This window comes from Nothobranchius furzeri, chromosome 3 (genome assembly GCF_043380555.1).
Source record: "Nothobranchius furzeri strain GRZ-AD chromosome 3, NfurGRZ-RIMD1, whole genome shotgun sequence".
Lineage (NCBI taxonomy): Eukaryota > Metazoa > Chordata > Actinopteri > Cyprinodontiformes > Nothobranchiidae > Nothobranchius > Nothobranchius furzeri.
Genome location: NC_091743.1, coordinates 46796894 through 46932027, shown reverse-complemented (window position 1 = coordinate 46932027; position 135134 = coordinate 46796894). Strand labels below are relative to the sequence as shown.

Here is a 135134-nt window from a genome sequence, read left to right as displayed (position 1 = left end):
ATTTGTTTATGCGTCAGTCGTATTGGGACATATTATTTTCATTGATTTTTAATTTCTACCTAAATAGATGATTTAGCTAAAAAGCGTTTTAAATAATCTTTTAAAGAGCGAGTAACACCTAAATCATTTTGTTTCTGATGAACTGTATAGATGAGTGCCTAATAGGGCTGTAGGCATGCGCAGTCTTTACTTTCACATTTTACTGCAGATTTTTTATTTATTTATAAATTCTGCCTTAAATTGCCATTATTTCTCCCGCTTCAGCTGATGACTAAAACGTCCAATAATACATGGCTGCACTGGACTCCAGCTGGCTCAGCCACTCACAAGCCAATGAAATGATACGGCTCAGAGCTGCTCGCCTCCTTTATAAAACGTCCTCCTTTTTTCTAGTGAACGAGGTGGAAATAAAACTCTCCAGCCTGACGCAGCTTCTCGTTTGCTCATTCTACTGAGCGGCGTGTTACACAACAAAAAGAAAAGCAAAAAGAAATAAAAAATCAAGTGGTAAATTAGAAGGCATAAAAGCAAAATGAGACGGTACAACATGAAATCAAACAGCACAAATCTAGTTAAATGCCAGTCTAAATAAATGTGTCTTCAGATCCCAGTCAAGGCAACACGGAGATATAAGTAATGCAACTGAGGTCACTTTAAAAAGTTTCTGATTTGACTTTATTCAAAACGTGCAAGAATGTGTATTATGGCAGATTGAAGTTGTGTTTTCAAGTTTTTTTTAAAGGGGACAATATTCTATTGTGGATACATCCTGTTTTTGAAGTTGTTTGCACAAAATCCCTCTCACAAATAAGAGATTTCAGATATTTTAGTACCTTCCAGAATGAGCCGCTTCAGGGCTCTGTCATTTTTTTTAAAAACAAGCTGGAGCTGGCCACGCCTATCCATTCTCTGCTCAGACTGCTATAAGCTGAGAAGCTCTGATATTCAGAAGGGGCTCGGAGTGGCAGTAGTACTCCTCCAGCAGCAGCACTCTCTTGTAGATGTGGATTTAATTTCCCTATTTGTGATGTCACAAATGGGAGCTCTTTGAAGCGGCTTGTTTCAGGTACGTAATTCCTAAAGACAAATACTGACAGAAAATTCCATCTTTCAGTTCTTTTTAAAACACAGAAAAGGTTTAATTACCTGCAACGTTTCGTTTGTGGCTGCAAACATCATCAGGCTGACGCTGATGTGGCGTCACTTCCTTCGTTTATCCGCGGGCAGCAGAGGACGTTGTCGCCCTCTGCTGCCCGCTCTCCCCTCTCCGATGATGCAGTCCCATGTGCGATCCAATGTGTAAACTCCATCGTCCCTGTTCATGGTCCCACATCCATGTCTCCTTATCTTGATAGCTTCTTTTATCCATCTTTTGTGTTTCTGTTGTTCGGTGTTTATGATCCTTGTGTTGTCCCAGTCCATTATGTGGTTTTCTCTTATGCAGTGATCTGTTACGGCTGACTTCTTTATTGCCCTTTCTGCTTCTTCTTTCGCTGCTCTTGTGTGTTTTCGATTTGTTTCTTTCTCGCACTCCTTTCTATGTTCTATTGTTCGAGTGTTGAGTTGGTGTCCGGTTTCTCCTATGTATGTTTTATTGCAGAGTTTGCATGGGATTTCGTAAACAACTCCACATTCAAGTACAGCTGGTATTTTGTCTTTTGGGTGTACTAGTCTGTTTCTAACTGTTGTGTATGGTTTTGTTGGTGTGTTTATGTTGTGTTTTTTCATTGTTGCTCTTACGTTTTCTGTTATGCCTTTGATGTATGGTAGGGTTATCACTGGTTGTGGTTCTTGTCTTTCTGGGTTTCTGGTTCTTTGCTTTGGTTGTTCTTTCCTTTCTGTTGTTGTTTTCCTTTGTTTATTGCACATGTTGGGTATCCGCAGGTCTTTAAAGCGTGTTGTATGTGTTTGTCCTCTTGTTTACGATCTCTTTCTTCTGTTACAATGTTTGCTCTGTGATATAATGTTCTGATTACTGACATTTTGTGTATGGTGGGGTGTTCTGATGTCCATAATAGATATTGTTCTGTGTGTGTTGGTTTCCTGTATGTGTTTATGTTTAGGGTCCCGTCGGTCTGCCTGGTTATTTTCATGTCCATAAATGCTATACTGCCTTCTGTTTCTGACTCATAAGTGAACTTTATGCTGCCTGTGTCGTCAATGTTATTCAAGTGTTGTGTTAGTGTTTCTGTTTGTCCTTTTGGTATGATTTCCAGTATGTCATCTACGTAGCGTTTCCATAATTTTATTTTGCAGTTTGGGGGGGGGGGGGGGGGGCAGTGGCTACGGCTTTTTGTTCTAAGTCTTCCATGAAAAACTCGCACAGGGTGGCTGATAACGGGTTACCCATGGCGAAGCCTTCCAGTTGTTTGTATATTGTGTTATCATATGTGAAGTAAGTGGAGTTAGCTACCAGTCCTATCAGTTGTGCTAGGTCATCTGCTGTGAGGTTTGTCCTTTTGTGTGAAGTCTTGTCCTGTCTGATTCTGTTCACTACTATGTCTAGGGTTTTTTGGGTTGGTGTTTTTGTGAACAGGGATGTGACGTCATATGAGAGGAGTAAATGAAGGAAGTGACGCCACCATCGGCGTCAGCCTGATGATGTTTGCAGCCGCAAACGAAATTGCAGGTGATCAAACATTTTCTGTGTTTTAAAAATAACTGAAAGATGGAATTTGAAACTAAACACAGCAAGAACACACTAAGACTGACAGAAAAAGTTAGTGTTTTCTTTTTTCCCCAAGTTTGGAGTGTTCATAGAGGCAGTAGAGACCAATATGGCAGCACAAAGAGATGCAAAAGGTGAGTTTTGCACAACATGTCCCTTTTCAAATGGTTGTAAAATGCAAACAGTCTGGAAAATAAACAATATGCAGCTTTGTCAGCAACCTAGGGAGGCAACTGGAAACCACTGTATTTTGAATTCAGAGGGAATTTGAATCAGCTGTGAGATCAGGAGAGAAAATAGCTTCTATTGATGAGATATAAAAACGTGTTTGCTGCTGCAGCAGGTCAGCATGTCCGAGTAAAACATGTTCCAACATGCTATGTGAACTTGGATCTAGGCCAAGAGGAAGAGACGTTCCCTCATGCATAACCTCATATGAACTCGTCTCAGACAAGACGCATCATTTACATTTCCACATGCAGCAGCAGCAGCATCATGACTATTGCATGTAGTTGCAACGACTTGTGAGCTATTTTTATTTCCCCAACACACGTGAGACCCCCTCCCTAGCTGTCTTCACCTGCCTTCACCTCAGATGCCATTTTCACCAGCGGTTAGACCGGCGAGGCTCCCCCAAATGTCACGTCGCAGCTGGCTGCGGTCCAGAGTGCCCACATCAGCGGGGAGCTGACACGGAGCAGCAGCTGTCCACGGAGTGTCACTCCGCGTGGACAGGTACACACCTCCCAACGGCTAATCCTGGCTTCAGACAGCCCGTGCTGGCTTTTAATATCAAATATTTCGGACAAAAGGAGGCGGTAATACCGAGAAAAACGTCACAGCGCTAGCGTTAGGTGGTACCGACGACACTTGGAGGGGAATATTTCAGTTTAAACACTCGATATGGCTCCGTGCTTACCTTCAGCGGGCACGATATAAGACAATCCTAACCAGCAAGAAAACCAATCATCTATTGATTTTGGACAGCAGTGGGACGGAATTTAAAAAGTTACCTGAAGTCTCGCATCCACTTCCGTTTGTTGGCTTTCAAAATAAAAGCACCTTTAGTTTTACAACAGCACATGGGCAGGTTTCTTCCTCGTTTCACTTAAGAATGAGATTTGTGGGACTTTTTAGATAAACAAATCAAACATTAGTGATTTCCTTAAAGTTTAGACAATATGTCTATGTTAAATATGTAACTTAAATATGGCCAGTTTGCGGTGTTTTTAAATGGTGTCTGCAACAAACTTCCTGTTAGTTAAAAACCTTTTTCTAAAGTATAGGCCTATCTATCTATCTGTCTATCTATCTATCTATCTATCTATCTATCTATCTATCTATCTATCTATCTATCTATCTATCTATCTATCTATCTATCTATCTATCTATCTATCATCTATCTATCATCTATCTATCTATCTATCTATCTATCTATCTATCTATCTATCTATCTATCTATCTATCTATCTATCTATCTATCTATCTATCTATCTATCTATCTATCTATCTATCTACGGTGTCTGTCTGCCTGTCTGTCTGTATGTCCAGACAGATAGTATATTTGCATGGCAAAAACAGCATTTTCTTGGCTGAGTCTATGAAAACGAGATATTACATATTTGGTCCAGATTCAAATTCAAAAGTATGCATTCAGTTAATTCAAGTCACTTTTGCTGCATGTTGTACTTTTAAGCCTGATTCATTTGCCACTCTAATTTAATTTAATCTCTCTCTCTCTCTCTCTCTCTCTCTCTCTCTCTCTCTCTCTCTCTCTCTCTCTCTCTCTCTCTCTCTCTCTCTCTCTCTCTCTCTGTGTGTGTGTGTGTGTGGGGGGGGGGGGGGGGGGTCCAGTTTAAGTCATTTTGGAGTTCATTTGAATGATGCAAAGACCTCAGTGTGCAGTGATGTATTGAATAACTTCCTTCAGGCAGTAATAGTAGGGCCACCTACCGGTGTTTTACACGAAGTGCAGAAAATAAACTTTTTTTTTCAGAAGGAACCGATTTGATTTGTAAATATAGGACAATTGTTTTTATGTTTTGAACGTTTTGAAAGAGAACGTAGCAGCTCACTTACGCTCCAGTCCAGCAGACGGCGGAAACACACCACAAACTAGATAAAAATAGCAGAAGAAGATAGCGCGCTCTGATTGGGTAACATATTTCAACGTAACACTGGACCAGGAAGTTTATCTAACGTTTCTGTGTGCTGCTGTTCGCCTTAATTTTCATTCATTTGCGAAGCATTACATTTGACTGTTTTGTGAAATTTAACAATTATCATAGTTTAGGGACGCCGTTTTTAATAACATCTCCCAAAAAGGCTAAAGACAAAACACTCGTGTGTTTACGTCGGTGCTGCTAGCTAGCTAACCAGGAGCTGCATTAAGGGAAGGTTCGACCCGCGGTTTGGATGAAAAGTTCAGTCAACAACAGCATGAAAAAGGAAAACCGGTGGAACATTCCCCCCAACGCTCCTGCCTGTATGGAGAAACACCTGTGTGCTGTTCAGTACCGAGCAGGTAAGAAGGAGGAGGTCGAACACGTGGTTCCACTACTTCTGTTTTATTCAGCCAGCTTACATCTGCACACCTCCACGTGCACCTCGTTGTAGCTTTCACACGAACAAACATCTGGAACATTTGAAGAACATCAGAAAGCACGAGACTAGAAGTTTGGCTGTTGTGCAGAGTGAAAATTGACAGCTTATTTAGACTTATGCCGCCCAGAAGTGGCTTCTAGTTAATGTTTCAGTGGCGTTACGTCTTTTTTTCTTTCTTTCCAGATTTAGACAATAAGGTTGAAACTAAATAAAGACGAGCATGGTTTGGTTTATCTGATCGGTTCTTCTCATTGCCTCCTTACAGATGGCACCCTGCTGCTTGGGGCTTCCAGCCTCTCTGGCAGGAACTGGCAGGGATCTGTGTGGATCTTCAGCGAACCCGAGCAGGCTCCCAGCGAGGGATTCTGCAAAGCTGGGGTGCAGACCGAGGCTGGGGTCACAGATGTTAAATGGGCGAATGAGAAAGGAGTTCTTGTTGCATCAGATTTAGGTGAGGCGTAGTTTGATGGAAGCCGAGCGGCTGTATCACCTGAGGTTAAAACGGGATTGTTGTGGTTTTACAGGTGCTTTGGAGTTTTGGGAACTGGCAGAGGACGAGCACCTGCTGGTGAACCGCTTCACAAAATATGAACACGACCATGTAGTCACCACTGTGAGCCCTGTTACTGGAGCGAACAGTGCTGTCACTGGCAGTATGGACTGCAGGTTAGACTCTTACACACTTATAAATGAGAACACAGTTAAATGAAACCAAAAACTTCTGCAGAGAGAAACGATCGTAGGTCATCAAAGGGCTGTGGTGTTCGATACAGATTTGTGATCATTACACACTTTAGTGGGCCTTCTTATTTTGGTGCAGTAATTCATAAAAATCATGATAGTTCAGAGAAACTTTTAGTGAGATTTTAAGAGTTTAAAGTGGATCTAATTTTTAATAAATAGCTTTTGTGTTTGTTTATTTCTAAATGCTGATTCGTTTTTTTCCAGTTCTTCTGTTTTAATAATATTTTAACATTATTTTAATAACTTTATATTTATTCTTCAATACAGAATTAAAGTCTGGGATCTCGGTCAGGAAACCGTTGTCACCACCTACAGTGGTATGGAAATGTGTTTTTTATTTATGGCATTGAAACAAAAAGATGAACTTCTTTAATGGGAGGTGATTTTCCCCATTTGTAAACTGCAGCTTTTCTCTGATATCGAACTTAATATTGTTCCTGTCAGGTTTCAAGTCTATTACAAGAATAATACACACACACATAGGGATGGGTACCGAATTCGGTACTTTTTAATGTACCGACCGAATTCCACAGTACCGACCGAGCACCGATTCACGTCATTTCAAACGGTGCCTCGTTTCGGTACCCGTCCTTCATAACGAGAACTTGCCAAGACAGCTGCGCATGCGCAAGAGCGTAATGTCGTCGGTCGCTGCGAGCGAGCTGTAAACAGAGCAGCATGGTGGAAAGAACTCACGCTAAATGTGATGGGTAACTGGGTGATGATGAAACCAGCGACAGACAACGATCTAAGGGAGACATCCTCAACTTAATCTGCTCCGGTAGGTAAATATAATGTTTAAGATAACGTTAGCTTGATATGTTAGCTTCCGTTTCGCTAATGGTGCGTTCGCTTTCTCCTCGGAACTCCGAATTCCCGACTAGAGGAACATGAACGCGCTCTAAAGTTTGGCTTCACTTTACTAAATGCGACGGGTGATCGGGTGAAGATGAAACCAGCGACAACGATCTAAGTGTGAGGCATCATCGTTTTAATCTGCTCCAGCAGCTAAATAAACTGTTAAAGATAACGTTAGCTTGATCAATTAGCTTCCATTGCCACCGTTATCAGCTAATGGTGCGTTCGCTTTCTCCTCAGAAATTCTAACTTCCCAGTAGGAAAAATCAAATGAACAAAGACGGCAAAAGGAATGAAGATACGCAGTAAATTTAGTTCACAGTAAAGATGTTTGCTTCAGTTTAATTATCAGCTTATAAAACTACAAGGACGATGTTAAAATACAAACAGTTGAATGTTATTTATCGTGATATTTATCAAATATGGTTATATATTGAGAAAAAATATATATTTAATTATAAAAGAGAATTAAAATAATAAACACTCAAAAGTATCGAAAATTGGTATCGTTAAGTACCGGTATCGATTCGTAGGTACCGGGAATTATTACCGGATCGATTCAAATGTCAAAGGTACCCATCCCTACACACACACACACATCTGTCAACAGACTGTGGAAACTTTGTGTTTTTACATGTTTTCGTTCAGATTTGGGAATTGAGTCACTACTGTGCATTTTGCAGATATCTTGTGAACTTTGTGTGTACATGTGTGTGTACATGTGAATACACTTTTCCTTGTCGCCCTGCAGTGCACACACAGCCTGTCAACTGTGTTTCCTGCAGTCCTACAGACGAATCTCTCTTCATCTCATGTGGACAAGTATGATGCTGATTGTTTTTGTTTTTTTAGTCATAAAATAATAATTTTAAGCTTCATTGATTTAAACTGTTAAAGTTATTTGGTCTTTTCTTGATAAATAGTCTTTGATGAACTTCTCATTATTTGGTTTTAACACATCAATGTGATAAAAGCAGGGCTTAATTTGAGCCGGAACAAGATCCGGGAACTGTCTTATTTTGAAAGGACCGTTCCGGCAACTGTCTGCTAGGATCCGGCAACTTACGCGACCAACTTGTTCTATACGCAGGGTTCGAATTACGGGTGAGCTTAAGGGATCCCGACTCACCCTTAAGCTCAGCTCATCCCCAAAGGACGACGTTCCTCTGGAAACCCTCAGCTGACACCCGGGGGGAGCCCGAAAAAAATCCTGGTTCTACTTATATTACCTTATCTATGTGGACTCTCCAGGATTATTTAGAGCTGAGAGGCGCTGAGCTCTGATCGTTGACGCGCTCCAGACAGATGCATCCTGAGCACGACCACAGTAACCTTCCCAAAGTGTCGTCACCTCAAAAACAAATTTAACACGCGATCGTTCATGTCGGCTCATGTCCTTTAATGCTTTCTGTCTTTTATTTGTGTCTGATGAGTTTCGCTGCTGCAGAGCGCATCACATGTTTTGTGCTCCAGTGGCTTCACCGCACCGGTGCGGTGGGCGCGCGGCGCACCCTCCGCTATATTTACGGTCGGTAGATCTTTTAGCACTGCAGTTCAGAGGTAACTCATAAGGTGAATATGAACCCAGGTAGCAGTTTTTCTTTAGGATTGAGAGGAGATGCAGGAAGATAATAAACAGGCAGGACAGAAAAATAGTCAAATAAAAACAAGTTAGTTTTTGTACCTGGTGGTTGCAACAAACAGACACCATTGAAGGTAATCAGAAGAGGAACAGAAAATGAAATAATTATTTTAATGTTTAGAGCAGCAGGAACTCTTGAGAGGCTGCAGGCGCATCAGTGAGTTTGCGGCCGCTGCGCTGGGGGAGGGGGGAGAGGGCTGAAGCAGAAACTACCGTTGTTAAAAGAAATGTGTTTAACTTTGAAAATGTGGGTGGGTGCTATTTTAATAGTCAACCCCCCCCCCCCCCCCTTCTTTTTGAAGATCGATTGAGAACATTTTAATTGTTTGAATCTTGTTAGTTGCCAAGCTGAAGGAAGGGTTGTAATTGTATCTGACTAGACCGTGCTTATAGCTCAAAGATCTAACGTGCATAAAAAAAATCCACAAATAAATCAATTAAAAATGCTTAAAACTAGATAATTTACTGAGATTAAAGAGAGGATGTTGGAACGTTTATGTTATAATGTTCCGTTTGTTTCTAACAGACTGAGTCCAGCAGGTCTTTACTAAATGGATAAAAGTGTAAAACTAGACTTTGACCCTAAGCTCATCCTGTTTCCAACATAACCCTTAACCCTTCAGGATGGCCGTGTGTTGATGTGGGACAGGAGGAAGCCAAACAAACCTGCCACGAAGATAGGTGAGGAGCCTTCTGTAACACTCTCATCTCCAGGGTTACTTCCTTATCGTCTCAAGGAGGCTCGTGTATGCTCTGATCAATGGTGTATAAAGTAAACCGAGACAAGCTTCTGAGGGATGACCTCAGATTCTGATGTATATTATAAGGACCGTGATAGTTTATCATTGTGTTCCAGATGTTGGGTCGTCTGGTTGTCCGGCTACCACTGCTGCGTGGCACCCCCACCTCAGAAGCACCGTTGCCTTTGGTGAGACCTAACAACAGATCAGTGGCTGGTGGTGACCTGTCCTCCATGTTTTACTAAACTTGTTCTGTTTCAGGCGATGAGCTGGGAAAAGTGACTGTGAAGGATTTCTTAGGAACCGATCCGGCCCGGGAGAAGATGGTCCACAGCCGTAGGGTTAACAGCCTGGCCTTTTCCACAGACAAGTAAACAACCACAAGTCTGAGATTCGTTCTTAATCACTCATCTGCGTTATTAAAACTCCCTAATGTTGTTTCTCTCAGTGCCTCCCTGCTGGCCTCCGTTAGCGATGACTGTTCGCTCGCTGTCATGAAGCCTGAGCTGGAGGAAGTGTGAGTTTTTCTGCGTGACGCTAAAGCGGCTCAGTCTTCTGCACAAAAGCTACAAACGTGTGTTTTTTTCTGCAGACTGAGAGACCGACGGCACCGGGACTTTGTCGGAGGTGTTTGTTGGCGTCCCGCTGGCTCCACTGCTCTCACTACTGTGGGCTGGGATCATCTGGTGCTCCATCACTCTGTTGATGCTGCTTCCTCATCTTAGACACAACCTGGTGTTCGTGAATATCCAGATTAGCTTCTCATTCAGGAAGAAAGGACTGAAACATCTGACTCGTTCAGCACATCAGATGAAAGTACACAGGCTTGCACGTTATTTTACATTAAAGGAAATTCAGAAAATCAGCGTCTCTTTATGGTTTGTTGAGTCCAGCATCTTATTCCAGCCCTCCAGTCAGAGAGGCGTTTAACAACGTCCTGATAACGTTTCAGGAGGTTTCGCTACTTGGGCAACATGTCATTTTATAAGATCCACGTGTAACAGGCAGGTGCCGCTGCTCAGCAGGTGTTTGGTGCTTCACACACAAACTGAAAGGATACTTCAGGTCTTTCAAAGTGGAGTTTTGTTGAAACATTAAAAATCATCCCTGTCTCACCTGACGTTTTGGGATTTTTGCCTTTTTATAAATTTTGATGACATCCTATTTTTAATCTGTGGGTTTTAATCTGATGTTGGTCCATAACCACTCCATCTCCTCTTGGAAGATTTGTGTTGGTGTTAAAGAAATTCTGACCGTTCTTCAGAAATCCAGTACTGATGCTGGACGTGAAGGCTCGCAATCTCCATTCTGATTCTGGTGGGTTGAGGTCTGTGCGCTCTTACAGCTCGTCAGGTTCCTCCACACTAAGCTCATGTATCTTTGTACTAAAACCTGAATGAACCGGTTAGGTGGCAGCCTCATATCTGTCTACGTCAGTGACTACAGCTAATCTGAGCTAGACCAAAGTGGATCGTTGCCATTTTAATGAAAAACAGCAGAATCCTTGGATACTTTTGGCTGGGGGAAGAAAATCTGAAATACTGTGTGAAGCTGACAAACGAGTTAAGAATAAAAACATTCTATCCACTCATCCTCTGCTCTGCTCTGAGGAATCATTAGCTCATAAGATATAAAATGTCCAGAACCCATTTCTAAAGATCTGACCCTGTTCAACAGAGCATTAACTGCATGTACTGGAGTAGCTGCACAATGTTTACGGTGCATTAAAATACCGAGTGCTCCTCAGACGCAGCAGTAAGCGCGCTGCCCGCTCACATCAGCCGTGCAGTTGATACAAATTCCACAGGAATGTTCCCACGTTCAGATCTAAATATAGCTTTACCTGATGGATGGGGTGTGTGGTGACCTGCTGGTCACCAGTACTAATCCAACACTTAAGAGTAACCTCAACACTGAGCCAGTGAACATATCCAGTGTACATGTGACACTGATCTCAGTGTTGCATACTCGGTCTATTTTACACTCATTAGTTAAGTTCAGTTATGGGGTTAACCTTTAATTCTCACAATTGTTAAAATAATTTGCCTCTATGAGACAAAAGTGTCATTTTAGTTTGACACTACTGTTTTTAAAGTGGTCCAAATCAATTCCATGAAATAATTATATTTCAACTCTTGACAGTGTTAATACCATTGCAGCTGTCAGGCCAGCAAGCTAACAGCTAGCAAGCACACTGATGAACACTAGCAAGCTTGTGCTTCAGAGTGACTGCGACAAGTGCAAAGCATTCAGCGTGAATTACCCCTTTTTTAAGAGTGCATGGCACAGCGATCCCATTCCTTTGATCGACTTCACCTACAGTCCAACGTGACACAACAAGTGACACCACATTTGCAGCCGTGAATGAAATAATACCTTAGAACAACACAACTCTCCCAAAATAAACATGCATAAACACCCCCAAATATGACAAACTAACTAAAAACACGACTACCCACAATGCACCTTTCCCTCTGCAACTGAAGAAGCAGAGAAAGAAGAAGGGTGGAGCTCACCAGAGCACTTTTTACACTGTTTTTGGAGGAATTGTCATCAACACTGGAGTACAGAGTAATAGTAACTCCAAAAGAGTACTTTTTCTTTAACACCTGACAGGTTACACTATTAAGAGTCACCTTTAAAAAATCTGTTTTAACTTTGAAAATTACCACCAACACTGCAGAACAAAGGGATTCTTATTATTTTATGCTCAATTACTTTGAACTGACTCTGACAGAGTTATACTCTGACACTGCTTATTTAACATTTGGTATGTTACTGTGTGGCAACTTTTATAAACATTTATGTGGTTAATGACACATTTGACTTTGATCAGCCCTCATTTAAACAAACTCTTATATAAGCTCCTCCCTCACTGCTGGTCATCATCTCTAGCCGGGTTAAAGATCAGCGAACCCGAAAAGAGCAGATCTGTCATCTTAAGCTTTTTAGCGGCGTGATTAACTTTGTTTCAGTAACTTCTGCCACTAGTTTGAGAACGGATGGTTTTTTTAATCTTTCTTTACTAAATCCACTGATTCAAATGTAAACAATCATGTTTGCACCACAGGTGCACAGTGCGATAATGCTGTCATAGATGTAGACCAGTTTTAGTGATGAAAATGTAAAATAACTGTTGAAAACTGAAAAATAGACAAAAATGTGCATGAAGCGTATATTTTACAGGAATATAATCACTGGAGTTTCAAGACGGTGTGCACAAAACTGCATTTCCATTTTTCTTATACAAATGTATATACACACAGAGGAAGGGAGGACTGCATAGAAGGTCAAACGTGTCTTAGACTAATAAATATGAGAACCACGCTAGCGCTCACCTAAACTAATGGCTGGCTTTGCTTCAGCAGGTGTATATAATATACATGTAACAGAACATCTTAGTATTAACAGGTTTATACACCAAAAACTATATTCTACATTTTGTACTTGCAATCAAGGAGAAAACCCCTTGAAAAAGTACAGAGCATGATATAATTCACAAGTAGCATTCAGAACGATACAAAGCTGTTAAAAATGACAAACATTCTTTACGCATTTCTCACACTTGTTGTTTTTAAAAAGGCTAAATGAATGTTCCTGACAACAACCAACTAAATTTATTAACTAAGGCCTGGGTCACACGGCGAGATTATGCCGATTTTTGACCAGATTCTCCCCTTCTGACAATCATGGTCACCCAAAAACTGTGATGTCTCTAAAGTAGGGATGCTCAGTATTGTCTGACTCCTAATTTTCGATAAACCGATACCAACATATGCTGTGTCCTCCTCATAAAAAGAAAAACTAAAACATTTTAGGTGATTAACATCACATATTTCCTATCTTACACGCTTCAACTTTAAACATGTTCTATGCAAAATGACAACTACTTCAATTTAAGTTAGTAAAAGGAAAAGTGCCACGTTTAATTTGTCTCCAACAGCAATTGAATCTTATTTTCCTCATGATGTGTGTAATAGTCGGTAACGTGTTTATTTTTATTTTTCTGTATGTTGCCGCTATGGTGATAAAACGTTTATTAAGATCGTCAGATAAGAAAAGCAAGCCTTGGGTGAAGATTCTTGTGTTTGCTTTAGTCGTTTGCTAGCTGTCTAGCTACACATAGCTACATGCTGCGTGTAAGCTCGCCACACAGGACAAAGTTTTACTTCACAAGTTGTTCAAAATAAACTAACATTTCTCAAAAACTTTACGTCAAATCCGTCATATTTTGAGAGAGAGGTGAACTAGCTGAAGAGTTTGTAAAGTATGTGTATGATACATAAAAATTGTGTCGCTAAAAGACTGAAAACCAATAGATATTTTCTGATATTAAACATTAATTGTAGACCGATAATGTCAAACATCGCTACTCTAAAGATAATCTTATGGGATATTCCTGTAATGTGTGGTGTATTAAGAGTGCTGTGGTCTGCTCAGAAGCATATTAGGACAGCTCCGATTGTACATAGAGGATATTAAACCTGTTGGATTGTCTTGGCCCAGTATTGCAGTGACTGTGTGCCCTGAGGACAAACGAACATGCAGCCTGTTGAATGTGACATATAGCCAATCAGAAAACAAGGTCACGGAATGAGGCTGCACAAAGCAAGAGGAGTCCTCCTCCACTGCTGTCATGTTTGTTTACTCTAAAGCCATTTTTAGTCTCAAGAGGTTTTGCAAGATATCCACTCTTGACCTGGAAATGTTTGTGTGGTGTGTTGACTTTACTGTGTGGCCGTATATCACCACACCTTGTAGGGCAGAAACGGTTATATCCATGATTTTTCTATTGCCATGTGTATGGTCGCTCATCTTTTGTAAATCTGACCATTTTAAACCGTTACCGTTTGAGCCAGGCCTCAAGCATTCTTAAGAAAATGACATCTGCAAAATTCAAAGTCCTGTTGGTTGAACGTACAAATACGACTGACTCCATCATAGACGTGCAGATCTTTAAGACTCTTCTTTGTTAACAAGGGTGATGGGCTGCTTAGTTCCAGGCCGGACGGTGAAAGTCATGCCGTACTGTTGTCTGGATTTGGCTCCGTCACTGTGAAGTAGAAGAACAAGAATGAAATTAACCAAGATAACATTTATTCAGAAGATATCTGAGTGATGACTCTAACCTGGTGGGAGATTTTACTTTGGGGCTCTCCTGATACTTCTTGACCAGTTTACTTTCCAACTCCTTCATGTCCATGCTGGCCGGTTTGTTGTTTGTAGGGGGAGGCTGCGGCTGTGTTTTGGCTTTCCGTACAACAGGGACCTTGTTGCTGTCTTCAGACGCTGTGGTACCCCAGTCATCAGGACTGGACTCCGTTTCATTCACTGGGGCCATTTTTTGGTCCATTTCAATCATCTTCTTTTGTAAGATGCTAAGGAGAGTGGCCTGATTGGCTGAGAGAGTCGGGGGTAGCTGGTTGGGGGTTGACTTGGTTTTCGTCTTGACTTGTGGCTTTAGTTTGATGTCTGTGTCCGGGGGTGGGAGTTTGGGAGGTGTATGGGGATGTGGAGCTGGAGGAGGTGGACCTACAGCTGGCATCGGGGTCTTTTTAGCAGGGGGACTGGGTGGACAGATGGATGGGGGTGGCTCCATTATCTCAAAGAAGTCACCAAACTCTGGTGGTGGTGGGAGCACAGGCATGTTCAGATCCTCTTTGTGGTCCTTCTGCCACACAGCTTGGGGCTTTGAAGGTTGTTCTTTTGCTGTTTGTTTTTCCTGAGCCACCTTGTTTACAGTTGCTGATGAAAGTGTGGGACCATTTGATGGTTTCTTATCTGAGACCCACTGAATTTTGGGGTTGCTGGATGTTTCTGAAGCCTGAATATCTACCTTGGGTTCTACAGGTCCAACAGGCTGTGGGATCTCTTGTAACCTTTCTTGTAATGGTGTTGAAGAAGCTGAGCTGGATTTTGGGACAACGATGAAAGAATTTGGACTGGAGTCACTCGGGTGAATGCCTGAGCTGGAATCGTCGCTGATCCGGGTGCTGCTTTCCCGCGACAACGAGATATTCGCTCGTTGTTTATCTCTTTCTTTAGCTGCTTGTAGGAGAGCCAGTGGTGATGCTGCATGGGCATCCCGGGCTCCGGTGGTGTCATTAGCCTTCAGGTTGCGTAGTTTGCGATCCAACATTGGGCTGAAGCTCCGGCTTTGACCCGGAGATGAATCCAGTTTGTTCTTACTGGCCTCTGAATTAGTCTGAACATTGTTCACCTTCTGTTGCTGCGGAGGCTCAAGTGGTTTGATTGTTTCTGGCTGTATTGAAACCGTTTCTGTCTTTGGCTCTGCCTTTGGCTCTGTCTTTGGCTCCGCCTTTGGCTCTGTCTTTGGCTCCACCTTTGGCTCTGTCTTTGGGTCAGCTTTGGGTTTTTGAGGCGTCTGGGCGATGATGGCATCTTTTATGTCCTCCTTTGGTTTTTGTACTTCTTTGGGATCTGTTTTAGACAGTTGGGTAACATTTCCATCTACGAGCACAGGAACTGAGTTACCTGACTTAGAATCTTCAAGGAGGAGCATTTGCTTTGGTCTGGTCATGTGATCCTCTTGTTTACCCAGAAATGTGGCCTTTGGACTGTCATAAACCTTTGCTTTGTTTTTTGGATTGAAGGTGGACAATGAAGGTGTGTCCACTGGGGGAGGTGGTGCAGGACTATGTGGTGGGGAGTCAGTGAGGGAAATGGATGACAATCTGGTAGGCTTTGCTGGTGGTATCTTCTGAGTTCTGAGTTGTTTCTCAAGAGGAGGCTTTGGCGGGGAAAAAGTTGGAGGCTCAGGAACATTGGGTGGTGGTGGAATGTAAGTGGGCACTGATGAGGCAGAGCCAGAGGAGGAGGTAGATGGTGGTTTCGGGGGCGCCATTGCTGGAGGTTTTAGGTTGGACAGATCCTCCTCTTTCATGGATGGTGGCAGTTTTGGTGCAGGCATAGAAGGAGGCTGAAGGGCTGCCAAGTCCAGGCTGTTCATGTCTCCCATGAAGCCTGGTGGAGGAATAAAATTCAAAGGAGGGGGTGGAGGTGACATTGAAGGAGGAGGAGGAACAAATATTTCATCATCCACGTGGTCAGACATAACAGATCCATTGGATAATTTATCTCCAGCAGCTGTGGAGGATAAGAAACGAAGAAAAGTGAGAAATGTGCAACATGGAGATGAATAATGACATTTGAACAAAAAATGTTCAGTCAGAAAGACCCAATCCTCTTTTACTGCAGTGCAGGTCAGACAATACTAGGTATTCAAAAATAAGATCTGAAATAAATTCAAATGTATACAACCTGAAAGCCAACTCCATTTAAAATATTTAGAATAGCTAAAACAAAAACACTCCCATTTATGCTGTCATCCATTGTGCAACAGTATGGGTAAACATTTACCTGCTCTGGTTTTTTCCTTTATTCTTTTTCCGGTGATCCATCACCTGAGTCTTGGCCAGAGCACCGGAACATACTTTGTTCTAACCGAGTCCAAATCTGCTAAGTCTATCTCCGTTTACGTAAACCTTAAGCACATGGTGTGGTTTGGTGAGATCCTCACCTGTGCCGTTGACTTTTGGACCATTGGTTGGAGGGAGGAGGGGTACTTTAGGGGTTGGGACGGCAAACCCTTGGAAACTTTCTACCACAGACTGAAAGAAAGAAAGCAAAATGCAAAAATCAGTAAAAAGAAGCAAAGATGAGATCAGAAACGGTACGTTCTGTTCTGCCGGAGCCTGCACTCTTAAGGTGAACAAACCAGTTCTGAGCGATTGCATGACCTAGGCTTTCTTGAATAGGGAATTCATTATTGGTGTCAACATAAAATGTTTCTGCCAAGTGATTTTTATGAGAAACATCCAATTTGGCAGTTCACACACTCATGAACACACACACCTTATTTTCCTCTTGACAAAGGTTGAATCGGTAAAACTGACTTTAAGCAAATGCACCACAGATGCTTTTGAGTTCAAATATGAACGGCCTTTGCTGTTAGGCTTGTCATAATATACTTATAGGCGGAGCGCAAGACTTTCACATTCTTTAAGTATGAGGAACCTTCGATGAATCAGAGGATACACCTATTATTCATCAAAATGGGCCTGGCTGTCAGATGCCTGGGTGTTCGTAAAGGTGTGTGTGTGTGTGTGTGTGTGTGTGTGTGTGTGTGTGTGTGTGTGTGTGTGTGTGTGTGTGTGTGTGTGTGTGTGTGTGTGTGTGTGTGTGTTAGGGATGTGACATTGGTTCACAGAACCAGTAGCAACCTAAAATAAACAGACTCTGTTGACACAATAGAGACCAGAGGATTCAGGGGTGTAAATCTTTCCATCATCACGAGTCGTGTTTTATGTTTTTGGTCCTGAAGCAAAACGCACTCAGCAGTTGCTTTATGCCCTTTAAACTGCTTGCAATGGAAAATCTGCATCACAAGAAAACGTTAAATGTATAGATCACAGTTTCTGCTATTCTATTTCAGTATCACACCGTCCTTGCGGATTATCCCACTAGCGTAGCTGTGCTGTGAAGGTTATAAGTCTGAGGGTGTGACACCAGAGACGGCGTGTGATCCAGTCTCATTTCATCTCCTCGTTCCCTGCACCGTGACTCATTCGCAGCTGTCGCAGCACTCGGAGGCGTCCTGCCCACGGGCCGCAGGGTGCGCCACAAGACACTCCCTAACAAAAAGATGTGAGGTGTGTGAACTACAGCGCAGATGAGCTGCTCGTGAAGTGATAATAGGAGGCCTGTCTGTCACACAGACTGCTGCTGCACACGTATGTTAGTGCGAACCTTTCCTAAACTGGACATGTTGACATCTTAACCTACAGATACAAAACACAGCTAAACACTTCCCTTTCATCTAAATCAGATTAGTGCATTTATTAGTGTTAGGCGTCACACTTTACTGCAAAACTGGTTTTAATAATGGAAGTGATACATTTTGGATACATTGTGTTGCCTTACGTATCAATTCAAATACATAAACATACACAAAGGAAGGTTTTTTCAAACTCCAGTCTCGGTTCCGGTGACTCCGCCCCAACGACCGTTGAACGAACCCCGACACTGGGCACCGACGGGCACTGGCCTCTGTTCTCACATTGTTTTTATATCGCTTTTAACACACATTTAGCTTTATTTGTTCTCTTACTGTTTTATTTTTTGGGTTGATAAACTGTTTGATTTTAATATTTTAATGTGATTTATTCTGGTTTTAGCCGTTTACAGCACTTTGGTCTTTTTGTGAGCAGTTTGTTGTAAAATGCCACAGAAATTGATGGACTGAATGAAACAAGCTAGAATTGTTTTCTGTGCAAAAATGTGTTTAATCATGATTTCAAATAATAGCCATTTTTCATGTGTCTGGTCGGGACATTTAGCTGTGTACGGATGAGGAGAGTAACTTGGGGAATTGCTCTAATTTCTGGTTGAAGGTGGATTTTTGGCGCTTGACCTTATTTCACCTACAGTGTGTTTTCCTCCTCAGACCAGACTCTAATCCAGGTATGTTCAAAATGTGGCCCAGGGGCCATTTGAAGCCCTCCGAGTGATTTTGTGTGGCCCCCAAATGAATTTATAAAATAGTGGAATTTTGTCACTCCATTCCTATGATCAGATTTTTACTACTATGCAAACTTTTGACTTATTTTTGAGAAGTATGAAAAAAATCCCCAATATTTTTTTTATTAAACAGAAAATAAAACACATTTTGGGTGGTGTATGAGGACTTTTAAACCTTCAGTGTTGTCTTTAAATGTTTGGACACCCCTGCTCTAATCGACCTTCCCTTTACATGTGACAAGACCATCACCAACCACCACAAGACTCAGGATAACAAAAATAAATAAATAATCAAAAGCAGGTAAAAAAACAAAGCTTGCGAAGATGCAGAATAAAGTTGTACTCACAGCGTGAGTGTGCTTGACCGTGGGTCTGGCCCGTACGTTGGCTGTCCCAGATTCAGAGATTTTAGCTGAATCCAACACCAACTCCACATTGTCTGATGGGACACACGAAGACATTTCTATTAAGCACACCGGTCACACAACTAGATCCCATTTAAAACTCAGAATGTTAAACTACTTTAGCATTTGCTGCTCTTGTGGTGTTTTTCTGGCATCAGCAGCTTCATTTTGTCTGTTATCTACACGCATCTACAGCACAGAGCAGAATCTGAACGTCGCATCTTTAAAAAACAGAAAAAAAAAAAGACTGGAAACAAGACCTGAGAGACAGTTTTAGCCTAACCTCATTGGTGTCAGGCCGCTTTTTATCTGGTAATTTATTTACTTTTAAACTGAGTAAAACATGTATTTTTGTGACCAGTCCTTTTCGTGTCTGAATGATTCACGGGTCAGAGTTAAGTGGCTTAACAAACACAAAACACATTCCTTTGGAAATATTCAGACAATGAACTAAAAATGGATGAGAAAAGAAGAATTGAACAAAGAATAAAATAAACGTAAACATTCCTTCAGCGAGTCTGCAGAGCTTTAACCCTTTGATGCATGCATTATGAAATCTTCAACCATGATTTTTTAAACAATTTTTTTCATTCATCTTTAGGTGTGAATGAAACAAATTTCATATTTACATATTTTTTGTAAAATTTAATTTACAAATAATTTATTACATGTCCACCACAGTGGACAGCGTGCAATCTGAACATGAAATATGTCGGCTTGACTTACTGAAGTACAAATGGAGGGGCTCAAATGCAATAAAGTCTTCAACAGCTGTGCTTAATAGCAAAAATAATTAAATAACAATTTTAAGTACCTGTCCACTGTAGTGACCATTATGCATCAAAGGGTTAAAACGGGACAGCTTCGTCTCATCTTGGATGATTTGTCCTCATAAATCTGAATTTCTGCTGTTCGGAAGGACTGTGTGCGCTGAATTGACCTTTTAGCGTCTTTTCCTCATTTTTTTGTTGACAACAAAATAGCAACGTACGGCTGAACCAGCGAGTCTGCATGTTATAACATCTAACCACTGGGATTTAGTGAAAGTTCAGTCATGTTGCTGTACTAGCTTACGGAAAGCTACTACAGCTCCTGATCCCATTCTTAGGTGAAGATCGACAAACGGGTTCCAAATAAGCTGTTAAAGAGTGTTTTTCCTTTAAGTATCTTGTTTTTACAGCAGAACCAGAGCATTTGAGCTCAGGCCTTATGTAACGATCACTTTAAAAGAGAATAAGGCACAAACCTGCAAACTAAACAAATCTCTGCCCCCCTTATGAAGCTGAAAACCATCATACAGCTGATGGGACATGACTCCGACTGAAGGAAATCTAAGTGGTTCTCTGATTTGTTCCGGCGTCTGCCGGGCTGTTTGTCCCAAACAGATTCCTGTCACTGTCTGCTGGTTTTTGGTACTGATCTGCAAACCAAGACTGACTGAAGACATGACAGACATGGAGACCAAAGTGTCTACCTACATTCCCCACAGTTTCCATCGAGACATTTTTATGATTTTTCCAAATAGAGATTTAATTATGTCACTCAGGAATGTCGACACGACTCTGGAATGAAAACATGGCGGCGTTAAACCAGTCTAACCAAACGACTGGTTTCCTTTTAGTGCCTCGTTCTGATTTAAATAGACAAATGTTCTCTCTCACATTTGCATAGCGAAGGCTTTCCTGCTCTTAGAGGAGTTCACCTCAGATTTGACTTAGCACTTCCTTTTACTCTGAACGCTGGTTCAATATCTGACAATAATGGTTTAGGGTTAGGGTAATAGCATTTGACTTAGTTGTTCTAGTGTAGAAAGCTATTTTCAAATGTTTTGTTCACCAAGCATCTAGAAAAGTGAACGTTTAAAAGCAAAAACCCCGATAGTCTCATTAACAATCATAAAACCCACCTGATTTCTGAACTCTACAACCGTTTCCAATCAGCTTACAGCCACCATCCTGATCCCCCAAAAGGTAAGATGGGATTAAACTAAGTATTTTGTTCTGCGAGTTATAAAATGCAGCTGATGGGATAGGTTGTGGTCTAACCCGGGTCTGATTTCAAGGTAGGAAATGAAAATTTGACTAGAAGGACTTTCAGTGATGACTTGTGCAGCAACATTTTCATAAACCTCCATCAAAAAGCTGCAAATGCAAACTGTTCTGCTCTATGGTTTTTAACATTGAAAATGAAAACCTAAACAAATAACCTCAAGGTTAGAAAATAAACGTTGTTGAAAGATGTGGTTGAAGAAGAAATCCACATGCAAATTCTGTCAAAGACTTCTGTGTCCTGGAATAAGAGGTAAACAGGAGGACAATTAAAACACAAGGTGCCTTTGCCAAAGGGCCTGAAGTGACCACACACTGCATTCCTTTAGCTGTTGTTTAAAAACTACGACAGGATTTAACCAATAAAAACCTACAGAAATACATTCACTCATAACAAAAGGTATTTAGAGGTTCATTATGTATTAGTATCTGAATTACATGCCATGTCCTGGTAATAACACATGTTTAAAATAATCTAATCTGTATGAATTCAAACCTTTATGTAATTACTTTTGCATATTTTAAACATTAATCAGTTGATTTGATCTATCTGAGCGTTTCTGTGTCACATAAACGACTTCTCACCTGTTATTACACTTGTTATTACAGGTGAGAAGTCCGGGGGTATTTTATTTTGAAGGAGACAATTTTCAGAAATGTTAATTAAAATAGTCTAGGGTGTAAATGAGAAGTGAGCAATCTCAGGTTAATGTGATTTAGCACAGTGTAGTTCTGTTTCATACATTCAAGTAAATTCAAATCAAATACAGAGATCTGTCATTAGCAGCCGGTAACTTTTGGTCACTTTGGATAATCTAAACTCCTTTTTGTCCCATCTGGACTCACCCATGTCCTGCATTTTAACGCTGGTGTCGAACAGGGAGTGGTTCTTCCGACCCAGGAAGTTCAGAGTTCCCCTCTTCATTTTGATCGGTTAATCAACCTTCCGGACAATCAGCGCTTCATTTCAGGTAAATCCGAGGTCAATCTGTCAGCAGGTGCGCCTGCGAGCGACAGGTGAGTCTGTTAGAACCTTTCAGGACAGACTGGTAAAATGGAGCAAGCCCCGCCCACCCGACCCACCTCCTGCAGACTCCCAACCAGCAGGTGAGGCCTCCTTCTCCCTTTCAGACACATTCCTGAACAAACTGTGGAGCTGTAACCAGGCTGGGAATGAGCTCCACTTCAAAGCTTGTTTGGGCTCAGCTGCTGGGAAGGAGTCAGGGAAATGTTATTAATAAACATGTTCAGGAACTTTGGGTTTCACTTTTTTACATCATTATAAACATAAAAACATCAAATATTAGTGTTTCACTCGTCTTTGGGAATTAAACAATCTTTCTTTATCTTCATAAGTAAACACATCAATAATTTGATCTTATTTTAACTAAATTAAATGATTTTATTAATTCCACTTTATGAGGCACAATGTTTAAAACACTGTGCTTGTTTACATTATGAGTTAAATTAAACTCTTTTCCTCTAATTGTTTTAATGCTGAAAAGCATTCATACCATAGTGATCCTGTTTCTCTTTATAGTTATTAATCGGTTTATTGTTTGAAGTCTGTTATTGAGCCAATAACAGACTTCTGTTTTTGATCTTTTTGAACTATCTGTACTTAATAAAACTAGAAACAAGTTAAATTTGATTGACCGTCAGAAGGTGGGAAAGTGCCCCGCTCCCTCCCAGCTCCCTGATTGGTTGAGAGAGGTCAATCATCTTCTGGCTAAATGGAATTACACACCCACACAAAATCGATCGGCTTGACCCAAGGAATCCGTAGTCAGCTGACCTCATTCTTGGAGCACATCCTGTTGCTGCACCTAGACCTGACCAACTGCAGCAAGCCCAGATCATAACACTGCCCCCACAGGCTTGTAGAGTAGGTACTAGGCATGATGGGTGCATCACTTCACTAGCTCCCAGACCGTAGGTCGTACAGTCAAAAACTTTATATGTACATGATCCTTGGATGATTCAGCATCTTTTTTGTATTGGCCACGCCCATTTCCGCCTAACTAGATTTTTTGCTAGATCACTCTGGAACAGGATCCATCCCCTCTCTTTTAGTGAGCCCTAAGGTGACACTGGAGCTCATTACCATCACAGTGTGAATGGATGAATGATGCGCTGTAGTGTAAAGAACCCCACCATATCTTCACTCATTACCCTTCCAACAACCAGTGCAATTTTAATCTCTATGGTTATTCCCAAAACTCCTTTGGCTGCTCCTCATTCCAGTTCGCTGCTTCCCACGACTGGAATGAGCTGCAAAAGTCACTGAAGCTCGCTACCTTCCATTATCTACCTTCAATAATTCACTACAATCAATAGTTTCTGATGAATGTGCTTCTGAGTACTTAAAGAGCAAGTCACCCCCAAATAAACTTTTTTTTGCTGATAAACTAAATAAACGAGTGTCTAATCGTGCTGCAGACACATGTAGTCAATAATTTGGTACTTCAGTGCATCTTAGTTAAAATTTAAATATGCTGCCTAAAACTGGCAGTGTAGTGCCGTTGTCAGGTAAAAACTCTGCACTGTATTCTAATTTAAATCTGCCACCGCTATTGGCTAAGAGGTATGCTATGATGTAAACTGGTACATTATGATGTCACAATGCTGTGGTGAGCCTGTGTGTGTGTGTGTGTGTGTGTGTATTTGATAGCAGCTCCGCCCTCTCGGTCTGCCAGGCAACAGCATGTGTTGCATTTTTCAAACATGAAGTGGGAGTGGAGTTAGAATCTGGTAGGGGTGACTTGCTCTTTAAAGAATGTGTTGATTGCTTGTACATATGACATATGAGAACAGTCTGTTGTCTTTATGTCTAACTGTTTTATCTGGTTTTGATCTTGTTTGCTTTAATCTTACCTGTTTTTCTTTGGTGTAAAGCTAACTATGTGTGTGTTGCTGCTGCCTCTTGGCCAGATCGTTGTTGTAAATGAGAATGAGTTCTCAATCAACTCATCCGGTTAAATAATATAAAATAAAGTAAAAACCCTTTCAAGTCTGATACATGAAAAAACTTGAGGATTTTTATTTCAAAAGATTGATCTTTTTATAGGTTAATGTCAATAAAACAATCATATACAATTACTGAAACATTTTATTAGGTACAGTATTACAACACTAATACAAACATGATTCACACGTGTGCCCCGCAGTACTTAAACCGTCCACAAGGAGGCAGAAGATACGAATTCATTGGGGCACATATTTTATAAATGTACTAATACTGCTGAAGAGATAGTGGTCTACAACAATTATGGGGCATTGTGCTTGAAGGGTTCAACATTAGCACAAAATGAACTTCAACTATTCAGGTTGAATAAAAAGATATGACCAACAATAGTGTAAATAGCAGAATTATAGTTAAATGTAACCAGTCTAGTCTGCTGCCATTGTGATGTAATCAGAGTGAGACAGAATGATTACAAATAAACTGAGTTACTCGGCTTCCACTAGGGTCGGAGGGCCAAAAATGTACCATTAAGATGGTTGAGCGATCGTCAGACTTGAGTTTTAATAAACTTCAATATAAATGAAGATGCTGTTTGAGCAATTCATCATTTTGAAAATGTGTTTATTCCAAGTTAATTCCAGTTGTTCTTAAAGGAACAAACATACCTTTAAGACCAGTTTAAACTTTGAAGCACACACCTGTGAGGTTGTTGAAGGGCCTGTGCTATCAGCAGAACTCAGCAACCTTTAGCCCCCCTGCTTGCTTACATTCGGGTTTTACTGTCACACTGGTCTCTGTGCCGTCCGGAAGGAAAAACACACTGGTTGATCCAGTTTCATCCTACTTTCGTGGGAATTCATCATGCCAGCAGGAATGAAATTCAAAGAATGTACCTGTAGGAATCTTCACCAACGAACATGCTTCGTGGAGCAGGGAAGACACTATACAAGTTGTAATAGTTACTCATCTCGTCCTTCTCTAAACACAACTGGTTACTACTTCACTGCATGTGAAGAGCTTTGTTTTTGCCATAGGTTTGCTCCCCCATTTACTAATGCAGTAATTTTCCCACAGATGTGAACATTGTTCAGTAATGGTTAAACCATGTTTCGTTTAAACACAGAATAAACAAGAATTCCTTAATAATTAGTATTACCATGTAAAACTGTCATTTTAAGCATTTTTGTACATATTTTATTTGTAACGTTTGGACATTTTTGCATTTGTTCTGAAGATGTGAAAATATTTGACGCAGTTGAAGTATTTAGAAGCACTGTTATGAGTTTACCACATGAAGCCTGGAGCACTTTGTCCTCTGCTGACAACACACATTATGTGTTTACAGATAACAGCGTGAGGAAATATTTCTGCATTCCCTTTTGATGACATACAGCTTAGATGTTAGTGGGAATGAAACCATATTATCCTACAGGATTGCAGATCCATGTGATGGTTTCATATGATTGTTCTTCAACATATCCTGGTTGAGAAATACATATTGAGACATTTGCAGATGACACTGCTGATAGTTTGATCCCCAACAGTGACAAGTCATTGTATAGCAGGGAGGTAAAGTTAAAGTCCCATTAGTCATCACACACCGGTAAAATTAATCTTCACATTTGACCCATCCCCGTGGGGAGCGATAAGCTGCCGCTGTGCTCGGAAAGTTTTTGGTGGTTTAGAGTAAAGATTAAAGTCCAATAGTTGTCACACACACTGGTGTGAGTGGTAAAAATTGTCCTCCACATTTGACCTACCCCCATGAGGAGCGGTGAGCTGCAGACACAGCCACACTCGGGAACTATTTGGTGGTTTAACTCCCCAATCCAGCCCTTTAAAGCTGAATGTCAAGCAGGGAGGCATGAGGTCCCATTTTTAAAGTTGTTGGTATGACCCGACCAAGATTTTAACCTCGATCTCCTGGAGAAGTGAGCACCACCTCACCCCTGCCACGTGGACCTCAAGGGATAAACCATCAATCCTGCTCAACGGTCAACTTTCCTCAAGGGGTCACCCATAAAGACAGTGGGAGGGTTAAAGTAACTAACATGGCAAAGACAAAATTTGTGGCAGTGGAATTTAAAAGAAGGATTTATGCCCCTCACCACAGGAGAAGAAGCACTGCAGCTGGTGAATAGGGTAAATACACGGGCCTGCACATAACCGCTTATTTTGAAGAAGCCAGTCTCAGTGTGAATGTTTTTTGTGAGTGCGTGATGAAGAGCATCCTGACATCTTCCATAACTGCCTGGTATGGCAACTGCTTCGAGGATGACTGGAAGGTGCTGCAAAGAGTTGTGTTAGTGTTGCCCAGAGGACATTTACACCATCAGAATAGGAACCACAACAAAGGATCTAACATAAAACCCCATCCATCTAGTCATTGACCTGCTCACCCTTCTTCCTTCAGGCACAATACTGAGCAGCTTCAAAGTCTTCTCTGAGGCTGTGAGGCTCGTGATATGCCACCCTTCAACCTTGGTTTATGCTTGACACATTTACTTTCCGCTTGGTGATGCGGCTTGCGGATGGAACGCGCTTCACAACTCGCAGCGTTTATGGTTCATGTGGCTTGTCTCTGTGGAGAGCCAATATTCTCCCAAACTGTAGGGGGCAGCATGGAGCTCTACGGCATGCATCCAACACTACACCATAGTATAAGTAAAAATTACTGTTGTTTACAACATGGCATTCCAGCATTTTTTAACAGCGTCCTCGTCTTTTCCGACAGTGCGAGCTATTTCTCTCCAAGAATTATTAACAACATGTTGATCACTGTGATCTTTGAGAGCTGAATCATACAAATGTCTGTATTTACGAACCTCTGCCACACTAGTTCTTGCCAGTCCGCCATGTTTTTCCGCGTCCGACCGTCCGCGTGGTTAGAAAAATTCCTAGGTGCGCGGTACGGAATTTTTGGGCTGTGCGGAGGCGCGGTGGAGGGGCGTGGTTGTTAAAATGACGCAATTTCGCCGTGCGAACCTTGCGGACGCGTCAAGCATAAACCAACCTTAAGAGGTCCTACTCACTTTATTTAATACTGATAGACAGTTTGAGCATTTCATTCAGTCTAGGCCCACTTTATTCTCTCATGTCTCTAACACTGTGTGGACGGATGCTGATAGATTCATCTAAATTCAGTTTGATTGTAATTACCAATAAACATCTGTGTCATCAGCATAAAGGTTAGCTGTAGAGGCCTCATGGAGGGGGCCATCGTCTTGAACACTTTTGCTAACTATTTAAACATTCTCCCTCTCCTGATAATAACACTTTACTTTCCTTGACATTGAATGTTTACCAGTTTAATTATAGATTCACTAGCATAAATACAATAAAGTTTATCTATTACAAAATAGAATATTTACTAAGAAATCACAATGTAACCATAGAAACATTATTTGGTGTGTGTGTGTGCGTGCGTGCGTATGTGTGTGTGTGTGTGTGTGTGTGTGTGTGTGTGTGTGTGTGTGTGTGTGTGTGTGTGTGTGTGTGTGTGTGTGTGTGTGTGTGTGTGTGTGTGTGTGTGTGTGTGTGTGTGTGTGTGTGTGTGTGTGTGTGTGTGTGTGTGTGTGTGTGTCTGTTCTGTCTTCTCGATCCCCAGTGAGTCGTGGAGGATGGCTGCTTATACTGAGCCAGGATTCTCTGGAGGTTTCTTCCTGTTAAAAGGGAGTTTTCTTCTCCACTGTTGCTGCATGCTTGCTTAGTATGAGGATTGCTGTAAAGACACTGACACTAGTCAGTGACTTGATGCAATTTGCTGGGTTCCTTATATAGGAAACTTTTTTTCTGATTGGCTTAATGAACTGACCTGAATTGGAATGTTTATTACGTGAAGTGCCTTGAGACGACTCTTGTCGTGATTTGGCGCTATATAAATAAACTTGAATTGAATTGAATAGATCAGGAAAATTCTGTTCATGGTAACTGTGATGAGGGTTAGGGTTGTTTTCTTACTCCAGTTCTTTTTAAAGCACTTCAGCTAAACATTTGCAGGATTGTTTCAGGTACAACTTTGTTTGTATCTGCTTTTATCCCTACGTGTGTGTGTGTGTGTGTGTGTGTGTGTGTGTGTGTGTGTGTGTGTGTGTGTGTGTGTGTGTGTGTGTGCGTGTGTGTGTGCGCGTGTGTGTGTGTGTATGTGTGTGTGTCTTAGGACAATGAAAAACAAACATTCCTGTTTGTTTTGATTCATATGGAAGCCCATTCCCGCCACTCAGATAAAAAATTATTATCTCATAATTATGACTTAGCTATCTCATTATTATGAGATACTATCTCATTATCTCAGTATTATAACTTAGTATCTCATAATAATGAGATAGTATCTCATAATAATGAGATAGTATCTCATTATTATGAGATAGCTAAGTCATAATTGTGATATAATACTTTTTTTAATCTGAGTGGCAGGAATGGGCTTCCATAGATTTGTTTTGACTTGCAATTATTTCAGTAAATTATAAAAATTTCTTCAAAAGGACAGGAAACTCGAGCCTTTATTTATAATGGTTTCTTTAAAAAAGTTACATATTTGTAATTTATTCAATCGAATGACATTTAAACCTCTTGAGGTTATCTATTTGTGCAGTTTGCATCTAATTTAATTTTGAGCAACTCAGAAAGTAACCCTAAAAAAGAAGGTCAGAAATATTATATCAGATGAAGACAGAAAACATGATTATTTGGAATGAAAACCAGTTTGAACAGGACTTAGCCTACTAATGAGAGTGGTTATCTGAACAGATGCATCATTTCTAGTTTTATGTAATCATGGGGATGAATGGTAAGGCAGCTGGTAGCTTTGCAGCAAGAAGGTTCTAGGTTCAAATCCCAGCTGCAGCCTTTTTGCATGACGCATGTTCTCCCTGTGCATTCATGGATTTTATCTGGGTACTCCGGTTTCCTCCCAAAGACCAAAAACATGCATTGCAGGTAATTGGTGACCAAGTTGTTCCTAGGGGTAAGTATGTGACGCTCCCTGTCCATACGATGGACTGGAGGTCTGTGGTGTCCCTCGCCTGAAAACAACTGGTCAGCTCCTCCTGAGTGAGAGTGCGCTAGTTTCAGCCTCATGTCTTGTTGTTTGACTTATGACAGTTTAACTCAGTCTTCTTTATTTTTATGGAAAGACGCACAATTTAAATTAAATCAAATGTTTGTTTTTTCCTGTGTGTGCAGAGCAGCAGCTTCTGCTGGTGGAGCTCTGCAGGATCATATAACACGCTCTGCTGTCATCTGTTGGTGGAGAATATATGTCAGTTTGCACAAAAATGTCCCGCTCTGTTGTGTTTTGTAAAAATAAACAAATTGTGGTATTTGTCTTTGACTTGTCATGGGTTTAGAAATTGAGCTAACAGACGCCACTCATCAGCAAAGTAAACATTCATGATTTTGTAGAATATTAACTTAACTATAACCAGCTAAAATGATAATAATGAATAATAATAATAATAAACATGATTTATATTGACTTTCTGAGCACTCAAGGACATAATACATGCAAAGTATATTTAGAGATTATAAAAAGTAATCTCAGGATGGTTTGGGTTATGTATAATCTCAAATTATTTTATTGCACATCATTTTTTTAGTCTTAAGGGTTTTCTTTAGATTTTGTCTGTTTTTCTCTCGTTGTCAGTCCTGTACTTGTAGTTATTTAATATTTGGAGTCACTTAATTATTCATGTATAAAAATGCAATAAACCCAAGAGTGGTGTCTGCACATCACAGACTTTAAAAGGAAATTGTAGAGAACTTGTTACAAAAACAACAAATTTGTTCTCTTTTTCTCATACGTGACAAAAATGTAAAAAAAAAAAGAAGCCTTAAAAAAGTTTCATTTTAGGTCATTTTTACCATTACATTTTACCAGTGAAGTAAGCAACAAATCCTTCTTTCACAAAGAAACAGAAGGAATACAGAAATAAACTAAATAGTTGACTGCATAGCAACAACACCAAAGATAGGAAGGCTCTAGAGCATTATCCGTGTCTAAATCTAAATTATACTATCCTTTAAATTTTAGCTGGATTTTACAGGCTATTGAAGTCCTAAACAAAAATCCTGTCCAGCTACAGTCATTTAAAAACAGCTCACTTCTAATTACACAGATCACCTCTGTGTGTTTAAGTAACTGATTTCCATGCAGGTCTAATAAGTAAATAAATATTCAGTTTGAGAAAAGCTGTCTAACTTAGAAAAACACACTACATAAATAAATCCAGACTACAGTTGTATTTGTTGTTCCATTAAAAACATCTTTATGTGACTTTACCTGCATTAATAAAGGATGTATTAATGTTTCTTAAAATTATACATTACAACATCCACGATGAATAAAAGGTACATGTGTTTTGATGCCTGCTGCAGAACAAGGAAATACTGGAGGTCACCTGACGTGGTTCCAAATGTTACGTTTATTTATTAAAAAATTAAATAAGCTTCAGTTTCTCCAGACCGTTGTGTTAAAACAAAACAGACTGAAGGCTGTCCCCATCTGCAACTCCATCAAAGAACCGAGAGGTTTTCCTTTACAAAGACTCAGGTTAGAAATCTTGGTGTCATAATTGATTCAGACCTGAGCTTCACTGGCCACATAACTGGCTATAACTAGATCAGCGTTTTATCATCTTCATCACACAGCACGACTCAGAGGTCTCGTGTCTAAACAGGACCTAACGTGTTCATCTCCTGCAGGCTGGACTATTGCAAAGGTCTTTAGTCTGGTCTTCCCAAAAGAGCTGTGCAGCAACAGCAGCTTGTTCAGAATGCTGCTGCTAGACTCTTAACAAGAACCAAGAGAACCGAGCACATCACTCCTGTTCTTAGATCTCTACACTGGTTACCAGTAAACTACAGAATCAACTTCAAAGTGCTTCTACTAGTTTATAAATCACTCGATGGCATGGGGCCAGAATACATGCCAGATCTCGTTCGGGTATACACGCCCAGCAGGGCTCTGAGGTCCCTAGGAAGCAGTCAGCTGGTAGAACCTCGGGTCAGAACCAAACAGGGTGAAGCTGCTTTTAGCTGCTGCTCACAGATGGAATCAGCTTCCTCGTGACCTCAAATGAGCCTCAACTCTAGTAAACTTTAAATCAAAATTGAAAACCTTCATGTTTTCATCAGCCTTTGAATGACTGTTCTTATACTGCACCTTCTGCACTGTAACTGCTGCCCTTTGACTTTGTCATTTTCTTTTGAATTTTTAAATCTAAATTAAAGTTGTGTGTATTTCAATTGTGCTGTCATGTTGATTTTAATGTTCTTTCACTGGATTGCCTCTGTGTATGAAGTATGCTCTCTCTCTCTCTCTCTCTCTCTCTCTCTCTCTCTTTCTATATATATATATATATATATATATATATATATATATATATATATATATATATATATATATATATATATATATATACCTTTTATTTTCTTGAATTTACTTTATTTTAATTGCTGGCTTGAAGACAAGAGAAAACAAATCATAATTTTAACACAAAAATATTAAATTTAACGAGATGTTAAATTCAACAACCCTAAATCTGAATGCATTAAACACCTCATTACTGATCTCCTTAGATTTAATCTGTATGTAGGGGTCATGAACCTCTGATGCAAATCACAAGATGACCCATCACACACACACACACACACACACACACACACACACACACACACACACACACACACACACACACACACACACACACACACACACACACACACACACACGGATCATTAAAACGAAAAGCAACGATTACCATCACACACTATGCTTATTAATCTGAAACTGCAGCGAGTCATGAGGACGTGCTGGACAGATCCACGGTTTCAGGGCGTGGTTTGCTATTGTAAGCCTGGTTTGTCTCCGACCGTTCACCCCCTGTCTTATTAGGAAGTCCCCATCATACGTCTATAATAAATGTTACAGGTGTGCTACCATCTGCGACACACCAAATATATCATTGAGAGGACTGAGAACTTTGACTTGTACTTTCTACAATTGGGTAAGAAAGATCCCAACTTGTATCTCGGTGTAATGCTGGTGTGGAAAAAATGTCCCGTCATGCTCCGTGACAAACACTCAGAAAAGGTGTGTCACTGCTGTGACGTCACGCCCTTACCTGAGTTTCGGTGAGCAGGAAGAGGAGTGAGGGCAGCACCGGGTCGACGGACAAACATCAGCTCTTCTAGCTCCACCAGACCCCTCCGAAGTTGGTTAGGTTCAGTCGGCTCGGTCTGAGGCACCGGGCGTGCTTACGGTTGATCGGCGGCGGAGAAACGCACGCTTTCATTCTAGAGGCTCGCGCGCGCAGCCCGACGAGGAAAAGACGACTTCCGGCTTCACTTCAAGTATGTTTGACGGTTTTACTAGTCGAGTTCTGGTGTTGATCGAGTTTAATTTATTCGAAGCTGCTGTTTGTACACACATATAAAGAATTAAATGTGCACGCGGACGATACGTTAAAGGTCACGGAGGGTCAGAATAAAGCAGGAAAAAAGGTCAATCCTGGAATTTGGAAGCTGCTTTGGGAGTGACACTTCTAGAATGTTTTCTGACATGGTTGTGTTTTGTCCTGTCAGGATGGCTGTGACCCCGCGCCGTGTGCGCCTGAAGCCCTGGCTGGTCGCTCAGGTGGACAGCGGTCGGTACCCGGATCTGGTCTGGCTGGACCGTGAGGCCATGCGCTTCAAGATCCCATGGAAACACGCCACGCGACACACACCCCAGCACGAGGACGAGGACACCATATTTAAAGTAATAATGCAACTGCTTGCAGGAGCCATCCTGCATTGGAGCTGATGTGTTATGGCACAGTGTTTTTATTATGCATGCAGGTGTTTTGATTCAGCATGTGTCTAACGCACGTGACACCACTGCAGCAGGTGTTCTTTACCGATCAGATGTACACTCAGGCTCAGTGAAACCGATCCCTCGTTTCTAACCGTTCCTTCAGGCGTGGGCCGTGGAGACCGGGAAGTTCCAGGAGGGAGTAGATGAACCCGATCCCGCCAAGTGGAAAGCTCAGCTTCGCTGTGCCCTGAACAAGAGCAGAGAGTTCAAGCTGGTCTATGACGGCACCAAAGAAGTCCCCATGAATCCTCTGAAGATCTATGATGTCTGTGACATCCCTCAGCCTCACAGTAACCAAGGTAACGGTTGTATGAGCCTGGTCTTGTAGGGGGGTTGGTTGTTTACACGCTTAACTTGTTTCTCTGCCCACAGCTCCTTCAGACGCTGGTTCTCATACTCCATATGACGAGGACATTGGTGAGGAGGATATTCCAGACACACCGGATTCTCTTCCTCCGTATCCATCAAATGGTGACAGTTTTTCCTTACCACTTCCAGTTTTAACAAATCAAACATTATAATATGGGGGCCGCAGTAGCTCAACAGGTCGAGCCGGTTGTCCAGTAATCGGAAGGTTGCAGGTTCGATCCCGGCTACGGACAGAGAATTCTGCTGTTGTGTCCTTGGGCAAGACACTTAACTGCTGGTGGTTGTCAGAGGGACCGGCGGCGCCTGTGCTCAGCAGCCGCACGCCCCAGGCCAACTGCGGCTACATCGTAGCTCACCACCATCAGTGTGTGAATGTGTGAATGATGCACTGTAGTGTAAAGCGCTTTGGAGTCCTTACTCTGAGAGGCGCTATACAAGTGCGGGTCATTTATCATAAATAAATAACTCTCCTTTGCCTCCAGGCACCAGTCCCTCTCCTCTCATAATGTGGTCTCCAATGGGCTCAGACTCTTCCATGCAGCCTCCCAGCTGTCCTCCTTCCAACGAGGTGTGGCCCAAAGAAGAGCCTAAGATCTGGCCTAAAGAGGAGCCCGCCGACGTGGAGATGCACCCCACTCCTCTGGACCTCCCTCCTGCTCCTCTGGCTGATCCTACGCTGCAGCCGCCTCCTCTGCCTGACTACTCCTTTGCCTCTCCTGAGATGTGGATCAGTTCCCTCCCGAGTGAGTTGGGCTAGTTCTGTTTTGATGTTATCCCTCTGTTTTTTGTGGTTTACAGTTCCGTACTGTATAAAACAAAGTAAAGCCGGTAACCAGATAGTTCCTGTAATGAAAGGTTGACTTTAGGAGGGTTCAGTTGTGAGTACATGTATGCATGCTGCACATGAGAACTTTTTTTTTATGCATCTTGTGTAAAACATTTATTTTTCTGCACCACTTTCTATACAAACATCTTTCCCTGATGGGGGACTGCACCACTTCTGTTTCTCAAAGAGAAACCTGTTTGATTGCACCATTTTAAGTGATATTTCCTTACCTCCTTGAGTAAGTCACAAAACCTGAACAGAAGTGATTCTATGCCGAGTCGCAGATGTCATCCTGGTGCTTTTCTGTGATATCAGTGACATGTTCAGGCTGTCTTCAGACCCACACAGCTCTGGGCCCAGCTCAGATCCAACATCATGTTTTTGTGTCTCTGCAATAACATTTCCTCCCTTTTCACCTCCCTGTCTCCGTCTCTGACCCAGTGACAGACCTAGAGGTGCAGTTCCTGTACAGGGGAAAGGAGATGGGTCCCACCCTGACTGTCAGCAACCCACAGGGCTGCAGACTCTTCTACGGGGACCTCGGCCCCATGGCCAACCAGGAAGAGCTGTTCGGCCCGATCAACCTGGAGCAGTTACGCTTCCCGACCACGGAGCACATCACCAACGACAAGCAGAGGGTCTTCACCAACCGCCTGCTGGATGTCATGGATCGGGGCCTGATCCTAGAGGTCAGCGGTCACGATATCTATGCGGTCCGCCTGTGCCAGTGCAAGGTGTACTGGTCCGGTCCGTGTGCTCCAAACCCAGCAGCACCAAACCTTATCGAGAGGCAGAGGAAGGTCAAACTCTTCTGTCTGGAGTCCTTTCTAAGCGGTAACTATTTCATTTGATCGTTTTTAGATTAAACGGCTAAAAAAATCTACAGGGTATCTGCGGGTCCTTAAAAAGTCTTAAATTTGCTTTTCCAAATTTAAGGCCTTAAAAATCCTTAAAAATGACAAAAAATCCTTAAATACAGTTTCCAAAGGTCTTAAATTACCAAAGACCCAATAAACAAGATTATTTTATTACTATAACATTTTCGTGAATTTCTAGTTCAGCATTTTTTTTGTGTACGACGTTGGCGTAAGCGGAACCGTACACATTCAGTTGGTTGTGAAAGGGGGCTATTTTTAGATGAGCACATTAGCTGGTTAAGCTAGTGGGAGCTTGCGCCATGGGGAAGTGCAAGTTTAATGGTAACTGGATGGTTAATCCCACGTTCGCGACGTGGTTAGCACCGGTTCCAGGCAATAGCTGGAAATTATAGCTTCAATTTAATTTTTAAAAATTTTTTAAATTTGGTCAAAGTGGCCATAAAAAAGGTCTTAAAACGTCTTAAATTTGGCTCCCTTAAACCTGCAGATACCCTGATCTAGAAAACATGAAAAATGGATCGAAGAGTAAACAGTGAAAGTGTGTTCCTTCCATCTTTTCACTAATAGATAGTTTTTGATGTAATATGAGATTATTGACCCCCCCCCCCCCCCCTTCCCATTAATCTCCAGGTGTGATCGCTCACCAGCGCAGCCAGTCATCAACCCCCCCACAGTATGAAATCAGTTTGTGTTTTGGAGAGGAGTGGCCCGATGGAAGGCCCAAGGAGAGGAAACTCATCATGGTCCAGGTGGGCGAGCAGCACCTAAAAGCCCTTTTTCCTTCCTGGTTGTTTAAAAATGGTCCTAATATCTTTAGATGATTTTATTAGCAGCATGACATCAACAGGAGTTTCTAATCTGGATAAAATTGCTTTCTGGAGATTACCACATTTAGAGTAAGTCTATTTTATTTTGTACTCTGCAAATGAGCAAAGCATCATGGGAAACTGAGTTCTATGGTACTGCTGACTGCAGCGTTCAGTGGATGGTGCTGACAGACCGGTAGAGGTGTGTGTGTGTGTGTGTGTGTGTGTGTGTGTGTGTGTGTGTGTGTGTGTGTGTGTGTGTGTGTGTGTGTGTGTGTGTGTGTGTGTGTGTGTGTGTGTGTGTGTGTGTGTGTGTGTGTGTGTGTGTGTGTAATACCGTTAAGGTGTGGCCACTTTCCCGGAGCTTTTAAGGTGAAAGGATTTCTTAGAACTCAGAGAGGTGATAATGAAGGGAATGAGAACAAACGTGTGGTTGTTTATCACAACATTTGATCCTTTTAGCATGTAAACACACAGCGTTTTTATGCAAGAGCCTGTTTTTCCAGTTCCAGAAATTTTAGCGCTAATCTACCAGCATTGCTTTGAATTTGATGTGCAGGAAATGTTGATTTCTGAGCATTCCTGCAGAGATGTTGCACAGTGACTGAGGATAAACGCATAGAGTCATAAAGTCTGGTATTTTTTTCTATACATCAGTTGGCTATGGTGGGCGTCTAGAATTAGGTAGTCTCTAAAGTCAGTAATGAAGATGGACATCCCATAGTTACTCTGTGAGAGTTTCATTTAAACCCAGTCAGCGAGTCCTGGATTATTGTTCCAACTTGTGGTAAAATTTCATTTGTTCTACAGTAATTAAATGCATTCTGTGTCCCTCTTTAGTTCAGTTACACTTGATTTGATGTATTTTTGAACAAGTAATTATGGTTTAAAGAAAATATTCAAAATAACTACAAGAAAATACTTAAAATCTTAAAAATGGCAAAGATAAAGAAGAAATACCATTAATATATTTGCTTAATCCTAAACAGGATGTGAAGACATTTAATCCCACCTCTTCTCCATAAAGTAACAAACAGGAACAAAGCTATTTAGCGTCACCGTCCCATTTATTGTTCCTAAATGGAAACAAGACCTATGCACCCAATTGTCAAGTTTTTCATCTTTTGTAAATAAAAATCTTCATGTCGTATGTTTTAAATGACTAGAGATGTGATGACATCATGTTTACGCCTCTTTTTGTCTTTCAGGTAATTCCTGTGGTGGCTCGAATGATCACCGAAATGTTTTCTGGAGACAACACTCGATCGTTTGACAGCGGCAGCGTTCGCCTACAGATTTCCATCCCAGATATAAAAGACAATATAGTGACCCACCTAAAGCAGCTGTACCACCTACTGCAGAACCACCAGGGTCAGGAGGGCTGGGCTTTGCCCCCAGGGTCGGGTCTGAACATTGCTCAGGCCCTGCAGGCTCAGTGAAGCAAACAAAACTGTGAACTCTATGAATAAATATCTATATTACACACATCTGCTAGGACTTTCCACCTCTTAGCAACAAGTACTTACGCATAATCACATTTAGAAGTGTGCTAGTAGGATTTTTTGTTTAATTCTGGTAAAACCGAATCTTCTCTGTATGTAAAGGTTGTGTCTTGAGTGCTGTGTGGGTCTGTGTGCCGAAATGAGACGGATGCGACGTCTGCATGGGTCAAAGTCCTGCTTGTTGCAGGGAACTATTTAACATAGTTAATCAGTTACAGATACCAACCCGTATCTTTTTTTTTTATCCAATCAAGTTATCTCCTGCCTGTCCTAAAGGCCACCAGTCACCAAACCCCTTCAGTCTGAATGCATCGGTGGGACTCTGCTAATAAAACGTGTAGATGAGGAAAGCGGAGTCTGAGCTGAAGCCATATGCCATCCTGGCAGCCTTTTAAATAAAGCTACATTTATCTTTTTATTTCTCTGCACTTTGGGTGCATAGTTATGTTGAATGTATTTTGCTGTGGTTGCATGTTTGTTTTATCAATAAAATATGCTTTCAAATGACAATTTTATGAGTAAAAACAATTTATGAGCCAAAAAAAGGGAAGTTGAATAAACTGATGACTGAAAATCAGGTCCTTCAAATTAATTCTGTTTAAATTAAGATTGAGAAATATAAGAGATGGCCTATAGAAATGTCAATAGTCCATCTGTTTCTGAGCCCAACTGGAACAAAAAGTTGAGAACACTAGTTTAAAACCAATTATGAAATGGCGGCTGGAATTTGCCTAATTGCATGCTGACAAACCATGAAGTTTTGAGATAAACTGCCTTGTCACACAAAACCGGAGCTTTTTGGAGAGTCTTATCAGCTCTATGAGGTTGACCCCGATCCACTGTGAAACATGGAGGACCATAATTTAGCTCTGGTTGAGTGGCTTTTGCAGCAGCTGGGGGTAAACCGAGTCTGGTTTCGTTTAGCTGGTGTCGGAAAAACGGAGCGACGCAGATTATAGTCTAGCGCTGACACCAGTTAACTAGATCAGGAGAGCATGTCCCTGCAGAGTTTTAGAAAAAAGGAAAGGAATCGGGAATAAATGGAAACAAAGTAATTTCAAATGTTGATGTTATTTCTTACAATTAATAACTGAGTTTTTGAGGATGGAAAAATAAAAAAATGCATCTGATAATATTATTTTTTATGTAAATTAACAAACATTTAAAATTTGAGCTGTTTTTATGTGTTTTGGCGGCAATTTTTTTTATTATTGCAATAGTTATTGAAAGTTGTAATGTTTGTTGCTCCCCAAAAAGTACAGCACAGCATTTCACTGATACTGACCTTTACCCCGTTATTAAAGTTTATACATAGGTACACTAAATGAGTTTATTTCTAAGTTTTGTGTATCAGCAGACATGATGAAGAAGAAAAATATGTTGTTTTGTCAATTTCTTTGGTCTGGAGCATACAGGGGTATGTTAACGCCAGAGGAAAGATGTCGGCTCTGACCTTAGATGCAACTGTTGCTTTCCATTGATCTGGAAGGGTTGGAGGTGTATGGAGAAAGTTTATGTTCATGACGAAATGAGAAATTCGGAACGCAAACAAGGTATTTGATCTTGGTGATGGATAAATCAGTCAGCATGATGGTGGAGGGCTGATGATTTGGGCTTCTCACCCGCACATAATCATAGTGTGTTTAATCATCAAATAACTAAGTTTGACAGCAAGAAAATACACTTAGAAGATGCTGGAGCAAGGGCTAAACATGGAACAGTAGATGGTAACACCTGGAGAGAATGATCTGAAGTGTACTTTTTATTTTGGAATGTGAAGGAGCAGGTCCTATACATTTTCTGCAGCCAGCCACTAGGGGGCATTTGGCTTTTGATTTACATCAAATCATCTTTATTTATATAGCACTTTTCCTACAAAAAATGCAACTCAAAGTGCTTTACAGATTAAAATGGTCCCATAGATCCCATATTCCCATCCCAGCCCCCCTCCCCAAGTATAAAACAATTGACAATTACACTTCCCCTCCAGCAACCAATTTCCAAGGTGAATGTACACACACACACACACACACACACACACACACACACACACACACACACACACACACACACACACACACGTGAACAACAGAGTAAACAATAGGCTGAGTTCAGATGGGTCAGGTACTGGACGACACATCATCAGCGGAGCCATCTGCCCTGGCAGCAACAGATCCACGGCAGCAGCCAAGACACCGGCCCATGACGCCCAGGGAGGGAGGGCGGAGACCCCCACCACTGCCCAGGCACTACCCGAGGAGCGCCCCGGCCGCCGCCGCCGACCACCGGCCCCAAGGCAGAGGGCTCCGCAGAGGAAACACTTGAGGATTAAAATATATAACTGTAAAATAACAAAAGCCAATATGGATAGAAAGTAACTGATAAAAAGTGATTATAAAGATAGTAAAAGAAAACATAATCATATAAAAACACTAAGATGTAAATAAAACAATTAAATTAAGTAAAATGGATAAATAGGTATACATATATATAAATAAACAAATACGACAAGCGATACAGTTAAACAGACTAGATAAATAGTAATCAGTTAAAAGCTAAGCTAAAAAGGTGGGTCTCGCCTCTGTCAGTGCGCCCCAGGGCAGCTGTAGCTCATCCCCACCAGTGTGTGAATGTTTGTGTGAATGGATGAATGATACACTGTAGTGTAAAGCGCTTTGGAGTCCTTACTCTGAGAGGCGCTTTACACGTACGGATCATTTATCATATACGTATAAATATATATATATATGAACCAGGAACCGACAGCAGAAAAAAAAAAAAATATATATATATATATATATATATATATATATATATATGTCTGTATATTTATAAACTAACATTTTGTATTGTTTATATTTTTATAATCAATTATTAAATTTCTTCTTATTGCTTGCTCTTTATCTTAGAGTCAGAAAAATGTAATAAAATGAGTTTTAATGTTGTGGAAAGTCGAGGGTGAGGCGATGTCCTCAGTATCGCCTAACCTTTGTGATGCCACAGTAAAGACTCACACCCTCTCTAGGACACGGCACACTCATAATTTTCAGTTCCTGCTGGAGGACTTTGTCCTCCTCCTCCTTCCTGTGGAAGCTCTGGGTTCACATTGTCGAGGAGCTGAACTGAAGCTCTAAAACACAAAAAACAAGCGGGACAAGAGACGAGAAGGACCCAGCTATTGCGGATTAAAGGTAGGGACGTTTGATTTATGGTAACAGTTTGTTTGAAGGTCTGAGGATTACTCAGTGCCAAACGAAATTATATTACTGTTTGTTTTATTCACAAAATTCAAGAAGTTCTGAATTAGGTGGAACATTTGTTCAGTTTAAAGGGTAAAATCTCAGTACGAAGACTGCAGCGGCCACATGAAGACGTCTTTGTTTATCTGATCTTTGTCTCCAGGTGACGATAAACACAAATACATGTTAGCTCTCGATGGGTTTGTAGTTTTGTTCCTGTAAAAAGTTCAGTTATCTTCATGTAGGAACAGCACCGATCTTTAAACGAGCACGAGGTGTTGTTCTTCATGTGCAGGTGTGTTCTGACAGGATGTCCAGGAGCAACAGTCCCTTCAGCTTCGACACCAGCAGCTTCACCGGATCCCTCCAGTCCAAGTCTGTGTTTCACAGCTTTAAGCGATTTCCTTTTTCATTCAGGAACTCTGATGTTGTTTCTCTCCCTGAGACAGTGGGGTTTCCATGCTGGATGAGACCTCGTCACAAATCTCAAACATATCCAAGCCGAGTGCTAAATCTATTTACTGTGAGTTGTTGTGGATAATCAAGCTCGTGTAGTGGTGACGATTCCCTCAATGTTTTTGTTTGACTGGTTTAACAGTGCAGAGGATGGAGTACGCAGCATCCATGAACAAGATGCTGCAGAAGGTTCGGTACAAAGTGGAGGTAGGAGCAAAACTGTGTGTGTGTGTGTGTGTGTGTGTGTGTGAGCGTTTCTGCTCCAGGTTGTTTAACAGGCGTGTGTTGCAGCACCTGTTCACCTGTGACCTGGACGGGAAGGATCTCAGGAACATCAGAGACTGCGTGGAGCGCCTGAAGCTGTTGGATCACATGGGCCGGGTTTGGGGTCAGACCATGCTGCTGGAGTTGAGGGACCACGACCTGCTGCTCACAGACATAGACACAAAGGTATGAGGGGTGGAAGGCCTGGGCCAGTCAGAACCATGGACCTAGAATCCTTTGGAGGAATAAACTCTTTCCTGAGAAGTGATGGTGCAGTTTTGGTTAAATTGTGGAGAAGAAAAAAAAACCACTGTGCACGATTTCACGTTATTTCACATGTTAGCAACGAATGACTATCATTTACATCCACACAGTGGCTTACAAGCTATTTTGCTAACTGTCAGACAAATGATCCCCTGGCCTTTGACCTGTCTGCATCAGGCAATTGTAGCGTACAGCAATGGTCAGTTTAGGTACAGTCTGACCTTTCGACATCTATTCAAACACCTGGTCAGAAAGGAGACACAACATTGCATGTGTTCCCTTTAAATGAGCCCGCCTTCATACCAGCTCACAGACTCTACAAGTCTGAAAGATAAACAATAACTTTCTTTCCCAAGGTCCCATCTGTCTGCCTCCACAGAAGGAACACCTCCAGCTCGAATCAATTGCTAAAATCAAGAATGATTTCCTAAATCAATAAGAACTTCTTCCATGACTTATAATCTAGATAATCATTAAATAAACATTTGTTTATTACTACTTTTCAAAATTATAGTACAATGAAATGCTTCATTAATCTGTGCTCACTGAATGGATGTTATGTTATGTATGTCTACAGAGACTGCCATGTGTTCATGTTTTTACAACAAAGTCCTCACACCTGCACTCACACAATAACAAGTACAGTTAAGTTAGACTCCAACACATATAGACTTTTCAACCAGTCGGAACATCCCGTATTAAGAAGGTGTGTTTCTGGGTTGTCTTGGTAACATCTCCCAAGTTGTCAGCCTCTGATTGGCTGTGCAAGTCATAACATCAAATCCTTAAAACTGGATCATCCTGAGTGGTTCGACAGTTCTAGAGAATCGCTCAGACCGGCCACCCGTAGCAAGACCTCTTTAACCATCAAAGATTTTGACACTTCGTCAAAACCTTTTTGCACCTGCAAAGCTGATGAGCAAACAGTTCCTGCAGAAACAAAGCTGATGTTGTTAGACTCCTTAAGAGTCCGCCAGACGCACGGTTCCATCCAGCTGTTGTGACCCGAGACATCTCTGGACTGAAGAGTCGGTACCACGGTATTCTACAGCCCTCCGGTGCCAGAGGTCAGCCGACCCTTGTGACTTTCGGATCCACCAACAGGGTCTCTCAAAAACGGGTGAAGTAGACGTGACAGATCGCGTCTGATGTTCTTCTGATGATAACATCTTTGTAGCTTAGAGCAAACCAAATTGTTTTCACCAGAACTCAGCTTACTTTGATAAGGAAGCTCTGACTGACATCACATTCACGCATAGGTTCCTTCATCACGTTTAGTTACATCCACTCACAGTAAATGCTTAGTTAATTAGTCATGTTTTAAATTGTTAGTAAAATAAATTCTTACTTTTATAAACCTGACTCTTTCTTGAAATAACACAAAGTGTGGTTGATCACTGAAAAAGCAAAGAACATAGATCTTCTGAATTAAAACCTAGAATCTGCTGAATAATTAAAATAAATACCTAGCAGGTTAATATTTAATATTTATATAGACTATTACATCTTCCTGGTCATAGCAAATAAAAATCATCAATTTGCGTCCGCTACACAATGAAAACTGTGAAAGAAGCAACAAAGCAGGACAAAAATTGCATTGTGTGAAACAAATCCTCACATTTCTATAAACCGTTTCACTTATTCTGCAATCAAAACTCTAGGTGTTAAGTCTGTCTGCTGTCCAAACCCTAACATCTGGAACAATATGAATCACAAAAACACAGATGATGCTTTCATCTTTCAACAGGAATGTCAAACACGTAGTGGAGCAGGTTTTTGTCCTAATGGTATTGAAAAACGCCCCCAAATCAAATGAAAAGTAAACAAAATAAAAAAACAAAAAACAAATAAAGAAAATAAATTCTATAAAAAACCCTTGGGATGTTTGAGTAACACTGAAACATTATTTTCCGGTATTTTTTTATTGTTTATTTTAGTGATGCAGCGATATGAAACGTTTGGGCCGATACCAATATTAGCAGATTTTGTATGGAATGAAAATGATTAAAGCTGAATTTACGTTATTATGTACACACACATTTACCATTCTGAGAGGATTTCATTCACTGTTTACATGACTAAACAACCACACATCACCTCCCTCGCCCTCTGAAAAAGGCAAACAAATGGAGACGAGATGGAAAACGTATCAGTTGTTAATATCGGCCTGGTTTTATTTGTCGAACCGATATCGATGTGTTATAAAATGAGTAACATCGGCCGATACCGACATTGATGCCGATATATTGTCCATCCCTAGTTTGTTTATATTTAAATGGAAGGCGATTCCTGCCACTCTGATAAAAGCAATTGTTTATCTCATAATTATGACACATGAGATTTTTGTTCAATAGACTGGCAGGAATGAGCTTCCATACTTTTACCTTGACTTTCTTAAATTAATTAAAAAATTAAAAGATAAAAAGTTTTGCTGCTTTTTTGTTGGTGAGGAGCTTAAAAAGGGTTATAGGTGTTGCTGAAGGATGACCTGAAGCAGTCATGTGACATTTATCTGGGACCAAATCTGTATAAAATAGTTCATTTTCTGTATTTTTAGTGTTGCCTGTTGGTTTATGGTCAGGTTGTTCAGAACGATCACACCTTCAGAGGATTAGGTCCACAACTTCTTTCAAACATTCTTTTTCATCTTTTATTTGGAAAGTTTTTCTTCAAAACTTCAACCAGCAGTTTAAGTCATCCCATCTCCTACATGTAGAAACATCTGGCAGAAAAAGTTAAACAGTGGCACGGTTTATAGAAACAGCTGATGATAACTGTAACGGCCTAAAACATGAACACTCAGGTTTGGAATGAATCTCTGCGCTGAGAGCAGTTTCCATGTCAACACTCAAAGTTTGTGTTTCCTCAGGAGGAGCTGGAGACCATCTCCCTCAGAGACGTCCAGGACCTGATCGCCGTCTTGGATGGGAGCCTGTTTGACTCCCTGCTCATTGTCTCCGTTCAGAACAAGAAGAAACGGACCACCACCATCTTCATGTTCCAGAGCGATGAAGTCAGGGTGAGAACACACACACACACACACACACATACACACACAAACGCACGCACGCACGCACGCACACACACACACACACACACACACACACACACACACACATACACCTCTCACCACGTCTGAGACGCTGCTGTTTCCAGGCTGATTTTGTTCAGAGGGATTTAACACGTGCGATGTCAGAGGGACGAGAAGCTTCACACCTCAGGTAAAGTAAAAGCAGGAATAACTCAGAACTCGTGGATTATTTACAGTAATTAAACAACTTTTTAAAAACTTTCTGAAGGGGCAAAACATCAGTTACAGGAGGACATGAGGGAGTGAAAGAAGCCAATCAGAAACCTGCAGCTTGTCTGGCTCCGCGGCGGACACAAAATGGTGACATTTACACACGAAAAAACAATTTTATATCAAATAATTCAGAGATTAGAGCTATTTAGGTCAAGCGCAATAAATTACAGGCTGACTGAAAGAGATAAACCTACTCATACAAGTCAGTTGTTCTGGAAACTTCTGGATTTACTTGATACTGCCACCTCCGTGCTTCAGAGTCAGAACCATGAAATCTCCAGACACATTCAGGTGTCAGTCAAATTTAGTGGATTTATTTATTTGTTTCATGTTTGGTTTAAATGTGCAGGACAGAGTGAGTCTCCTGAGCCTGAGCTGGATCTGCGTCAGGACGAGGATGAGGAGGAGAAGGAAGCATCGTCTCACAGGAAGAAAGAGCCGTCGCCGCTGCCCCCTCCTCCTCGTGCATACACAGAGCTGGACAGGAACGTGGTGAGCATGGCTCAGTTGAAAACATTTTTCATTTTTATGATCATCTACAAATAGAGGGGCATTGCTACAACTGGTTATTTCTTTTCTTGCAGGACATTTTGAATCATATTGTAAACGATGTGGAAATCTTCATGGAAAAAGTTGCAGCAATCATTGCTAAAAACGGGAAGAAGAAGAAGAAGAAAAAGAATAAAGGTCAATTTTACAAAAGCATTTTGGAACAACACGCGTGTTACCAAACACCGATGTCCATGTTTACTATGCATACAGGAGTGGACGGGATGCCTCCTAATGAAGAATTTGCAGAATCTCTTCATAAAATCAAGTCTGGCTTCAACCTTCTGGTTTGTGGCTTTATTTCCACGCAGCCGTTTTCCCTCTGTGTGCTTTCTGTTCACACTCCGGATGTGCGTCTATCCACAGGCTGAGCTCAACGGAAAGATCAATGATCCCAGCGCTCCGGTGTTGGTCCACTCTTTGTTCAGCTCTTTAAACTTTGTGAGTAACTGCCTTCCTTTTACAGCCAGTCTAAAGCTTTAATAATCAATATTTTAGTTTGCCTAAAGATGATAATTAACTGGTTTATTATCAGTCTGGGACGCATGAATAGAGTTAGGAGGCTATGAGTTTCCTCCTGCTTCAGCAGAGTTACATAGGTGCATCACAACACCCCTAACAGATAGGTCATCCAGGTGGTCTCCCACTGCTCTGAGGAGCTGGCTTCGACCATCATCGCTCCACTGCTGACTCCTCAGTGTATCCGTTTTCTGAGTGAGGAGGCTTCCCCTGATGAGGATCAGCTGTGGCAGTCTCTGGGTGATCCCTGGAACATCCCCAGGTATGAAAATGCCTCTTATACTTTAATTCAGATGGTTTCAGATACTTATGATATGATTGTCATATTTTAATGTGGTGATGTAACTAGTACTAAATGGCCAGAGGATGATGAGGACATCCCAACGTACACCCTGATGTTCTCCGATGGCTGGCAGCCTCCTGAAGTAAGAGCTGCACCTCCACCGAGACAACCAGCGAGTAGACGGGAGGGTCCACGCCCTGCTCCGAGCCCCAGACCTCCACCCCCAGCAGAGTTCACCAAACCTCCACCCCCAGCAGAGTTCACCAGACCTCCACCCCCAGCAGAGTTCACCAGACCTCCACCCCCAGCAGAGTTCACCAAACCTCCACCCGCTGCAGCGCTGAGCCCAAATGGACAGGTCAGGTTAATCTCTAATTATGATTAGATCTCATTAAAGGAGCAGTAGAATGTAAAGCCACATTGATATTGCAGCTGAATGAAGGCAGCTTGGGTGGTTCAACGTAGCAAACCAAAACGTCAGAGCTGCTCTCTATGCAAATTAGTTTTCTTGAAAAGGTGACGGAGCAGTCTGAGAAAAGCTGGTTTATTAATTAATAAGCAAGCTATGCCTGCTTACATCTGCATGTTCCAACCCACTTCAGTGTCTGGAATTAATAAACACTGTCCTCGGTAATGCTAACGGCAGAACAACGCTATGGGTCGAGCTACTGCCAGCGCCAGCCTGAACTGCTGGTGTTCTGCTGAGCTACTGCTAACGTCCTTGTGGAAGTGAGAAAAGGAAGGTTGTTGAAGCACTCGCATTCCAGGATGTTCTGGAACCCCCCCCCAAAAAAAAACACCCAACACACACACACAGTCTCAGGTAGTGTTGTGGGGCCATCGAACAGCAAGTCCACATCAATGTGAATTTGGGTGAAGGGTATTACCCACAATCCATTGCTGCGAAAGAAACAATTCAAGTGCCTTTTCTGAAAATATGTAGTTTCTAATGAAAGTAGTTCATTTTAGGATGATTAATTGATGCTCTGAATGTTTTAGACCAGTGGTTCCCAAACTTATTTAGCCGCGCACCCCCTTCTATGTCCCGACCATGTCGACGCACCCCCAAGCCCCCACATCAGGGCATGGATATATATATATAGACGTCAAGCTAAACAGACAGGGTTAAAAAAAATATGATCGACCTTTTTCCCCGTCACTTTCATTTTTTAATGGTAATTAATAAACATTCGATACCATTACAATTTCCTTTGATTTAATTTTAAATAAATATTTAGAGTGCCCAGGTAACACATAAACAATGCAATTTAACAGTTTTCCAGTTAACCTGTGCGGCCAGAGTGCTCTCCTTTCTTCTGTTCTGCGTAAACCTGAGCTGATCACCTACTTGTGCGTAATCAAATGTCTATAGGGGAAAAGATGGAAAAGCTTTAGCCATGAGGTTCACTTTTGCCTCAGACCGACTTATTGCTGTTTTATGGTGTGGCTGAATCTGCGATCCGCTGCCACGCGGACTGGAACAACAAATGCTGCAGTAACATGAGATGTGGTCAGGTTCATGAGGAGTCACTGGCTGGAGCGGACCCGACTTTAATACGTCATCCCAAAATACCTGGAATGAAAAATGTTGTTATAAAACCTCTAAAAAGTTTTTATCACAGAGGAGGCAGCGCTCATTTCTGTCTTCAGTCTGACGGCGCGCCGGAGTTTGCGCGTGTGTGTGTGTGTGTGTGTGTGTGTGTGTGTGTGTGTGTGTGTGTGTGTGTGTGTGTGTGTGTGTGTGTGTGTGTGTGTGTGTGTGTGTGTGCGGCACAGCTCCATGAGCCGCTCAAGTCACTGTGTCTCGTTACTGGCGCTATTTAAACCAGTGTTGTAAAATTACTTCTGCCCAGCCCAGATGTGCTCACTTGTGCACCCGTGAGCCGTGGTTCCGCTGGAACCTCTGGACCTCTGACAGACGCACTCTGAACTTCAGATCTTCAGCGCGCTGTTAATAGCCTGAATGGGAATCATTTCTTGATTTATTTAGTTACATCCACAATGTTCTGTGTGTGAGGTTTACAATGTCAGAACACCTGCATGAGACAGGGTGTTAATTACAATCTGCCAGAATGACTCACCACCTTCAGATTCCTCCAACATCGTTAAAAATGATCAAATACGGAACATATCGGCGTGCGCAGGCCAGAGTGCTGAAGCTCGGCGCATTGTTATTATGAAGCTAGGGCACATGCGGAGGACACACACACACACACACACACACACACACACACACACACACACACACACACACACACACACACACACACACACACACACACACACACACGCGCACACACACGCAAAATATACTTGTTTTCAATTACATTTATTGGGCCCACTAATTTTTTCTTAGGCCCACCCACAAACGAGTTTCTGGCTACGCTAATGGTGACATATGACAGACTTCTCTGAGCTCCACAGCCATTACACTTTTCACCTCGCGCACCCCCCAGCGGCAGCTCGCGCACCCCTGCACCACACTTAGGGAATCCCTGTTTTAGACAAAGCAGCAATTAATGTATTTCAAGTAACTGTTTGTTTGAAAGTTGTTAAAGTTTTTTTCTTTAAGTAGCACAGCGACCAGAATCATGACATGCATTGTGATTCCTGACGGTACGCTCACTGTCCCAATTCGGCAATTATTTGCACACTTGTGTAACACGCACTCGAAGCCTTAATGTGCACTTCTTTCAAGTGCACTTGACAGAAGACCGTAGATGATGTTCTGCTGAGCTGTGGTGGCCTCATGGAGGGGAACATCGTCTAGCACACTGCTGCTAACCACTTAAACATTCTCCCTCTCCTGATAATAACTTTTTGCTTTCCTTGATGTTGGATGTGCTACTGCTAGTTTATCCGTTTAATTATAGATCCACTAGGATAAATACAATAAAGTTTATCTCTCGCCAAATAGAATATTTACTAAGAAATCACAATGTAACCATAGAAACATTACTTGGTGTGTGTGTGTGTGTGTGTGTGTGTGTGTGTGTGTGTGTGTGTGTGTGTCTGCTCTGTCTTCTCGATCCCCAGTGAGTCGTGGAGGATGGCTGCTTATACTGAGCCAGGATCCTCTGGAGGTTTTTTCCTGTTAAAAGGGAGTTTTCCTCTCCACTGTCGCTATATGCTTGCTTAGTATGAGGATTGCTGTAAAGTCACTGACACTAGTCAGTGTCTTGATGCAATTTGCTGGGTTCCTTATATAGGAAACATTTTTTCTGATTGGCTTTATGAACTGACCTGAATTGGAATGTTTACTATGTGAAGTGCCTTGAGATGACTCTTGTCGTGATTTGGCGCTATATAAATAAAATTGAATTGAATTGAATTGAATAGAGCGCAGTGCGGTTATTGGGATTGGGCCATGGAGGGCTAATGGGTTTGAGTTTGGTCAGTACAGGGCTTCTGGGTCATTGTGAGCCCCAACAAAGTTTCACAAGTTATATACAGACTCAAAGCTATGTTTCCATTTGTAATTAAACAGCGTTCTACTGCCACTTTAATTCTAGGCCAGAAAAATAAAAAGTGACTCTTTTCTTTCTCTGCAGTTTCGTGCTCAGCAGAAGCCTCCACCACCTCCACAGAATGAACGGTACACACAAACACACCAATTTTGCTCTGGTCTGACCTGAAGGAGCTCCAGATTTGTGATCTTTGTGTGTTTTTCAGCCCAAACCAGTTAAAACTAAGTGACATGAGAGTGAAGCATGACTTCATTTCACGAAACCACAGAGAGCTCACTGTCAGGAGAGGAGAAGTGGTTGAGGTGATCAGCTGTTTAGGTTTGTTTTTAACATTTTAATGAAAAGTCCAGTGAGCCTCACAAGCGTTGGTTTGTCTGCAGCTGTTGGACAAGTCCAGGCAGTGGTGGAAAGTGAGGAACAGCAGAGGAGAGGAAGGATACGTCCCCAACCAGGTCCTGGAGGCTGCTGATGAGGACTCCAACCAGGTGCTCCAGCACACACAAGCAGAAACCCAAAGACCTGACATTTCAAGCTGAAGGGAAAATCAATGTTTTTATTTCCTCAGCAAATGGAAACTTTCCCTGTCCTCACGAAGAGATCTAAACCACCGGAGGTGAAAGCCTGGCTGGAGGACAAGGGCTTCAACCAAATGTGAGTGAGACTTTTAAGTTTTTATCTGTCAGATTCTTTTAATCAGTTTAATTTCAACAACACCGATAAAATAAAGGATGTTTGGTCACAAACCTTTCACTGCAAGGGTTTCTAGTGCAGTCGTGTCGCAAATAATAGCCTCGAAATTGATAAGAGAAAATGTTCCAATTAAATAATGACTTTAAAGTTTAATAACAATAATAATGATAAGAAAAACAGCTGAACAAGAGCTGCATGTATGGTTTATTTATTTTATTAAGTATTTAAATGAAAACTCAAAATTCTCTGATCAAAAGTTATGATGTCATCACTGTTTATAACAGACTAATAAACAGACATCAGTTATGTTTAGAAATAAAGGCTTTCTTTCTCTGTTGACCATTTTATTTTGCTTTAAGTGATCATTTGCAAAACAAACTTACAGAAAAACAAGAATAACTGGTTTCATTTTACTAACTGGTCCCAGTTTCACAGCTGCAGCAGCTGATTAAGTTTAGTGTTTATGGTCAGACTGGGTCCAGCAGCTCACGGCCCAGTCTGATGGCGTTACACGTGAACTCACCTGACCCAGCGTGTCCCCCTGCAGCACTGTGCGCTGTCTTGGCGTGCTCAGTGGCCCGATTCTGCTGGGGATGAGCAGAGAGGAGCTGAAGACGCTGTGTCCAGAGGAAGGAGGACGAGTCTTCTTCCAGTTACAGGCAGTCAAGTCGGCCATGGCGGTAAGTCACAGAGCAGCGTCCAGCATCAGCCTGCAGCTGCTGTAAACACTCATCACACCTTTGTTCCAACACTCAGGACCTCAGTTAAGAGACGAGGAGACTGGAGCAGAAACGGGATGATTCACACGGAGAATAAACAAGTTTACAAACTGCAAAGTCACTTTTTTCTAAATCAAAACAGGTTTATTGCACCAAAGAAAAGTGTCAGTTGTGTCACCCAGTCACATGTTGGACGCCTCTGTAATCACTGTGTAAATAAAAGTCATTTCTGGCACAAGTTGGGTGGATGAACACGCTTTATTCTTTTATTCTGGCACTACACACAAACGTGATCAGAGTCTGTAAAAGGCTGGAGGTCAAGCAACAGCAAGGCTGCAGATTATCAAGCGTCCGCCTCAAAATAAAACCTTCATGTTAAAAAATAAAACACAGAGGAAAGAAAATCATCAAAACTAAACATGTTTTACATTTAAAGCTGAAATCAGATATACATTTATGCGCGGTTTACTGTAAATGTGTTGAAAAAATAACTGAATAATGTTTGCTTTGCTCCATTTTCACAACTGAAAACAATAGAAATGTTTTTAATGGGAAAATAATTTTTTTCTCAACACGTTCTAAACAAGTCGGTAAATAACGTCATAAATCTGTTGCTGTGAATGAAATACTGACGATTCTGAGGAAAACCAAAAGAACCAACAAGTATGAGAGTGTTTATGAGGTAGGACGCTCTGAGTGGTGGATGTAAAAGACAAAACGTTCACGTGTTAACTCTTTAACCCGAATAAGAGTCGTCTTCCACGAGTCAGTGACTTCTAAACGAAGAGGCTTCGTGGATGTCTGTTTGCATCAGAGTAGTCAAAAAAACACAGAGTTCAAGAAGGAAATGACTACGATAATAATAATATTAGTAATAAACAGGCAGAGCAGGCAGAGATTAAGACCATCTATGTTAAACTAGATTATAAAACTATTTCATAACACTCTGCTCATCCACAACAAGCGTTAGCATCCTTAACATCATTATACTGAAAATGGAAAACTTCTCACCTCTACTCAGATTAAATCCAACAATCACGTAGGTTTCTCAGAGTTTGATGCAGGACTCTAGAAAGCGACAAGTCTGACTTTTATCCTCTAAAGCAAACACTGACACACTTTAACAACTTACAGCTGGTCTTCCCAAATACAATTCAGTGACTAAAATCCTCGGCTGGAAGCTGACGGGAGGATGTGCTGAGTGATGACGTGAGGGTGGTAAATGCTCGAGGCGCAGCTTCAATCAGGTCTGAAGGAGGTCCACAGAAACATCACGGAACCACGGCCAGCTGAATTCAAATCTGTTTATTTTGTTGCATAAAAACGATTCAGGACTAAGAACTGATTTCAGACCTGCACCAACTAAGATGCTTTACATTACAGCTTTGTGTAAACAACATCCTAGCACCCATGAGTCATGCAGATCATGCAGAAACCCTCAAACAGATCAGAGGGTGAAAGCTACTTTAAACGGCGCTCTGGGTCCGTCAGCTAGCCGTGGGAGTTTACCGACAAGTTGAGGGGCGTGCAGCACTCTGGTAGAAATGAAAAGGCACTGTGAAGATCTAGCTTGGTGCTTATAGACAGTTTAGTGCATGCAAGCACTCCTGTGGCTATTTTTGACTTTGTTCACAGAAACAGAAACCAGTCATGCAGGTGTTGCTAGACAGCCACGGCGACGCAAACACATTTATTTGTGCTCGACATTTCTCTTAAATCCCAGGGAATTATTTCCTTTGCAGCTAAAGAACTGGTTTGCTTTGAGGAATGTTTCAGAAAACCATAATAATAATAATAATAAACATTTAAAACTTGAAGGTTGTGGAGTTTGTGTCTGGTTAGAATCACAGGAGAACACGTCTGAATGTGCAATTTAGCAAATTATGATCTCAGACCACACCAAGCATCACACCTGGCTGATTTAGTACAAAACCTTCAGAAACTTTGCTGCTGTGCAAACATTGATCCCAATGTGCTACTATGATAACAAGACAGTGTATTCTAGTGTAATTAATCAGCGTAAACACACAGGATCTCAGTGAAACCTGCCCATTTCTCTGCTGCTAAACCATAAAAACAACCTGAAGCTGATTCAGACTCAACATGTGATAAAAAACTACAGAAAATAACATTAAATGTTGAAACAAAAAGGAGAAAACAGCCATTTTTCTGCTTTTGTTTCAGCACAAAGGAAATGAAAGGTCATGTGGTGTAACTTGGCTTTTTGGTAGCTGAATAATAGAAAGTGCAGCAAACTTCTAAACTGATGCTTGGTGGGGGTTTCAGAGGCCAAAGGCCGGGATCACGTGTGCTCAGCGTGGTGCTGAGCGGCCCACAGAGTCCAGTCCACAGGAGGAATTCAGCGCTGTCCAGGGAGGGGACCCATGGTCAGAGAGTCCCCTTCCTCCAGCTCCTCCGTGCGCACGGCGTGGGTGATGAGGTGAAGCTCCTCAGTGAGGGTCTCAAAGCGGTACGCCACACGAATATCAGGGACGTTGGTGCGGCGGATGTCGTTGCTCTCAGGACCCTCTCTGTAGTAACTGGGACCGAGCCAGTAGCTTTTAGCCTGGAGGTTAAAAAGCTTCATGAGACTGGCTGTACTGGGACGGATCATACGACTGAACCTCCAGCTGATGCTCGATACATGAAGACGTGTCGGCTAGCTTACCTTGTGTGAAAATCCACTCATGAGGACGCTGTTTCTGGCCAACTCACACATGTCACACGAGCTGAGTTTCCACACCTGAGCTGCGATGCTGTACTCCTCCATCAGCGGCTCCTGGTAGGAAGGACAACACAGATGTGTTGGAACGTTTTAAATCTTCACAGCTGATATAAACTGGTTCTGACCTTAGTGAAGTGGAACTGAAGGGGATCATCAGTGGACAGCGAGATCATGAGTCCCCTGGACAGATACTCCATCAGCGGGTTGCGGTGGTAACTGAGGAACAGACTGTTGTTGCTCAGCGGGGACATGGCGATGCCCACCTGGGCCAGGTAGTACAGGTACTGAAGAACAGGGGCCTGAGACGAGGAGACAGAGACAGCTGTGAGTTCAGCTACAGCAGGAGCATCTGAACTTCTGTCAGGGGGAGAAGAAGGTTTTGTTTCTGCTCTAAGAAATGGAATGAGTCTGAATTCTGGGGCTACATCCCTCCAAGGCTGCATTTTAAGGTTGATGACATCACAGCAAAGCAACAAGGCTGTTCAAAATCAAAGGATACTCAAAATGCGTCCTCAAAAGAGTCCTAATACTTTCCCTGGATTTCATGCAGGGGTCTGGAGTGTCCTTATTGGCACAAGGCTATCCCAGGATTCATAGCTGGTGGAACGGGAGATTTTTGTTCTTGTAACTAGAGATGTAAGAAAATATCGATATGGCTATATATCGTGATATTTTTCCCAGCAATATTATATCGATATTCAAAAGCTGTGTATCGGAAATATTGATATGGCAATATATTGTGATTTTTTTCCTGCGATTATTACATCGATATTCAAAAACCGTGTATCTAATTCTTGAAAGAATTTACATGCAAATTTTTGTGTATTTTCTTTTCGTTTTGTGCAATTCAATCGCCACCCGCTAGTTGGCAGCAGTGTGCAATGGGTTTTGTTTCCACCATTGAAATGTAAAACCCTCCATCATGGTTCTGATACCTCATGTTAAACATGTTACATATCAGTTTGGACTGTTTCTTGAACATTCTTACAATAAATCCAGTAAAAAAAATTGCTTGTGACGTCGGACTGAATGTATCACAATATACCGTGATACATTGTATCGTCTCCCCTGTATCGTGATATGTATCGTATCGCCAGAATTTAAAAAATACACATCCCTGCTTGTAACAATGGCAGCAGAAGACGCAGGAGAGGATTACAGTTATAAATGTTGGTATAATATTACTCAGTTGGTGCAACATTTTTAAGTTTGGAGAGGTTGGGTTCTTAAGCCTTTCTCATACTTGCTCTCTAAATGTATTTTTTGGTAAAAACAAATGAAAATCTTCGTCGGCCATCCCAGAAGTCTTAACTTCTACTTAGTGTAGTCACGTTGCTAGGCGACACGACAAATGCTGGGGCAATAGGGAGAATAAATTTGAAAGCTAGACTGTCAATATTCACAGCCGCTCACTTCCTGTTGTAGAAGGTCGATGGAAGACCCGAGTGGACCGGGTGGGACAGGTCCTCACAAGGACGCTGCCCCTGACTTGGACACAGCCACAGTAACTTTATGTATACGTTCAAACATCAGTTTGGACCTTTCAGTGATATTTTAAGATCATGACTTTAAATTTAGTAAACAAACTACTGCTGCAACAACCTTTGTGAGGTCTGAATCATGCTGAATCTGCTGGTTTAAACAAAAGGTTTCTGAGTCTGAGGTAAGAGTAGACAGGATCGGCTGTAGGGTCCGTGTGTGAACAGCACCAGCTGCGATGGGACTCTGGGCCACTGCTGACTCAGACCACCAGAGCTAAAGGTTGTTCTACATTTATTTAAAATGCACCAGCTCTGGTTTGGAGGGCCAATACCGATTTACAATTCTTGTTCTTGGACCGATTATGGACAAACCTGATTCATTAAGATAATAAATCTTTAATTCTGCAAAATAATAAATCATTTTAATAGTCACATTTTTATGTTTACAACTGATTAAAGGAAACAATCACCAGACACTTTTCCTTCATCTCCCCAGGACATTACTCTCTCCAAAAATCTCCAACTGTGAATACCAGTCCTAAAAAAAATTAGCATATTGTGATAAAGTTCATTATTGTCTGTAATGTACTGATAAACATTAGACTTTCATATATATTAGATTCATTACACACAACTGAAGTAGTTCAAGCCTTTTATTGTTTCTAATATTGATGATTTTGGCATACAGCTCATGAAAACCCAAAATTCCAATCTCAAAAAATTAGCATATCATGAAAAGGCTCTCTAAACGAGCTATTAACCTAATCATCTGAATCAACTAATTAACTCTAAACACCTGCAAAAGATTCCTGAGGCTTTTAAAAACTCCTAGCCTGGTTCATTACTCAAAACCGCAATCATGGGTAAGACTGCCGACCTGACTGCTGTCCAGAAGGCCATCATTGACACCCTCAAGCAAGAGGGTAAGACACAGAAAGAAATTTCTGAACGAATAGGCTGTTCCCAGAGTGCTGTATCAAGGCACCTCAGTGGGAGGTCTGTGGGAAGGGAAAAGTGTGGCAGAAAACGCTGCACAACGAGAAGAGGTGACCGGACCCTGAGGAAGATTGTGGAGAAGGACCGATTCTAGACCTTGGGGGACCTGCGGAAGCAGTGGACTGAGTCTGGAGTAGAAACATCCAGAGCCACCGTGTACAGGCGTGTGCAGGAAATGGGGCATAGGTGCCGCATTCCCCAGGTCAAGCCACTTTTGAACCAGAAACAGCGGCAGAAGCGTCTGACCTGGGCTACAGAGAAGCAGCACTGGACTGTTGCTCAGTGGTCCAAAGTACTTTTTTCAGATGAAAGCAAATTTTGCATGTCATTCGGAAATCAAGGTGCCAGAGTCTGGAGGAAGACTGGGCAGAGGGAAATGCCAAAATGCCTGAAGTCCAATGTGAAGTACCCACAGTCAGTGATGGTCTGGGGTGCCATGTCAGCTGCTGGTGTTGGTCCGCTGTGTTTTGTCAAGGGCAGGGTCAATGCAGCTAGCTATCAGGAGATTTTGGAGCACTTCATGCTTCCATCCGCTGAAAAGCTTTAAGGAGATGAAGATTACATTTTTCACGACGACCTGGCACCTGCTCACAGTGCCCAAACCCCTGGTAAATGGTTTACTGACCATGGTATTACTGTGCTCAAATGGCCTGCCAACTCTCCTGACCTGAACCCCGTAGAGAATCTGTGGGATATTGTGAAGAGAAAGCTGAGAGACGCAAGACCCAACACTCTGGATTAGCTTAAGGCCGCTATCGAAGCATCCTGGGCCTCCATAACACCTCAGCAGTGCCACAGGCTGATTGCCTCCATGCCACGCTGCATTGAAGCAGTCATTTCAGCAAAATGATTCCCGACCAACTATTGAGTGCATAACTGAACATAATTATTTGAAGGTTGACTTTTTTTGTATTAAAAACACTTTTCTTTTATTGGTCGGATGAAATATGCTAATTAGTTGAGATAGGAATTTTGGGTTTTCATGAGCTGTATGCCAAAATCATCAATATTAGAAACAATAAAAGGCTTGAACTACGTCAGTTGCGTGTAATGAATCTAATATATATGAAAGTCTAATGTTTATCAGTGCATTACAGACAATAATGAACTTTATCACAAGATGCTAATTTTTTTTAGAAGGACCTGTATTTACAGAACTCTACTGCACACTTTGGGAGACCTGTAGCCAGATTCCCTGCTTATCATTTGCATGCATTCCCACTGATCCAAATCCATTGTTTCCATGGAAAACTTAGGAAGAGCCTAGTTTTTCCCCAATGTGTATTTTGTAAGCAATGTGCCCTGTGGTGTTCTGACCTTCCTGAGCAGCAGCCCATGGGAGATGTTCTCTGACAGCATGAAACCTGACACCAGGTGGTGGATCGGCCCAGCTTCGCCGCAGTGAGGTCGCAGCACAAACGTGTGGAAGCCCCGTCGCCTGAGGTAAACACAGTAAATCAGACAGAGGAGAAGACAGACATGTTTGTCAAGAACAAGGAAGAGCTGCAGTTTCCTGTTTACCTTCGCAAGTGATTGAGCACAGTCATGTTGGCGTAGGTGTAGTAGAGGTAGTAGGAGTAGGGCGGGTTGTCCTCTTCTGTCCAGTTTGCTGGCAGGGGACTGTCCAGATTGAAAATGTGGTGTTCAGGTTTGGACTCGTCGTCGACGCTGTCAAAGCCCACCACCTGTGAGGGAACAGACTTCAGAGTCGGCGGCGGCTGATCAATAATCTGGATGTCTTGTGAGGTCAGGTGGCCCACTCACATGATCCAGGAAGAGATGCAGCTCAGGGTGGCTGGAGGGGTTGATGGTGACCTCAAACAGAGGCATGAAGATGTTCTCCAGCATCTCCTGGTAGTTAGCTAGCTGCTTCTTGGTGTGGTACACGTCACTGGAAGAGGGTGTGAACATGAATGAGTGGAGGAAAAAAACTGCTGATATTTCAACTTGAAAAAGAAAAACGAGTAATTTTTATTTTGTGCTTTAAGCCAACCTTTGACATGTGCAGAGAGAATTTTGTCCACCGGTCCAGATACACGTTTTGAGTTGAAAGACTGTCTAAACTGATCTAAAATCTGGCTAAACCAGGGGTGTGAAACACGCGGTTCTGGAGCCACAAGTTGCTCTTTGGTTCATCCACAATGGCTCCTAATAAATTCGGCTTAAAATGAAGTTAGAAAGAAAAAACTAACTTGTGCTTTTAAGTGTAAATATAATAAAAAGTGCAAGTTGAATCAGCTTCTCAGCGTTTTCATGGAATAACTGCAATGCCTTTCCTCAACAGGACAACAATAAAAGCACCAGTAACGTTTTTCATCGGTTTGTTTTTTAGAGAGGTCCTTCACTCATACTTTTAATCCATGTGCAGTGGTCCCTAGTAGGAATGGATGCATTGTAAGTCGTACTCTGGTGAAAAAAGCTCCGGTGCACCTGTTTCAGCACAGAGAACTCAGCCAGAGGAGAAAGTAGCTTCGGCCGACAGGATTGAAGTCTTATTTCCTGATGTATGGACATCTCACCTCTGATTGGCTAACAGCAACGCGTCTCTACCACTGACTCCCGTTTGCTTTGCGACATTGATGCTTTATCTCCACAAATAACACAAGCCTGAAGGAGTTCTGCTGTGTGGCAGAGTTGCTAATGCTAACAGTTAGCTTCTACTAGCCAAGACGCTTTCGGCTGTTTCCTGGCCTCTTAACCAACAACAGCCTTCCCTGACAGGAGTCAAGATGAGTGTGGCGTATATCTGTCAGGCTTTTCAAATCCTTGAGTTTCAGTCTATCAGAAGCTAATGCAGGAGATAGGTGTAGGAGACTATTTTCATGTTCAGCCTGCATGAATGATTCTGATTATTATCAGAAATGATCATTAAAATGTGGTTGCTCAGTGACAGACCTCTAAGTAATTTCCAGCAAATATCAACATCCAGGAGATATAAATATTCACGCTCCTTTTGCAAATGTTTATTTTTCTACATTTTAAAACCCAACTATAGAAAATGGTAGTTTTTCAAAAATGCAAACAAATCTCTGACATTAGAAATTTATGGGTGAGGAATTTCTGTTAAAAGTTAGAATCCCAATTGAAATTTTTGATTCATGACTTTTATTCTCAGAATTAACAATTATTTTTTTTCCAGTGGTCCTGATCCTCCTTTGTAGACATAATTGAAAAAAAAAATATATATATAAACTTTTGTCAAAAGGTTCTACAGCAGCAGCGTTTAATTCTGGTGGACTGAGTGAAACGGCTTAATATGGTTTCAGATGCAAAATTGGCTTTTTTCCTGTATGTATTTCTTCATTTGAGAATAACATTGTTAGAGAAAGGCTACAACTAAACTGGCCAATGAGGGCTAGTCGGAGACCAATCAGGATTGTGGATGAACTCACAACAGACGTGGCACCTGGATGAGCCAGCGCACGTTATCGGAGTACACTCTGTGGTTGACGGCCCACTGGGCCAGCTTGTCCCATTCATCTCTGGAGCGACCATAGATGGACAGCCGTAACTCAGAGTTTTGGTACTTGCTCTCCTCCAAGTCAGACATCACCTCCTGTTTGAACAAAGACCGGCATGGATGTAAAAGTTTAGACGTGAGGGTATTTTAGGTGAGATGGACTCTTTATTTAAGGATCCCCACCTTAACTATATGTGCAAAGTATTTCCCTTCAATATAGTTGTCCGTCTTGATGAAGATCTCCCTGAGGATGGATTCTCCAATGGGGTTGTACTTGGAGTTAAACTTGTCAAACCGATGAAAAGTGTTTCGGTCCTAAAAGACAAATACTATTTTCATCTCCACCAAACGAGTAACACAGATGATGGATTTTAACATAACTCGTCCCGCGTTTCTCACCGCGTGCATGTCGAGCGTGTCTACGCTCAGGTCATACGCCGTCAGGTTCATGTCCTCAAAAACCTCTCTCAGCGTCTGACCACGCCCCTGCTCCACGTGAACGATCTCGTCGGGGTATTTCTTCATGGCTCTCTTGATGAATCGCAGCAGGTGCTTCTGGTTCATGCAGGATGACGCATGTATGTGAGTGTCCACCTGGAGTCGAGATAGAAACGAACAATGATGACAAACACACTTCGGGATGTGAAAATCTTCACACAGACTTCCAGCAGCTGTTGGTTCTTGCCTTCCGTATGTTGTAGAAGTCTCTGTGAGGAACCTTCTTCTGAGCTGCCAGCTCCTTCATCTCATTCAGGAGGATGTGCATCTGAAACTTAGAGCTCAGGTACTGCAGGCGGCGGTAGCAGAAAGACTTCCTACAAAAGCAGAGAGCGGTTTAACTTAGAGGAAACTAAAAGCATCTGGTTGTATCAAAGTTACACTCACACTGGTCCGTTAATGATGAGGGACATCATGACGGTCATGTCTGCGATGTACTCTTTCAGGTCAGGATAGGGCAGGTCGAGCTCTGTGCTCCTGAAAAATGAAAATCCGTCTGCTGTGGATCAAAGCAGTCATGTTTTGGAGCATCGCTGTCAAACACTTACTTATCCATGTTGGTTCTCTTGTTGTAGACGTGCATGACTCCGCCCACCATCAAGCATCCGTATCCTGCATCTGCTGGCATGTTGCTGGGGTCCTGGTTGTCATAAGGGTGCGTCTCTGAAACTGGAGGGTGAACAGGAGCATCTGGAAAAATAAATGAATTGGCCAGTGATTAAGTTCTGTTGCCAAGAATGTTTTTATTTAAATAGATCATTAGATCTAGGTTAATGTTCATCAAAACCCCATTTTAAATGACAACTTTTCAGAAATAAAATAAATGAAAGGCTTAAAATACACTGCTAATTGTCCTAAACTAACCACAGAAAGCTTGGATAATTGTACCATCGAGAGAGAAATTAGGTCTTTTTGTGCTCATTTTTATAAGAAACAAAACTAGAATTCAAGGCACACTTGGCAGTTTTGCTTGCTTTTAGCACCCCCTAGTGTCCATTATTAATTCTCCGTGGTTAAACTGAAAATGAAACCCATCTCCTCGCTGTGCGTTTGTTCTTTTTTTACCTTCATCTAACAGCTGAAATGTCTCCACACCCTCCATTAGTGTCTACAGGAGTGGGTCATCACTAAATGAAAAAAATCTGCTGTGTTCATGATAGGGCTGAAGCAAATCTTCTAATGATTCCATTCATTTTTTACTGATATGAAGCTTCGTTCATGTGTGCACCACAGTGTGAACCTTTTACTGGTACACTACATGGTTATCTAGGTGCTGTCGAGGAAAACAGAAAAACCAGCAAAGACACAACCCATTGTAAAAGACAGAAATGGTCCAAAGTTTGGAATCAAGAGTGAAACTACGAGCAGAATTGCTAATGCTAAGCTGGCGTGTAGCACGCTCACAATCACATTCAGAAAAAACGTGATGGTTGTGAATAACTAAACTCTACAAGAAGAAGAGACATCCCCACCATCCCGTTTATGTGTGGATGTCTGCAGCAGTGCTGGGCAGAGATGCTGCAGCTACCTGGAGTCTGGGTTGTTCCTACGAGTGTGCTTCACACACCGCAGCAGGAAGTTGGCAAGCCGGTGTAGCATGTAATTCACAAACGTTTCTATATTTGAATACAATTTAGACTGGATTACGTTGCCAACCTGTAAATGCCCCTATTATATTGTTACCAGTAGAAATTAAATGTTATTAGCATTTCCAGTAGCTTACTGCTGAACATGTTAATGAAATAATTACATAATACTGATCATATGCGGAGATATTTAGATACGTTCTTTTGACCAAGATGAGAGGCATTAATACAAACCTAAAATGTGAATGAAAGATTAGCCAAAATTTGTTCCGTAAAATATTTATTAACTATAAATATCAGCTGGGAAAACAGGAACTAGACAACACCAATAATAATAATAATAATAATACATATTTTGAGCCTTTTTTTAATTTTGTTGTTTTAATTTTTATGTTTTTAGCAGCAGACCACAGTCTTTTACTTGAAACGTTGTCAAATAGAATATTCGATTAATCGACAAAGGATTCGATAGAATACTCGAATACTAAAATATCTGATAGCTGCAGCCTTAGTCCATGATCCATGAAGGAAACGTGCTGGAACCAGACTGCAGTGCCAGGTATTTTAGCTCATTTTTTTCTAAGTCCAACAGGTGGCAGCCCGTCACTTTGAAGTTGCAAGTGCGGTATTCTGGTCTGAGTGACTTTTCTATAAAGGGTCATTTTAGCACATACAGGCTCAAGAAAATGATGTAAAGATATGAAAAAGGTTGAATCTGCCTCAACATAGAGAAGGAACTTTGTAACAACTAAAAAACATGACTTCTCCCAGCAGCACAGCAGTTACACTTGTGACTTAAACCATGCATGTTTCTGACTGGCTGTGTGTGTTTTACCAGCATCTACAGGTGTCTCTGCTACGTCATCATAAATCCCCAAATCCAGAGGGTTTGTCCCCAGATCCTGCAGAGCATGAGCTGTGGTCTTACAAAACGTCTGCATGGAGCGGTTTATGTACTTCTCTCTGATGAGCAAGGCCTTCACCACACACTTGGCAGCATCTACAAGGTCAGTGAAGGGCACCTGGAACACACAGATAAGTGTGAGTGGAACTGGTTTTCCTGGTGTGGAGTACTTTTAAGCACCTTTTATTTTAAATCCATACCCCACACTTCTCTTCTCCAGATATTGAGACCCGCTGGTACTCTCTCTCCACCAGTATTTCCCGCTCCTTAAAGCCAACATCAACAACGTCCAGGCTTTTGTCCATCATCAGCCTGATGCAGATGCAAAGAGGAGAGTTTAGATCAAAGAGGAAGTCAGTCAGAAGAAAAGATTAATGAAAAGAAACAGACGGAGGCATTAAAAACAAATGCTGACTAGAGACGTGGGTGCACCCTGCAACTGCTCTGTGGGCGAATCGACACTATTGACACTTCTTAAATCAGCTATGAAGCTGCTGTGGTAATTACCTGACATTTATATACACACATGTAACCACCAGAGCTCAGGTCATAAGCAGAACTGAAGCTCCCCTGCTGGACTGGATATTTCAAGGTTTTAGTTGTTACCATCTATCAGGGCTGATCTTCTGTTTGGAGAGCCTCCGACCTTCTCATGAACATCTAAACGTCTGATAGCAACGCCTTCCCGTTTCTAAAGTGTCAACAGAAGGTCTCTAAAGTTACACCAAGCGAGGAGATGCTCTTCACTCACCAGTCCGTGGCTTCCCTGCTGCACGCCCAAACAGACGTTCGTTTTTGTTCGAAAAGGAAAAAACTTTCTTTACTAAACATGACTAAACGGCTTCAGGAACAAAAACAGAAGCTGCAGCAAAACTAAACTAAATGCATTCTTTTATATTTTGCTTTCACTTTAACGAAGAAAAGAAATGATTGGGACCTGCTCTACTTAGCACTCTGACTCTAAGAGACTTGTTTATTTCTGCGATAACAAAAAGAAAAACAGATACCCCTTTGTGTAACTAAATCACCAGCAGGGGGACGGTGTGGTCCTTCAGAACCCAGCTGTCCACCGGGAGATCTACAGAGCATTCCTGACACCAAGCTGAACGATATGAACCAGAAACTCACACCAGAACAAAGATGAACACTAACAGAGGTTTTCATCTTAGAACAGCATCAAAACACAAACAAAAAAAAAATAAAAAAACAACCATTAGGGCAAACAACACCATCACTCTGAGGCGGAGCTCACTCACTCTAGGTCTGCAGCACTGTCGATTTTCATGAAGTCCTGTTTGGCGCGGAGCAAGATCTCTGGCTCAAGCCTTGGGGTGATTTGCAGAGGCGCAGCGTAGCGTGGGCAAGGGCAGGGGTAGATGGGCACCAGAGGTAGTGAAGAGAAATTAAGCACAGAAAGAAAGAGGCACCAGATACGAGCACACCCAACAAACCCCTCTCTCACACACGTGTACACACACACACACACACCCTCAGGTACAGGCATAGAAGTTTAACACCAGTTAGTGATGGTAAATCCTCATCAGTAAACAGGGACTTAACCACCCGATGATCGGCTGCAGTTAGCATGGCTCCCCGGTGAGAGTGTGTGTGGACGATGTGCAGCTGGAACAGGTGTCAGACTCCTGCTACATCAATGAGCTGATGACTGCGATTAGTTTGCCCACAAACGAGCACGCAGGAAGCTGATAAGCATGTGTGCATAAGTGAAAGTGAGAGGAAGGCAGAGTAGGAGAGGGAGCTGTGGATCTGTTTGAGGTCGTATAAGTAGTGACACTCTGTAAGCCGTGTTTGTTTGCTTTTCCTCACTTAATGTCCTGACTGATCTGCCTCTCCAGGCGGTGCCGTCGTTCCTCCAGCTGTTCGATGGGGCTGTCCTCCGGGAACTCGTAGGGCGCGCTGCGCATCTCGTTCTCTGCCATGCTGCGTGTGAACAGGTCCTGGTTCAAACATAGGGTGGGAGATTTATGAGGTCATAAACCAAAATCAGCTCAGTGATGGATGAAAAACACAAGAGCAAACAAAATGCCATCTGTCACATTTACTCGGGTAAGCACATGATTTCCTTCAGAACATAAATCAGAAATCTTCCTGTTCAGATGGACCAGTGCCATGAATCCTATTTAGGATATTGTTTGTTTAATTCAGTAAGTTAATAATCCATTTTTGTTCTGAGGTCTCACCTCAGCAATCTCTTTGAATTTTTCCTCCATGGATGTTCGTAGGTCAACCGGGTGCTGTGAGAGGGAAACGGGTGTTCCTGGGAGAGATCTCTGAGGTTTGAGAGGCTTGGGCGCAGACACACCTCTGACGTCTGTAGGAAAAAACACAGGAAGTGTTAAGGATGTCATCTGAAACATGTAACCACAAACTGTTGGTGACAAAATCTTTGTGCGGAGAGGAATCACTCTCATGCTGCTGAGTTTTTAAGACATGTCTTCTCAAAAGAGTCACACCTGTAGGTCATCTGATTCTAACTAGTCCAACAGTTTCATCCCAGGTGTTTACCAGCTCATAGCGCTGGTAGCAGCACAGGTAGAACCAACAGATTTAAACCAAGAATGGACCGACACATCAGCCTGATATTTACCATCAGATAATATACAGCTTTAGTAAAGCCGATTTAAGAACAGGCACATCCGTGGGCAGCCTGCTGCTGCTGATGAATTTTATATAAATGCACGTCTACATTCCTAGAAAACACCTGCTTAATAAACGCTCAAAAACATTTGTTTCAACTGAAATTTGTTTTTATTTACCGGTACCTGTTTTATATGTAATACTTGGTCAGCTTATTAATTTTACTCTAGGAAAATGTTTGATTTTACTATGGTGCACAAAACTGATCCCAGTTTACAAATGTTGTGAATCTAATGTTGTTATTGGTGACATTTTGTCATGTAAACGAGGTGGAAAATGTGTAGATATCAGCCGTGAAAGCAGGCCCAAAAAACCGGCAGCGCATATCAGTTATCAGCCGACAGCGACGTCTGCACGTCAGCATTGGTATCAGCAGTCGAAAAAACCATATCAGTCAACCTCTAATCCAAACCAAGTTCTTCATTTAGTCCCAGAAACATTAAACAGTACAACAATCAAAGGTTGATCAACTGTAAAGTAAAGTCAAAGTAAGTAAACACTTTTAGGTTCCCTTGGTCTGTATATTTAGAGTTTTCATCTTGTAAACAAAACACAGACAGGTAAACACAGACACAACAAACTAGAGGCTTACAGTCAGACAGAAATAGAGAAGAGCTTCTGTTTGGTTTGCTGATAATTACAATGTGTGGAGGTTTAAGTGTTCAAAACGTATTCCTGCTGAGTTTAACTGGGCCTACACCTAAAACCAAAATGAGCACACATTTAAAGAGTTTATAGCTTTAGTCGAGTCAAGCACATTTAGTTACATTTGAAATAACTGTCATTATTTTGTGCAGATCATGCAAGCCCCAGCCAAATGTCAGCACTCTCAGTACTGAGCAAAGGTTGGCCCTGTGCTTCCTACTTTCAATCCAATCAACAGATTGTTTGTTTGTCAGAACGGAAAACCCCAAAGACGTGGACATCAGCTGAAAAGAACCAAACCAAAAAGAGGTTAAACTTCTGTCCAGAAAAGTGATGACAAAATGAGGTTTCTTTTCCTCCCCTGATGAGTGTGTGAACACACCTGTCCCCTTTATCTTACTCTAAACTAAACTGCACTCTCTAACAACACTAGTGCATTTTAACAAGGGCACCACAGTGACTGACTCCTCTGGAGGTGGTTTACTCTCACTTCTGTATAATTGGAGCCAATACTGCTGCCGTGTCTCATTGCTATTACTGTCAATCGTCTCATGTCTGCTTCTGAAGCAGAGCAGTCACAGTTAGAGGAAGGTAAATATTACAGTAAGCTAAACTTACAGCCATTTTTTTCTCTGCTTTTATCTGTGTCTGGTTTGACAATATCAATTTGGTGATGCACATTTGTAGTCCTGGACTCATTTTCACACAACCTAAAATAACTTTTGTGCCCGTTCTTAAATAAGCACTTTCTTGGCATCAAAATGTGTCTTTAAAATTCACAGACATCATATGTGAAATCCATGGCACATAACCAAGCCCCCACAATGCGGCTCTAAAACTGAGTCAAACCCAGAAGTACCAAAAATTGCAGTTCCACCCTCATCCGCTGGGGGCTGGTGTCAGAAGCGAGCAAATCCTCATTGACTCCCATGTTAAAAATACCAATTTCACAGCAGAAATAAGCATGTTTACAGCCTGGTTCCAAAACATGTTTTTGGTTTAAATTATCTAGTTTACACTCATGACAACTCTGAGGGGGGTGCATTTTTTCTCTCACTCTTCTGTTTAAGTGTATTAAAAGCCTAAAATTCTGTATAATTAATGAGCATCCGACCCACGTGACCACAGAGCTAGCTCCGTGGAAAGGCCTCAGTAGAGCCTCGGTCTGGCTTGGAAACTGCTCCGGGATTTTGAGTCTCTGTGTTTTATTCTTGTTTGGATATTTTTTGTGCAATTGTTGGACAAAATTACTTGCTGTGGCATTAATTGCACTAATAGAGCGTCCAAGGAGTCTCCACTTCATTTTTTTCAGTAAGTAAAATTATATTTATGTATTTTAGGTCACTGCCGAGCTGAGCTTAGATTTTAACGTGTACTGTTTAACCATGAAATTTAAATGCAATAGGGTAAAACCCAGTGCATTTAACATAATGCTGCACTTTAGAGAATGGGTTGAAATATAACATGTTGGTGGAGCTGGGTTCCGACTATCGGCTTGTGGAGCTCTCGGGAGACCGATGTTTTCCACCCGGTTCTCCCCTCCCCGCAGCTCGGCGCATCTCTGTCTGATCGCGGCTTCTGTCTGCTGCGCAGGTTGCCGGCTTGTGGAGCTCTGGGATGGAAGCCTTTCCACCCGGTTCTCCCCAGCTGCAGCTCTGCACATCTCAGAGCGCAGCGGCGCTTGTCTGCTGTGTGGCTGCCAGCTTGTGGAGGTCTCGGAGACCTCTGTGTTCCACCCGGTTTTACTCAGCGGTCAGCCCGGCGTATCTCTGACTCAGAAGCTCTGGTGTTGTGCACAGTTAACTCCGGTTGTAGCTAGGTTGCTACCTCCGTTAGCTTAGCTCCCACCTCCGCATTAGTTTTGGGTTAGCTTGTAGCTAGTTCGACCGGGTGCCGTCAGTTGATCCCAGCCTTACAACCCCACCCTCAGCTCCACCTCTCTTCCCTTTTGTGGAATTGTCTGGGCTTGACGGAACCTGTGACACGGTCAAAATGGCGGTGGTGGCCACCTCCCATTTGGCCTCAAAAACGTGATATTGGAGCCTATGGAAAGGAGATGTCCAGTATATTAATGTCAATGCACATAACTAGAAAATAGCGTTTTTAGCATTTAGTAGGGACAGTTTGCTGGTCAACACAATGCTAACTTGTTTTTTGAGGTATGGTGTGAAGTAACTTTTAGTTTAGGTTACAATTAGGAATAGAACAGCATTGGTTAGGGTTATGGTATGGATGAGGCGTAGTGGAGTTACTAAAATGAATGGAATTCAATGGAGGTCCGCACACGCATATAAATAAACACAAGTGTGTGTGTGTGTGTGTGTGTGTGTGTGTGTGTGTGTGTGTGTGTGTGTGTGTGTGTGTGTGCGTTTCATCTTCATATGAAATAAGCTCACCTACACAGGAAGTATCTCTAAAGCTGGTGTGTCTCATTCCGAGGAGACCTGAGTCTGCTCTCTGCCTATGTGATCAATATGTATCCGAGCAACTGCCTCTGCTCTGTAAGGAGCAGCACAGTTCTGCTCATCTGCACCTAGCTCTGGCAGTGAACAGCACGTTGAGAGCACAGGTCTGCCTTTAATACATTTTTATCATTACTGTTACAGAACCCAATTCTTTTATTTCTGCCCTGGATCGTCTGTAGAGACATTAGAGACCCGTGGAGGTGTAGAGCCCTGTTTTGTTTACCATGTGACAACGGTGACACACACTTTAATTGATGTGGAGGACACAGCTGCCATCATTTGCAGCTAGATGGAGGAAAACAAATGCCATGCCAATATCCATCCATCCATTTTCTGAACCCACTTGTCCATGCAGGGTCGCGGGTGTCCATCTCTAGTGGTCAACGGGCAATCAGGCGGGGTACACCCTGGACAGAGAGCCAGTCCATCGCAGGGAAACACAGAGACAACCAGGACAAACAATCATGCACACACACTCACACCTAGGGACAATTTAGACAGACCAATCAACCTAACAGTCATGTTTTTGGACTGTGGGAGGAAGCCGGAGTACCCGGAGAGAACCCACGCATGCACAGGGAGAACAAGCAAACTCCATGCAGAAAGATCCCAGGCCGGGAAGCGAACCCAGGACCTTCTTGCTGCAAGGCAACAGCTCCAACCACTGCGCCACTGTGCAGCCCACCAATGTGTGCCTTAAACTAGCTTTACTAATCTAATTCCTGCATTTATTTTCATCCTGTTAATTTCACAACACACGCACATCCACTTGACAGACCCAGTTTCTACAAAAACGGCATCCAAGGTCAGTTGGCATGTTATTGAACAGATGAAGCTTTGCTTTGCCTTGCCTCATCAGCAAGGATGTGGACCGTCCACAAACCCCAACACTAAGCTCACGCTGCTGGGAGGACTAACGCCAGAGGAAAAGTCAGAATATTGATAAAGGGGCAGTCTGTCAAATTTACAAAAACAAACTGACTTAAAGCTAAACTAAGAGGTTTCCATGGGCCTTTTGAATTAGGACTGATCTCAGTTCTACATGTTCTGTTACGCATGCAAGCGTTTAGACTGATCCCAGGGAGAAGCAGCCTTCCTCTACACGGATAAAAGAGGACTGGACCAAATTCTGGTCAGCAACAAAACCTGAACATGTGACTGGAGTCCAACATGAATGTTTTTATTTACTTTCTGGTTTCCTCTGAAGCTCCAGTAAAAGTTTTGTTTCTCTTTGTTCGATCCCTGAGAGGCAGAGTGAGGACATGAGCTTCAGGTGTTCCTTAGCAACCACAGATGAGAATAAACCTCTATTGCATCCACCTCTTGAACAAACCATCAGTTCTTATCATTCAGAAAAGAACAACCATAGCCAATAAAGTCCCTTTTAAACAGCTGGATTGTTGTTTAGCATATATCAACAATAAAGACCAACTGGAAGTATAGTTTTTTCAGTACATGCCTACTATAAACTCATGATGATCATGAATATGAGCAGCAGATTTGACATGAAGACCGATGCCAGAGCTGATTAAAAACAGAACCATGGAGCTCCCAGGGACTGAAAGTCAGACCTCAGCAGTTACGCCTCTGCCTGAGGCGGACATTAAACAAGATGCTATTCTTTCCCTCCAGTTTCACTGGAGACACTGCTGCAGCTGCCATGCATTCCTGCACAATGAGTTTTACTTGTTTGCAGGTTTAATTACATCACAATGGACTGTAGCAAAACCAACGAGGAAGATGTGCTCCCAGATGAAAGGCAAAACACTGTATTACAGGTTCCTCCATTCCTGCTTTCTCTGTAAACAAAGTTTTTTCCCTCTAATTCCAGAACCCAACAACTATATTTGGAACCTCATCCGTTATAATAACAGTGAACGTACAGTATTTATTTGGTGGCAAGTATTACACCGCACACACATTGGATGGTACTGTTGGGGATTAATCATCGGTTACAGTACCTCTATCTGCCCGCCTTGTCCTGCTCTCTTCGTTCTAGTCGCAGTGGCCTTGTCTGAGCTCTTGCGGGATGCTGGGACATGAAACTAGGCCTGGGACAGTCGATGTCCCCTCCCCCGCTGGTACAGTGGAAGAGAGAATGACAGCAGAGACACTGCGCAGCCTCTCAGATCACCATCTGCTGTGACACCGGGCTCACACAGCTCTGACTTTAGTCTCAGCTCTGCATCTCCTGCTGTGACTGAGCTGCCAAAGCAGGTTTCTCTCCCCCCTCTCTCTTTCCTCTGATTCTGTGTTACAGCTGCTTCCTGGATTGCACCGGTTTTCTGTGCATGAGCAGCAGCCTTCAAGTTCCCGGATTTAAATACAGAGTTGGAGCATACCACGTGGCAAAAAGGGGGAGGGACTGGGGTGTACCACTTTATGCTCTATTGTGCTGTAAAATAGAGAAGGCAACAAACCCCTCCCCCTCCCACTTCCTCTTCACCTCCCACCTCTTATTCAAAACCAAGATGCTTCATCATCTCATTCACTGAAATGCTGTAAAGACAGAAGCTTTTATCTGTTGTTTGAATTGTTTTCTCTGTGCGTTTTATATTTTCACACGACATGCAGGTGAACTCACATCTCGTCATGCTTCTCCAGATCATATGATGTCCAGAGGAGCTGATGGTTTCCTCGCTCACATGACAAGAAAGGCCTGGTTGATTACTTGTGGAAAATTAAAGGATTTTTTGTTCATTTCCAAAGCCACATAATAAACTACAAACTAATAAAGACGAGGTTCAAAAGCATGAAACTCACATAAAGACGTCAACGAGTTTTAAAATTGGCAGAGACTTTAGAGCCTTACCACCCCACAGCGAGTCACCCACACAGAGGAAATCACCACAGAGGGTTGTGACGCTTACCACTGAAGCAGCACACGGACATTTAGAAACGATCGCATCAATTGTGACACACGTGTGATCACTCATGATGCACTAGTTGGATGGTTTTATAAACTGCTAAAAGCTGCATTTGTAATAGTTTAATATTTAATTCTGTAATAGTAACAGCCTAATATTAGAGTGGGATGATCATGAATGAAAACAAGCCAGAAGTTTGACTATTAACTTATAAAAGCCCACAACAGAAAGTCATTCACAGAATCAACACAGAGCATAACAGAGTTGGAAGTGTAAAAATCCTAAATTACACGGATGATTAACAATTTACTTTACATAAAGCACTGATCCAAAGAGATGCAGCCCAATGAAAGCAGCATGTGTCATCCTTTAATAGCATATACTATGAGCAGAGATGAAGAGCCTGAAGAAGTTTGTTAAACTCTGCTGCTAGACTGAACACTTATCTAACTTCTTATCGGAGCAGCACTTTCTTTAACGTATTTAAGGTAATAGCTACTTAAAGCAGAACAACTAGCCTAAAGCTCCATTTACCTAAAAACTGTTCTAATACTAGACTAATTATGATCACAGAGTTGTTTACCTGATAGCAAGATTATCAAAACAGCCTTTTAAAAACAAAATTAAAAAGCTTGATTTTTGCTCCCGTGACTAATCCAGAAGGGCTCCTGGAAGTCTGTCATGTATGTTTCTATAATATATTGTTCTAATTTACAGAACTGATGTTAGATTTTCTGCGTGGAGCCACAAAGGCCCGTCAGGCCACCATCAGATAAGAAGCTGGCTACACAAATGGACAGCAGGTTGCTGCGAATCAAACACCGTCCAGTTTGTGACCTCTGCTCAAGCCTTCTTGTTTTAATGTCAAGCTCATCTTCTCCCAAGCCTGTAAACACCTAGCCTGGCAAGCCAGACTAAATAAATGTATTATTTAACTTTGCAAACTTTGCAAAGCAAGAATTTGGTCTAGTTCACTAGTTAGTAAACACCAGCTTTCACTCCCTTTCCCAAAGAGACACATAAGAGCTGGCCTCGTCAGACAATCCCAGAGACTCAGCAGGAACATTCCCATGTGAAATAACAAAGACAAACATTCACATAAAATGCCTTTCCAGCATTTGGCCTAATGGTTTTGTTTCTGTCTCATTAATCCAGCAGGAGGGTTCCTCTCATGGTGAGAAACTTTCCTCGAAGACAATATTATGCAAACAGACGGACATAAACATCAAACTGCCACGAGCAACACGCCGACACTGATCGTCACAGCCAAAGACAAAACAGAGACAGATGCTTCGTTTCACATTCCAGTCCTCTGTGCTTATCATGGCTATCACCTCTACCAGCTCAGCTCTCATCATATCTGGATATAGCAAAGAGGTACCCATATCACAGGACACCGTCAGCATTTAATACACTCTTTAGCTACTTATGCTAGTAGAGTGCTCTGGCGCCCAGAGGTCATTATCCTACTGCTGAGACAAAAGCAGAGTCAAGGATGAAAGCCAGAAAGGATAAAAGGACTTGTGCTTTGACACAGGTTCTGTCTCTATAAGCTTCAGAGGCTGTGTCCAAATTCAGGGGCTACCCTTCTGAGGCTGCATTTGAAGGCCTTTTGTGTCGCAGCCATGAAACGAAGGCTGCCCAAAGGTTCCTCCAAATGCGGTCCACAAATGCATCATTCTTTTCCCCAGATTTTGAGGAAGGGTTTTGGTGTATCGTTTGTAGATACTGTGTGTTATTATTTCTGATTATAATCAGACACTCTGAGTTGTTTGTGCAGGCTGAACATGAAAACAGTCTCCTACACCTATCTCCTGCATTAGCTTCTGATAGAAGATAGATGGTGAAACTCTAGGATTAGAAAAGCCTGACAGATCTACGTCACACTGTCACTTAACAGTCATGGACTCACCCATCTGGACTCAAGACGGGGAAGGCTGCTGTTGGTTTAGCATCCAGGAAACAGCAAAGAACGTCTCGGCTAGTAGAAGATAACCGTTAGCAATAGCAACTCCACCACACAACAGAACTCCTCCAGGCTTTTGTTATTTGTGGAGCTAAAACATCAACAAGTCAGTGTGTCATGTTGCTGTTAGAAAATCCAAAGCAAGATGACCAAATATCAGGAAATAAGACACCAAATCATTGATCTGGCTCACTTCTAGTTCCTGAAACTAGCTCCCTTTTCATTGGCTGCTATTTAGTGCCATCACAATTGTTGGCGACAGGATAAACACTTTAGTAAGAACCAGTATAAATCTGAAGGCTAGACCCTTCAATACCACAGCTGCTCACTTCTGGTCATTTTAGGTGGTGAAGGACCCTGTCCCTGCCTATGTAGACTGGGTAAGCCGGACCCTTCGAAGGATGTAACCCCTGAACCTGGACACAGCCACAGACTCATGTACATGCACTTATCTCTTCATTACTGTACATGCTTTGGGGTAATCTAATAGGGCTCTGAACTTTGATGTGTTTATTGTTTGGCTGAACTTCCACAAGGGTTATAAATAGAACTGGAGGTTTTACATCCCTTACTGTGATCTAAGCTTTCCCTTAAATTATTAGTTAATGGCTCAGTCTATAAAAACAAAAGAAACACTGAATATCTTGTCTTCACAAGGAGAGAACTTTCCAGATAGGATACTTATAAGAATGTGAGCAAAGATTAGATAAACAGTAATAGAGCAGACGTAGACCCAGATATGTTCATCTCTGGAGTGAAGCAGCAGGTCATCAGAGAGTAAATATTTGTGTTTATATTTAGAATCAAAAAGATTAGTTTATTCAAAGGTAAAGTTCAGTTAGATGTCTTACAGATTCCCTGTCATCTGAGGCAGCAGCACAGGCCTACTTTCACTCAATGATTCTCTCAGATTCGTTTCATCACACATCCAGCTTTATACTGTTTCAAGTCGATACTCATACCAGCATTTAAAATCTGCCCAGTTGGTACAAGGATGTCTATAATTTACTGGGTTATAATTCCTCTTCCTCTGGCTGGTTTAGTTTGTATCAACAAGCAAAAGGAGCTAGAAAAGGAGCTGCCTGAGGAGCTTGTACAGAGCTTTACTTAGAAAACATTTCATCATTTATATCATTACTGATGAGATTTCATTTGTTAAATGTGATGATTTCTTCACAACAATAATGTAAGGTTTGTTGTTTGTGGTTACTAATACTGATTTTCTCACAGGATAAACATGCTTGTGTGTGATTTTAGGCAAGTATGAATCTGATCACAGAGATTAATAAGTAATCAAAGCTGTGGACATGTGACTCAGTGACTTGCTGAGTTTAACAACTAATAAAAAAGCCAAATATCAGCTGATGATCTGTGATCTAAGAGGAGGATTAAAGGAGCAGGGGAGCAGAGACGGACTAAAGCAGAGTACTTAACTGTTCCGGAAACACAACCCAGCCTATGAGTCTGCTTGCTGTAGGTTTCTGTGTGACTTTAGGGAGATTCGGCGATAGAGCCGGCTATCTGGTTGCCTTCAGCAACAACAGACCCACCTGTTGGTGTGAAGATTTTTAAGGCCTCGGTATCCAACTCTACAAAATCCCTTTTCCAGAACTGACACGACACACAAAGTAACAGAGCTATTATTAGCAAAAGAAAGCGATGGAATTTTCCAACCAATCACATAGCTGGTCCTCAGTCTGACAGACAGAGAACCAGACACTCGTTCTAAAACACTCCCGTCCCACAGACTCCCCCTGGTGGCCTGATGCTACAGGCAGGCTCAGCAGAACAGTTGTTACTATTCTATAGTATTTCTACAGTAAGATGTATAGCCAGATGTGCTGATGTGGGCCTGAACAGCGCCCTCTAAAGGCTAACAGCAGAACTGCAACTCTTATTTCTCTTTTATAATTCAGACATTTTTAGAGTCAGAACAGCTTTTACACATTAGATGCATTAATTCTTCCTGCAACACACTTTTTTTCATGAAAAGACTTTTATAAAGATAATCTAGAATGAAGCTAAATGTAAAAGAACATAATGTCCAAATGGGACACGACCCTTGTGTGAAGAAGAAGAAAATATCATTTCTATAGCGCCTCTCAAGATAAAAATCACGAGGCACTTCACAAAAACAAAAATTGTAAAAATATAAAAAAGTATTTAGAAAATGTTTAAAAATATATTAAAATGAGCAAAAATAGGCAATTGTGATTAAAAAATGTTAAGAAAGAGAGAGAGTGAACAGGAAAGAGGGAAATCAGTGGATCCTGGGGAAGGTGGAATAGGTGGGGAGAGCAGAATAAAGAGAGAGTGGTGAAGAAGGTCATACAAAAGCCAGCTTGAACAAGTGAGTTTTCAGCTGCTTTTTAAAGGAGACCACTGAGTCCACTGATCTCAGGCTCAGGGGGAGAGAGTTCCAGAGTCTGGGGGCCACAGCAGCAAATGATCTGTCACCTTTGGTCTTTAGCCTGGTGCTGCACAACCAGTAGGCTTTGGTCACTGGACCTCAGGGACCTGCTGGGGGTGTAGGGACTAAGAAGATCACCAATGTAAGATGGTGCTTGTCCATGTAAGGTCCCATAGACCAGAACCAGGATCTTGAAATGAATCCTGAAGTTGACTGGCAGCCAGTGAAGCTGGAGGAGAAGCGGGGTGATGTGGGTGTGTTTGGAAGACTTGGTCAGAAGCCGAGCACAGGCATTCTGAACCACCTGTAGACGGTTCAGGGAGGTTCTGCTCAGACACGTGAAAAGAGAGTTACAGTAGTCTAAGCGTGAGGAGATGAAGGTGTGGAGAACTGTCTCAAGTTCAGAGCGGGACAGAATGGGACTCAGCTTAGCAATGTTCCTGAGATGGAAGAAGGAAGAGCGAACACGAGAACTGACATGAGAATCCAGGGTGAGAGCTGGGTCAAAGGTCACGCCAAGATTCCTGACATGGTGTGAGAATCAAGCTGTGTGTCCTCCTGTGTGAACATCCTGTAACCATCAACATCAATAATCCAGTCCAACATGTCAGACTATGCAGACTCAGGAAAAAGCAGCCATTTTGTTTTCAAACTAATCCATTCACTTTTGGAATAATCCTGGAAATATTCAGATAATCTGCTTCAACCTCTAGCTACATGTAAGAGGTAATAATGAAGTCATTCAGATTAGTAAACAATTACATATCTAATGGACCAGTATTAAAGCTGGATCATACAAATCAAATATGAGGTCCAGGTATGGGACGGCTGATAAGAGGTGAATCACAAGTCCCCTCATCTCTCTGGCAGACACTTTAATAACTTCAATAAATCACGTTGTGTACCTCCAGCTGCAAGGATATTACATGTTCAGGTTTATCATGAGGATTAAATAGTCTATGTTTGCTTGCAGAGAAGAAATCTGGCTGAGTAATCACCATGCTAATACAGAATCAACTCAAACGTCCGAGAGTGCTTTGGAGGAACATCTGGAGATGAGATGAGTCTCAAAAACAAACGTGATGGAGCAGATTTATTTTTGCCAAAGTAAAAAAAAGCACCAAAAAAACAAGGATGGCTTCAATCCATGACTTCTTCACAGTTCAATTCCAACAACTTCAGCAGATTTAGCTAACGAGTCAAATGGAAGAAGCTCGGACGCGGCGCAGACAGAGGTCAGCCATGCGGCTAATTGAAAAGACTTAAATGACTGCATGGATGGAGAGACTTCTAAGTTATTTATTACTGCAGCAAACAGGCTTCCTCAGCAAAATGGTACAGAGTGTGTCAGTGTGAGCTACTGCTTCAGATATGCTGCAACACTCAGCGTTTACATAGCAGCCAAGGTCCAAATCAAACCCGTACGCAAGCGGATCCATCACCCCCGCCTGTCTCACCCCTTCTGAGAATTATGATGACTCAAACAAAAATATCCAGATCACAATAAGGTAAAACCTAAAACTCCATTTAAATGTGACAAGCTACATCCATAACAGTCATCGAGCTGCAGAGCATTAAAAGCTGCATTTACAAACTATATATTAGAGCAAATGAAACCGTTTTGAACCCAGCGTCCAGAGGTCACTCACACAATCAAAGCTTATCTAAACACTCAGATTGGACCCTGTGTAGAATAATCTCATTAAAAACTTCCACAGTAAACTAATCACTGGCTTAAGGAAGTAAAACACAGACAAACCTGCAGGGTCATGTGATCCCAGTGTTTTGTCTAAATCAGGATTATGATATAAGAGATTATAAACAAGCCAACTCATTTAAATCAAATTAAATTACAAAAACAAACATTTAGTTTGGGTTTTCCTCGTGTGACGGATGCATCAGCCTTTAACGGCTCCAAAATTAATCCAAATGAATTAAACTTAGATGTCTTTTTTATACCAGCAAAAATGAATGCAGTCTCACTCCTAGATGTGCTACATTATGTGGCCATCAGAACACACAGAGAAGCATGCAGCATCAAATGTATAATGTGACTCAAACCTTCGAGCATATGTAATCACTGCTTCAGACACATTTACAAATGAATAAATCTAAATTAGACAGTGATTTCCATCTCCTCTAACCTAATTCTTAAACCTCTGAGTAAATCTGAGTCCCTCCGTCTTGCATGGGAACCCCTCTCATCAACACTCACCAGGGCTGGGGGGGCTCTGCAGGCTTCCCCTCTTGTTAGACTGGGACTTAGCTTTAGACTTCTCTTGTCCATCGTTGGTGGAGGATGATGATGATGATGATGATGATGATGATGATGACATCTTAACTCTCCTGTTACTACAGTAGCAGAGGGAGTCAGAGCTGCCAAGTGACCAGAAGGGGGGGAGAGGAGCACCAGCTCTTATGTTTGAGCTCGGTCTCATGGTGGGGCAGTGGAGCAGCAGGACCCATACTGAGCTGCTAAAAGCTCCTCTACAAAGTTGGCTCCTCCTCCTTCTCCTCCCAGCCCACAGCAGCTCAGCAGACATGCTGCACAGCAACGCACCGTAAAGCCGCCCGAGGCTTCCCCAGCTCCTGCAGGGGACCATCCTCCTTGGTTGTCCTAGCAACCAGAGAATAAGCTTCCTGTAGACATGGTGGTGAAATACAGCCACAGGAGAGGGCACGCTGCTTACATGACAGCTAGCCTAGCGACCAACTTCACCCCACCAGCCAAGCGCCAAGGTGGGAAAAGGACAAAAGTTTGTTCCGCTGGTCTAAAATTAGCTGATAGGTTCACAGACTAGGAATGTGTCAGCCAAGAAAAACAAAAGGATCCAGATGAATGCCTGAAAAAAGCTGAAGAAAATAGATAAAAGGAGAGTGGATAGCTCGGACACCAGACTAGTGAGCAGTGTGCCGCTGTCCTGCTGGAAAACTCTGAGGGGAGACCGACAGCACAAACACACACACACACACACACACACACACACACACACACACACACACAGCAAGTATTATAAATAGTGACAGCCCGTGTGCAGTAAGGGGCAGTAACACAAACCTATGAACGAACACAACCTTCTCTGTAAGTCAGGAACACAATCATTGTTTCTCCTTCGTCTCCTTTCAAAATAAAGTAAATGCTTTAAATGAATCTATTTTTAACTTCTGATTCAATCAAATGCGTCTTATTCCAAGTAAATGCACCACTGAAATAACACTTGATGCCACAGACGGTGATTCGTTTGGATGTAGTCTTGTTCACACAGCAGATAACATCACTGAGTTTTGTGTCTGATGATATCACTAACCCCGAGTGGATTTAGAACATGTATGACCTAAAAACTGGAGTAAAGATCTCCATCTAGTGGTAAAAAAGATGAGGCAGTTGACAAAGAATGTTTTCTCTTTCAAAGCTTAAGCTATCTGCTAATGTTGTGTTCTGCAAAATCAAAAACTAGGAGGCTAAATTGCCAGAAGTAAAAAAAAAAAAGTCATACGAAGTTTTCACAGCTGATTTTTATCCATATGGCACCGTTTACATTGTCTATGCACTACAGCATCACAAAACTTACACTGGCCAAAATATTCTGTCCTTCAACTGGAATTTCTGACTGATCTCTAAGAACAAAACAGCAGATTAATTATTTTATTTCCATTTCAGAAGACGAACAAACTTGTAAAACAGCTTCTCAGAAGCACAATAACAAACGCTAGTAGCTTCCTGTCAGACCAAGAGGAGGAAGCTATTTCTGACCAGATTTGGGGAAAACATCTTGTTTCAGTGTGACTCCAGCCTTCTCTGAAATCTGACCTAGTTTTCTGAGTCAGCACTAGCAGCAACAGCACACAGAGAAAAAACAAAGGCCCTTCTCTTGTCTGAAAACCTAACTACTCCCAGTTACACAGGCACAGTTTCACCAACAGTAACAAACACATTCAGAGCTGCAGGAGACAGGATGATCACTGCTAGCTCCTAATCTTCTATCCTTGCTTCTGTCGATCACTCAAGGTTTTTGTATACACACACCCTTTTGCTAAAACAAGCCCAGTGTGTGTATTATTGGACGCTGAAGGATTTTTTTTTCACTCTTTTCAAGCAAAGATGATGACATTCAGCACTTTGTTTGTAGAGGCCAAAAGCAAAGTGGAACTTGTGTGGTTTCTTTCTGCAAACAGCCGCTCTGCACCAGGTCTTATTTCTGCATTTTGACTACCTTAGCATTTGAACATTAACCTTATTGCTGCAGAGATCATCAGAATACTGATTAGTGGTGTTTGTTCTGGTCTTGAGCTTTTTCCACAATGGAGCTTTTTAAACATCCATCCATCTATCTATTTTCTGGGCAGACAGAGACAAACCACCAGACAGAAACACGCACCTAGGGCTGATTTAGAATCACTGACTGGCCTGCTAACAGGCCTGTTTTTGGACTGTGGGAGGAAACCAAACAACCCAGTGAAAACTCATGCACTGGGAGAGCATTTATCTTCCACAAAGACACATCCCAGCTGGGAATTTTACAATTTAACTAATCTAAAAGTGGATCAAAATGTTTTGTGACGTGCATTCAACATGTTAACCATCTAGCTTATGAAGCCAATCTGAAAGACATCAAACTTAAATAACTGAGTCACTCTAATATAAACATACTGGATGCAGGTTAAGAATTACAGTTGTTGAACACTCATTTAAATCAGTACATTTGTAGTGGTCTCTAGTAGAAATGAATGCCTTGTGAGTTGTAATCTGTGTGGAAAAAAACTCAGACGCATCTGTTTCAGGAAGTACAAGTCAGCTGACGGAGAAAGGCCCAATATCAATACTCACACTGCACCCTACACCCTTCTGTGAAGTGCACTTTGAGGAGGTACGCAGTACACACAAGTACACAAGTGTGCCAAATTGGGACACGGAGCATTGTGTCATCGACCGAGATGCATGCCGGGATGCCGGCCGCCGTTTGGGCTACTTTTAAACAAATCTTTATTGACAACTTTCAAACAAACAACTATTTGACGATTTTTTTATTAACTGCTGTGCATTCAAAATGAACGTCTTTTATTTGAAAAACATATTTTAAGAAAAGGTACTTGAACCATTGCTCCACCTTCTTCTCAAGGTTCCCGCACATCAATGGATTGTGGGTAATACCCTTGGCCCAAGCCAACATGCGGATGGGTGAAGTGCGGATCAAGGGTGCAAAAGGGGCGTGTTCAACTTTCGCACTCGAGAATCGAGACACCCTACGCACTTGCACCTCTGGACAGGAACGTGCAATTGAAAGACGCAAAGGTGGAAGTGCGAGTATTGGGACTGGGCCAAATGAGCTTCAGATGACAGGATTTGGAGTTTTTATTTCCTGATATTTGGACATCTTGCCTCTGATTGGCTAACAGCAACACGACTCTTCCACTGACTCCGTTTGCTTTGCAACATCAATGTTTTATCTCCACAAATAACACAAGGCTGAAGGGGTTCCGCTGTGTGTAGTGGAGTTGCTAATGCTAACAGTTAGCTTCTGCTAGCTGGACTTTCTCTGCTGTTTCCTCAACGCTCAACCAACAACAGCCTTTCCCGTCGTGAGTCAAGATGGTGAGCCCATGAATGTTAGGTGACAGTGTGACAGATGTCAGGCTTCTCTAATCCTAGAGTCTCACCATCTATTTTTTATCAGAAGCTAATGCAGGAAACAGATGTAGGAGACTATTTTCATGTTCAGCCTACCTGAAAAACTCAAGAGTGACTGATTATAACTAGAAATATTAATTTAAAAATGTTTTCCAGTGAATCCCACCTTTAAGACAACGTCTATGAAATCTGTATGAAAGTTCTATATATGTTTACAGTTTATATCTATTACACAATCATATGATTCACTAAGACTTTACCTTCACACTTTGCAAGATTCAGAATGACATATCAGAAGCAAAACTGCTTATAGAGAATATTTTGTATTGGTCGGAGCCTCTGACGGACTGGTCGCGCCTGTGCTTGGAAAGCCTCGCCTCTGTCAGTGCACACCAGGGCAGCTGTAGCTATAACTCATCAACACAATGGTGTGAATGTGTGTGTGTGTGTGTGTGAATGGATGAATGATACCCTGTGAATGCTCTTTGGAGTCCTCTGACTCAGAAAGGTGATATACAAGTGCAGGTCATTTATCATTCATTATCATTTTAGATAGAATATCAAAATTTTTATGGAATAAAAAACAATCAAAGTCAAAAACATTTGGAAGAAAATAGCCCAACCTATAAGCTGCTTCTGAATAAACATCTCTGTTCAAGACTGAATAAAGTCAATTAATAATCAAGATTTTTGAGAGACTAAGAAGCTTAATGCATAAAATATAAAGAAATATGCGACACCAAAACCGTCCTTATCTAAATTAGAAATGTTACTGTTATATATAAATATGATAAACCACATTTAACTCCATAAGTTCAGTGACTGTGTATGATTGCTCTAAATAAACGCGATAAATGACTCTAAACTGAAAAAAATGACATGTAAACAACCTTAATTAAGCTTCTGGTCCTGTAATAATGTCTGATCTACCTGGCTGATTGGGGGGCTCATTCACACAGTCGGACATTGTTGGGACTAGTTTTCTGAGCGAAGGAAGACAGATGCTCCTCCAACACCGGAAACGTCCTGAAAAAGAGACGAAAACAGCACAATAGTTGGAAGATGTCCTCACACAAATAGCTGTCATAACGTGTATAAATACTACACATTTAATAAGCGTTTACGCAAATTTTCTGAATAAGGCAAGTTTAAGCTGGACTTAAAAGGCTCGTTTGTTCAGGACAGGTTCACTAAAACACTTGTTTCATGAAGCTAACATGACTGCTAGTTGTTGAGGCGAGTTAGCAGTTAGCCGTTAATCACCTCAGCTGTTCTCACGACCAACAGAATAGCCCTTTACTTTTTTATACAGAAAAACAAAAAAGGTACCTAAAACTGCGACTGTCACCTGTTACGGCTTCGTGGGGAATTTTGCTTTATTGACGGAAATTGGTCCGTTTCCTCCACAGAGAGCTGAAGCTGAAATTTTAAAGGAGCCGCCCGCTGTTTCAGTCGGGTTCAAAGGTCGACTACTGGACCTAAAACACACTCACGGGCGCGTGCTGATAAGGGCTTTTATCTCTGCTACAGATGTACTCAAAGCCCCTCTGGTGTGCGATAAAGGTTCCCATATGAATGCTTTTACACTAAACACCCAACGAGGAAATCAAACCGAACAGTTAGTTCTTGTTTTTTTAATACAATCTGAAAATATGCCACATCAAGTGGAAAGTTTCGTCTACTATTGTTTTTCTTTTTTTAAAGCACACAGCTGTTAATGTCTAAGTACATTTGCTTACTAAAAATTCGCCCTAAAATCAAACTATTTTTATTTCAAAGTTATACGCAAATTAACGTAAATCAAGCTTCATTAAAAATTATGTATAATAAGTCATCAATTAAATTCTTGAAGTGATGGTAATCATTGAGTCTCTGCTCACAAAAATCGTTATAAGAGAGAGATCTTACTTTGAGACTTTTACATATTTATGTAATGCATGTTTTATTACTGACAGATTATTTTATCTGTGGCTGAAAACTGTGTCACGTTTTTGATAATTTGATGACGTAGGCCTAATTCTGATTAAATGAAATCTTATTTTCTCTCTGAAGTCCCGTTGATTTTGATCATTGTTTTTATTTAATTCAATTATATTCATAATATCTGATTTACAGTACCAAATCGCACTCTTCATAAAGAACAAAGGGATTAGGTCATTTGAACAGCAAACAAGGAATTTTCCCTTCAATCTGAAATCAAGAATATACAGAATGTTTTAGCAGAATCAGCGTTTTTGAGACTCAAGTCCACATTGCTCACCCAAACCTTTGGACAATAATAAACCCAGCAGATTAGATTTAGAACAATTTGTAAAAAGAACTACGTTTAATTTTTTTATGTAAACTCTACAAACCTTTAGATAAAGGCTGCTCGGCTGATTTGCTGTGGATAGGTAAGGGTGGATATTAATTCTTATATAAGCAGTGCTGCACCTCCATCTGATTTCAGGCTGTTTGCAATGTCATCTGTGCAATGTTTATCTCTCATAAAAATTATTAGTAAATTTTGATCATTTAGAAAAGTTTTGTCAGTATTAAAATATGCATTCCTAATCTAAACATGATCATTTACCATTATGTAAGCTCAAAAACAAAGATCAAAAACATCATAAAATAATCTGGTAGTCTTTCAAATTTAATTTTAAGAAGTCGTATAAAAGTGTGTCTTGCAGGTTTCCCACTGGTGCAAGCTCCACCTCCCACCCACTGTACAGCTGAGCTCACAGAAATGTCACTGGGTAGTGATTGCCATGGGGATGGCAGAGCCTGCTGAAGCTGGGGGGGTTTTGACTGAGGTCCATCACTGAGGTGCGAGGGCTGTCACGCACCAGCATCTCCTAAATGACAAAGTGGCAGGATGGAATTGATTACACTTGGGCATCTTTCATTTTTTCCTCCATATATAAATTTAAAAAATGTATGAAAATAAATTATTTGTTTTCTGATGAAGGTCCAGCCACCTCTTTGTCCTTTGAAGTGTAAATGTTACCCTAAGGTCAAAGTGTTTTAACCATGCCATCCTGCGCACTGGAATATCTACAGGAATCTAAAACATTAGCAACAATAACGTAAACATCTACAGAAGAATAACGTAAAAACGGTTCTTGTAGGTTTCTGCTTCTGATGATTAAAATCTGAGCTGTTGTGAAAAATGGCAAACGAACAAATAGTTCCCGAGCGCAGCCACTGCTGCAGCTCTCTGCTGCAGCTCTCTACGGGGATGGATCAAATGCGGAGATGGAATTTCACCAGTATGTTGTGATGACTGAAGGGACTTTAAGTCTAACTGTTTGAATGGCCTCAGTTTGGATAAATAAAGAATTATTCTGACTAGACAGACAAGCTAACGGCTACTCAGACTGAGACAACGGCCCTCAAAACAACTTTAAATGTATTGCAAATAACATTTTTATAAACTTTTACATCATCTTATGTGTTATTTTTTACACGGTCGTTAACGTGGGGGATTAGGGTAATTTGCAAGTGCAAACAGCAGCAGGTAGAGCTTTCAGAGCAGCCTGAGGTACTTTTGACAGATATTTCATATTTCCACTAGAACGTAATGCACGATTAACGGTAAATGGCCAGAATCTGTATACAGTGCCTTCTAGAGTTCTAAAAAACCCCAAAGTGCATTTTAAACAATCACTGTTTCACACGTACATCCACATGCTGGTGATGATAAGCTACAGTGTAGCCACAGCTGCCCTGGACTGCACTGACAAAAGCGAGACTGCTGTACACAGGCACCACTGGTCCCTCTGACCACCACCAAAAGCCACAGCGGGTGAAGCGCCTTGCCCAAGGACACAACGACTGCAACAGATATAATGCAAACCTGCAACCCTCCAGTTACAGGATGGGCACTTAACTCCTCTGCCATTGTTGTCCCTGATAGCGGTGACAGAACAGCTTCTAAAATAACGTCTGTAGCGTTTTTGAAACTGTAGCGGTTTTAAAATGGCGGCAGTCCACTTTGGCTTTGACCGCACTAGCCATTTGCTTGTCAATCCTGTCAGTATAAAACTCTGTTTCTCCAAACTGATGTTGTTCAAAGAGCTCCCATATCAATTTTCCACACTCTTGTCCATGGACGTAATTTTGGGGGGGGACAGGAGGGACATGTCCCCCCCACTTTCTCCAAAGTCAAGTCTTCACCCCTGCACTTTTTACCAATACTTTATATTAAATTGGCACTGGTTGAGCTCTAGGACCAAGCAGAAAACAACCATTTGTGTTGAAGCCTGTTTCCCATTAGAACATACTGTAAAGACCCCCCCCCCCCCCCCCACACACACACACACACACACACATGTCCCCCCCACTTCTAAAGCGAAAATTACGTCCATGCTCTTGTCACAAAACCCCACATGAAAACATCTGAACTATCCTTTTAGCCTCCAACCCCATGCACTCACACGAGAACATCAGCTTTTTGCAGTTTTCTTTCATTTCCTTCAACATGGACCTATTTTTATTGTAGACACTTGATTGAAATTCTAATTTTTTTAATTTTTAGATTGTTTTTTTATTTTAGACAATGAATCAGCATCACTTAATTCAGTTTTAAGCTAATATCCTCAGATTTCAGGTCTCAGAGGATTAAAATGGGTTCTTTTTTGTTTATTTAAGGGTTATGAGGAACCCAGCAATGTAGAGTAGCACACACACACACACACACACACACACACACACACACACACACACACACACACACACAAAGGTCAACGTACAAGTTAAACCTAACATTATGGAGGGTTTTATCGTTGGAGGGAGATAAAGTAACTCATACTTACAAACTCCACACAAAATTTCCCAGATGAGACTCAAACCAGCAGCCTTCCTGCTGCAAGGCATCAGATCCTTGCGGTAAAATTATGAGAGTGCACTCAAAATGTTTTACAAACATAGAAACTCTTTATTACAACAGCATCTCACTCAAGTTGGACCATGTCCTCTTTTTTTCTCCTCCAAACACATTAATATCAATTATCTACAATGGAAGTCATCCTGGTTCTCTCCGGGTACTCCGGCTTCCTCCCACAGTCCAAAAACATGACTGTTAGGTTGATTGGTCTGTCTAAATTGTCCTTAGGTGTGTGTGCGTGCGTGCGTGCGTGTGTGTGTGTGTGTGTGTGTGTGTGTGTGTGTGTGTGTGTGTGTGTGTGTGTGTGTGTTGCCCTGCGATGGACAGGCTCTCTGTCCAGGGTGTACCCTGCCTGATTGTCCACTGACCGCTGGAGATAGGCGCCAGCCCCCCCGCGACCCTACGTGGACAAAGCGGGTTCAGACAATGGATGGATGGATGGAAGTCATCCTGTTTCATACAAAACAATAATCACAGCCCCCAAATCTTAATTGAATATATTTAAACTCATGAACGTCTTTCACATTTTGTGATATTTTGTCGCAATGAGAAGAACCTCGGGGAGCTGTTGACGTTGGACTGGCACTGTCACAAAAACACCGTCTGAGAAAATATCCAAAAAACCCTGTTTCCAAAAACAATGATTTGTGTCGTCCAGTTCTGACGACACATTTAGATGTAAAACCCCAGCCGAAGCTTGCACCCCCGTTCATATTAAAACCTCAACCAGCAGGTCGTCTCTGCTGTTTCCTTACAATTTTAACATAATGTGCAGAAACGATGCCTGACAGAACACGCGTGACTGCAAAACATGATCTTTTCCTGCACTGAGGTACTGTAAAAACCCTGATCAGAACGGTAGTCAGCGAGAAGTAAAAGAAAGTCAAATCAAAAGGAAGGAAAATACTGCACCCTTGTCAAAAATAAAAAAAAACTGCTTGATAACAAATGCTTACTCACTAATAGAAAATAAGATGCACGCACTGGCAGACACAACTCAAACTTACAGTTTTACTAAAAAATGAACACTGAATCTCACTGAGCAATGTAAGGAATGCGATGCAGCGTCTCCGGAGAAAACAGCTTTTAGGATTGAAATGTTTAACGACCCTGAAGCTGAGTTACGACCTATGACAAACATCAGATCTCAAATGCATTCTTTGGAAAGCTGATAAATATAAATGAGTTAAATAAATAGTTTAGGCTCCAAAATGGACACCTCCTGATGGTTTATTATGATCTGGCTTGATCAGTCAGCTGATGGAGGCCAAAGAACGTATCAACTCCCAGAAAATTGTGCATTTTATTGCTTTTATCTTTAAAACTATTCATGAGAATTTGTAAAGCCATTTGTCTTCTTTTAAGGATTAACTTTAAAGTGTGAGGCATTAGGAAGAGTGTTTAGTGGTGATTATTAAAGAGGATTGATCCACAAGCAAAATAATACAAAAATACAGAGAATGAAACCAATTTCAAAGCTTGATGGCAAATTAGAGGATTGTTTACTGTCTGCGTGAAGCAGAGTTGTGTTTTTGAACACACTGGTGTGTTTTCTCCCTTTTCACATGTAGCGGTTTAAAGTGCATCCCAACGGCATGACTGTTTCACCGTGAATCAGAAATTAAGATGCTAGAATTGACAATATATAGTAGACACTTTTACCGGAAGTGGAAAACAGTTTCCTGAAATGTTTTTAAGGTTGTTTTAGACCTTAAAGACAACACAGATCTAATTCTCTGTAAAGATGTGGTTGTTTTTTGCCTGTTCAATCTCAATAAATTCTGAAGTTTCCTCTGCTATTTGTCCAGGGATGCGGAAATCGATGGGAATGGGCTGGGCTGTCTCAGCTGGCTGGCACTGGGCCACGGGGCAGCAGGCTTCACCCTTCGGACTGGAAGTGCTGTGAGAGTTTTGAGGATCCAAATTACAGCCCGTGCCCTGAAGAAACTGAAGGAAATTCTCCTCTATGGATCCTTCGCGGCTCGGCAGCCTGTCCTCCACTTCAACCCCTGCTCTGCGGAACAAGCAAGGCAGATGCTTGCCCAGCTCCTCGCGGATCTGCCTGTTCAGACAGCCGTAGAAGAAAGGGTTAGAGGTGAAGCAGAAGTAGCCAATCCAGGTGACCACCTCCTCTAAGGAGGCCAGGGCAGCAGGCGGGCTGGCAGCCAGGGCGGAATACAGGTGGAATGTAAAATAGGGCAGCCAGCAACAAAGGAACTGGCCACCGACTGCTGCCAGCACTGCTGCAGCCTTTCCTCCTCCAAAGGGGCGCTGGGGAGTCGCTCTGTCAGTTCCAGTGCCCGTCCCAGAGCTGGTAACCATTATGGATCTGCTGCTGAGTGACTCTGACCGTTGGCGGCGAGGCGTTTCCATCCAAGTAGGAAGTGGTCCGTGGTGCATGGCAGCAACACGAGCCACTTTGAACATGTTGCAGTACACAACCAGAATGACCAACAGCGGACACAGGAAATACACCAGGGTGAAGAGGACCATGAAGGCTAAGCGGTTGGTCCCTCCCCCAGTCCAGTGTAAGGAGCAGCGCCTGTGATTCTGAGCAGGGGGAGGTGGGATGGCCCCTCCACCTCCTCCACCAACCCCGCTACTTTCCAGAAGAGGAGTTCTTCCACTTTGCAGGAACCACGCCAGCAGCGGCAGAGCAGACATGGCCAGAGCCTTGACCCAGATCCCCACTAAGACTGAGGCCACTAGACCGACGGTCATCTTCACTTCGTAGCGCATGGGATGGATGACGTAGTAATAACGCTCCACATTGATGACAGAGATGGAGAGAATGGCAGCGCTGACGAGGCACACACTGAGAAAGAGGTAGCTCCGGCACAAAGCCTCCCCAAAGAACGCTCGGCTCGAGAGCATGCCGAGTGGCATCAGCACCAGGGCAGCCAGAAGGTCCACCACGCACAGGTGGAAGACGAAGGCAAACTTGTGGAGCTGTGGGGCCTTCGCAATGACAGCCATGACAGCCACATTACCCACCACAGCCAGCAGGTCCATGAGCAGCATTGCCAGCAGGGCTAGCGACTGAGACAGGGCCCAGCCCTCGTACAGAGAGGAGGCAGACACGTTGGAAGTGGGCTGTGCAGGTGAGTGGGAGGAATTCCACACAGACTCCATTGAAGGGTGGGGTGAGGCAGGCGGGCAGGATCAGTCACAGGCCCATCACCCATCCTTCAAAACCAGGAAGTGCAGCCAGAAAACAGTGGATCGAAAATTAGGGCCAGATGTTGCCTTGTGGTCCTGATGGTTTGGTGGTCAGGAGGTTCTAGTGTTCTGATTCCTGCTGGTTAGGAGAACCTTCTCATCTGCTGTCGGCCCCAAACACCCTAGAATAAAGGAGGACAAGTGGAGCATTAAATCCGGGGATTTTCTTCAAACGTTTAGACTAATCGTTTGGATTAATTTTCAGAACATCCACATTTGTTTTTTGTTATTCTGGATAATAAAGCAACTCCAAACCATTCTTCACTTTATTGAAAAGCTGTTCAAGCAAACTGCATTTAAAAGTTTATAACAAACTCATAGGCCCCACCCCTTTCTTCAGGCTCCCCCCTAGAGTAGTACAACACCAGCTTGCAACTGGTCAAAACTTCCAGAATCAACTCCGAACCTTCTCATTTTGTATGCTAACACATACAGCATGTGGTATTTTCATGGTGAAAAACTAGGCAGTTTGTAGCTTTCTTGCTTTAATCTTAACCTCAAAATCACAAAAAGCTCCCCATCCCCACTGTAAACAGTGGGGATGGGGAGCTGCTGACGTCAACTGAGGCTATAGTCGGACGGTGGAAGGAATACTTTGAGGAGCTCCTCAATCCCACCAATGCGCATTCCGAGGAGGAACCAGAGCTGGGAGGCCTGGGGATGGACTGTCCGATCTCGGGGGCAGAAGTTGCTGAGGTAGTCAAACAACTACACAGCGGCGGAGCCCTGGGGGCGGATGAGGTTCGTCCTGGGTATCTCAAGGCTATGGATGTTGTAGGGCTGTCATGGTTGACACGTCTCTACAACATTGCGTGGTCATCGGGGGCAGTTCCTAGGGAGTGGCAGACCGGGGTGGTGGTCCCCATCTTTAAGAAGGGTGACCTGAGGGTGTGTTCCAACTATAGGGGGATCACACTCCTCAGCCTCCCTGGAAAGGTCTACTCCAAGGTACTGGAGAGGAGGGTCCGATCGATAGTTGAATCTCAGATTGAGGAGGAGCAATGTGGTTTTCGTCCTGGCCGTGGAACTGTGGACCAGCTCTATACCCTTGCAAGGGTGATGGAGGGGGCATGGGAGTTTGCCCAACCAATCCACCTGTGCTTTGTGGATTTGGAGAAGGCTTATGACCGTGTCCCCAGGGGCACCCTGTGGGGGACGCTCCAGGAGTATGGGTGGGTGGCTTTCTGTTAAGGGCCATTCAGTCCCTTTACCAGAGGAGCGTGAGTTTGGTCCGCATAGCCGGTAGTAAGTCGGACCTATTCCCAGTGAGGGTTGGACTCCGCCAGGGCTGCCCTTTGTCACCGGTTCTGTTCATCACTTTTATGGACAGAATTTCTAGACGCAGCCGTGGTGTGGAGTGTGTCGAGTTTGGTGGCAGGAGAATCTCGTCTCTGCTTTTTGCGGATGATGTGGTCCTCCTAGCTTCATCCAGCTCTGACCTTCAGCTCTTGCTGGGTAGGTTCGCGGCCGAATGTGAAGCGGCTGGGATGAGGATCAGCACCTCCAAATCTGAGACCATGGTTCTCGACCGGAAAAGGGTGGCTTGCCACCTCCGGGTCGGGGGAGAGGTCCTACCTCAAGTGGAGGAGTTTAAGTATCTCGGGGTCTTGTTCACGAGTGAGGGTAGGAGGGATCGGGAGATCGACAGGCGGATTGGTTCGGCGTCTGCAGTGATGCGGACGCTGAGCCGATCTGTCGTGGGGAAGAGGGAGCTGAGCCAGAAAGCCAGGCTCTCGATTTACCGGTCGATCTACGTCCCAATCCTCACCTATGGTCATGAGCTTTGGGTAATGACCGAAAGAACGAGATCGCGGATACAAGCGGCCGAAATGAGTTTCCTCCGTAGGGTGGCCGGGCTCAGCCTTAGAGATAGGGTGAGGAGCTCGGACATTCGGGAGGGACTCGGAGTAGAACCGCTGCTCCTCCGGATCGAAAGGAGCCAGTTGAGGTGGTTTGGGCATCTGGTCAGGATGCCTCCTGGACGCCTCCCCGGGGAGGTGTTTCGGGCATGTCCTGCCGGCAGAAGGCCCCCGGGTCGACCCAGGACACGTTGGAGAGGTTACATCTCCAATCTGGTCCGGGAACGCCTTGGGGTCCTGCCGGAGGAGCTGGTGGACAAGGCCGGGGAGAGGACGGCCTGGAGCTCCCTAGTTGGGATGCTGCCCCCTCGACCCGGACCCGGATAAGCGGAGGAAGACGAGACGAGACGAGAGACGAGAAAATCACAAAAGCTAATGCCACCAACAAAACGTCCAGATCACGAAACACACTTCGTCCATTCTGTCTGCTCATAGCAAATGTGCAGCACACACACACACACACACACACACACACACACACACACACACACTGCTTCAGAGGAGCAGCTTGATTGATGGGTTATGAACCAATCTCTGAGAAGAGGCACCAGTGCTGGATGACGATGAGGGTTCTCTAGGATTGTGTGTCGATTAAAATATTTAGTTTTTTTGACAAAATTTGTAAAAAAATAATAATAAAAGTGTTGTAAAAAATTCTCAAACTGTACCTTTAACTAAATCCCTACATGTCAAATAATACTTGTTCCAGAATTTTGACTCAATTTATCTGAAAACCTAAAAATTTGCGAAAACTTCTGGATTTCTTTCCCGTTTTGAATATTCTGGAAAAACATTGATGAATTCAGCGTAGTCCAGTAGTAAATGAAATTACCAGAACTAATCCTAACACTGAAACTCCTTCTTCCACTGCAGCTCTTTCATAGTTTGTACCAAACCTGCAGTCCCTTACAACAAAAGAGCACTCACACATACATAGCTCATACCTGCAGGCAGGCGCGCAGATAGGGTGGGGGACGGGGGGGGGGGGGGGGGGGGGGGCTGTACCCCCCAGATTCAGATCCACCCCGATCCGTCCCCCGCACTAAGGCCAGAAAGAAAACAAAATCGGAGGTTAAGCGCTTGAAGCTCCTTTTTCCAATTACATTGAATGCGCCAAAGTGGTTGCTGTTAGGATGCAGGATGAAGCGAAAAAGGCGTATTTAAAAAAGACCAACAGTGTAAGTAGGCGGGACCGATCTGTCCGTTTATGCATGTTGGTTCTAGTTTCAGTACATTGTTGTCATTGTTGGGACTTCCTCATTATAAGTGCTGAAGCCTCATTGCTGACTTTAACAAGTCTCATCTACAAATATGATCCCTCATAAAGTTACTACTTTACACCAGAAGATAGTGGAGATGTGTAACCTTCAGGCTGAGCATAGTTAGGAAGATTTGAGTTTGAAAACGAGAGGCTCCCAGTCGGGGAGAGGAGGAGATGCGTGCAGCATGAGGAGCGCAAATATTAGATAAAACGTATAATTGCCTGCAGGTCTGGACTTTGTTGACTGATCACTTTGTCTGGTAATGACTGACTCTGATTATGAAGCAGAATATTGACTCTGATGAAGAAATTCACTCATCCAGCCGGGAAGATTGACGCTGCTGCAGCATCAGACAGCTGGTGCTGCACGAGAGGTGTGTGGAGTTTACAAGCTCCAAACGTTGGGTTTGATGTTGGTTTAACCTTCTCTGGGACGTGATGGATGTAGAAATGATGGTAAAACACCGCAAACGTGACAGACGTAGCGACAATGTAAAAAAAAGCCGTAAAAAGAGGCAGATGCCGATGCGTTCTGTATGGACGTCAAGTGTGTCACATAATCATAAAAAAAGTAAAATATAAATTTTCAAAAGAGATTTATATATTTATATATAAATAAAAACTTTCTAAATGTAATGAAAATTTCTAAATAACATAAAATACGAAGGAACATCTGTTGGTCAGGCTGATGGGAACCACTGCTCTAAGTGATAAGTGAATTTCGTTTTTTAAATGTATTTTATGTGCAGTTTTTTAGGGCTTTTATGTTTTCTGTAAAGATTGGTATGCTGAAAATCATTTAATGTTTTGCATAAAGCATGAGGTTTTGGTTAGTAATTGATTGGGAGAATAATGACTGATTTAAATAGTGGGGCACGTCTGTCAGTGCGCCCCAGGGCAGCTGTGGCTACATTGTAGCTTATCACCATCAGTGTGTGAATGTGTGTGTGAATGGATAAATGATACACTGTAGTGTAAAGCACTTTGGAGTCCTTACTCTGAGAGGTGCTATACAAGTGCGGATCATTTATCATTTATAGTGTTGATCAGGCAGAGCTTTGTAGCCAGCGTTCCACTGCGTAACGGCTTCAAACACATATATAAAAGTTAGTTTTTACGTAAACCATTGGAGGAAATTACACAAACTGACTGAGCTCTAGTTAAGGCGCTTGCAATAGTTTGTGTATGTGTGTGTGCGTGTGTGCGTGCGTGCGTGCATGTGTTTGGGAGAGGGTACATTGGAACTTTGTCCCCCCTAGTTTGAAAATCCTATCTGCGCCCCTGCCTGCGGGTGGACTTACTTGTGGTTATTGCTGAATATGACTTAGTTTGAGTGGTTTTTGGGTTTGAATGATAAACCCGAGGGTGTATCAGTCAAAACACACTTGGAGCATGCTTGTTGTCTGCTGCTCTACGGATACTTTTAATTCTGTCAGAGATGCAACAAAAGCCTGGGATGCTATGTGTCCCATTCAAAGCAATAACAGCACAAACCTGGGTATAAATCACAACGTCTCCCATCATCTGTGTGTGTGTGTGTGTGTGTGTGTGCGCGTGTGTGTGTGTGTGTGTGTGTGTGTGTGTGTGTGTGTGTGTGTGTGTGTGTGTGTGTGTGTGTGTGGCTCACACGGAGCTGCTCCCAGTTCATCTGAACCCTCCGGCCTGGTTTACTCATTCATGTGTTTGTCATAATTGAACGAAAGCCCTTATTGAGAAAGGCCACATTCCTTAAATATAAAAGCACAGCTGAAGTATCTGTTGCACTCAGCTGCACATCAGCAGCAGCAGCAGAGAAAATGAAGAGAGCTAATTCACAGAGAATCAGACACAAGGAATGGAACAGATTAGAAAGGGAGCACTGTGCACTTGAATCGGAATATTTCCTGATGCATCTGTCGGCTGCTTAGCTCTCTGAGGATAAAAACCTGCTTTTTGCTCTTATTTTTGAGCTTCACTCTAGGAATCAATCACTGTACCTTGTAAACGGCGCTGAGGCACTTCCCATAATTAGAAGAGCCAGCCTCTGCTCCCATCCCTGGATCAGCCCGTGCATCCTTCCCCCCCTGGATGACTACAGCTGCAGCGGCAGGGAATCTTCTGAAAGGATGCTGATGTAAATGCTTGCAAAGACACCAGCTCCCTCTCTGCTTTCCCCCCTCCACTCACACTCAGTGACCGCAGAGATGGAGCAGGAGGCGGTGAGAAGCAGGACCAGAGCTGCTTCCTCCGCTGGGTCCTAGTGTTCCTAATGTTCCACCCAGCCGCCAAAAATAGGACCGGAACATCACAGAAAATGGAAGATATGGGAGATGTCTCTATAAGGAGCACATGTACATGAACTTTTATCAACACTCTCAGGATACGTCTAAATAATCGTGCCTTCTAATCGTCAGATTTTTAAAAGATGCCCAGTTTTTCATTTTACTCACAAACCTTGAACTTCTGCATTTGTGCGCAATTCAAAGGATAGCTGAGGTTTTGCCAGGGGCTTCTGTAAAGTAGCTTTCAGTGTGAGTCAGTATCTTACCTGCGCTAGACAGAAGTCTGAGACGTTTGCATGGAGCGGTCCGGCTGGCAGCAGCAGCCTAACTGAGTGATCCCCGAGTCTGACTTAAACGCTCTGAATGTCACACCTTTACCCAGCGTTTACTCAGAACAGGAGAAGAGGGTTGCATTCCAAATCTGCTGCGTGGATGCTGGCTGATTTTAAAACTGCTAACAAGCTATTCCTTATTGTTTCAAGTCAAAGTGCCTGCTGTAAAATAGGCCTGTCGTGTGTTTACTTGTTACTCTGAAAGGGTCTGCTGCTCATAATCTCTCCCGTGATTTCCACATCATTAAATACAAATCATCCCGGGAAAAGCAAAAGAAAGATGAGAAAAACTGAGACTGGATGAGTTTGAAACCCTTCTCAGCAGGTGTCCTATCAGAATAATCCGTTTTCTTTGCAAGCATCACACTTTGTGGTTTCTCTGACCCATTTTCATCTTGAACCATCGTTTTCCACCTGCACCGTTCTGAACGAGTGGCCTTCATGCGACCTTTTGCAGGCCATTAAGTCATGAATGCTCTCTGATCTCTAATTCCCATATTTCTGGCTCCTCTATCAATCTATTAATTATATCAACAAAAATTTAATTAGCCATGTGATGCAAAGTGTGTCGTAGCACAAGCTTTCCTGAGACTAGAAGGCATGGATTAGGCCAGGCCAAAGCCTCCACACTACCAGCTTCTCAAACAGGGACTCTTGTTGCCACTGCTACAGTTCATCTCATTGCTCTGTCTGTGGAGGACAATGAAATCTGGGTTATTATGGATAAAGCTCCGCTGAAGGAGTGGGCATGGAGCTGCTGGGTCCTGGGCGTTTCATTTGCATTTGCAAAGTTCCTCACAATTAAACACATAACATTTGCATTTGATGGAAATCACATCTTGCCTCGCTTTCACCATTAAAACCCCCGCTGTGATTTACAGGGATGTTCACTTGTTGTTTGGTTAGTTTAGTTCTCTGACAGAAACCGAGGAACATGTTTGTGTCGAGGTAGAATTTATGTCTTCTAATTAAAAAAAAAAGAGTTTACCAGTTTTAATGAATGTTTTAGCCTGGACAAAAATAAAACTGAGCTGATTTTCATTGTTTTTTGAAAGTTAAAAGTCTCTAGTTCACTTGGAGTAGGTTCAAAACCAGAAATACATCAGTTACCAGATAATTTCACCCCTAAAAACTGAAAAATAAAACGTGATTTTTCCCTTGAAAGGTTTGAACCGTTCAGCTAATCAATCAAACACGACAGATCAGATTAATGTAACCATTTGAATATATCAGCAATATCCTTTCAAACCCTTCTGCCAGTTCCACTGAACTCTGGTCTCTCACAATCACAACTGATGTTGAATCCCGAGGATGTTTTCTGTTCGTCTGACTGCTGACAGGCAAACATCATCTCATGTGTCCTACAATAAAAAGACATGATCCATTTGGGTGCACAGACAGCGCTTACTACTGTTGTCATGGTGAAAGTGTATTAAGATGACACAGAGGAGAGAGGAGAAACGTTCTGGAGCACGGATGGGATGAAACGTAAAAAATGAGAAAAAGGTGCAGGTGTATGGTGTCATCTCTGTGTGTTTGCATCTGTATGTAGTTATGTACGCTAGTGTGTGTGTGTGTGTGTGTGTGTGTGTGTGTGTGTGTGTGTGTGTGTGTGTGTGTGTGTGTGTGTGTGTGTGTAAATGTGAGAGAGCACACGTATCAGGTGTTGACTCGCGACAAAAATAGCACAGTCTTGCTCGGCCAGCAGCACCAATCACTGCCACCACAAATACAATGGTTTCCATGGCAACTGTGAAAATAGACTCCACATTCGCACTCAGAAATAGCAAAAGGATGGTGCAGTAACCCCAGAGAGCCACCTTTCTCTCTCTCTCTCTCTCTCTCTCTCTCTCTCTCTCTCTCTCTCTCTCTCTCTCTCTCTCTCTCTCTCTCTCTCTCTCTCTCTCTCTCTCTCCCTCTCTCTCTCTCTCTCTCTCTCGCTCTCTCTCTCTCTCTCTCTCTCTCTCTCTCTCTCTCTCACACACACACACACACACACACACACACACACACACACACACACACACACACACACACACACACACACACACACACACACACACACACACACACACACACACACACACACACACACACACACACACACACACACACACACACAGCTAATAATAACCAAACCCACACAAACAGCAGCACTCAGATATAAAGTCATCCCGTTACATTTAGTGAAACATAATTGTTGCTGCCTACACAAACAATCAACTCCAATTCAAATGCACTTACAGTGTGGGTGTGATGAGGCGGGGGCAAACATTAACCTGCCTTGGTGTTTAATAACAAAAAAGCAATGGCACAAAAAGAGAGGAGCGCTGAGATGGGCAGTACTGCAGCTGACACAAGTGGAGGAGAGGTTATTTACACAATCCTAACGAGAACCCGTCTCATTATCAGGTCATTTGTATGCGTAGAGAAATGTGTAAGAGCGATGCCGCAGCAGATAAAAGGGTGGATGTTGCCTTGGAGACTCTTAGATAAAAAAAACTTTATAGCAAAGTCAAATTTATTAAGATTCAGAGCTTTTTCTAAAAGCCTGTACCCTTGGAAACAACAAGGAAAGAAACAAGCTTAACAGTAAAAATAAAACTGGTAAATGAGTCATTCAATGCCAACTTAGCAAACCCTCCATATTCATCTCAGGGTTTTCTGATTAACATCACTGCTGATAAAGATCTTAAAACTCTGAATTGTGTTTCACCACCTCTGGTAAATCTGTTAGTGGGGCTGAGGCCAACTAAACCGGGAGAATTATCAAAAGTCATTTTAAAATTTAAGACAATATGTTCATTTAGCATTATTTGATCCTGCAGGTGTTATATTAATGTTCTTATTATTATGGGCAAAATAATTTCAAATATCGCTGCAAGGTCATTAAAAAGCCACAATATTAGCATTATAATTATAATGATGTCAGAGTCAGAATAAGATTTGTCGCCATGTCGGTGAGAGGCTTATCTACTAGGAATTTGTTTCGGTGGCAAGGTGCAAACATACATTCAGGTCAAAGTCAGGTCAGGCAGTATTTACATTAGGATACATCAAATAACAAGAAAAGAAATATAGCCAGAAAACAATCATGAATGTAGGAATGTGGGTGACCGGGGCATTTCTGTGTGTTTTGGCCATTCATCGGTTGTTCAGGAGCCTTACAGCGGAGGGGAAGAAGCTGTTTTTGTGTTGTGAGGTTCTAGTCTGTAAGGACCTGAACCTCCTGCCTGAAGGTAGGGTTTCAAACAGTCCATGACCAGGGTGAGAGGGGTCAGCTGTTATCCGACCTGCATAGTTTAGAACCCTGGAGTTGTACAAGTCATGTACTGATGGAGGGCTGCATCCTGTTACTTTCTCCACTGAGCGCACTACCCGTTGCAGTCTTTGTTTGTCCCTGGCAGTGGCTCCCGCGTACCACACAGTGATGGAGGACGCGAGTACTGATTCGATGATGGCGGTGTATAACTGGATCATCAGCATGGTTGGCATGCAGAGCTTCCTCAGTTGATGTAGAAAGAACATCCTTTGCTGGGCCTTCCTGGTGAGGGTATTGATGGACACCTCCCACTTGAATTCATGGGTGATGGTGGACCCAAGGAAGCGAAAGGGGGTTCACGGTTGAAATCTGGTTGTTTGTCAGGGTTACGCTGGGCAGTGGAGCCGGTGTTCTCCTGACGTCTACAATCATCTCCACTGTCTGCTCGTTCAGCACCAGGTTGTTGTTTCTGCACCAGGATGCAAGGCGCTCCACCTCTCCTCTGTATGCAGACTCATCCCCTTCTGAGATAAAGCCAACGAGGGTGGTGTCATCCGCGAACTTGATCAGTTTCACCGTCTGGTGGTTTGAGGTGCAGCTGTTAGTGTAGAGGGAGAAGAGGAGAGGAGAGAGGAGCAGCCCTGGGGGGTTTGGGTGTCTGAGACTAAGTCCTGCACCAGTGTGACCGTAAGTTTATAGTAACGCCTCCCAGGAGTCTCATTTCTCTGCATGTGGAAAACAAATGTCTGCACAAACGATGAGGTTGCTTTTTAGGTCAGAGTTCTGCAACCTGTGGCTCTTAATAGTGTAGCAATCAATACATATTAATTATGACCAATAAGACGTGAGGATTCCATAGAAATATGAAATATCAACCCGATTGATCTTTGAATGTTTAATCAGAAGATTCTAGGGTTCTTTGCTTCTTCAGGGACCATAAACACACTTCGTATTCATTCAGAGTCAGTATATAGTTTATAAAATTACTTAAATTCTTTTTCCTAAACTAACAATTTATACATGAGTACATATGTACATATGAATAATGAGAGTGATGTGGTGGATGTGAGATGTTGTGATAGAAGCTAGATGTTGTACCATACTAGGGATGTGTATTTTTGAAATTCTGGCGATACGATACATATCACGATACAGGGGAGACGATACAATATATCACGATATATTGCGATACGTTCAGTCAGACGTTACAAGCAATTTTTTTTACTGGATTTATTATAAGAATGTTCAAGAAACAGTCCAAACCGTTACGTAACATGTTTAACATGAAGTATCTGAACCATGATGGAGGGATTTACATGTCAATGGTGGAAACAAAACCTGTTGCACACTGCTGCCAACTAGCGAGTGGCGACTGAATTGCACAAAACGAAAAGAAAATACACAAATGTTTGCATGTAAATTCTTTCAAGAATTAGATACACAGCTTTTGAATATCGATGTAATAATCGCAGGAAAAAATATCACAATATATTGCCATATCGATATTTCCGATACACGGCTTTTGAATATCGATATAATATTGCTGGAAAAAATATCACGATATATTGCCATATCGATATTTTCTTACATCCCTATACCATACCATACCAAGTTTATTTGTATAGCACATTTAAACACGGTATGAGAGCCGACCAAAGTGCTGAACAAAAACACATAAAAACAACAATCAAAAATAAAAACTAAATCCATTAAAATCGAGTAATTCAAATCGAAAAGAAAAGGAGAAAGAGAAGAAGTTAGACTGAATTAAAAGCCAAAGAATAAAAGTGAGTTTTAAACGAGACTTAAAAAGGGAAAGAGAGGAAGAGAATCTGATCAGGAGGGGCAAGTGGTTCCAGAGCTTCGGCGCACAAACTGAAAAGGTGCGCTCCCTGTGGGATTTACAGCAGGAGCTAGGGACATGTAGGAGGTTCTGGTCGGCTGATCGGAGGGATCTTGTAGGGACATAAGGGTGAATGAGCTCAGACAAGTAGCCAGGTGCTAAGTTATTGAGGGATTTAAACACAAAAACCAGGATCTTAAACTCTATCCGGAGATGGGTGGGGAACCAATGGAGATTTTCTAAAACCAGTGTGATGTGTTCTTGCTGCCTGGTGCCGGTCAAGAATCAAGCTGCTGCGTTCTGCACAAGCTGAAGGCGAGCAAGAGTGGAGGAGGAGATACCATACAGTACTGAGTTAGAGTAGTCGAGACGGGAAGTAGTGAAGGCACGGACAAAGACGACGCCTTTTTAAAATGGGCTTAACTTTAGAGAGACGCCTCAGGTGGTAAAAACAGGTCTTAACTACCTGGTTGACATGAATGTCCATTTTTAGTTTAGCATCCATCACAACCCCTAAGTTTGTGACATGGGTTTTCAGCCCACTTGTGATAAAAGGAAGGGTCAGTTGGGGACTTTGAGAAGTCTTAGGGTTGAAAATGATGGCCTCTGTCTTGGCATCGTTCAGCAAAAGAAAGTTTTCTGACAGCCAGCTCTTCACATCATTGCAGCATTCAACAAGAGGCTGTAAGGAGTCACCATAGCAACCGTTCTTTGTATCTGAGAAAGTTGTGAAATCTGGGTGTAAAAAGAATGTGTCGTTTGTTATAAACTAGAGATTTGTTTATTTATAAACAGCATCAGACGCAATCTGTCGTGCCAAGTCTACGCACCCTTGGTGTGGAGGTTCTCGTTCGATCCGGGTGTCGTGCGGGTCACTGCCGGTGGAGTGAACCTCTGATATCAGGAACCCGTAGATAGCACCAATAAGACCCGTCCAGTCTGAGATCCCTCTAGGTGAAGGTAGGAAACTGGAATTCTTTGCCTCTAAGTTTGATGTTTGCTTTGCTCTTAGGTTAGCCGGTTGTCTGTATCAGCCACAGAGTTGCAGAGTGGCTTTGACAGGAGGTCAAAGGAGAAGATGGTTTCAAAAGAGATGCTTCTTTCCCGATTTGGCCGAATCGGGGTCAGTTGGAAACTGAATTAATCGGGAAGTAAATCTTGTTTTATTAAGCTACTTTGTTATGATTTCTGGCGTATTCTGGCAAATCATAATGTGCCATGTCTGGAAGGCTTTACCAAAACATTCCTCAGAAAGCCACGCCTTCATGCAGATACAAAAATGTTTTTAACCTTAATATGTATCTTATTGTAATGTGTATGATTAACTTGTTAAATCAAACATATAGTGATTTGGGATATAAACGGATCATTGTAAGAATATTCAAATCAAATTAATTGATTTAAGCACAGGTTATTCAAACATTTGATTTAAACATCGTGTTCATTCATCACATATGATTATTTAACTTACAACTGTAACATCGTGGAGTCTTCACTTATTCAGAGTGAAGAATGTTGTCGTCTGGCATTCACACAGTGAGTGCAGGAACCTTGGGTGAGAATGTTGGTTTGAAGGTTTTGTCTTCATGGAAGGTCAACACGCGCTGAGCAGAACCTTCTGGATTTAGAAGGCCAAATAGAAAGTGGATTTATTTCTGGAGATGAAAGGTTGTCAAGTTGACCAATATATAGGAGAAATTTGACCCTTTTGGATGTTACAATAGCACTGACTAAAATGTATTAACAGATGTTTAAATATAGCTAAAAAAATAGCTTTAAAGAGCAAGTCACCCCCCAAATTAACTTTTTTTTTGCTTATGAAGTATATAAATGAGTGTCCAATAGTGCTGTAGACACATGTGGTCAATAATTTGGCACTTTAGTGCATCTTTGTTAAATTTAAATATTCTGCCTAAAACTGTCAGTGTTGTACCGTCTTCAGGTAAAAACTCTGCACTGCGTTTGAATTTAAATCTGCCATCACTACTGGCTAAGAGGTACACTATGATGTTAGCTGGTACATTATGACATCACAATGTACATGTGTATTTGTTAGCGGCTCCGCCCTCTCAGTCTGCCATGCAACACCTCCTTGTGGTGCGTTTTTCAAACAGGAAGTGGGAGTGCACTCTGGTAGGGGGTGACTTGCTCTTTAAGCAGCTTTGCAGGTTTTTTATGGAATACTTGCACAGAATTTCCATAACAGAATGACACCAAAAGCGCCCATAATATTATCTCTATTTATGATTATAATTATATGAATGTTTCATAAGACTCCAGCTCTTTTTGAAACGTTTTTCTGTTTATTTTAAAGCTTTATAATAAAATGTAGTTTTTATTTTATTTTATGATGACAAATCTCTTCAAGTATGTTTGCAGTAGGAAAGCAAGATTTCTGAAATAAAAAAGAGTCAGAATCCTGATTTTTGTCTTAGAATTTTGAGGGGGAAAAAGAACTAGAAGTTCCTCCAGAGATGAGACATGGTCTTTTTTTTTCTTAAAGTTCCTGTAACAGTTGCAGCACTAAGCAAGTTTTTTTCTGGTGGACTGAGAGGGACGACTGTAATGGTTGCAGCCGCCTGGTTTTGATGAATCTGTAGCAGGTTGGTTGAACAGGAGTGTGTGAGTGTGGCCAGATGGTGGCAGTGTTTCCACTAAAATGTGTTCCAGGAACTGCCCATTTGACTCAAGCAGGGACATTAGTGCACGCACGCACGCACACACACACACGCACGCACGCACGCACGCACAAGGAGGAGAATAAGAAAGAACCTGAAATTGACTCAAACTATGATGGAAACCCATTATACGTCATGTTTTATTTATTCTACATTAAAAAACTTCATTAGATGAATAAGTTAAATGAAAAACTGATTTAAATCTTCAACACCACTATAGCATGGGGTGTCATGCAGAGAAAAATAGTGTGAACGGTGAGTCAGTAACATCTAAATGTTAATTAGATAGATTAAATGTTATTTTTGGTAAAAACTTAGGAAGAAGGCTATTTAGAGAAGAGCTTGAGGAAGCAAACACTGTTGTGCTCTTGAAGTCGATGCACTGATTCTGTTTATAGTTATAATTTTAATGTTTTTAGTTATTATTTTAAGCATGTTTTATAAATAATGAGACATTTTACAGATACAGACATCTTTTGCTGACTTTCATATATAAATATGGACAAGACATTTACTTGAAATAAAGTTTTTTACACTTTTCACACGCTAACATCAGTTAAAGTGACAGTGTGTATTTTCCCTGGCGATGGGAGGCAGTACACATAAATCACTGCAAGCAAGAATTATTTTGTGTTCAAATAAGACCTTACCAACAGATGGCTGGTAGGGTCAAAAATCCCTGGGAGTGCAACCTCCAGCAAAATGACAAGCACATCAGATTTGCTTTCATCACTGGCAACAAGTGAAGAGGTAAATGTGTAAAGCAACAATGTTTATTAATGGTGAAAGTGTGTAACCATTTGTTACAAATCAGTAAATGCATTCTGTCCTCACAGAATTCCGTAGAAGGAAACATGGCATCCAGCGGGGGCAGCCATAGATATGTATATAAACACTGGCGAAAGCGGGAGTAGAGGGCGTAGCTAAACGGCGGCCATCTTACCTCAGACAACAGACCCCTCCACTCTCACTGGTAGCAGCTGAAAGGTGAGTGATCAGCTTGAACAAAACACTCTTAACTCGATGAAATATTAACGGATTTACAAGCGGGTTGCCTTGTTATAACCCATAGAACAGTGGTTCCCAACCTTTTTCCCAAGGGACCCCTGTTTTACCAGTAAAATTTTTGACGACCCCCTCCTATTCTCTCTTCCAGTACAAACATTATTAATAAATGATAAAATTGTTCAAGCACATTTTAATATGCTTTGATTCAATAGATAACAGTAATAGTAGGCTCCAGTACAGAACAAAGTCATTAACAAAACCAAACAGAGCATAATGTGCTTGACAGTTTGTATTACTTTTCTGAACACATTGTTTCTTGTAAACACTGATAAATCAATCATTCCTTTCAATAAATGTTTGACACATAAAAATACACTGAGCAAAATGTACTTAAATGTGTATATTACTGTTTATACTAGATTATTTACTGTAAACGCTGTGATTAATCAATCAGTCCTATCTTTAATGAACTTTTGACACTTGAAAATAAAACAGTGAGCTGAGCAAAATGTTCTTAAAAGTGTGTTACTTTGTCTCTACTAATTATTTCCTGTCTTAATTTCAGTAAACGTTTCACTCAAGAAAAAAATGTGAGCAAAATGTAGGCTATAAACAAGTAATAAATGAAGTTTTAACCCCTTAAAGTGGAGAGGTCCTGGCGACCCACTGAGAGGCTTTGGCGCCCCCTTGTGGGGGTCGGGACCCCCAGATTAGGAACCACTGCCTTAAGCCGGGCGTACACTGTGCGACTTTTTCACTTTTTTGAGCCGATTTTCCAGTCGTGCGAGAATCCACGAGATTGGGGCGAGTTTTGCGCCGAGCGGTCGTGTAGTGTACAGGGGGTTACGAGAGGCGATTAACACCACGTGACCAGCCGCCGATCAGCAGTCGTGAGGTCGCACGGACTTCTGGTGTGTTTAATATTTCGCTCGTCCCTCGTGAGGGTATCGCACTGTTGAAGCGGCGCTGCGAGCAGCTACGATCCAAAATGTATCAGAACCGCTCACGGCGCATGCGCTCGCAATCCTGCATCAACACCGCTCACCCGCTATTTCCCTAATAACACACGCTGTTCGTTTTTGTTTCTACATGTTTTTTTACTCACAAAGATTGTCAAGAAAGCGTGTTTGTCGTGTTCATGTCAAATTAAACTGATCACAAAACACAGATTTACTCTCTTTATTTCGTTTTCCTCATCCAACCCCCATAAATCCCTGTATGTCCTCCTGCTGCACTCCCGAAGGACAACAGGCAAAACAAGACAAAAAAGTCTGACGTGTTGTGTAAAAACTGCTATTTTTAGCACATTTTTAGGGCCGACGTGTTGCTACCAGACGTACAGTGTGAGCAGTCAGGTCGCATGGGAGAACTGGGTCATACAGTGTGAGCACACAACTCGTGAGATCTGCTCTGCGAGGAAGTCGTACAGTTTGAGCTGAAGCTGAACGCTGTGAGTGAAAAAGTCGCACAGTGTACGCCCAGCTTAAGAACACATGGGCTTGAGACAACATACTTGCACGTGTTGAAAGTTACGCCTTTGCTTTTGAAAGGGACTTAATTGTGAACCATGTGTCCCGCCTAGGCTATCAGCATGTTATTCAGGTTGAGACCACAATCGATATATTATGTGGTTCTACAAAACCAATAACGATTTCACGACAGCCCAATTGTTGTGTAAATGGCTGTTTGTGGATGTTCTTGTATTTATTAGCTGTTTAACTTGGATAGATAGATAGATAGATAGATAGATAGATAGATAGATAGATAGATAGATAGATAGATGATAGATAGATAGATAGATAGATAGATAGATAGATAGATAGATAGATAGATAGATAGATAGATAGATAGATAGATAGATAGATAGATAGATGATAGATAGATAGATAGATAGATAGATAGATAGATAGATAGATAGATAGATAGATAGATAGATAGATAGATAGATAGATAGATAGATAGATTGATAGATGATAGATAGATGATAGATGATAGATAGATAGATAGATAGATAGATAGATAGATAGATAGATAGATAGATAGATAGATAGATAGATAGATAGATAGATAGATAGATGATAGATAGATAGATAGATAGATAGATAGATAGATAGATAGATAGATAGATAGATAGATAGATAGATAGATAGATAGATAGATAGATAGATAGATAGATAGATAGATAGATAGATAGATGATAGATTGATAGATAGATGATAGATGATAGATAGATAGATAGATAGATAGATAGATAGATAGATAGATAGATAGATAGATAGATAGATAGATAGATAGATAGATAGATAGATAGATAGATAGATAGATAGATAGATAGATAGATAGATGATAGATAGATAGATAGATCTATATAATATAATAATAGGCTATGTATACTTTAAGTTTCTGTAGCTCACAATACATGTGTTATCTATGAAAGATTAAATGCTTTGTGGAGTGAAATAACAGGAATTTCGGTGCCAAACCCATCATATTTCATAGACACTTCTCTGGCGTTTATAACAAATCAAACCTTTTGAAAATCGGTTGAAAATTGAGCAAGTTAGAGTTATTTAAACAGTACATGCACCTTACACCCCAATGTCAAGAAAGGGGGCAGCTGTCTGAGGTAAGATGGCCGCCACGTTGCTACGTTGCATCCCATTGGCGAACAGCGGGGATGAGTCATCTACTGTTTATATACATATCTATGCGGGCAGCAGCCAAGCAGGGAGGCCCAGACTACCCCTCCCGAGCGTCTTGGGCTAGCTCCTCCAGGGAATCCCAAAGCATTCCCTGGCCGTACGAGAGAGATAGTCCATCCAATATGTCCTGGGTCTCCCTTTAGGTCTTCTCCTGCTTGGACGTGCCCAAAAAACCTCACCAGGGAGGTGTCCAGGAGGTATCTTAACCAGATGCCTGAGCCATTTCAACTGGCTCCTCTCCATGGGCGTCGCACCTGTGGGGGACGTGGAACTCACTCCCTCCTGACCTCTGTAACATTGACTCCCTCACTCTCTTTAAAAGCAGACTCAAAACCCACCTGTTCCGTCTAGCCTTCCAATAATTACTCTCTTTGCTCCAATCTGGCTGTTTTATGCTCTTCCATCTTTTATTGTTGTGTATTTTATCTCTGTCTGTAAAGTGTCCTTGAGTGTTTAGAGAGGCGCTGTTGAAATAAAATGTATTATTATTATTTTCTTATTGAGATCGTTCAGCACCCACACTTTTCCAGCCGTTTTGCTCACCTCCACACCAGTCTGGTTTCTCTACGTCACACTCACTCTGTTGGCCTCATCTCCTTCTTCCCCTCCTTCTCCTGTTTCTCCTTGAAACCCGACATCCGCTGTCGGGTTTCAAGGAGAAACAGGAGGGGGAGGGAAGAACTCGACGGGAGGGATGAGCTGTCGAGCTCTTCCATCCCTCCCTCTCCTACTGCTCTAACACAACCGGCTTTCAATCAATCGATTTGCATCCTGCCATAAATCCCGCCTGTTTGGTCATTGTCCAACATTCGGCTTGTTGTTAACATTCAGTGACAAATAAAGTTTGTTGAAACCCGAGTACACCTGTGCGCTGGTGGACTGGGCTGGAACTACAGTTTATTCAGGAGAGTTTCTACCGGACCCCGCCGTTGGATAATTGAAGCCGTTCAGGTTAGTTAGGAAACCTCTGAGCCAATAGAATCGCTTGTTTTAGATTTTTTTGGCTAGTTTTTGGGGATTTGGTGTCGGATGGATGCAAGCTAAAACAGCCACGAATCAGCTTTGTGTGATGTTGTGAAGATGGATTACACAAAGGGATTGGGTTGTTTTTACCATAACATGGATTATGGTCATGAATCAACAAAGGTAAGACTGAATTTACGCTTTTCACGTCATGAAATGAGCTGTGGTTTGTTAGCTGCTGGCTCTGTGAATTTTGCACGTAGAGTGCATAAATACTGTTGGAAAGAGAAGAGCCTGGGCTTTAATTTAAACGGCGGATTCTGTGGATAGGATATTGGATTGTCGCTACTGTGTGTTTTCCTCTAAATGTGTATTTAGTGTCTTTTTACGTCCTTTTGATTTAACAGCTTCTTGTTGAAATTGGGTGTTGTTGATGGAGAAAACTTGGGTTCTGTTGTTTGGAAGACGAGTTCTTCCCGTTCTGCATGTGTGCCGTTTATACATTGGTGAATATTAAGCATGTTTTTGGAAGGACTTTGTTAATGTGAATTATGCGCTGACCCGTTACTGGATTGAGGTTGAGTTTCAATTTACAGCTCATGACATTCACAGACAGCATCCCCCTCACTTTTGAAAAGCTTGCAGCGCGCCTACTCCTCTCATTATGGAGAAGCAGCAGGTCTACTACGAGCCCCTCCCGCATGACTGAACTTCTCAGCCTATCTTTAAGTGAGAGCCCGACCACCCAACAGAAAAAAATCATTTTGGCCACTTGTATCCGCACTCTCATTCCTTTGGTCACTACCCAAATCTTGTGACAATAGGGTGAGGGTAGGAATGTAGATAAACCAGTAAATAGACAACAACAGACCGGTACAATGCCCACATCATTGCAGACGCAGCACAAATCTCCTGGTGACCTATGAATCTAGACCAACCGTAGTAGTAGTGAAAATGTTTGCTCTGCATATATCGGATGTCTTGCCAGGCTATTGATCTCCATCTACTTCCATTGTCCCTGAAAACAAGACCCAGAGATACTTAAACCCCTCCACTTGGGGCAGGACAACATTCCTGGCCTTTCTCTGACTCAAGACCATGGCCAGAAAAAGTTTTCTTCATTTAATCAATCAATCAATCAATCAATCAATCAAAGCTTTATTTATATAGCGCCTTCCGCAACCCTGTCAGGAAGCCCAAAGCGCTGAACATGGTACAGTTGTAAGTAATTATATTGAATAAATCAACAATAAAAGAAATTCAAATTACAAAATACAAATTACAAAATACAAAATGGAAATTACAAGATAGAAGAAACATTCCGGTAAAATACAAATGTGTGAAACACATTTGGATTGAGTGGATGGATTGAGTGTACCAATGAAAACTGTGGAATGGATTCAACATAATAGAGGGCCATAATCAAACATGTTCTGGAAACGCCAAGCGGAGGAGGTGTGTTTTTAGGTGATTCTTAAAGACTGGCAGAGAAGGGGACAGCCTAACTGAGGGTGGCAACTGGTTCCAGAGTGACGGTGCTAGGACTGAGAAAGCCCGGTCCCCACGGGTACGACACCTAGACCGAGGGACAGCGAGCAGGCCTTGGTCAGAGGAGCGCAGAGCGCGTGATGGGGAATGTCTGTTCAGGAGAGCGGCCAGATAGGGGGGACCACCACCCTGGAAGAAGTGATAAACAAAGACGAGTATTTTGAATTGTGAGCGATAGCAAATCGGAAGCCAGTGCAGGGAGGTCAGAACTGGGCTAATGTGGTCCCGTTTCCTGGTCCCAGTCAGGAACCTGGCAGCGCTGTTCTGCACAACCTGTAGGCGACGCAGTGATGACTGACACAACCCTGCATAGAGAGAGCTGCAGTAATCAAGCCGAGAAATAACAAAGGCATGCAGTACCCGCTCTAGGTGGGTCCCATTTAGCATAAATTAAGTTTAAACAGTTAGTTTGTGAATGACATGAAAATCAGAAAAAACACAGGAGAATTTTTCATTTAATTCAGACTAAAAACAATCTATAAACTAGGTGCAAAAGTCATGATGGATGTTTATGTTCATCTGCATCCTACAGTAGAAGATACGTGCCTGTTGCACATCATTAATACCAAGCATTGATAACTGGTGTGTTTATTTAGAGCCTTTAAAACATTTAATGCACATTTATTTATTGTCCTGCTTTGAATACCAACCGGCTCGGCTTCAGTAAACGGGGCTGAGCTCATTTAGCTAATGGACTGAGCTGGATCTTATCCCAACCCTCTGCCGCGGCTGCTCCAGAGCTGCACCTCATTTATAATTAACCGAGGAGGTGAACATCTCCAACAGGCTGTCGTACAAATCACCCATGCTATCTGATGCTTCCCTATTGTCAAACGGAAGTGACAGAGAGCTGTTGTGACAGCCGTGGAGCTAACATCACACCAGCTGAGAGACAGGAAAGAAATTGATCGCGACTTGTTTTTCTGTTATTTTCTATTTTCTGTTGACAGAAATGAATCATTTTCAGCTCAAGTTTAGGATTTCCACAAAGTATTTACAGTTTTTTTCTCCACAGGTTACAGAACTAATTAATTAATAATCATTATATATTTATTATATAATTATTATAAGGTGCTCTGACCATCTGCCATGATGATCAGAAATGCAGAAAGATCGTTTCTCCAACATAATACATCAAAATAAATATTAAAGAGCAAAACCTATTCATATTTTTTATGTTCACACTAAGAAATTATAAATTAAAGTAATATTTTTTAGTATTTTTGATTCATTCATTAATTTTTGTCCCCTGCACTTTTTACCATCCGAAAACAATATTACACTTTATTAAAGAGTAAGTCATCCCCAAATGTACTTTCTTTTGCTGATAAACTGTATAAACGAGTGTCTAATCGTGCTGTAGACACATGTAGTCAATAATTTGGCAATTTAGTGCATCTCAGTTAAAATTTAAATATTCTGCCTAAATCCTTCAGTGTTGTGCCGTCTTCAGGTAAAAACTCTGCACTGCATCTGAATTGAATCTGCCATCGCTATTGGCTAAGAGGTGCACTATGATGTTAGCGGGTACATTATGATGTCACAATGCCGTGTTTTGTGTGTGTGTGTGTGTGTGTGTGTGTGTGTGTGTGTGTGTGTGTGTTAGCAGCTCCGCCCTCTCACTCTGCCAGGAAACAGCATGTGTTGCATTTTTCAAACAGGAAGTGAGAGTGGCGTAGATTCTGGTAGGGGGTGACTTGCTCTTTGAATAGACACTGGTTGAAGCTTGTTTCCCATTAGAACCGTCCATAAGCTCATCTATTGGCTCTGCTGATACTTGCTGATGTGTGATTGGCCGTTCCTGCCACCTGGGTACTTGACAGTCATGCATTCCTGACATCGCATAAAAGACCCTCTTGGCTGTAGTTTTATACATATTTTTTGTAAATGTGCCCCCCCCCCCCCCCCCCCCCCCACTTCTAAAGTAAAAACTACGTCCATGCTGACTGGTGAACTGGGATTTGTTTGGCAGGACGATCCAACATGGTGTAGAGAGGACTTCTGCTGCAGCTCATCCATTCACAGCCCTCCACAGTTTACTCTGATCACACATGTGAATGAGCGGAGAGAGGAGGAGGAGGAGGAGAAGGAGGAGGAGATGTGACACACAAACTCTCCAGCTGTCTGCGCCCTTCACACACCAGCTGACTCCTCTCCTCGGAGGACTCAGCCGGACCGGTGGCTGGCTGACTGCAGATCAGCGTTGATCGTGTCTGCAGCTATGACGAACAGGATGAGGCGGACCTGATGACTGCTTAAGACTCCTAATGACACCGACCAGAGGTAAGGAGCAAGAGGAGCAGCACGAGGGCGGGACACTGATCCTCTGCTGCCGGGACAGATGCAGTCTGACGGCGCAGGGGCTTTGTGATGGGTCGCTGATCAGGATCACCTCTTAGATCTGTTTATTAGATGAATGGAGCTTTGTGTGTTGGTGACATTTCAGCAGCCTGCAGGACCTCTAGGCTGCCTGGCTCCTCCGCTGCACCGGAGCTGCAGAGCTGTCGTGCATGAGCACTTCTGCTGTTTCACTCTGCATCATTAAGGGGCTGACAGGGATTGGAATTCAAATTATAATAAAGGTCTTTAGACCTAAGCTCAACCATTTATAAGCACTGAACTCCAAAGCTACCTTCTCTCAACTCTGAAATTTAATGATAAACCCAAATCTCCAGAGTAAAATCTTTCTTCAGATCTGGAAAGCAGTTTTTGCTCCAAGCCCGTGGAACCAGAATCTGAAACAATCACTCAGCAGAAGCAAGATGCTGGTCTTGATGAGACTATGGGGTTGTTTAGAAGCTAAAGGAGTCCCACAAGGCTCAATTTTAGGTCCAGTTTTGTTCTTAGTTTTTAGCAAGGACAAACGCACACATATGACACTATATTCTATCAAGATGGCCCAACTTTGAGCCCAGCTGTTGAGGAGCATCACACTGCCTTTCACAGTATAGCCTAAAGTTGGTGCTGAAATCAATAAAGACAAACTGATGGTGTTTCTCAGAACCCATTCCCAGATCTAAGATAAAACTGCCATTTCTACCCCATACAGAGAGAGTTTCATCCACATACATTTGGGTTTATGCCTGGATGGGTTGAACTAGCCTTTAAGGCAGAAACCTGGAGTTTATTCATCCACTGGCGCCATCTAGAGGCTGAAAAAAGGTATTGCACCTTCATCCGTTCTCAACAGCTCTGTATTTACGGACAAAAGCCACGCCTCCCGTGCATGAAAGCGCACCACTAGCCAGCCAACAGAGCTAAAACATGTTTTACAATCTTTACTCTCATGTTCACGCTCCGTCTGTACAGAAGCGAGCGCTTTTTGCCTTTTGGCTAATGCCGAGCAGCGGTCAACTCAAATTACGTGGGGCTCTAACAGACAAGAAACGGGATTAGCAACAAAAAAAAGCCCTACGATATATCACAGAACAGAGTAAGACATTCACTTTTATTAAAAATCATACATAATTCCTGAAAGGGGGAAACTGCACTTATCAAATTAAGTCAAGTTTGACATTGTCAGTTACAAATGAAGTGTTTCCATGTTTACATGCACGCTGCCTCCTGCACATACTTAAATTTTGCTACATTTCACATCATCTCGACCAGGCGTCCCTTCCAAAAGAGAAGGCCTTTTCTTGTTGGATAAAAATCAGAAACTGAACTAAAACGTTGATGATTCATGTTGTGTCCTCAGAGTTTCAGGACTCCACTGTGGACACCACCTACAGCATCCTGAGGTCTATAATCTCACCATGATGGGAGCCTTAACCTGCACCGTGGCTTCAGCAGCTTCGGGAAGAAGCTTCATCGTAGTTCTGCATCTGACTCTATTGTTAGTAGCAGTGAGGAGCCAGAGGCAGTTGAAACGATCCGCTCTGGACTGCACCAGGAATTGTGTGTGTGCCAGTAACATCATCAGCTGCTCCGATGGGAATCTAATCCAAGTCCCTGCGCCTCTTCCACAGCACACAGCCGTCCTGGACCTCAGCTTTAACTCCATCACTCAGCTTCGTGCAGGTTGGACCACTGTTGACCTCAGCAGTCTGCAGAGCCTGATCCTCAGTAACAATGGCCTCACTTTCCTCTCCACCGAGGCATTTATTCATGTGACAAAGCTTCGTTACCTGGACCTTTCCTTCAACGGCCTTCGTCAGCTGGATGAGTTGACGTTTGAGCCGCTGGAGCACCTCGAGGTGCTGCTGCTTCTGAAAAACAACATCTCCCAGATTGATCGCTCTGCCTTTTCCAGCCTCAGCTCTCTGCAGAAGCTCTACATGAGCAACAATCTGATCTCTCGCTTCCCCGTGGAGGTGTTGAAGGAGCGCAGCAGACTGGAAACGTTTCAACTGCTTGACGTTTCCTCCAATAGGATCAAAACCCTGCCGCTGAAGGAGCTCCAGGCTCTGCGTGCCTGGACCAATAAAGGCGTGTACTTCCACAGCAACCCCCTGACCTGCAGCTGTGCCTTGTATGACCTGCTGGCACAGTGGCAAATCAAGGAGCTCAACTCTGTCGTCCACTTTAATGGCAGCCACACATGTGTGGTTCCAGGTGGTCCACAGAAACAAACAATGCCCATCCTGGACCTGGACAAGGCCTACCTGAACTGCACCGAGGTGAAGGCCCTTAAAGAGGAGGCCTATCTGCACCAGTTCTTGCTGCTTGACTGTGACACCAGACTGAAGAGCATGGTGAAAAGGTGGGTGCTGCCAGAAAACGCTTCACCGTCTTTAGCTAATAAGACTGTGGTGGTCAGTGAGGACTATCTCCGCATCGGACCTCTGAAGGCGGAGGACTCGGGCGTGTACACCTGCTACGCCACAGGTGACTCCCTGAATGAGACGCTCCACATAACTGTGGTGGTGTTCAACTACACCATGCGTGGAGGGCTGGAGAGTCTAAAAACAGCCTACACCACCCTTGTAGCATGCTTGATCAGCTTAGTTATGGTCCTTGTCTACCTCTACGTCGCACCCTGCTGCTGCTCCTACTGCCCGGATCAGGACACGGAGAAAGATGGCGACCCCAGAGGGAGCCTCCACTCCTCCACCGTCAGCCTCACTCAGGGAGAGGAGGAGACGGAGCAGCAGAGGGCGGAGGGCATCCCTTACATTCATACAGCCCTGCTGGAGCATAAGGGTCAGCTGGAGCAGAACGGGAGGCTGAATCCAATAGGCGAGGAGGACGAGGAGTGGCAGGACAACAGGAAGAGACGGAGGTCTGATGCAGAGTCCATCAGCTCTGTTTACTCCGATACGCCCATGGTGATTTAAGAGCAGCAGCAAAAACCTTATGCTGTGAACAAATTGAAGTTATTAAAGAAACCTATGGCTCTCTTAGTGTTAGCACTACAGCAAGAGGAGATAAATAGCTTCATAAATATCTAAAATGGTGGCTCTAATAGGGCTTTTATCTTTTTTCGTCCGTTTCCGATGAAGCTACTTAAAAATGCTTTTAGCACCACAAAGAAGTGCTGAGTATTGAGAGTCAAACCACAGAAAAACGCATTTAATTAGATTCTTTGGTGTCATTTAGTAATGATTGAAACTGGAGTTTGATGGGAAGGATCAGGATGCTGAGGAGACTAACACAAACGTCACAGATGCTGGACTGAATCTGCACCCATTTATGCAAAACTCAAATGGAAGATGTTCCAATGTTTATGCAGAACCTTTATATCTTGTTTGCCACGAGAAATAATGCTGTGATGTAACTCTTATGCAACTTAATCAATGTCATGTTTGTTACAGAGTGTGTGTGTTCTAAGTGTTAGTTTCAGTACCGATGTCGGTGCTGTTGCCTTTTTGCAGGAGTTATAATTAACTGTTGGAGCTATTTTAGCATCATTTTGCACAATAATTGCAGAACTGTTAATTGACACTAGAGTGCTTTTAATTATTTTATTTTAGATCATTTTTATACCAAACGAGCTTTGTTTATAGAACATCCACACAACCAAAGTGCTCAAGCCCTGTATTTAAAATAATGAAGAAAAAAAACCACTTATATATATATATATATATATATATATATATATATATATATATATATATATATCCATCCATTTTCTGAACCCGCTTGTCCATGTAGGGTTGCGGGAGGGGGGCTGGTGCCTATCTCCAGCGGTCAACGGGCAATCAGGCGGGGTACACCCTGGACAGAGTGACAGTCCATCGCAGGGCAACACAGAGACGCACAGGACAAACAATCACACACACACACACACACACACTCACACCTAAGGACAATTTAGACAGACCAATTAACCTAACAGTCATGTTTTTGGACGGTGGGAGGAAGCCGGAGTTCCCGGAGAGAACCCACGCATGCACAGGGAGAACATGCAAACTCCATGCAGAAAGATCCCAGGCCGGGAAGCGAACCCAGGACCTTCTCGCTGCAAGGCAACAGCTCTAACCACTGAGCCACTGCGCAGCCCTGTACATATATATATATATATATATATATATATATATATATATATATATATATATATATATATATATATGTACAGAGTGTGTGTATATATATATATATATACACATTTCTGTGAAATCAAACTGTCCACTTGGGAAGCAACAGTCAAGAAGTAAAACTTAAAAATAAATGGAAAATAGTTTAAAATGAAAAAATAAAGACTAATTATAAATATATATTTTTAGAATACTTTACTTGTTGTTTTTGAAAATGATCAGTCACTGAGTTTTTCATGCAGGCTGAACATGAAAAAAATCTCCTACACCGATCTCCTGCATTAGCTTCTGATAGAAACTCTGGGATTAGAAAAGCCTGACAGATCTACATCACCCTTAACATTCATGGGCTCAACCATCTTGGCTCACAACAGGAAAGGCTGTTATTGGTTTAACATCCAGGGAACAGCAGAAAACATCTTGACAAATGGAAGCTAGTCACAGCAGAAGTCCTCCGGGCTTGTGTTATTTGATAAAACATCAACGCTGCAGAGCAAACGGAGTCAGTGGTAGAGTCTTGTTGCTGTTGGCCAATCAGAGGCGAGATGTCCAAACGTCCAAATCAGGAGACAATACTCAAAATCCTGTCGTCTGAAGCTACTTTCTCCTCCGGTAAAATACTTCGAGCTAAAACAGACGCACCGGAGCTTTTTTCCCCAGAGTACGACTTACCAGGCATTAATTCCTACATCCGCTTGTTATGCTAGTTCCTTCAATTGCCTCCACACATCCTCTGTAATCCCAGTCTAGCTGAACAAATATTCAAGATCCAGTCCCAACACTTTAACCAGCCTTTCCACTGCGGTTATTCCACCTCGCCAACAGGTTTTTGTCTAATCTGGCTTTGTTATTTCTCAACATTTAGCAGTTTCTTCTTATTACCAAGCGGGAAAACGAAGACGCACCTGCTGATGTTTGCTGAAAATAAGCAGTGATGATATACTTTATTTGTTAGACATAAAATAATTTCTGAAAAAGAAATTGACTGCATATATCCCTGATCTGTGGCTGTTCTCTACTGATGCTTACTATGATAAAATATATACTGACATCTGCAAATTTATCCTGAAATATTTATTCCTTCATGAGAAATTGCTAACAAAACCACACGGAAGCCATTATTCTGACTGTAAAAACTGTGAGTAGCTTAAGTGAAGCCTCATTTTCTCTTCTAAATGCACTTTGTGTGTGTTCACTGTGAGTTTCAGATGGATAACATACTGTAAATGCACATCATACCACGCTAGATGGTTTAAAGCGGCCTGGAAACATATGGGGGGAAACAACTGGGAGCAAGGACCATTTACTGAATGCTTTGGGGCTTCAGAGCCCAGCCTTGCTGCACAAATCATCCACTCCAGCCAACCAGGAGGCTCATAAACACGGCCAGAAATAGCTCGAGAAGCAGCCAGCAAGGCTGAGAAAATACATACCCACGGAGCTGATGTCTGGTTGTTAGTTACTGTCCTAAAAAATCAACACTGAAACAAACCAGGGGCTTGATCATTAATGTACTTTGGTGTTAAAACGATCGTGTCTGCAGGAGCCTAGGCTCTGGAGATGTTTGGAACACTGTCCAATAAAAAATCTGACACACCTACATGTATTTTATTTACTGTCCCATGACCCCTAACGATTGACATCTACATGTCAAAAGTGTTGCTCATCCACTCATCAGGAGTTTTATTGTGACATCTAACTACTTTACAAGGTGACCCGTTTGCTGCCAAAATAGCCTTGACCCATCAAAACCCTCTGATGGTCTGTTGTTGTCTCTGTCACCCAGCCACAGACTCTCTGATCCCCGTGAGTAGCCTCTATGCGCCAAGCTCGTTTGTCCTGCACGTCCTACAAATCCCCCGACTGGAATGGGTTCCAGAGAATTTGGAGGCCGAGCTAAAACCTTGAGCGTACCGAACCTCTTAACACATTCCTAAACGGTGAGTGTCAAGAGTGCATCATCATGCCAGTGGTACTCATTGAGGAACACAGTTGACTTGGTGAGCTTGGTGAGCAGGAGCATGTAGGCGCCATGTTTCAGAGTTAACACGTGCAATGACAGAAGTACCCAAGGGTTCTTCTGCAGGATGGTTTCACATTTCCTCCACCAGAAATGTCTTTTTCAGATAAAAGCCCACCTCAGGATTTCTACTAGCATTGCTTTTCTGGAACCTGAGCTATTTTCATCCTCCAGGATCGAACAACACGTCCTGAGCTCTGCTCCCATGTGCATACGTTAGCCTTGACCACCTATCATCCCATTTGTGGTTTATTGATTTTCCTTGACTGGACAACCTTTGACGTGTCTTTAGTCAGATCAGGAGCATCCCACTAGGGCTGTGGGGGTAGGAATGTTATGACCTGATGGGTGGCACAGGTTTATCACTCAAACTCCATGTTTTTCTATTTTCTTCTGCTTCAAACACACCAATTACCAAAAGTATAAAAAAGTACAAGATGTTTCCATATTCCGAGAGGCAGCCAAGAGACAGAGTTCCTCCAGCGCGTCCTGGGTCTTCCTTGTGTGTCCTCCCAGTAAGGAGGGGTAGGAGGGGTCCAGGAGGCATCCTAACTAGATGCCTGAGCCACCTCAACTGGCTCCACTCAATGTGGAAGAGCAGCAGGTCTACTCCGAGCCCCTCCTGGATGATCGAGCTTCTCACCCTATCTCTAAGGGAGAGCCCAGCCACCCTGCGGGAGCTTGTGCCCGGTCATGAGTATTTCGGTCACTATCTAAACCTCATGACCATAGATGAGGGGACCGGTAAATCGAGAGCTGAGCCGTAAAGCGAATCTCTCATAATAATTGTGACAACCGCATCACCACTTTCAAATGTTAATTATGGCCTTCGCTTCAGCAGAGCTTTGTTTTGATAGGAATCTGTTTCCATCTTTGTTTTTGTGTTTGGTGATCTGATGTCACCGTCATTATAAAAACTGTTCCTGTTCGGTTTAACCAGACCCCGATCGCCGTGCCGTCTCCAGTTTCTGTGTTACATTAATGACACACACACTTGTTTACTCGAGAGTGAAATAGGAGACCTCACAGAGGGCTGGAGCAGAAACGTCTGCTTCTGTTCCTAGAGCCAGCAGGCTTATGGAAACATGGCCTGTTGCTGGATAGATGTCCTTTTTTGGACCGATCTGACGATCCTGCCTCTTCTGGAAGTAAATAACTACATTATTTATTTAACTATTTATTCCCAAATATGTTTATTTATTGTCAGTTTGATATCCTCGTACATTTATTTTCCAAACTGTATTTTGCATTTGCTTATTTAGTTTTATTTCCTTAGCTGCTTGTCGACTTCCTCACGGTCGGTCCTCCGTCTGGGCTTCAGTCGACGAAACAATTCAACAAGAGACTGTAAATGATTTAAAAAGTTAACAATTATTATAGGAGTCATAAGGAGGCTAATGGAAGATGTGTTTTTTTTTTAGAATTAGAAGAACAGCAGCAGCTTGAGGAGGACCTCGGAGCTACACTCATCCCAGATGGAGCTGGTGTGATCCAGCGCCTGCCAGTGATGAATGGTTTTAAGGTAGATGACTCATCCTCTCCTCAGACCCCTCCCAGGAGAATAACGGGAGTGGTGAAGTGTTCTGCATCAACAAGCAGCTCTCTGCCACCTAGTGGACACCTGATCAGACACGCCAAGGACAAAATCCTCCTCCGAAATCCCCGGATCTCATTTTCATGATGCAAATGTGACTCACAGGGGTGAGAGGCAGCGGTCGCATGAGCGTACGTGTTGTTAAAGGGTCTGAAAATAAAAGGTCTGTTTTTTGTGCTCAGCTGATTCTCCACCTGATCTGATTAGCCAGGACCCAGAGTCCTCCTGAATGAGTGCAGAAGGACCCTTAAAGACAAACGCAGGGCAACAAGACTGAAAGAACTCAAAGCATATATATAGATATAGATATGTAGACTCCTCTTGTAGATGCTGAAACTGTTGTTTATAATGATTTCACAGAGATAACGCGTTCGTCTACAAACCCATTCACTCAACAGAAGTAAGGGAATGAATGGTTTCTAACTGGAGACTCTGCTGGTGTTTTATTGGTGCATGATGGACTTTAATCTCAAGTTAAATCTCATCTAGTCACTGACCTGAAGCAAAATGAAATATCAAACCAACCCAACAGGCAAGACTGAGTGTTGCTGCTGCTTATTTTCCTAATTTTAATCAACTTTTATTTGTTTCATTTTAGTCAAAAGTGACAGAGGGGAGAAAAGTGAATGTGTATGAAACAAAGCTGAGATTTCTACGGCTTTTCTGAGTGTAATTCATATGAATCTCCAGTCTCTTGTATGTAACACGGATTTGTTTTGAAAACAGAGACCTAATAAACTCACCATGAAATAAACGTCTCATATTTTGCTCTTTTTTATTAACATAATGAAATAACTATCTTCAGCTTTTTTACATATTCATTTTATTTATGTATTTTGGTAGTATTTTATTGTTTTAATTTTAATTGCAACATTTAGATTTCCCACTGGGATCAATAAAGTAATTTTAAATCTAAATTGAATTAATATTTACCATCTAATCGTTACCAGAAAATGAGCATAACTACATTTTGTTTTTAATCATTTCCTTTTTTTTAATAAAACTGGTGCATTAGAATAAAAAAGACAACACCAGCTTGTTTTTAAACAAAAATATTTATTATTCAAACTCAAATCTGATTCCATTTACAAGTCAGGTTTAAATAAAGTGAAATTTTGGAACAGACCTCAGTTGTACTCACCTGTTCAGCTCACGCTGTTATTTCTGGACCACTGGTTCTACTGACGAGTCTTTTCACCTGGTGGAGGAACAACCTGAAACATCTGGACCATGACTTTATCTGAACGGGATCTAAACACACAACCGCAACAGAACTGGTTCCCTGAGATCCTTGACCCATGTGACCCAGCTACATACCTGCTGTTGTCATTGGCGACAGCCTAGGTGGTGATCCGTCTTCCTGCCATCGTGACCTCTGATGACTGCTCAGTTCATGGAGAACCCTCGCTCTGCCGGGCAGAGACAAGCAATAAAAACAGTTCATGTTTAGAAACACACCCAGCTGTCAGTTTATTACAAATGACTTTGGCTGCCATCTTTGGACTTCGTAAAAGAACAATAAAAAAGCTGAAAGTCCAGAGCTGATGTAGCTCTGTGAGCGGCCATCCCAACACCACATGTTCATGGAATCATTTACCTAAATGATTAAAGCTGATCATCAGATTTAAACCATTTCCTTTTGACAGGTGGTAACCCTGATTATGATGCGTTCCAGCTTCTCATTGATGTATTTATGTTTTTTCCTCTACAGCTGGCTTCTTGGTGAGAGAACTACGGACTGTGCTTTTGAATATCTGTGATGATCCAGCTTAGTGGCCTAGTGGTAGAGTGTCCGCCCTGAGACTGGGCGATCGGGGTTCAAAACTGGTCCTACCAAAGACTTTAACAATGGGACCCAATGCCTCCCCGCTTGACATTCAGCATTAACAGGTTGGATTGGGGGGGTTCAACCACCAAATAGTTCCCGAGCGCAGCCATGGCTGCAGCTCACCGCGGGGGACGGGTCAAATGTGGAGATGAATTTCACCCATGTGTGTGATGACTAATGGGACTTTAACTTTAACCACACCTGAGATCACTGGATGGAGGCTTAAAGAGCAAGTCAACCCCCACCAGATTCTTACTCAACTCCCACTTCCTGTTTGAAAAATGCAATAAATGCTGTTGCTTAGCAGACCGAGAGGGCGGAGCTGCTAACAAATACACACACAGGCTCACGACAGCATTGTGACATCATAATGTACCAGTTTACATCATAGCATACCTCTTAGCCAATAGCGGTGGCAGATTTAAATTCAAATACAGTGCAGAATTTACCTGGCGATGGCACAACACTGACAGTTTTAGGCAGAATATTTAAATTTTAACTAAGATATACTGAAGTGCCAAATTATTGACGACACGTGTCTGCAGCACCATTAGACACTCGTTTATTTAGTTTATCAGCAAAAAAGTTTATTTGGGGGTGACTTGCTCTTTAAATCAGAGAAGACCAACAAAATACTGGGATCTAAAATGTAATGTTAATTTTAAATGGTCTGTTTTATTAGTCCTACTGATAACAGTAATAGTGGTAACAGATATTAGTATTTTCATTGGCCTTATTATACGTCAGCAAATTCCAAATACAAATATTAATTCAGCTTTTTACACATTGTAAATTTTATACATAATAAATTCCCAACTCACCCTGCATGGGGGGTCCCATCCTCCCAAGGTCAGGTGTGTGTGTGTGTGTGTATATATATATATATATATACATACTATTTTTATGATTCTGTGTAATCTCCTAAAGCATCTGAGTGTTGTTATGGCAACCAGTGTTTATTTACCAAAGATGAAGGAATGTGTGCTGCTGTTGAAAATCATTTGTTTAATGTTTCTGCTTCTTTTTATAAACTGGGAAGTTTGTAGTTTACAAATTTACTGAAATCTAAAACTATAATGAAACTTGGCTCCCAAATCAAGTGGCCATTAAAGAAATTGTGACCCAAAGCTTTCCTGACTGGATACATCAAATTCAAGACGTTTTACTGATTTAACATAATTTTTAACTCTTCTAACTCTATATCGATCATTTCATTACGCTGTGATATCTGGAGACCACAGCACTGCGGTGAATTTGGATCAGATATTAGTTTACAAGTTACGTAATTTTATTTTGAAAGAATGTTTGTTTACACTCCACAAACCCGATGATGCAGATAAAAGTAAGCCTAAGGCTGAATGCTTTTTACATGATTTGGTTTTCTAGCATCACGTTCAAAACAAAAAGTGACATCACCATTAGAGTTTAACCGGGCAGCTTCTAAGCAGATTACCAAACCCAGCTGTGGGTCTGAAGTCATCTGAATTCGTTACCTGCGGAGCTGCATGCACACAGCCAGAGGACTCGAGGCCGTCCCGTCCCGTCCCTCAGCTCCAGGAACACACGAGACAGGTCCGCCGTCTCAGGCGGACACTTGCAGCCCTTCTGCTCATCTGTGGATGCAGGGCGGGGATCCAGCAGCAGAATCTCCCAGCACCGCGCTCGTCGCCTCGCTTCAGGCGTTTGAAACCACATTAAACCAGCTAAAGCTTGACCTCTACAGGTCGTCTCTCCTCTGATGCTGTAGAGACGCCGTCTCCCATGGGCTGAAGACACGTCTTTCCCTAACAGCGGTCTTCTTCACAACTCCAATGATAGCTTTAGCAATTACACAACAAAATCCCTGCTCCTTCTCAAAGCGGCTGCAGATCCTGAACCAATACGTTTTTGCACCAATGTGCAGCCGGAGTCAGGCGGGGGTGAAAAAGGAAGAGCAAGGTCATCTAATGCTGCTGTGAATCCGCAGATGAAGGTGACTTCTGGCAGCTGGAGAGGTGTGCTCTCTTAGGCGTTGGTTCTCAGCCACACCTCCAGTCGCCAAGGTGACTGAGGTATGAAGTCAAACGGCGACTCTAGACTTGCTGAAAACACTGCATCTCAATAAGAGGAATGCAGGTGGTCTGAACGCTCCTCACAGAGGTCATTCAACATGGAGAAACCACGAAAACACAGACAAGAGAAGCTTCTCCTTCCTCTCCTCGGCTGCTGCTGTCAAAGGGAAAGCCTCTCCAAGTTTGATAAAACATTCCAAGAACAGAACAGGTCACAAAAGTTGTCTTCCGAGGCACTCGTGTTTCCCACGAAAGAGCAAATTTATTAAGACAAGAAGTTTGCGGTGCATGCTGCACTCTGCGTTTGTCTGACAGTTATCTATATATACTTCTTAGGCCCAAGAGCATTGATGTTCTCCACTTCTCTCTCCAGAAATCCCAAGTACACTGCACAGATATTTTTGCTTTTTTCAAATTAAAACACAGAATTCAAATCAAAGCATGAAAATCAACGGTTAAAGTCCGACGTAGTGGAGGGCCGTTCCAGAGCGAGGTCCTCTCCTCTTCAGATGCAACTCCAGATCAGCCCCAGAACACGTTACATCAGCTCTTTTTCTACAGTTAAACAGCACGCGCTCTGCGGGGGTGTAGTTCCAACAATGTGTTCAAACTACATAAGATTCTGGTTAGAAAAAGATGCATTTAAAAAAAATAATAAAGTTTAGGGAGTTCAATTTCAAACTAAAAGCCCCACAACACTAATGACATTTGTCAGTTGTTGATTAAGCAAATGTTTACATTAGTCTCTGAAATGTCCTTAAAGTGTAATGACAAACATCTTAACGGGTTTCATGGAAAGTCAGATCTGATTGGAAATTAAATTTAAAAAATAACAATAAAAATATTACTTCTAATTAAATGAAAGTGACGCCAGACATTATGGTGATGGGTCTCTGGAATTGTCAAAACCTTTCACCATAAATGGTCATCTGAACAGATTTGTCTGAAAACGTCCGGACTTGGGTCTTGGATCCAGCTGCTGAGCACAAACAGAACAAATAATGTCTAATTTAGCCCACATCTCACGTCTGTTCATCACTTTCAGGACTTCAGTCAAGCTATGGAAGCCCATTTGTGCCATACTAAGAAAAATATAAACATGTATCTTCTAATTATGAGAGCTCTAAGTCATAATTATAGGATACAGGTTATTTTTTTCTTTCATCAGAGTGGCAGTAACTGGCTTCCACAGAATACTCATTTTTAAAAGAAAACAACGTTTGTGGTGAACGTTTTAACCCTCTCGGGCTCAAAATAAGTTTTGATAAAAGGACGAACAACTAAGTCCTTCAGGGGTACTTCTGAGTTAAAAAAAATACTCATGAAACACGTGTGCGGAGTAACCAGGTAGGTAGGTTTTAACGTTGCTAATCTGCAACGCCGGCCTCCAGAGGGTTAAGGATCTGGAGTGTTTCCAGACTTTTAACTTCATCCGAGACATCTGACACAAGTACTTTTTCAGGAAAGTGACCTTAATCAACCAAAAATCACACTGAAATGTACTTTTGATCATTTGATAACAAATACAGATTAAAGCAGGAAAGGCTATAAACACTAATAAAATGAGTCTGTTGCCATAATCTACTAAAAATGGCCTTAACAGGGTGTAAAAGGACACGTTTCCATTTAAATGTGATGAGGGAAGAAACAGAAGTCTGGGTGCTCTGACTCACTTCACTAGAGTACCCTTAGATTAGTGAGATTTTATCTCTTATCTGAAGCAGCAAAAGGCAGCATGTCACACATAATACACTCCATCATTTATCCAACTCTTATCCTGTAGCTCTGTTTATAAATCTGTTCACAGTGTGAAATAAAAGCCATCATATAGATCAGGGAACCCTTCTACTCTGATTTATTATCAAAACCTCTGTTTATACACCTCACAATTTAAACAATGAGAGATCAAATGAAAAACAACCAAAATAAAAGGAAATGCACTTTTTTTTTTTACGAGGCTCCTTTAATTATGACCATCACCAGGTAGTCTTCCTCGGATTTGGCAAAAGCTTTGGCAGAGGCATCCAAGAACTGCTGGGAGAACTCACATGGAGGGAAAGCGTGCAGAACCCCCCCTTGGTCCTTGTCGCGGCTGCCCCCAACAGGCAGGCTGATAATACCGGCGGCTTCCTTCTGCTTCAGGTAGGAAACCAGGTTCTTCAGCGGCCGCTCCATGGAGTTGCTGGTGTCCTGTGGTTCGCCGTCCTCTGATTTACCGGGCACTGCCAGGAGAACAGAGGATCCGCTGGAGCTGGCGGCCTTGAGGCGGCGAGCAACCTCATCCAGCTTGGCCTGGTCCAGACGTAGACGTTGGCTGATCTTCAACTGGGACACACTCCCTCCCGTAGGGCCATTTAGCAACAGGCCAGTGGCCACCCTCAGGTCTCCTTCCAGCAGGTGCAGAGAGGTTGGGAAGCTACTGTTCTTGAGCAGGAGGACTCCCTGCCAGACCTGACTCAGCTTCTGTCCGTTAGGGTTCGCCTGATGGACAGATTTGGACAGGGAGGAGCTCAAGGCTGGATTCTCGGAGCGATGCTCCTTCTTGGCCGGGCTCTTGGATGAGTCACTAGCTTTGCGTTTCCTGTCCTTCTCAGCGTTGGTCTCAGACAGATTCTGTGTTTTTTTCCTTTTGTCAGCACAGCTTGTGTTATGGCTGTTCTGTCGCTCTCTGGCGGGGGAAGTTCTGTCAGAGCGAGGCAGACGTTCGGGGTCGCTGTAGCGCCCCCCGTCTCGGCTGCTCCCTCCTGGACTGCGCTCCAGCGAGCTGCCATGACGACGAACACCGTGGTCTACGGCGTCAGGCGAATGCTCCAGGCGCCAGGCATCATCGAGAAGTTTTCTTTTGCGGCTCAAGTCTCTGTTCTGCAGCTCCCGCTCCATCGACCAGCTCTCTCTAGAGCGCCTCTCCGGACGATCGACGGGGTTGAAGTTAACTCCTCGCATCCTTTCGTGGACATTCAGGCCAGACCATTCAGAGGAGTAAAGGTCTCTGAAACGAGCAGGAAGTGGAGGGGACCGCTCTCTCACCCTCACTGGCTCAGTGACGCGATGAGGAAAGCTCTCAGGGACCAAGTCATAGGTTGGTGGCAGAGCAAGTGGAAGCTGCATGTACTGCTGCTGTTGCTGGTAGTGATGCTCCGTCTCTGCGAAGTCCACTCGCAATCTTCTGTCAGGACCACCCAAAGGGAAACCTCTCATGTGAGTGCATGCAGCCTGAGCGGCGTCCATGCTTTCGTACTGGATGTAAGCCCACACGTCTCCTTTCCTGTAGTCTATAGTCCTAATGGTGCCAAAGCGGTCAAACTCTTTAGCCAGGGCGGCGAGTGGAATCCACGGTCCAAGACCTCCCACCCACAGCCTGGTGGAGGGTGTAGGCTTCCCATATCCAATTTTAATTGGGCTGTGACCCACCACCTTCCCTGACATGGCTAGTTTGGCACGATGAGCCATGTCAAGATTCTCAAACTTGATGAATCCAAAGGTGTGGCTCTGTCCCCTGGTAGTCCTCTTTATGTCCACCGCTGTAATCACTCCAAACCTCTCAAACGTTCTCCTCAAGTCGTTTTCATTCAAACTTGTATCCAAGTTGCCCAAAAACAACGTCCTGTTAGCCCTCTCGTCGTCCTCGGGGCTGATGAGGTCCTCCTCGCGGTAAATAGCACAGTCAGAGAACGGGATTCTGTTTCTGGCATCAAACAGGGAGCCCTCCCTGTCTCTCCCCAGTTCTCTGAGGTCAGGAGGTGGAGGAGGAGCGGGGAGGCGGCCCAGAGCTAGCTGCTGTAGCCGGTAGTCTCTGTAGCCCACACCCGTGGGAGACGCGGGTCTCTGTGTGTGGAGATGTCTGTGACCCGGAGGGAAAGGCTCTTTATTTGCAGGCGAGCGGCTCCTCCGACGGCTCAGGTAGACGGTCTCTATTTTCAGCGGCCGGTCGTACAGCACCAACTTCCCGCGGGCGTGCTTAGCCGCCCGGGCGTCCTCGGGCCTCCTGAAGTTCACAAACGCCACCCTGTAGTCGTTCTCACGGCTAATTTTGACGCTCACTTCTCCAAATTTTTTAAACTCGTGAAACAGCCCGTCTTCTATCTCCTCGTCGTTTAACTCGGAGCCAAGTTCGCTTATTTTCAGAGTCTTGTACTCACTTCCTGCGTTTGACGGAGGCCGCGCGTCGCTGCGTGAACCGGACCTGGATGTCTCTGCAGCGACGTCAGCGACGCCGTGCGACTTGGTGCCCGGAGCAGCCCCGTACTCGTAGCCACCGCCGCTCCGACTGGATGAAATATGTCCGTCGGACTCCCTCGTGTCTCTTTTCTCGCTGTGTAAACTTCTCCTGCTCTGCGCGGAGCCGTTGCTGCTTCCGGCAGAGAGCGCTCCGGGTCCGGTTTTCCTGCTGCTTGGGTAGCTTCCTCCTCGGTCTCTGCTTTCATCGAGCGCTCGGGATCGTTTCTTCACCGGCGATCGCTCCTTCCCTTTCATTTCAAGAAGCTGCGTTTTACACACTTGAGTTCTTAAATGTAAAATCTGTTGAAAAGTGAGCCGACGATGCCAGAAACTTAGAGGCGTTTCAACAGTTTTCTCTCAGGCGAGTCACATCGGCGACATGTTGGATCAGTTACGCTACTGTGACGGAGGTCCCGCCTGTTTTCTTTAGGACAATCTGATTGGCTTGCGGGCTGTCAGTCATATGGAAATGCCATGCAGCCCGCCTATTGTAAAACAGGGTGCGGTGCGTGCAGCTGGGGTCAAAGTACTAGTGATGGGAATTCCGGCTCTTTTTAGAGAGCTGGTTCTTTTGGCTCAGCTCACCAAAAAGAGCCGGCTCTTTCGGCTCCCAAGTGGCTCCTCAGATTTTCTGTTGCGTAGAGTACATTTATAACCAAAATAATGCAAAACTATGTAAAATGATTTACTAATGTAAAAAAAGTGCTATATATCAAATATTTATTTTTTCTTTGGATTTAATAACTGAACACTTTAAGAAATCTCCACTTTCTGACTGCTGGCGCTCATTTTCTCACCGTCTCCATTGCACTCTCCTCTCTCTTGCTCGCCTTTTCCCTCTTCCTCATTCCCTCTCGTCTTCCTCCACCTGCATGTGCTCTGCTGTGTGTCTGAGTCTGATCCTCCCTCTTCCCCTCCCCTACTGCTCTGTGTGTGGACAGCCTGTAGCTTTCACCAAAGCAAGAGGGGAGGGGGAGGGGACGGCTCCCAATGACGAGCCGGCTCCCGTCGTTCACTTCAAAGAGCCGGCTCTTAGAGCCGGTTCGTTCGCGATCGACACATCACTACAAAGTACAATCACAGGGCCGGAAAGTATACCTGCTGATTCAGAGGAATCGCTTCCAATATTTTAATTATTTCATGCTAATCAGTGTGAACGACATATGGTGCAACATGAATGGAAATTACATTACAGTTTAATTTAAAAAGAGCCACTTTCAGGGTTGCGCTACACAGGAGGGAGGTGTTGTTTATTTGAGATGAAGAGAAGGAGAGTACTGTAGAACAAAGATCAAACTCATCATGATATAATAAAATTATTATTTTGGTTCTCACCCTGTTACTCATCATGACAAAAGATGATCAACAAGTCAACAATAATAAAATATGCACACAAATCACATTTTCCACAATACAGACATTGCCTTGCAAGGCCAGGCGCCTTGGCATTGAGAAACACCCAGTTACTGGAACGCATCCTTTCAAAATAAGACAGGCTGAAATGAAGCTCTGGCGCTAACGACAGTTATCCTCGTTTGAATGCGGTGAAACGACCAGCTGCGCCTCTGCGATATGAACCTGTTTCCGGCCCCACAGACGACCATGTAAGCAACGTTACTTATGGAGCTAACAGCCCAGACAAAGCCATCCGAGATCTGCGGCATCGGGGCCACCATGACAACGCTTCCCGCTTCGGAGATGACCACATTTCTTTTAATCACATAGATTACATAGAGTCATTGCACACAGACAGTGAGTTGCGTCCCAAAGGAGGCCAACGGAGGCCGTTGCCACCCAAAGTGCTGGTCCCCAAGGACAGGACCCCCCCCCCCCCCCAACACACACACACACGTTTTAATAATTGCTATTCATGCTCACACAAAACATAAATTCATCATTTTTAATCAACACATTAATGTAATTCTCCGTGAGAGATAAAAATGTTTAACTTTCTCACAATATTTATATTATTTGAGCTAAACCTGTTAGTAGGACACTTCCATACAGTCAGTTAATGAGTTACTAAAATGTTCAACCTAAAATACAGACAAATCTTAAAGAGCAAGTCACCCCCAAATAAACTATTTTTTTGCTGATAAATTAAATAAACGAGTGTCTAATCGTGCTGCAGACACGTGTCGTCAATAATTTCGCACTTCAGTGCATCTTAGTTAAAATTTAAATATTCTGCCTAAAACTGGCAGTGTTGTGCCGTTGTCAGGTAAAAACTCTGAACTATATTTGAATTTAAATCTGACACCGCTATTGGCTAAGAAGTATGCTATGATGTCAACTGGTACATTATGATGTCACAGTGCTGTCGTGAGCCTGTGTGTGTGTGTATTTGTTGGCGGCTCCGCCCTCTCGGTCTGCCAGGCCACAGCATTTATTGCATTTTTCAAACAGGAAGTGGGAGTGGAGTGAGACTCTGGTAGGGGTTGACTTGCTCTTTAAACTTTCTGTTTGTTTTAACACTAATTAGCAAATCTGCACCTTAGCCTAAGATGACCCTTTAATGATTTTAGTTTCCTGCATCAGCCTTGTTGCACCATCATTAGTGGGACAAACAATTGTGTGTTTGCTGAGTGTGTGTATGCGTGCGTGCATGCATGTATGTGTGTGTGTGTTTTAAAAGGCTTAGGTTGTCCTAAAAATGAGGACGGGAGCTTTGCCCTCAGCCCCGTGTTGGACCAGCCCATCTTTGAGAGACCATCTGGTGATGTCCCCACATCAACGGGGCAGGACAATCTGCTGCTCAGCATTAATATGAGTTAAAGTGTCTCAAAAAAGATGGATCACATGAGCTTGGAAATCTAAATCTCCTTCAGTGTCATTTCAGTGTTCTCTTCAAATCAAACCATTAGAAATGTGTTCTTGAAATATTCAGACGTCATCACCGTCATCTGTTAACATTGTGACCATCATAAACAAACTGTGAAGTTAATGAGCTGTCAAATATGCAAGGGATTAGTGACTGGAAAACAGCTTTTTAATGAGTTTCTATTTTTATAAGCTTCATTTATACACGCGCACGCGCGTGCACACACACTGCACAGATATCTGTGTATTTCTGTCATCAGTTGAGCAACTGATCTGTCTCCATCTGTGTGATTTGATCTGCTGCACTGATTCTGATGAACATCCTATAATATCACTTATGAAGAAATTAAATCTGCAAATCTTCAAAAAGAAAATGGCTCAGTAACAAACGTGTCTCATAGCAGGTTTGGGTTAAAACCATCGACATGTACATATAAAAACCTGATAAAACCTGCACCATACTTTCTCTAAGTGCTGGTCAAGCACTGCAGCGTGCATGTCAGAGCTCAGCATGACCCACTTTTTTCATCATACAAACACCTGCATAACACCAGGATGTCTCCTCGTGCACCACTGCACACAGCACACAGTGTGGATATTTTAGAAGGATGTGTGTCCCACGAGAACACATTTAGCTTTCATGGTTTGTTTCTGCACCCAGCAAACAAAGAGGTGTTTCATTTTAGTTTGGTTTCATTTCATCCAGGCTTTTTCTCTGATGTGTTGACTTTAAAAGCACTTTTATCCACATGCCACTGCCTGTTTAACCTTAAAGTAGAATGCCAGTGCACGTGCAGTTATGTTTGTTCCTTTGCTCACTCTAATAAGAATAAAGGACTAGATAAATGATACCACAGAGCCCAATGCCTTTTTTTAGTAGCTGAGAATGACCCAGACAGCAAACAGGAGGGAGGGGGGGGGGCAGAAAGGGATGGGGAGGGAAGAATATAAATGAGAAAGGAGGAAGGGAAAAGTACTGGGCGGGTGTGGTGGTGCACGTGAGTGTGAGGCGTGAGGTAGGGGTGCAGAAAAAAGGAGAAAGCTGGAGCTGCAAACCAACAGGGAGAGAGTAGAACTGAAGATGAACTGCAGAGGAGAAGCATGCTGACGTCAGACAGAAAGAACCCTCAGATAAAATATAATCGGAAGAGAATGTTTGAGGAAAATATTTCAAAAATAGAATGGACAGAGGACAAGAAGATAATAAAATGCTTTCAAAGGGCAAAAACAGAGCTACAGATAGCTCAAAGGAATAAAAACTGTAGACTGTTTTTTATGCGTGTAGGTTAGTTCTCTGGAAGGATATAGGGACAAGATCCAGATCATTAATTTTAATGAGAGGAAATCATTGACGTTTTAAACTGCCAGTCATGGCTGCAAACAAACTAGACTTTTCAAAAACTCTGATTTATAACAAAATCAAAAACCCTGCGGAGCTAAATGTGTTTCTCTCACGTTCAGTAGTTTCATAAAAACTCATGTTGGGACCAAATTCAGCTTGTCAGGAGTGACATGTTTGGTTAAAGCATGGATGTTGAAGCTTCATCTGCCTCTCGGTCATATACAACCATATATGAAAGGATGGAGCTGGAAGAAAACTAGGAAATCAAACACACATGAATTTAGAGGGAGACTAGGCCGTTTTGGCTTGCTTTTAGCACCCCCTAGTGTCCGTTTGTAAAACCGAAAGCAAAACTTATCTCCTCGCTGAGCCTTCGTCTTTTTAACAACTTAATGAGTGCGTTTACATGCAGCCAGTAACCCTTTTAAAACCCGAATATTCACAATAACCCGGTTCCGCAGGTCCTTGTAAACACCGCCAAAAACCCGGATATGCTCATAACCGGGCTTTTAAAAACCCGGTTGCTACACCTGGGGTAACCCTTTCTAACCCGAATGTTTGGTCGTGTAAACACATACCGGGATATCCCCATCAAAGCGTGTGTTCTGCGCATGCTCTGTTCGCAAGGAATCTTGGTCTTTTGAGTAGCGAGACGTCTTGTATGCACCAGAACACCAGAAGTAAACAACAAGTTGGGGGCAACATGGCGAGTCGCGGCTCAGCACCACACTTTGAGTGACGAGGAAACTAAAGCACAAACAAACACGGTCGCTATCTCTTCCGAACTGGGAAACATGTTGTTGTTTTCACGGATACCGGAACAAGAAGAACCGGAAATGACGCATATTGCGTCTGGACGTAGTCCATACGTCCTGACGCTACCCCAACGTCCGCAGTTAAATCGGGTTATGCAAGTTAGAGGTAACTCTTTCTATTTATGCTTGTAAACGGGTTATTCTGATCAACTCAGAAACCCGAATACCGACCTTAACCCGATCATAACCCGGATATTGGCTGCATGTAAACATACTCAATCTAACAGCTGGCATGTCACCCCAGATCGGCCCACCAGGCTGAAGTAGCAAGTGAAAGATTCTGGCCACAGGGGGTGCTAGGGGCTGGGTGGCCTTTCTTTAACCCTTTAAATGGTTACTTTAGCACATACTGGCTCAAGAAAGTTATTTAAATTATGAAAATGTTGCTAAGTATCCCTTTAAGTATAGTAAGGTGTCATCATCATACATGATAATTAATCACAAGAGCACTCCCTAGTGGCTGGCTGCATTATACAAAACCCCATTTATATTAATGTAGGCATGAATATTAATGACCAGGGAATAATTGTGAGTCAAGAGCTGCTGAGAATGAACCGGCTGAGAAGGATTTTTTTCTTATCTGGTGAAAACACATGAAGTTCATGATGATTTAATACTAGGTAACGGCAAAAGGTGTTGCTAAAGACTATTACTTAATGTTTTCAAATGTGGTAAATTCACTTCAATCTCTTAAATATATTTACAGAGATGTTTGATTAACTGTACATCCTTTTATGCCTTGCTTCCATCAGTGCACCCCAGGGCAGCTATGGCTGCATTGTAGCTCATCCCCACCAGCGTGTGAATGTGTGAATGACTGAATGTATTGTGAAGCGCCTAGGGGGTTGTAGATCCCTAGAAGGCGCTATTTCAAACAAAGGCCACTTACCAAGTTACGTGTGAGCAAAAACCTAATAACTACTGTTTGTGTAAATCTCAGCCGGGGTGATTCGCTAAGCAGAGGCCAACAACAGCTGTGCTGGAAGTCCCACCAGCCTGCAGTTTTGCTGATGCAGGATTAATAAAACAGAACTCTGTGTGTGTGTGTGTGTGTGTGTGTGTGTGTGTGTGTGTGTGTGTGTGTGTGTGTGTGTGTGTGTGTGTGTGTGTGTGTGTGTGTGTGTGTGTGTGTGTGTGTGTGTGCGTGTGTACCACTGAGCAGCACGTCGCTGTCCAATTATCAGACGCCCTGCAGCAATTGTGGTTGTTGTCAAGGACACTTTTTAGTTTCAGGAGGGACGGAGGAGCTTCGATTCCCAGTGATGTCACTCACACAGCGTCCAACCAAAATGTTCCATTTGTTGCTTTCTGACAACATAGAAATAAAGCAGATGTTTGGGAAGTTGTTGAAATTAATAGACAACATAGAGATTGATGTGTTTTCTAATAATTTTATTAAATCTAAAGCCTTCAAGCCTCCCTTCATGTTGTTCAGTTTGATCCACCTGAATTATCACTCTCAGGAATCACAGCCCCTCATTGTGTATGAGGCTCCCTGGAAGACCACCAGTCAGTCACCAATATTTGCAAATAAATTAGAACACGTTCATTTTATCTGTTATATGCCACGGTTTGGTGTTGGACCCAACGTGCAGGTGACCTACTCTGTAGATAGGTGAAAGGGGATTTTGTTAATTGTTTATCTTATAAAACATCCAAAACAATGCACAAAAGCCTACAAGCCATCACTGGGAGAGCATCTTCACCACACTGAGGCATGGAGGTGGCAGTATCATGTGGTTCTGTCTGTCATCGACAGGACCTTTTACACTGGTTAAAGGGAGTCGTGTGGTTGTAAGTCATTCCTCAAGGAAAGTCTTTGACACCATATTTTTCTAAATGGTTCAATACTTTCTGATGAATCTTTACAGTTTATATGTTTGAGATCTTTTATTTTTTCAGGTTTTCCGTGAGAGAAGTTTAGCGAAGATGCTGTGAAACCTACCAGAGAAGCAAAGAGGAAATGAGACCAGTGATGCAGAATAAAAGAACATTTCTTTGTCACATTGCTTCCTGAAAGATTTAAGATGGTTTCTCTCATTCAGCATGCTCCGAAAACCTCAGAGGCCTCAGCAGCCAACTAGGATGAAGTCATTCATAACAAGACAAATCCAGCGATGATGACGCATGGATGAGACAAAGTCTGACATTTGATCCTCAGGTTGCTGTGACAACGGCTCCTGGAATCAGGGATCTATTGCGAAACACATCAGAGTGAAAAATGTGTCTTTGTTCTGCAGAAACATAATAAAATGTCTTTTGTTCTTATTTTAAATAATTTTGAGCTTTGTATATGAAATCTATTCAGCCGTTTTTCTCTCTCCCAGTGACATAATGGGTTTGGGTCTGACAGTCAGACGCGTGGGAGCAAAATAAACCTGCTGGGCGAGGATGAAAAATGGCCACTCGATACCATCTCCCTCCTCCGTCTCTGTGGTATTAGATGATGTTCTGTGTGATTTATGATCTTTTGTGTCAGAGGTGTCTTAATCTACCAGAGATCGCCTAGTTTAACACCAGAAACCTCGTATCAGAAAGATTAAGTGTTTACTCGTTTTAGAGCTTGCTCTAATGGAAATATAACATTTTGTTTCAGTTTACTGTGCAGAGAAGTCATTCCAAGTTTAAATGCTGTTTAATTTGCTTTGTGGTTCCTTTCAAATAGTTCATTTAAA

The 135134-nt window shown here is 42.6% G+C and overlaps 9 protein-coding genes and 1 long non-coding RNA gene across 18 annotated transcripts in view; 5 read left to right on the top strand and 5 right to left on the bottom strand.

Annotated features, from left to right (window-relative positions):
- pbrm1 (polybromo 1) overlaps nucleotides 1-3700 on the bottom strand; it is a 21726-nt gene extending 18026 nt beyond the window's left edge. Inside the window, exon 1 of the mRNA XM_015959833.3 lies at nucleotides 3588-3700. The gene's annotated coding sequence lies outside the window, so the exon portion shown is untranslated. The remainder of the gene's footprint in view (nucleotides 1-3587) is intronic.
- A 1145-nt stretch (nucleotides 3701-4845) lies between these two features.
- Nucleotides 4846-10118, top strand: wdr77 (WD repeat domain 77). The gene is made up of 10 exons (XM_015959841.3): nucleotides 4846-5192; nucleotides 5538-5723; nucleotides 5797-5938; nucleotides 6284-6333; nucleotides 7626-7696; nucleotides 9140-9197; nucleotides 9373-9444; nucleotides 9518-9626; nucleotides 9705-9773; nucleotides 9849-10118. Exons 1-10 carry the CDS (start codon nucleotides 5084-5086, stop codon nucleotides 9979-9981), a joined length of 999 nt encoding a protein of 332 aa, XP_015815327.3. The 5' UTR covers nucleotides 4846-5083; the 3' UTR covers nucleotides 9982-10118.
- Nucleotides 10119-14066: 3948 nt separating this feature from the next.
- On the bottom strand, nucleotides 14067-22457 carry LOC107385748 (uncharacterized protein C6orf132). Its single transcript, XM_015959840.3, has 6 exons — nucleotides 22332-22457; nucleotides 22095-22252; nucleotides 19144-19235; nucleotides 16797-16887; nucleotides 14386-16363; nucleotides 14067-14309 (listed from the first exon to the last, which is right to left on the bottom strand). Exons 2-6 carry the CDS (start codon nucleotides 22171-22173, stop codon nucleotides 14213-14215), a joined length of 2337 nt encoding a protein of 778 aa, XP_015815326.3. The 5' UTR covers nucleotides 22174-22252; nucleotides 22332-22457; the 3' UTR covers nucleotides 14067-14212.
- A 9971-nt stretch (nucleotides 22458-32428) lies between these two features.
- Nucleotides 32429-37406, top strand: irf6 (interferon regulatory factor 6). The gene is made up of 8 exons (XM_015959842.3): nucleotides 32429-32565; nucleotides 32797-32971; nucleotides 33171-33366; nucleotides 33440-33538; nucleotides 33919-34179; nucleotides 34704-35096; nucleotides 35771-35889; nucleotides 37155-37406. Exons 2-8 carry the CDS (start codon nucleotides 32798-32800, stop codon nucleotides 37383-37385), a joined length of 1473 nt encoding a protein of 490 aa, XP_015815328.1. The 5' UTR covers nucleotides 32429-32565; nucleotide 32797; the 3' UTR covers nucleotides 37386-37406.
- A 3078-nt stretch (nucleotides 37407-40484) lies between these two features.
- Nucleotides 40485-51440, top strand: eps8l3a (EPS8 signaling adaptor L3a). Its single transcript, XM_015959849.3, has 20 exons — nucleotides 40485-40639; nucleotides 40983-41062; nucleotides 41137-41210; nucleotides 41286-41350; nucleotides 41435-41593; nucleotides 44541-44690; nucleotides 44828-44892; nucleotides 44971-45062; nucleotides 45325-45467; nucleotides 45560-45662; nucleotides 45738-45811; nucleotides 45891-45965; nucleotides 46160-46305; nucleotides 46393-46684; nucleotides 49878-49921; nucleotides 49999-50095; nucleotides 50174-50278; nucleotides 50359-50444; nucleotides 51031-51163; nucleotides 51240-51440. Exons 2-20 carry the CDS (start codon nucleotides 40998-41000, stop codon nucleotides 51249-51251), a joined length of 1980 nt encoding a protein of 659 aa, XP_015815335.3. The 5' UTR covers nucleotides 40485-40639; nucleotides 40983-40997; the 3' UTR covers nucleotides 51252-51440.
- Nucleotide 51441: 1 nt separating this feature from the next.
- LOC107385751 (AMP deaminase 2) lies at nucleotides 51442-94814 on the bottom strand. Of its 7 annotated transcripts, none has more exons than XM_054749032.2 (19): nucleotides 94675-94814; nucleotides 82423-82518; nucleotides 65054-65184; nucleotides 64680-64810; nucleotides 64109-64177; nucleotides 63053-63164; nucleotides 62784-62970; nucleotides 60911-61052; nucleotides 60750-60839; nucleotides 60550-60679; nucleotides 60264-60458; nucleotides 60048-60179; nucleotides 59797-59960; nucleotides 58169-58295; nucleotides 57926-58089; nucleotides 57722-57842; nucleotides 54053-54226; nucleotides 53871-53981; nucleotides 51442-53768 (listed from the first exon to the last, which is right to left on the bottom strand). In XM_054749032.2, exons 2-19 carry the CDS (start codon nucleotides 82457-82459, stop codon nucleotides 53562-53564), a joined length of 2424 nt encoding a protein of 807 aa, XP_054605007.2. In that variant the 5' UTR covers nucleotides 82460-82518; nucleotides 94675-94814; the 3' UTR covers nucleotides 51442-53561. The 7 variants fall into 7 exon arrangements, with proteins under 7 accessions (XP_054605007.2, XP_015815332.3, XP_015815333.3 ...); XM_015959846.3 differs by lacking the exon at nucleotides 94675-94814 and adding an exon at nucleotides 82822-83084; XM_015959847.3 differs by lacking the exon at nucleotides 94675-94814 and adding an exon at nucleotides 82841-83084.
- LOC107385753 (G-protein coupled receptor 61) lies at nucleotides 86286-94810 on the bottom strand. The gene is made up of 2 exons (XM_015959852.3): nucleotides 94675-94810; nucleotides 86286-89700 (listed from the first exon to the last, which is right to left on the bottom strand). The coding sequence occupies exon 2, from the start codon at nucleotides 89489-89491 to the stop codon at nucleotides 88088-88090; it is 1404 nt and encodes a 467-aa protein (XP_015815338.1). The 5' UTR covers nucleotides 89492-89700; nucleotides 94675-94810; the 3' UTR covers nucleotides 86286-88087.
- A 9201-nt stretch (nucleotides 94815-104015) lies between the features above and the next one.
- On the top strand, nucleotides 104016-115314 carry LOC107385754 (amphoterin-induced protein 1). The gene is made up of 3 exons (XM_015959853.3): nucleotides 104016-104061; nucleotides 111268-111578; nucleotides 112993-115314. The coding sequence occupies exon 3, from the start codon at nucleotides 113051-113053 to the stop codon at nucleotides 114569-114571; it is 1521 nt and encodes a 506-aa protein (XP_015815339.3). The 5' UTR covers nucleotides 104016-104061; nucleotides 111268-111578; nucleotides 112993-113050; the 3' UTR covers nucleotides 114572-115314.
- Nucleotides 115315-118691: 3377 nt separating this feature from the next.
- Nucleotides 118692-120139, top strand: LOC107385755 (uncharacterized). The gene is made up of 3 exons (XR_001573014.3): nucleotides 118692-118939; nucleotides 119068-119138; nucleotides 119213-120139. It is a non-coding gene; the product is annotated as an uncharacterized lncRNA (long non-coding RNA).
- A 282-nt stretch (nucleotides 120140-120421) lies between these two features.
- On the bottom strand, nucleotides 120422-128584 carry LOC107385756 (RNA-binding protein 15). 3 transcript variants are annotated; one of them, XM_054749001.2, is made up of 3 exons: nucleotides 122707-128584; nucleotides 120703-120794; nucleotides 120422-120599 (listed from the first exon to the last, which is right to left on the bottom strand). In XM_054749001.2, exon 1 carries the CDS (start codon nucleotides 127735-127737, stop codon nucleotides 125215-125217), a length of 2523 nt encoding a protein of 840 aa, XP_054604976.1. In that variant the 5' UTR covers nucleotides 127738-128584; the 3' UTR covers nucleotides 120422-120599; nucleotides 120703-120794; nucleotides 122707-125214. The 3 variants fall into 3 exon arrangements, with proteins under 3 accessions (XP_054604976.1, XP_054604979.1, XP_054604975.1); XM_054749004.2 differs by having other exon boundaries at nucleotides 120422-120583; XM_054749000.2 differs by having other exon boundaries at nucleotides 120422-120794.
- Between the last annotated feature and the right edge of the window lie 6550 nt (nucleotides 128585-135134).

What these genes read in the sequence shown, in the direction of transcription:
- wdr77 (XM_015959841.3), top strand. Translation starts at nt 5,084, where the DNA reads ATGAAAAGTTCAGTCAACAACAGCATGAAAAAGGAAAACCGGTGGAAC. An exon ending in TCTTGTTGCATCAGATTTAG is followed by an intron (nt 5,724 to 5,796) that starts GTGAGGCGTAGT and finishes GTGGTTTTACAG; the next exon opens with GTGCTTTGGAGTTTTGGGAA. An exon ending in CAAACCTGCCACGAAGATAG is followed by an intron (nt 9,198 to 9,372) that starts GTGAGGAGCCTT and finishes ATTGTGTTCCAG; the next exon opens with ATGTTGGGTCGTCTGGTTGT.
- LOC107385748 (XM_015959840.3), bottom strand. Translation starts at nt 22,173, where the DNA reads ATGAAGAGGGGAACTCTGAACTTCCTGGGTCGGAAGAACCACTCCCTG. An exon ending in CGGTCAAGCACACTCACGCT is followed by an intron (nt 16,888 to 19,143) that starts GTGAGTACAACT and finishes TCTTTCTTTCAG; the next exon opens with TCTGTGGTAGAAAGTTTCCA. An exon ending in TCCAAAAGTCAACGGCACAG is followed by an intron (nt 16,364 to 16,796) that starts GTGAGGATCTCA and finishes TATCCTCCACAG; the next exon opens with CTGCTGGAGATAAATTATCC.
- LOC107385751 (XM_015959844.3), bottom strand. Translation starts at nt 78,466, where the DNA reads ATGGTCCCCTGCAGGAGCTGGGGAAGCCTCGGGCGGCTTTACGGTGCG. An exon ending in CTCATCATTAACGGACCAGT is followed by an intron (nt 60,680 to 60,749) that starts GTGAGTGTAACT and finishes CTGCTTTTGTAG; the next exon opens with GAAGTCTTTCTGCTACCGCC. An exon ending in GTGCTCAATCACTTGCGAAG is followed by an intron (nt 57,843 to 57,925) that starts GTAAACAGGAAA and finishes TGTTTACCTCAG; the next exon opens with GCGACGGGGCTTCCACACGT.
- eps8l3a (XM_015959849.3), top strand. Translation starts at nt 40,998, where the DNA reads ATGTCCAGGAGCAACAGTCCCTTCAGCTTCGACACCAGCAGCTTCACC. An exon ending in TCCAGAGCGATGAAGTCAGG is followed by an intron (nt 44,691 to 44,827) that starts GTGAGAACACAC and finishes TGCTGTTTCCAG; the next exon opens with GCTGATTTTGTTCAGAGGGA. An exon ending in TGTTCAGCTCTTTAAACTTT is followed by an intron (nt 45,966 to 46,159) that starts GTGAGTAACTGC and finishes TAGGTCATCCAG; the next exon opens with GTGGTCTCCCACTGCTCTGA.
- LOC107385756 (XM_054749000.2), bottom strand. Translation starts at nt 127,737, where the DNA reads ATGAAAGGGAAGGAGCGATCGCCGGTGAAGAAACGATCCCGAGCGCTC.
- LOC107385753 (XM_015959852.3), bottom strand. Translation starts at nt 89,491, where the DNA reads ATGGAGTCTGTGTGGAATTCCTCCCACTCACCTGCACAGCCCACTTCC.
- LOC107385754 (XM_015959853.3), top strand. Translation starts at nt 113,051, where the DNA reads ATGATGGGAGCCTTAACCTGCACCGTGGCTTCAGCAGCTTCGGGAAGA.
- irf6 (XM_015959842.3), top strand. Translation starts at nt 32,798, where the DNA reads ATGGCTGTGACCCCGCGCCGTGTGCGCCTGAAGCCCTGGCTGGTCGCT. An exon ending in ACGAGGACACCATATTTAAA is followed by an intron (nt 32,972 to 33,170) that starts GTAATAATGCAA and finishes CCGTTCCTTCAG; the next exon opens with GCGTGGGCCGTGGAGACCGG. An exon ending in GGAAACTCATCATGGTCCAG is followed by an intron (nt 35,890 to 37,154) that starts GTGGGCGAGCAG and finishes TTTGTCTTTCAG; the next exon opens with GTAATTCCTGTGGTGGCTCG.